The sequence below is a fragment of the Zonotrichia leucophrys genome, chromosome 4, assembly GCF_028769735.1.
Source record: "Zonotrichia leucophrys gambelii isolate GWCS_2022_RI chromosome 4, RI_Zleu_2.0, whole genome shotgun sequence".
Taxonomy (NCBI): Eukaryota; Metazoa; Chordata; class Aves; order Passeriformes; family Passerellidae; genus Zonotrichia; species Zonotrichia leucophrys.
Genome location: NC_088173.1, coordinates 41,347,564 through 41,488,467, shown reverse-complemented (window position 1 = coordinate 41,488,467; position 140,904 = coordinate 41,347,564). Strand labels below are relative to the sequence as shown.

General features: G+C 44.7%; 6 protein-coding genes, 1 long non-coding RNA gene and 1 pseudogene across 13 annotated transcripts; 2 read left to right on the top strand and 6 right to left on the bottom strand.

Annotated features, from left to right (window-relative positions):
* Positions 1–32,492: 32,492 nt before the first annotated feature.
* On the top strand, positions 32,493–37,083 carry SPP1 (secreted phosphoprotein 1). The gene is made up of 7 exons (XM_064712346.1): positions 32,493–32,666; positions 33,904–33,967; positions 34,067–34,117; positions 35,010–35,114; positions 35,266–35,310; positions 35,575–35,832; positions 36,287–37,083. The coding sequence occupies exons 2-7, from the start codon at positions 33,917–33,919 to the stop codon at positions 36,812–36,814; spliced, it is 1,038 nt and encodes a 345-aa protein (XP_064568416.1). The 5' UTR covers positions 32,493–32,666; positions 33,904–33,916; the 3' UTR covers positions 36,815–37,083.
* Positions 37,084–37,359: 276 nt separating this feature from the next.
* PKD2 (polycystin 2, transient receptor potential cation channel) lies at positions 37,360–67,780 on the top strand. 5 transcript variants are annotated; one of them, XM_064711290.1, is made up of 16 exons: positions 37,360–37,830; positions 42,873–42,986; positions 45,516–45,649; positions 46,004–46,254; positions 46,518–46,742; positions 47,666–47,894; positions 49,361–49,531; positions 49,933–50,114; positions 51,065–51,185; positions 53,026–53,124; positions 53,445–53,566; positions 54,244–54,361; positions 54,629–54,792; positions 55,589–55,736; positions 56,490–56,756; positions 67,760–67,780. In XM_064711290.1, the coding sequence occupies exons 1-15, from the start codon at positions 37,437–37,439 to the stop codon at positions 56,721–56,723; spliced, it is 2,706 nt and encodes a 901-aa protein (XP_064567360.1). In that variant the 5' UTR covers positions 37,360–37,436; the 3' UTR covers positions 56,724–56,756; positions 67,760–67,780. The 5 variants fall into 5 exon arrangements, with proteins under 5 accessions (XP_064567360.1, XP_064567359.1, XP_064567358.1 ...); XM_064711289.1 differs by lacking the exon at positions 67,760–67,780 and adding an exon at positions 56,871–59,182; XM_064711288.1 differs by lacking the exon at positions 67,760–67,780 and having other exon boundaries at positions 56,490–59,182.
* On the bottom strand, positions 66,266–85,030 carry ABCG2 (ATP binding cassette subfamily G member 2 (JR blood group)). Of its 2 annotated transcripts, none has more exons than XM_064711293.1 (16): positions 84,797–85,030; positions 78,912–79,124; positions 77,537–77,596; positions 76,937–77,051; positions 76,046–76,198; positions 75,454–75,611; positions 74,928–75,079; positions 74,359–74,463; positions 73,115–73,365; positions 71,391–71,473; positions 70,460–70,549; positions 69,728–69,852; positions 68,657–68,811; positions 67,854–67,943; positions 67,054–67,151; positions 66,266–66,575 (listed from the first exon to the last, which is right to left on the bottom strand). In XM_064711293.1, the coding sequence occupies exons 2-16, from the start codon at positions 79,115–79,117 to the stop codon at positions 66,425–66,427; spliced, it is 1,992 nt and encodes a 663-aa protein (XP_064567363.1). In that variant the 5' UTR covers positions 79,118–79,124; positions 84,797–85,030; the 3' UTR covers positions 66,266–66,424. The 2 variants fall into 2 exon arrangements, with proteins under 2 accessions (XP_064567363.1, XP_064567364.1); XM_064711294.1 differs by having other exon boundaries at positions 73,115–73,362.
* A 4,406-nt stretch (positions 85,031–89,436) lies between these two features.
* LOC135447442 (uncharacterized) lies at positions 89,437–90,972 on the bottom strand. The gene is made up of 3 exons (XR_010440123.1): positions 90,722–90,972; positions 89,897–90,006; positions 89,437–89,817 (listed from the first exon to the last, which is right to left on the bottom strand). It is a non-coding gene; the product is annotated as an uncharacterized LOC135447442 (long non-coding RNA).
* A 4,366-nt stretch (positions 90,973–95,338) lies between these two features.
* LOC135447410 (placenta-specific gene 8 protein-like) lies at positions 95,339–96,232 on the bottom strand (annotated as a pseudogene).
* Positions 96,233–99,567: 3,335 nt separating this feature from the next.
* On the bottom strand, positions 99,568–102,824 carry LOC135447409 (placenta-specific gene 8 protein-like). Of its 2 annotated transcripts, XM_064712345.1 has the most exons (5): positions 102,688–102,824; positions 100,980–101,108; positions 100,707–100,831; positions 99,996–100,099; positions 99,568–99,729 (listed from the first exon to the last, which is right to left on the bottom strand). In XM_064712345.1, coding segments are annotated over exons 2-5 (345 nt in total). In that variant the 5' UTR covers positions 101,095–101,108; positions 102,688–102,824; the 3' UTR covers positions 99,568–99,728. The 2 variants fall into 2 exon arrangements, with proteins under 2 accessions (XP_064568415.1, XP_064568414.1); XM_064712344.1 differs by lacking the exon at positions 99,568–99,729 and having other exon boundaries at positions 99,992–100,099.
* A 7,980-nt stretch (positions 102,825–110,804) lies between these two features.
* Positions 110,805–121,623, bottom strand: COQ2 (coenzyme Q2, polyprenyltransferase). Its single transcript, XM_064711285.1, has 7 exons — positions 121,380–121,623; positions 121,131–121,297; positions 118,231–118,352; positions 117,915–118,000; positions 114,427–114,560; positions 113,781–113,969; positions 110,805–111,349 (listed from the first exon to the last, which is right to left on the bottom strand). Exons 1-7 carry the CDS (start codon positions 121,603–121,605, stop codon positions 111,236–111,238), a joined length of 1,038 nt encoding a protein of 345 aa, XP_064567355.1. The 5' UTR covers positions 121,606–121,623; the 3' UTR covers positions 110,805–111,235.
* A 2,947-nt stretch (positions 121,624–124,570) lies between these two features.
* Positions 124,571–137,487, bottom strand: HPSE (heparanase). Its single transcript, XM_064711268.1, has 12 exons — positions 137,002–137,487; positions 135,353–135,498; positions 134,224–134,349; positions 133,320–133,493; positions 132,696–132,867; positions 132,135–132,182; positions 130,668–130,761; positions 129,907–130,013; positions 129,282–129,396; positions 127,537–127,655; positions 127,257–127,403; positions 124,571–126,528 (listed from the first exon to the last, which is right to left on the bottom strand). Exons 1-12 carry the CDS (start codon positions 137,346–137,348, stop codon positions 126,369–126,371), a joined length of 1,755 nt encoding a protein of 584 aa, XP_064567338.1. The 5' UTR covers positions 137,349–137,487; the 3' UTR covers positions 124,571–126,368.
* Between the last annotated feature and the right edge of the window lie 3,417 nt (positions 137,488–140,904).

Genomic DNA, 140,904 nt, shown 5'->3' with positions numbered 1-140,904 from the left:
ACAAACACAAACCAAGGCCTTTTTCCTTGGCAAAAAATCTCACCCGCCCCGCTTCTGGATGGCAGATTGCAGGAGCGACTTGGTTCTATCAAACCTGTCCGTCTCGTCACTCGTGCCATCTTGGGTCTGGGAACTATCCTGCATATGAAGGATTTTCAGGAGCCAGCCGGCCACTCCCAGCCACAGGCCCCGAAACACAAACCACGGCCCTTTTCCCTGGCAAACAAATCTTACATACTCCGCTTCTGGATGGCAGATTGCAGGAGCCTCTTGGTACTATCAAACCAGCTTGACTTGGCACTGGTGCCACCTTGGGCCTGGGAACTATCCTGTTTATTGAGGATTTTCAGGAGCCAGATGGCCACTAGCAGCCACAAGCCTTGAAACAGAAACCACGGCCCTTTTTCCTGGTAAAAAAAAAATTAAACTTCCCTCTTCTGAATGGCAGTTTGCGGGAGACCCTTGGTACTATCAAAGCAGCCGGAATGGCACTGGTGTCGCCCAGGGTCTGGGAACTATCCTGCGTAATGTGGATTTTCAGGCTCCAGGCATCCACTACCAGCACAGGTGAACAAACACAAACCACGGACCTTTTCCTTGGAAAAAAAAACTCAGCTGCCCCGCTTCTAGATGGCAGATTGCAGGAGTCACTTGGTACTATCAAACCAGCCCGACTCGCCACTGGTGCCACCTTGGGTCTGAGAACTATCCTGCGTATCGCGGATTTTCAGGAACCAGCTGGCCACTCGCAGCCTCAGGACCACAAACACAAACCACGGCCCATTTCTCTGGCAAAAAAAATTCACCTGCCCCGCTTCTGGATGGCAGATTGCAGGAGCCACTTGGTACTATCAAACCAGCCCGACACGGCACTGGTGCCACCTTCGGTGTGGTGACTCTCCTTCAAGTCATGGATTTTCAGAAGCCAGCCTGCCACTCCCAGCCACAGGCCCACAAACACATCCCACACTGTTTTCCCTGGCAAAAAAAACTCACCTGAGACAGAGTAAGGATCCATCCTGAACTAGGTGAAGTGTCTGGGAGAGGTGAAGGGTCTGTGGAGCTAAAGCTGAAGGAGAGGCCGCGTTCCAGAGACAGCAAGGAGACAGAGAAAGAAAAACAGAAAAACCACGAGGTCAATCTGGCCCCGACCTAGGAATTCCTCCGATAAAGAAGAATTAGTGCTAAGTGTCATGCAAGATGAATATGTATGAACTTATTGTGAAACTGTATGCATATGCATTTGGAAGGGGGATAAAAGGAGGTCTGAAATCTTCAGGGGTACACATGCCCTTTTGGGGAGTCTTGCGTCCAGCGCGCGTCGTAATAAAGCATACTGGGCTTTACAACTTTTACAAGTTGTGAGGTTTCTTCTTTTCTCCGCAAAACATTTTGGCGAGCCAAGGCAGGAGTTCTCTGTCCCCGTGGGGGCAGGGGGGATACATGGACCTCCATGGCGCGCCCCAGGATTTTTTCCTGGTGGGGCTCCGCTTGTCTCAACTTGCCACCTGCGAGGACAGACAACGACCCGCTGGCCTGCGGAGGAGAACACGGTATGTACTATGGGGCCCCAGGGGGGACGAAGGAGAGAAAGGGAGTAAATCACCCAGAGACGTCTGGGTTCATGGCTTCAGCTGATAGAGCAGCTGTATTAGAGATGGGATTCAGCTGATAGAGCAGCTGTATTAGAGACGGGGTTTATCGTTCTGATAGAGCAGACCACTAGCGGCTTTGGGGGTAAGCCGGGTGAACCCATGTATGTGTGTATTGGGGATTCATAGTTCTGATAGAGCAGAACTGGTGAGCCCATGTGTGTTTTGTTCGTGTGTGTGATGTCCGGACACTGTCTTGCTGTATGGTTAATGTGTGTGGCCAGTGCACTGTGTTTGTGGTCGTGCAGGTGATATGTGTATGGTGTATAAAAGAGAGTAAATCTACAGTGCCCTACAGTGCGGGGGGGGGGGGGGGGGGGGGTCAGTACTCCCCGTGTTTGAAGCAGCCGAGTGAGGCCAGAGGCGCCGGCTGCAGCAGGCTGCGGGGGCAGGGAGAGAAGTGCCCTGCAGAGAAGCGAGTGGAGGAATGTCAATGATGGTATTTATCGTGTTTGAATGTAGTGATTTGTGTAGATTTGGTACGTTTTAACCGTGAGTATGAGCTCAGAGAGTTCCTTTGCCTTGGATGTTTCGACTTGATCTCTAGACTGTGTGCTGTTATTTTGATTGTGTCCAGGAAAAGTTGATTTGAGTAAATGCCGAATTATGGTGTGCTGTGTTGTGTTGAGAAAAGTGAGCACTTTGAGAAATAAGCCCTTTCCCGGTGATTTTGTGTGGTGATTTTCTTCCGCTGCATTGTGGTAATTAGATTCTCAGATTGTATAGTGGTGTTTGTGGAGATTTTAAGATTTTGTTGCAACAAGAGTAGCATTTTACATAGGAGAACTATAGTACGGTGATTTATGTTTAACTTCGATAAAGTGAGTTAAAGGAATTCCAAGAATTCTCCCCCTCATAGTAATTCAAGCCTTGGCTCTAGTGAATTTGAGATAAAGGGGAGGGGGGGAGAGTGCGTGTGTCTGTGGGCATATCAGAGTTTCGGCTGTGACTAGCACAGCCTTTTTGCAAAGCAGCAAAACAAGTGTAAGTAGACACAGTGCTTAATTAGATTGTGCAAGAAGAGAACTAGAAAAGACTGATATTTTGTAAAACAGAGTTTATATAGAAGAGGTGAATGAGATGAATTAGTTAATGAGACTTATGAGATTTATGAGACTTCAGTTGGTACTGCAGTAAGTCTTTACTGGAAACAATCTGCTGTAGGGATTTAAAGTTCTCTGTAACAAACAGAATAGCCTGCCTTTGTGAGCAATTGCGGGGAGCCTTTGGTACATCAAGAGGCTAGCAGGCTGTGTGAGGTGACAGTGGCTGCGCCCTGGGCACAGGGACAGCTCTGGCTGCCCTGTCTCCCCAGGGAACACGGGAATGGCCTGTGGGCAAAAGCTGGATGTGCAGGTATTATTGCAGTGCGGTGTTTATGAGAAACACTGGTATTGCTGTTTTGCTGTTCCAATAAGTGTCAGGGTACACGCCCCGAGTGTAAATTAAAGGTTTCTGGTCAAGCGGATTCAGAACCTAAGGTCTTAGAGCTTGTGTGTGGGAATCACATACCTGCCACCTGGAGCTGTGTGTATAGGAGGAAAACTGAGAAACTACTGTGAAGGTCTGTAAAAAGGTTCAAATGGAAGCGAGATAGGGCAAGGAGAAATAAATAATGAGAACTGACCAGAGCAAACAGGTTCCTAAATTAGCCCCTTTTGAGAGGGGCTCGCTGGGAGGAGGTTGCCAGTAAGAGCAGCTCAGAAAATAAAAAGATTTATAGTGCTTCATTGCTGTTAGTACTGTTTTATAATAAGAAGATAAATGGGATAGTTTTTGTATGCTGCAATGTCTTTTGTTTTAAGAAATCACCCAGAATGACAAAGAGACTGTGAGATCAGACCGCTCTCTGGTCTTGGCCCTTGAAAAGGAAAACAAGGCAAAGAGAAAGCAAATCAAACATGTTGTTCAGCATGCAGCATAAGATAGCAACGTATGAAATCAGGCAAGGATTATCACGCTGAAATGCAAAGCAATCACAGTTCGCAAAATGAGTACATATGATTTGTTAAAGGCTTCCTCCCAAAGTAAGGGAGGAGGGGTAAAGGTGACCTTCCCAAAAGGGAAGAATTTTGTCGGCACAAGGGTCATATGTTCAGTTTTAAATAAAGCTTTAGTACCTGTGGAGAATGTTTATGTTGTAGTGTGGGGAATGAACAACTGGCCAGTCTGAGAAGGCATACTTTTGCAAACCTTTAAGGTAACATGTGTACTATGTGTACCTAAAAGCTTTTGTACAATTCGCTCAATTTGCTAAACATTCTCAAATGAGAAAGGTTACTCTGGAGGCAAATAATATTAAGATGTTAGGCTTAATAGTAACAGACACTGAAATTAAGAAAGACATTAGTAGACATTTCAAGGGTATGGGCCTCTGCTGCACCAGGGAGAGTGAAAGATGCTCCCCCATGGGATGCTCCCCCATCAAGCTTAATGAAAGAACACAACCAGTGAGAACTAAGTAGTACCCTCAAAAGGAAGGTAAGGAAGGAATCAGTCCAATAACTGATAGTACTGGATTAAGGGCTGTCAATAAGATAACACAGAATTTGTACCCTGTGGTAGCAAATCCATAGACCTTACTAACCTTGTTTAACACCTGAGCTAACCTAGTTCACTGTTTTAGGCCTAAGAGATGCCTTCTTTTGCCTCCCTATCCACGAAGCCAGCCAGAACATTTTTGCATTCAAACACAAGCTCACATAGTCCATGTGCCTGGAGGCTTCAAAATTCTCCACCCCAAGTGGAGAACAGCTTGCAAAGACCCAGAGTCCCAGGAAGCTCCACAAGAGGAAAGGAGGCTGTTGCAGTACATAGATGATCTTCTAGTAGCCACTCAGACGAGGGAAGCGAGAGAAGCCTGGACGGTAAGCCTTTTGAATTTCCTAGGACTCCAAGGACGCAGAGTCTCAAAGAAAAAGGCACAGGTAGTGAAACAGAAGGTAATCTCCAGACCCCTATATGCTCTTATTGCCAATGGGAACTGAGATCTCCAGTGGACAAGAGACACCACACGGGCCTTTCGCCAGCTAGAGAGTCCCCTCATGTCGGCTCCAGCTTTGAAACTTCCAGATGTAAGTAAAGCATTCTTTCTATTTTTCCATGCAAGGAATTGCTCTGGGAATATTGGCTCAAGACTTGGGTCCATACCGGAGGGCAGTTGCTTACCTCTCTAAGCAACTAGATGCAACAGCCAAAGGATGGCCAGGTTGCCTCAGAGCTGTAGCAGCAGTTGTGCTGAACATTCAAGAGGCACACAAGTTTACCTTGGGACAAAAATGACTGTGCTAGTGTCCCACACAGTGTCTGCAGTACTGGAAGTAAAGGGTGGCCACTGGCTTTTCACCAGAGAGGCTTCTGAAATACCAGGCCATCATGGTAGAGCAAGATGATGGAGAGATAGTGGTGACTAATATTGTCAACCCAGCTTCTTTTCTCAGTGGAATCAAGGAGAAGCAGTACACCATGATTGCCTAGAGACCACTGAAGCTACCTACTCCAGCCTAGAGTGTCCAGATCTAAAGGACACTCCTCCGGACGATGCAGAGACCTGGTTCACTGACAAGAAAGCAACATTGCAAAGTTCACAGTGACTACCTGCAGAGAGGTAATAGAGTCTGGACCCTTACCAACAGGTACCTCTGCACAGGATGCTGAGATAAATGCATGGACCCATGCCTTAGAAACAGCAAAAGGCATTCAGAGTTGTGCATGCACATGGAGCCATCTGGAAGGAGAGGGGACTGCAGACCTCACAGGGAAAGAAGAGACAATCCAGCTGCTGGAAGCAGTTCGGCTACCTGAAAAAGCATATTAAGGCACACCAGAGAGTGAGCTTAAAATTGGAGGAAAGAAATGAGCTGGCGGATGGAGAAGCAAAGAAAGCAGCAAAGGGTGAGGTACAGATTTTCCTCGAAGGTAAGCCATAATACAATAATACTAATCAAAAGAGACGTACAGCTGTAAGGGGTGAGCTACCATTGAAAGAGAGCTGATAATCCCTTCCCATTTTCGTGGTTACTAGTGAAGGAAGGGCACTAGAAAACACACTAGGGCCTAATTACTTAAAGCCTTTTATAGAGTGTGGCTCCTTTCTCAAAATGACCAAGGCTGCGAGTGATACAGAGTGCACTGGAATGAAGTGTTGACTTTGAAGTAGTAATTCCCACAGGCTTTCTAGAACACACATCTGATTGAAAGGACTGTTGTATCATTGTCAGGAATCTATATGCCACTATCACTCAGGTGAGCTGATAATGTGATCCTTGCCTCCAGACTAACCTCAAAATACCCCCGGGCCAAAACTTGGTCAGACTGGGAGAGGCCATGGGCCTGTACAGCAGTGGCAAATCAACTTTTCAGAACTCCCAAGGAAAGGGGGGTATCAGTATTTACTGGTATTAATAGATACATTTTCAGGGTGGCCAGAAACATTCCCCACCAGAACTGTCAAAACTCAAGAGGTGACCAGATCATTTTTACAAGAGATAATACCACGCTTCAGAGTTCCAGCCACAATATCCTCAGATAAAGAATCACCTTTCATTTCCAAAATAGTGCAACAGATTAGTAGCCATCTGGGCATAGATTAAGAACTTCACACCCCATACCGCCCCAATCAAGCGGCCAGGGGGAGAGAATGAATCATTTGATTAAGCAGCAAATCATAAGACTGGGGCAAGAAGCTCTTCCACTAGCACTATTGCAAATTCAAACTAAACCTTTTGAACTAAAGGAATGCTGAATCCTTTTGGAATGCCTTATAGAAGACCATAGAATACAAGGGGAATGTCCAGAATGTCCACTTACATGGTGGCATTAAGCAAACAGCTCAGAGTAATTGAGAAACTTGTGGCTGGAACTCGGAGCAGGGAGTTGGATAGCCTGGGGTTGATGTATATGTTAAGTCTCTTACAGAGAAGACTTCGGAACCACAGTGGGAGAGACCACTGCAAGTACCTCTCACCACCTTCACTGCAATCAAAATCAAGGAGCAGAATGCTGGATCCATCACTCTTGGGTGAAGAAGGCCCAGAAGCCCCTTCAGGAGTGACACCAGGAGACAATGAACTGAGACTAAAACTTATTCGGGCAAAATGAGTATATTGCGGTCGGGAGTAGCTCATACTTTAGTGTACAGAATTGATTTGTATGGAATTATAACTGAAGTTTTAGAACTAGAGAGTACCTCTACCCAAAGCAATGCTGAATGGCCTTGGTCCCTGGCATTTAATCAGTATACTTGATCCATAGGAAAACCTTCTGAGATAAAGAAGGTTTATATTAAACATATCTACTGTAGTAATCCACGAGAATCAAGTATGTGAGGAGTAAGAATAGCAAGAACAGGAGCTGTAAACACTTCAAGGAATCTGAAGAGAAGAAATCAAAGTAAAGTGCTTAGTCATCAATAGGATGGCTTATGAGAGACCAGATGTAATTAGTGTCTGAACCTCCCCCGGTGTATATGAACACCAGGAAGTCTGTGATAACCTAAGTGAATCAGACTGTTGGTGTAATTTCACCCTGATACAGCCTGTAGAAGCAGAAACCTGATCCCAGTTTCTTCTGAGGCACTGCAATGAATTTAGGCTCTTCTCTCAAGATTTCCCCTCCATTATCTTCTGCCCTGAACACAGTCCACAGCTTGATCTTAGCTAAGGGCAAGGTGGGTGAGGTATTGTAGACCAGGAGAGACATTCCTGCTTGCCACACATCTGAGAAATCAGGTGCTTTGGAGGGAGAGAGAGAGGTTAGATTCCCTGAAGTCTCTACATTTCAGAACAAACATCTGTCTCAAGTATGACCTAAACCTCTGTCAGATACACTTGTGAAGTGTGTCTGAATTTGTAGTATGAGCCCAGCACATCCCTCTGGCTGGGAGGGATGATCATGGACAGAAAGCAGTTCCTGTTCCCCATAACAAACATCTAACTGGCATATTAGGGACAAGATTAGGAGTTTTAAATGGAATTGATTCAGAAATACTGATGAATAAACTGGCTGCTGCAGCAGGTAGCCTAACAAAATTGAAGCAGCCTTTATAGTAATCTCTACTGGCATTAGGAACTAGTCAGTGACAGATTTCAAAAGTACTGCCAAAGTAAAGAAGTATGAACAGGCCGGGGACCAAGACCACAAATTGATAGTAGAAACACTTAGTATAGTTCAAGATAATGTGTCTTTAGCTTTCAGTTGTATACAAGCACAGTTATGGATACAAGCAACAGCAGCTCTGATCATACAGGAAAGGGGTGAAGGTAATTTTCCAGCTGAAATTCAGAAAATTGAATGGGATAATGCAATTGATTTTGAAAGGAAGTTTTAATCCTGGTGGACTATGGTGAATTTCACCTATGATCCTATTTCTAATGTGGCCACTGCCTTTGTGCTTACCATATGTAATGCCACTGTTCATGTTATCCATCCCATCATTGCCCTAAGATTAAACCATGAAGAAACAACACTCTATCCTTCAGAACATAGAGTGTGGGCACGAAAAGATGAATGAAAAGTGGCAGATAGTAAACTTAGAATCCTGCATTACTAGAGAACAAATGGGATTCACTTGTGAAAGCAATACTGCTAATGCCCAGGATGTGTTTGGACACTGAACAGAGTATTTGTCACTTTGAAATTCATCCAGTCACTGACCAGAAAACTGTGCTCGTATATACTGGAAAAGGGTGTATGTTTGAGAACTGCTTATGCTGCTGTACAAATTGATAGCAATGATGTTATTCTGTCTAGTAGAAACCATTCTGATCTCTGTATTTGTAGTTGTAATTTTGTTAAGATTATTGGGTGTGATTTTTCGTATTTGGTACCAGTAACATCCCACCAGCTGATTACAGCCAATTACACAATGTATCACAGACTACCACCTACCACTATCGGGGCGAACCTTACATTGGTAAAACAATTAATTAAGCACCAAGACCTATTAGAAGTCTTGAAAGAAATCCGAGAAAGTGGAAAGAAAACCTTAATTACTGTCCAACATGATACAAAGGAAATAACCAGAGTTCTACAAAGAATAAAATACGGATAATCACTGGTGAGATGTGATCTTTCGGTGATCACCAACTGCAAATGGAATCTTTGATTAGTTGTGCCACCCTATTCTAGTTTTACTAATATTAGTTGGGATAAGCTTAGGATTATCTATTACATTATTAATTTGGAACTGGAGAATACTACAACGAATGGCTGTACTAACCTCTTTATCAAACGTACATAGTGAAGCATTAAAAGACACTTATTGTCGTGGAAATTTTCCTTAAGTAAAAGAATTTAATTATTTCCTAGGAAAGGGGGGAATGAGACAGAGTAAGGATCCATCCTGAACTAGGTGAAGTGTCTGGGACTGGTGAAGGGTCTGTGGAGCTAAAGCTGAAGGAGAGGCCGCGTTCCAGAGACAGCAAGGAGACAGAGAAAGAAAAACAGAAAAACCACGAGGTCAATCTGCCCCCGACCTAGGAATTCCTCCGATAAAGAAGAATTAGTGCTAAGTGTCATGCAAGATGAATATGTATGAACTTATTGTGAAACTGTATGCATATGCATTTGGAAGGGGGATAAAAGGAGGTCTGAAATCTTCAGGGGTACGCATGCCCTTTTGGGGAGTCTTGCGTCCGGGGCGCGTCGTAATAAAGCATACTGGGCTTTACAACTTTTACAAGTTGTGAGGTTTCTTCTTTTCTCCGCAAAACACACCGGCCCTGCTTCTGGATGGCAGATTGCAGGAGCCACTTGGTACTATCAAACCAGCCCGACTAATCACTCGTGCCATCTTGGGTCTGAGAACTATCCTGCGTATCGTGGATTTTCAGGAGCCAGCCGGCCACTCCCAGCCACAAGCTCACAAACACAAACCACGGCCCGTTGCCCTGGATACAAAACTCACCCGCCCCGCTTCTGGATGGCAGATTGCCGGAGCCACTTGGTACTATCAGACCCGAAAATCTTGGCCCTGGTGCCACCTTGGGTCTGTGAACTATCCTGTGTATCGTGGATTTTAAGGAGCCAGCCTGCCACTCCCAGACACAGGACCAAAACACTACCCAGGGCCCTTTTTCCTGGCAAACAAAACACACCCGCTCCGCTTCTGGATGGCAGATTGCAGGAGCCACTTGGTACTATCAAACCAGCCCGACTAGGCACAGGTGCCACCTTGGGTCTGGGAACTACCTTCGTATCGTGGATTTTCAGGAGCCAGCCAGCCACTCCCAGCCACAAGTCCACAAACAAAATCCACGACCCGTTTCCCTGGATACAAAACTCAACCTCCCCGCTTCTGGATGGCAGATTGCAAGAGCTACTTGGTACGATCAAACCAGCCTGACAAGGCACGGGTGCCACCTTGGGTCTGTGAACTATCCTGCGTATCGTGGATTTTCAGGAGCCAGCTGGCCACTCCTAGCCAAAGGCCCACAAACTCAAACCACAGTCCTTTTCCCTGGCAAACAAAACTCACCTGCTCCGCTTCTGGATGGCAGATTGCAGGAGCCACTAGGAACTATCAAACCAGCCAGAATGGCAATGGTGCCCCCTTGGGCCTGGGAACTATCCTGCGTATCGTGGATTTTCAGGAGCCACCCAACCACTACCAGCACAGGTGCACAAACACAAACCACGGCCCTTTTCCTTGGCAAAAAACCTCACGGGCCCCGCTTCTGGATGGCAGATTGCAGGAGCCACTTGGTACTATCAAACCTACCTGTCTCGTCACTCGTGCCATCTTGGGTCTGGGAACTATCCTGCGTATGATGGATTTCAGGAGCCAGCAAGCCACTCCCAGCCACAGGCCCCCAAACACAAACCACGGCCCTTTTCCTGGGTAAACAAATCTTACATACTCCGCTTCTGGATGGCAGATTGCAGGCGCCACTTGGTACTATCAAACCAGCCCGACTTGGCACTGGTGCCACCTTGGGTCTGAGAACTATCCTGCGTATCGTGGATTTTCAGGAGCCAGCCGGCCACGCCCAGCCATAAGCTCACAAACACAAACCACGACCCGTTTCCCTGGATACAAAACTCACCTGGCCCACTTCTGGATGGCAGATTGCAGGAGCCACTTCGTACTATCAAGCCAGCCAGAATGGCAATGGTGCTCCCTTGGGTCTGGGAACTATCCTGCGTATCGTGGATTTTCAGGAGCCTCACAACCACTACCAGCACAGGTGCACAAACACAAACCACGGCCCTTTTCCTTGGCAAAAAACACTCACCTGCCCCGCTTCTGCATGGCAGATTGCAGGAGCCACTTGGTACTATCAAACCAGCTCGACTTGGCACTGTTGCCACCTTGGACCTGCGAACTATCCTGTGTATTGCAGATTTTCAGCAGCCAGACGGACAATCCCAGCCACAGGCCCTCAAACAGACACCACAGCCCTTTTCCCTGGCAAAAAAATTTTACCTCCTCCGCTTCTGGATGGCAGATTGCAGGAGTCACTTGGTACTATCACACCCAACAATCTTGGCCCTGGTGCCACCTTGGGTCTGGGAACTATACTGCGTATCGTGGATTTTCAGAAGCCAGCCGGCCACTCCCAGCCTCAGGAGCAGAAACACAAATAACGGCCCATTTCCCTGGCAAGCAAAACTCACCTGCCCCGCTTCTGGATGGCAGATTGCAGGTGCCACTTGATACTATCAAACCAGCCCTACTTGGCACTGGTACCACCTTGGGTCTGCGGACTGTCGTGCATGTCATGGATGTTCAGGAGCCAGCCGGCCACTCCCAGCCACAGGCCCCCAAACACAAACCACGGCCCTTTTCCATGGCAAAAATGACTAAACTTCGACACATCTGGATGGCAGATTGCAGGAGCCACTTGCCTCTATCAAACCAGCGTGAATGGTACTGGTGCCACCTTGGGCCTGGGAACTATCCTGCGTATGGTGGATTTTCAGGAGCCAGCCCGCCACTCCCAGCCACAAGCCCACAAACAAAAACCACGACCCGTTTCCCTGGATACAAAACTCACCCGCTCCGCTTCTGGATGGCAGATTTGCAGGCGCCACTTGGTACTATCAAACCGGCCTGACTTGGTACTGGTGCCACCTTTGCTCTGAGAACTGTCCTGCGTATGGTGGATTTTCAGGAGCCAGCCGGCCGCTGCCAGCCTCAGGACCAGAAACACAAATCACAGCCCATTTCCCTGGCAAGGAAAACTCACCTGTCCAGCTTCTGGAAGGCAGATTGCAGGTGCCACATGATACTATCAAACCAGCGTGAATGGCAATGGGGCCATATTGGGCCTGGGAACTATCCTGCGTATCGTGGATTTTCAGGAGCCAGCCAACCACTACCAGCACAGGTGCACAAACACAAACCACGGCCCTTTTCCTTGGCAAAAAAACCTCACCTGCCCCGCTTCTGGATGTCAGATTGCAGGAGCGACTTGGTTCTATCAAACCTGTCCGTCTCGTCACTCATGCCATCTTGGGTCTGGGAACTATCCTGCGTATGATGGATTTTCTGGATCCAGCCGGCCACTCCCAGCCACAGGCCCCCAAACACAAACCACGGCCCTTTTCCCTGGCAAACAAAACTCACCTGCCCCGCTTCTGGATGGCAGATTGCCGGAGCCACTTGGTACTATCAAACTAGCCCGACTTGGCACGGGTGCCACCTTGGGCCTGGGAACTATCCTGCGTATCGTGGATTTTCAGGGTCCAGCCGGCCACTAACAGGCACAGGCCCTCAAACAAAAACCACGGTCCTTTTCCCTGGTAAAAAAAAACTAAACTTCCCCGCTTCTGGATGGCAGATTGCAGGAGACCCTTGGTACTATCAAACCAGCTCGACTTGGCGCAGGTGCCACCTTGGGCCTGGGAACTATCCTGTGTATTGCGGATTTTCAGGAGCCAGATGGCCAATCCCAGCCACAGGCCCTCAAAAAGAAATCATGGCTCTTTTCCTTGTCAAACAAATCTTACCTACTCCGCTTCCGGATGGCAGATTGCAGGAGCCACTTGGTACTATCACACCCGACAATCTTGGCCCTGGTGCCACGAAGGGTCTGAGAACTATCCTGCGTATCGTGGATTTTCAGGAGCCAGCCGGCCACGCCCAGCCATAAGCTCACAAACACAAACCACGACCCGTTTCCCTGGATACAAAACTCACCTGGCCCACTTCTGGATGGCAGATTGCAGGAGCCACTTGGTACTATCAAGCCAGCCAGAATGGCAATGGTGCCCCCTTGGGTCTGGGAACTATCCTGCGTATCGTGGATTTTCAGGAGCCTCACAACCACTACCAGCACAGGTGCACAAACACAAACCACGGCCCTTTTCCTTGGCAAAAAACACTCACCTGCCCCGCTTCTGCATGGCAGATTGCAGGTGCCACTTGGTACTATCAAACCAGCTCGACTTGGCACTGGTGCCACCTTGGACCTGCGAACTATCCTGTGTATTGCAGATTTTCAGCAGCCAGACGGACAATCCCAGCCACAGGCCCTCAAACAGAAACCACAGCCCTTTTCCCTGGCAAAAAAATTTTACCTCCTCCGCTTCTGGATGGCACATTGCAGGAGTCACTTGGTACTATCACACCCAACAATCTTGGCCCTGGTGCCACCTTGGGTCTGGGAACTATACTGCGTATCGTGGATTTTCAGGAGCCAGCCGGCCACTCCCAGCCTCAGGAGCAGAAACAGAAATAACGGCCCATTTCCCTGGCAAGCAAAACTCACCTGCCCCGCTTCTGGATGGCAGATTGCAGGTGCCACTTGATACTATCAAACCAGCCCTACTTGGCACTGGTACCACCTTGGGTCTGCGGACTGTCGTGCATGTCATGGATGTTCAGGAGCCAGCCGGCCACTCCCAGCCACAGGCCCCCAAACACAAACCACGGCCCTTTTCCATGGCAAAAATGACTAAACTTCGACACATCTGGATGGCAGATTGCAGGAGCCACTTGCCTCTATCAAACCAGCGTGAATGGTACTGGTGCCACCTTGGGCCTGGGAACTATCCTGCGTATGGTGGATTTTCAGGAGCCAGCCCGCCACTCCCAGCCACAAGCCCACAAACAAAAACCACGACCCGTTTCCCTGGATACAAAACTCACCCGCTCCGCTTCTGGATGGCAGATTGCAGGCGCCACTTGGTACTATCAAACCGGCCTGACTTGGTACTGGTGCCACCTTTGCTCTGAGAACTGTCCTGCGTATGGTGGATTTTCAGGAGCCAGCCGGCCGCTGCCAGCCTCAGGACCAGAAACACAAATCACAGCCCATTTCCCTGGCAAGGAAAACTCACCTGTCCAGCTTCTGGAAGGCAGATTGCAGGTGCCACATGATACTATCAAACCAGCGTGAATGGCAATGGTGCCATATTGGGCCTGGGAACTATCCTGCGTATCGTGGATTTTCAGGAGCCAGCCAACCACTACCAGCACAGGTGCACAAACACAAACCACGGCCCTTTTCCTTGGCAAAAAAACCTCACCTGCCCCGCTTCTGGATGTCAGATTGCAGGAGCGACTTGGTTCTATCAAACCTGTCCGTCTCGTCACTCATGCCATCTTGGGTCTGGGAACTATCCTGCGTATGATGGATTTTCTGGATCCAGCCGGCCACTCCCAGCCACAGGCCCCCAAACACAAACCACGGCCCTTTTCCCTGGCAAACAAAACTCACCTGCCCCGCTTCTGGATGGCAGATTGCCGGAGCCACTTGGTACTATCAAACTAGCCCGACTTGGCACGGGTGCCACCTTGGGCCTGGGAACTATCCTGCGTATCGTGGATTTTCAGGGTCCAGCCGGCCACTAACAGGCACAGGCCCTCAAACAAAAACCACGGTCCTTTTCCCTGGTAAAAAAAAACTAAACTTCCCCGCTTCTGGATGGCAGATTGCAGGAGACCCTTGGTACTATCAAACCAGCTCGACTTGGCGCAGGTGCCACCTTGGGCCTGGGAACTATCCTGTGTATTGCGGATTTTCAGGAGCCAGATGGCCAATCCCAGCCACAGGCCCTCAAACAGAAATCATGGCTCTTTTCCTTGTCAAACAAATCTTACCTACTCCGCTTCCGGATGGCAGATTGCAGGAGCCACTTGGTACTATCACACCCGACAATCTTGGCCCTGGTGCCACGAAGGGTCTGGGATCTATCCTGCGTATCGTGGATTTTCAGGAGCCAGCCGGGCACTCCCAGCCAAAGGCTCACAAACAAAAACCACGGCCCTTTTCCTTGGCAAAAAAAAACGCACCTGTCCCGCTTCTGGATGGCAGATTGCAGGAGCTTCTTCATACTATCAAACCAGCCCGACTTGGCACAGGTGCCACCTTGGGCCTGGGAACTATCCTGCGTATTGTGGATTTTCAGGAGCCAGCCGGCTGCTTCCAGCCTCAGGACCAGAAACACAAATCACGGCCCATTTCCCTGGCAAGCAAAACTCACCTGCCCCGCTTCTGGATGGCAGATTGCAGGTGCCACTTGATACTATCAAACCAGCCCTACTTGGCACTGGTGCCACATTGGGTCTGGGAACGATCCTGCGTCTCGTAGATTTTCAGGAGCCAGCCGGCCACTCCCTGCACAAGCTCGCAAGCAGAAACCACGACCCGTTTCCCGGGATACAAAAATGACCTGGCCCACTTCTGGATGGCAGATTGCTGGAGCCACTTGGTGCTATCAAACCAGCCCGACTTGGCACTGGTGCCACCTTTGGCCTGGGAACTATGCTGCGTATTGTGCATTTTCAGGAGCCAGCCGGCCACTCCCAGCCACAGGCCCACCAACAAAAACCACGGCCCTTTTCCCTGGCAAAAAAACTCACCTGCCCTGCTTCTGGATGGCAGATTGCAAGAGCCACTTGGTACTATCAAACCAGCCCGACTCGGCACTGGTGCCACCTTGGGTCTAGGTACTATCTTGCGTGTCCTGGATTTTCAGGAGCCAGCTCGCCACGATACGCAGGATGGTTCCCAGACTCAAGGTACCGAAGGCTGTGTGGGCCTGTGAGGTTAGGGACACTTGTGGCCATGCTTTTTCCCTCTGGTTAAGCTCGGCCTCTGACAGAGCATCTCAGCCTTATGGAGTGGATTGCACTTTATTATTTTGATTTCTCTCACCCTTTTCCAGTCCAATTTCCTCAGTTTCCTGTGCCCCAACCCTCCTCCCTCCCAGCCTTCTGGTTTTTCTGCCCTATTGGCATTTTCCCCTAACGCTTTTTTCCCACTGCTGCTTCTCCAGCTTTGCCTTTTCCATTATGCATTTCCACCTGGTGTTTCATTTTCTCCTGCTCAGCTCTCTGTCAGTGTTCGCCTTCTCTGTTCCAGCCTGAGTAAACTGGTGCTAGCTCCTTGCTCTGACTTTCCAAAATTCTCAGCCAAATGAGGTCGAGGGACCCCTTAATGAAATTCCTTGGATATCAGTTTTGTGCAATAGTCTGCTACTCATTTTATCTGGTTCTTTTATGCTCCCAAGCTTAATTTTATGCTTTTTGAAATGGGCCAGAATAGAAGGGAAAGGGAGATGCTGTAGGGAAGGCTGTGGGGGAACATCAAGAGACCCAGTGCTGCCATGGCTTGGCATACCTGGGAGTCTCATTTGCTGCCTGGAAAATTTTTGCCCTTATTCCTGTTTATCATTCATTAGCATCTGAATAATGATTATTAATGCAAAGTAATGGTTCTTGCTGTGCAATAATCCCCTTTAACAAAGTAAATAACTGCTATACTGGTGATGAGAAAGTTGAAGACCGATGGGTTACTTCATACAGATTCTGACTCCACTTGGCAGGGGGAGGTCCATGCTGCAGGAGGAGCATGGACCCTTCAGGATGAGTTTATATGGTTTAATTATTTGATTAAAAAAAAAAAGTCAAGATAAAAAAAATGAATGCATAAAATGGAATTTAAATATTAGTTCCTAGTAAATGGTAAAATAATTCATATGTCCACCAACCATTACATTATCTGTTGTCTAGAGGTAGGCAGCATGCCTTTCATGAATGGGGTCAAAGTGCATCAGTGCCAAGTTTGCCACGACCTTAGGCACCCTTCAGGATGAGTTTCCCTTGGAAAAAATCCCTGGGTTTTGCAAACAGTTCCTGTACCCAAAGGTTCTGGAGGTAAATCACTAACAGGCAGGGAGAGATGTTCTGATTTCCCAAAACTTGAGGTGAGTCACAATCAGATGATGGTGATTTTGTCATCTCATTTGGACCCACTGTCTGCTGTGGCCTCCCAGCTCTCATGGGTCACTGGAAAAAGTCTCTGACACATGCCTGGGGGAAGATGGGATTTTCTGTGGAAGAAGTGGGGAACAATTGCTGCTCTCAGCAGTTCCCAGCAGTGAGTAAATGCTCCTGGAAATGAATGCATGTCAGGAAACTCTGCCTTTTTCTAACCTCCCTGTGTGCCTTCTCTCTTAGTCACCAGCTGGGGCAGTTGGGGGTACTTAAGAGTGTTTAAGGTGAGATGCTGTGATACACAAGGTCTAACATGTTTTTGCCCTCTCCCATCAGAGGAGGATGTCTCACTCCCTGCTTCCACCCTGCACAACCTCCCTGTAAGCCCTGTATGCTTTCCTTTGCCTCCGTGTGGTCCTGCCTGCCCTAACCAGTGTGTCCCACTAAAGGGGCTTTATGGAGGTGTGCTTGAGGAAGGCAAGGAAGTTTGGGCTTCCTGTTTGCAGAGCCAGGAGTAGGTTTTTAACAGGAATTATGTTATACCTTTGCTATTACTTACTTAGTGCTGCCTGGCTCTGGGCCACTTAGAAAGCCAGATCCCAGAAAAGAATAAAGCATTGCTATGATCTCCGGAAAAACTGATCTGTGTCCTTTCTCCATGCAGCTCAAACACTGCCCAGGCCTGGGTTTTCAGAGCTAGAGAAACCTCTCCCAAGTTGGGAGGTGGAGGTGTTTGTTGAGGTGTGGACTTGTGTTTCTCCACACAGGCACAAGGAAACTGCAGGACATCGGTGTCATCCGGAAGAGTTTTGTGGTAGGGAGAAAATTTAACTTTCTGCATTGGCTGTGGCGTCTGCTTCTGAAGGGAAAATCAAAGGCTGATGCCCCAGGGACTGAGGTCTGTGGCCAGGCACTATCCTGGATCATGCTGTCTGGGCAGGCTGCTCTGGCACACCTGACAGGAAGGGAAGGTGCTAGTAGTGGGTTTGGCATAGCAAGCTCTGCACTACACTTAATCCTTGGAAGTCCTGCTTGTTTAAAGTCATGAATAGTCTGATAGTTCATGGCTAACTAGAAAATGAGATTTAGTTAACAAGGTATGCCTTAGGACACCAGTGAGATTAAATCACTTGACTTTTAATGACAGCAATAAAACCCTTTGGCCCCATGGTACAAAAGCCTCAGTAGCAGCTGGTGTCAGCCTTGGTTTCTCTCCATGGTTTCAAGGACCATGCTGTCAGGGACAAACTGACCAATACACAGCTTCATGTCAGAGCCTTGTCCAGGGCACTGTAGAGGGGAAAGGAAGGGAACCCCTTCCTAGGGCTGCTGGGCTCAGGAGGCAGAGCTGTGCAGGGCTTTGGCATGGACTTGCTGTATCAGACTGTTTTCAAAACTGCTATTCTGCTTCTCAGGATTTGCAGAAGAATTCCAATAGCCATGAGGACCACAGAAAGGTTTTTAAGGGCTCAGAGATATAAGAAATATAAGAGCACAGGTCAAAAGCTAACATTTTCAAGAGCAGATAAAGCCCTAAGGCTGTAAACAGCTCAGTGTGGGACAGCTGAGTATGCACAGGTGATAGTCTAGAACTAGTGTGAACATCTACTGTGATGTGCTCTTTGTATTTGGCTTATTTTCTTTCTCTTTAATCCTCCACTTCCACTAAGCAATCCCTTGGTGTGACTTGTATCAGAAGGGCAATGGTGATGTTGTTTCTTACTCATTCTGCACTTAGGATTTGTATTTGCAGAGCCTGCTGTGAGGGCCACTGATGTGTCAGCATGGCAGGCACAAAGTGGGGGGTTTGTCAAGGTATGTGGCATGGCTTGCTCTGTTTGCCTCCCTTTCTTGCAGAAACCATATAGGAATTAGTTTCCAGTATAGTTTCTAGCAAAATGCTGATATAATTCAATTCAGTTCATTTAAAAGCTTTACTGATAGCTACTTGTGTTCTTCTGACACTGTTGGATATTCCATATTTGTGTGCCTGAGAAATACTTTTACTTGGGGTTGTTCTGTCTTGCAATGGAAAGCTGCCACTAAAGGTCCCCAGAAAGGCAAAGCTTGAACTGGAGAGATGTTATCTAGTGACTGGTGTAAGTTTCACCCCCTCTTTTTTACAAGCAGAGCTCTGCTCAGGCTGGACCCTGCTCTCATTTCAGTGAGCAACACCAAGCTCAGTCCCTTGCTGCAGGGACTGGCACACCTTGCTGATGTGACAGGCAGAACATGATTCAGAAATCATTAGTTTGGCACTGGAATGCTGCTGGAAAATTCCAGTTTAAAAGTTTTACATGGTAACGAAACAAAGCAGTCTGTCACACCTCTCAAGTTGCTCAGAATTCATGTGCATTTCCTTGTATTTGAAACAAGAGGAGGAAATTTGGACCTCAGCTCCTTCTGAGAGGCTGGTTCTCCAAAGCCTGCAGGTGTTTGGTCTGAGACATGGGCATCTGCAAGAAGTTACAAGCCAACAGAGCCTGTGGATGGGGGTGCATGAGGCAGAGCCATTGCACACAATGCACAGAATGCTTTGCTCAAACCACCTCCCCTCAGTGATTGGCCTGACAAATTCTCTGTGTCTTTTCCTGCTTGCTTTTCCTTAAGAAGTCTTTCAGTACCCCATGACAGGCTATGAGGAGAACTTTGTATGGCTGTGAGCCTGTGGCAGTCCCAGTGACCACTGTCAGTATCAGATGGATGCTAAATCCAAGCTGTGCCGGGCACCCTCACCCTCCTTTGCAACTGCTTGCCTGCATTATCCACTTGCCCAGACAAAGACCACTCAGGCCACCAAGGTCCTGGGTTTTCACAGATGAATCCTCTCACAGGTTTCACAGACAGAGCCTGAAGAATAATTGGGTTCTAAAAGCTTGCTGGAAGGGTCAGAAGTCTGGAAAATCCTTGCTGAGCTGTAGCTGTGAATGTTATGTTCATTATGTTCTCTGTATGTGACAGAGCAAGTCATCAGACTGAATAGGCCAAATATTGTGAAACACTGGCGACAGTTTTTGGATTCCTGGTTTTTAGCAGGAATTTGATTCAAGAAAATTTTCAGGATTTGTGAAGTGGCCTTTGTGCAATCACCCGGGAATCAAAATATCCTTCCAACTCCCCTTCTGAACACATCTTCCCAGCAGGATGAGTGCACCTTCTGGTAGATAACCAGCTATCTTCTGATATCTAGAAAATTAATTTTAAAAGTGTATGCTGTGTGTATATACCACTTGTGCTTAGTCATGTGTGCTCCAAAAGCCTTCAAACTCGGAATCACAGAATGGTTTAGGTGGAAAGGGACCTTAAAGACCATCTTGTTCCAACCCCCTGCCAGGGGCAGGGACACATTTCACTAGACCAGGTTGCTCAGAGCCTCATGCAGCCTGGTCTTGTACCAGGATTCCAAAGTTTCTCTGTTCAACCTGCTCTAGTGTCTCATTACCTTTACTGTAGACAATTTTTAACTAATATCTAATCTAAACCTGCCCTCTGACAGTTTAAAGCCACTTCCCTTTTGTTCTTTTTGTCTCTAGTAAAATGTCTTTCTCCAGCTCTCCTGCAGCCCCCTTTAGATACTGGGAGGTGCTATAAGGTTTCTCTGGAGTTGAGTCTTCTCCATCCTAAACAACCCCATCTCTCTCAGCCTGTCTTCACAGGAGAGGTGCTCCAGTGCTCTGATCATCTTTGTGACCTCCTCTGGACCCCCTCCAAAAACTCCATGTCCATCTCATGTTGGGGATCCCAGGGCTGGATGGAACACTCCAGGTGGGGTCTCAGCAGAGTGAAGTGGAGGGGCAGAATCCCCTTTCCTGACCAGGCCACACTGCTTTGGATGCAGACTTTGCACTTGGCCTTGTAGAGCTTCGTAAGATTCCACATTTCAATTCTGTCCAGGTCCCTTTGAATGGCATCCCTTCCCTCCAGTGTGCCTATTGCACCACACAGCTTTGTGGTGTCATCGACCTTGCTGACTCCGTACTCAATCCTATTGTCCATGTGTGCCACAAAAGTGTTTAACAATGCCTGTACAAACTGATCCCTCGAGGGACACCACTCATCCCTGGTATCCAGGTGGACAATGAGCTGTTGATTGTAACTTTGCATGCTGCCATCCAGTCACTTCTTTATCCACTGAGTGATCTAGCCATCAAAACCACACCTCTCCAGTTTAGAAACAAGGACGTTGTGCAGGACAGTGTCAAATGCTTTGAACAAGTCCAGATAGATGATTTCAGTCACTCTTCCTTTATCCATCAACACTGTAATCCTGTTGTGGAACGCCACCAAATATGTCAGGCATGATTTGCCCTTAGTGAAGCCACATTTGCTGTCACTAATCACTTTTCTTGTTTTCCATGTTCTTTAGCACAGTTTCCAGGAGGACGTGCTCCAGGATCTTTCCAGGCACCGAGGGGGGACTGACTGGTCTGAAGTTCCTCAGGGTGCAAATTTGATGCCTGTTTTTCCCAGTGATTTATTCAGCCAGGCCACTTGCGCTGCAGTGTCTTGTCTTATGGATGGAGGACACTTGTATATTCCTGCAGTGAATAAAGAAGATAAGAGAGAAAGCAGCTGATGTTTTTTTAAGGTAAACTGGCTCAAAAATGATTTATAGTAATGACTGTAGAGTCCACATCCAAACAAATTCAGTACACAAATTCCTACTTCTACTAGTGAGGGTTTGTGCTGATGGAATGTAATTTCTCACTTATGTTTAATGATTGACCTGGTGTGGAGAGCAGGGGAAAGTAAACCATTTGTTATTTCAGTCCCCTGTTTCCGTCTTGGATTAAATGTTTTGCATGTGGGGACAGGTTGCAGGGAATTGCCCATCTGGATAAAGTGACCTCCAGGCAGGAGGTGACTCACCACTGCTTCCCTAGGCTGCAGCCATTCAGTCCCACTGTGCCACACTCCACTGCTCTCAACAGCTCTTGGGGCTCAGCTGTGTACAAGTTTAAGTGCTTTGCCACCTGAAGAGCAAGTGCAAACACACAGTGAAATGTGAAGATGATCCCACGTTTGGTCAGTTTCTTAGGAAATGCTTTTTCAGAGGAAAGTCTGGCTCGTTTCTTTGACTTTGAAAGGATATTCCACACCCTTGTTTGAGTTATGTGTGAGAAAGTATATAGAATCATAGAATAGTTTGAGTTGGAAGGCTCCTTGAAGGTCATCTAATTTCAATCCTCCTGCCATGTGCAGGGACACATTCCCCTAGACCAGGTTGCTCAGAGCCCCCTTCAACCTGGCCTTAAACACTTGCAGGAATGGGGCTCCCATATGCCGGTGCCTCACCACCCTTACCATAAAGAATTTCTTCCTAACAGGCAATTTAAATCTGCCCTCTGTCAGTTTAAAGCCATTCCCCCTTGCCCTATACCCTCGTAGAGTTAGTCTCCAGATTTCTTGTAGGCTCCCCTCAGGTACTGAGAGGCAGCAGGTTTGTCAGAACTGAGGCATTTTTATGTAAGTTTTAACACGACTTGAAATCAGACCAGGGTTTGCCATGTCACACAGGATCACAAAGCATGTGCATATTCTGGCATATTTTCAGCCTTCAGAAAACTGCATTTATAGACTGGGGGAAGCAAGTTTCTTTGCGTGAGCTGACCATCATTATAGGTTATGGCAGCCCTTCCCAGACCACTGGCTTAAACAGGAAAGGAAAGAGACATCTGCCCCGTCTTCTGTTTGACAAACTGAACTAGTCACAGTATTTTGCTGCACAAAACCATCACCCAAAATAACCTCATTCTTGTGTGTCAGTCTATATTTGTAATTATACTTTGCAACAGGAAGAAAACCATGTTAATTACATTTCGCAGAAGAAACACTCCTCTTGTGCTTTCCTAGAGCGCCTGCAGGGAGATTACTATGTCGAACTAAAAACCCAAACAAATAAACCAAGAGCTGTTTTCATTGGAGAGCCCAATTTCCACCTTGCTGTTTATTAGAGTAGGGCCTGTGCCATCAACAAGATTTTCTGGAGAGTAAGAGCAGGAAAACCTGCACAAGAATTGCTCCTGCTGGGCACAGGCCCTGCATGAAGACAAGGTGCTCTTAGGAAGTCGAGAAAAGCTTTTGCAGAAGAAAAAATAATGAAAGTACATTGTATTGCATTAAGAAAGATATGGAGAAATTTTGTAATTTCTAAATGTTTTTAATACGTGTGCTTCCAATTCATTTTGCATCAGTGGTTCAGGTAATTTGACATCTTGCTGTTTTTCAGAGTTGATCACTGGGAGAAGAAATATTATTTCCAAAAAGCCAGGAGATCTCAGGAGGTGTGCATGCAGCCTAAGGGAGCTGGGGAAGCTTGTGCTTCCCTAGAAGTCCCAGATAGGTTTGCCATACAGTGAAACAGACTTCTTGGGCAGTAAAATCTGAAACTGGAGCAAGGTGAGAAGCCAGTGCTCTGGGGAGGCTTCCCCAGCTATGAGCATAAGGATGCTGGCAAAACCTCACCAGCCTTGCCATCAGGCTTATCTCTGTTAAAATCAGAATACAACTTGTGAATATGAGGGGATGGAATAGAACTGATAATTGTGAACCAATCTGCTGTGTTTATATCTGTGTTTATATGTGGCTGAATTGTGTAAATGGCCTGATTAATCTAATCTCTTCTCTGGCCACAAAAACAAGGGGAAATCTGGAGGCCTGTGCATAGTTTAATTCTTGGAGTTACAGCCGGGTGGTATAGTTGCTGCTCATCAACATGACTGTATGGAGAGTAGCTTTAACAACAGAACAACTCCAGTGCAGGAGGAATAACTACATTTGGGCAAATGCAAGCTGATAAGCTCAAGTAGTATGTGAAGTTTGTCCTTCAGTCTGATGTGTGCAGGGGGCTCAGAGTAAAAGATGGCCTGTTTAAGCTTTTGAAATCCACACAGTCTCATCCTCTGGTTTGTGTCATCTGTACACTGTAATAATTGACTTTTCTAGTCTGTCTGTATTACCAGTTCAGGCCTGGGAGAGTTGTTGGCTTTCCAGGAAAGATCTCCTGGTACTGACCTGGACACCTGGACAGCTTGCAGCTGTTTGAATATGGAACAAGGGAGACCATAGGCTTGCCCATGCCCCCTTTAATTGCTAAGCAGGGAAGGAGCAGACAGGCTAATTTGTCAATAGGCCTTATCTTTGTGCAAGGGCAGCAGCTCTGCTGTCTAAGGGTTCAATCTGCAGCATCTGTGAAGCCCATGTAATTAAAAGAGCCTCTCTCCTTCTCTGCCTCCACTGTATAGTCTGTGTATGTGCAAACAGAGCTGCTCTTCACTGGAGTCTATGGAGAAGACTTCCTGCTGGCGAAAGAGATTTAAAACCTACAGCCAATGAATGCAATTACTTCGCTGGGTTTATTTTTTGTTTGTTTTCTATTTTGCCTCTGTATTTTTCCTTGATATCCATGGTGATAAAGAAGAGAAATCAATGTGTTAAGAGAAATGCTAGTACAACTGGAGTTCAGAGTGAGCTTTTAGTATCTTTTAGGCATCTATGCCTCATCTCATCTGTTAACAGTAGCCAGCCAGGAGATGATAAACAAAATGAGCAAATTATATTTACTTTTATCAAGATTTAGAGTGGCCTGGCTTTTAAAACAGTATATTTAATAGTCTACTCAGTAACAGGACCTGATAACTATTTGATCTCTAACAGAAAACTTGTGCGCATACAGCAGCTTTGCAAGACGAGAACCATACTTAATGTTATTTTTGCTGAAAATTATCAAAGTCACATACTATAACATCAGTGTGGGAACGGCAGGTATGGTAGACATGAAGATGAATGAAAGGCTACTTTAAAAAAATCTTGCTGTGGTAGTTTGCATTTCTAATTATTTAGATGCTACTGGTTTTTACTTATTATTGGAAAATCTACATTATTCCTACCATCTTAAGACCCCAAACAAGACACTGAGGGTGCCTTGTAACTTGCCTGTGAAGCAGCAGTGTTACACCCCATCAATGACACAGCTGGCACTGTCCAAAAGAGAGTCAGGGATAATATTCCCTCGACAATCCATCTTCTATTGCTCTTGCTCTGAGACTTGGTCCTGCCTTTCCTCTTGTAAAAATCTATGTCCAGTGGGACTGTCACACTGCTCTCTCTCTCAGGAGAGCAGCTACCTAAAAGATAGGTAAGATGAATGAATCTGCTGACCTGAAAGACTGGAAGGTATATCTACAAATTCCAGTAGGTATTGGGGGGGTATATATACAAATTCAGTGTCTCAGCCTGGCTTCTTTGCCTGGAGGAGAGGAAAAGAGACCTCCATGACCATGAACATTTGTTGAAATTATGCCTTCCTCTTCCTGTCTTTACTTAAGCCTGAATCAGAAGACTAGGAATAATCTCACTGGGAGTTTCTGTGATGCAGCACTCCTTTGCTGTTGACTTTTCAGTGGCCAGGTTTAGGGAGCCTGGATAATGTAGCTGTGTAATATGCCCTTGCCTGCACTTTTAGGGTAAAGCAGAGGTAGGATGTGTCAGGGGTGTGGCAAACTCCTGTGGGATGTGGTGCCAATGAAGGTACAGAGTTCCTATAGTCCCTTCCTTCAGGAGCTGGGTGCATAAAAAATGCTTTTCAGCTCTGCAGAGGGCACAGAGTTATCTGGTGACAACCTGCACCCTGAGATCTGTGTTCTCCAGCCTGGCACAGCCCATGTGTCACTGCCCTGTTGTTGCCCTGCTGTCTGAGCTGAGACCAACTCAGTTGCAGCCAGCAGTTGAGCTTTCTCCTTTTGCCTAATCAATTGCTGAGATGAGATCTAGTCTGTGTTTCAACAGCAGTTATTTTGGGTGCAGTAAATCAAGTTTCTCCATACAGAATGGATGTTCCTTCCCAAAATTGCCTGTCATCCACTGTGTTCACATTTTCCATGGGTGAGGAGAAGTCATTTGACTTCTTTGTGACAAACAAGACTCAGTGAAGAAAATAGCAGTGTTATTTATTGACTGGTAATGTTCTTCCTAATGCAAAGACCTCTGATGCTGCATATCCTCTTGAAAAGTAATTTGCCCTGTCAGCTGCCCCTTCTTATTGTTTGATTCAGATCCTGCTGCTTAACTCAGTTTCTTAGGCTTCTCTTTCCTCTAGTTAATGTATAGCTGCAGTTTGCATCCTGCTTTGCCTCCATATGCCAACCACAGTTTGCCATTTATTCTGCCAAATTTATAGCTACACACTCAACCAACAATCTGTCTAGGTAGCCAGTATGAATTATGTGCAAAATGTTATTTCTAAATCTGGATGTGATTATCTCTCAACTGTGTACTTCCAAAATAGCAGCTCCCTTCCAAAGAGAGCTGGTAAGCAAGGAGGGAGAGCAGGGATTTGCCAAATGTATTTGTGCTTCTGTGCTTAATGAGAAGAAATCTTTTTCCCCAGACATTTGTATCTGAACTATTCAGTCTCAGACACTTGTATCTGAACTATTCAGTCTATCAATTTATCCTATTTTCTTGAAAAATTACATGTTTAAGAAAACATCCCCTTTGATTTGCTGATGGTAATATCTGTCAGGTATGAGTTATTACTTCAAATTTCATTAAAAACCCTTTCAAGTTTAAAACATGCAGTATGCTTAACATGAGGAGAAATTGCTGGGTCTGAGGGATTTCTCTATTGGCACTTTTATTGCTTGCTGTACAAGAGGTGGCGGCCCCACCAATACCTGTTCAAAGAGGTGCACTGACATGCAGGACATGTTCTGGCTTTCCAAGCCAGAGCCAAAGTGATTCCTTGCTGCAGTGGAGAGGATAGCTCCTGCAGAGCTCCTGCCTGCATAGGCTTTGTGGGGAAATAGCCTTATCACCTCCAGGCTGAGCAGGCTGTGGGGAATGTCTCCATGATTCAGTCGAGACAGGAGAGGCCTTGACCTCGGCCTGCTGATTTTTGGTTCCCCCACAAAAACAAATCAGCTTCTTGGCCAAACAACTTCCTCCCTCCCTAAGCCCAGTCCCCAACTCTTTAATTTCCCTTCACCAGGCCCACAGATGGGTTTTTCCTCCCACTCCACCACAGGGCCCGCACAGCCTGGGGCGCAGTGCCTGGGACATGTTTGCTTTCACACTGACTCAGCTCTGCCCCCGGCCCACCCCAGACCACAGTGGCCCTGGGCTGAGAGTTAAGAAAACTGCTCACAGCAGAAGCTGAAGCCGTGTGAAATCTGACAGGTTTCTGATATGTAGCCAAGTCTGTACCTGAGGTCAGGTTTGTTGACAGGGTCACAACATGCAAGCAGCACATGCTCCAGACCTTCTGCAGAAAAGATGCCTTGTGTACAGATAACCACAGATATGCAGGGTGGAATCCTGGGTTGTGCAACACCCGGCACCTCTCCAAATTATCTGTTTTGCACTGGCCTCTTCCAGGAGCCACTCAGAAAGTGTGTCTTGCCAAAGGTTGGGCTCTGGGTTTGGTAGCAAGCTTTTTTGGACTCAGCTCCTTGTGCTGTGATCCTTGTGTGGCTGGGTATGGAAACATGACATGAGCTCAACACGGTAAATGTGGAATGCAAAATCAAGGCTGCTGTGTGATAAGGATTCCCGGGATGCAGTCAGGACTCTGTCACGCTCATCTCAGTAATGCACAGAGCAGCACATGGAAGGGTTGGCCCATCATCTCCCTGTCTACCTCTTCTCTGTCCAGCTGTGCTGTGATCCACTCTGTTTCTTGCAGCAAAGGGTTCTCTCTGTTTTGCCAGCAGAGCTTCATGGAGATACAGCTGGAGGGGTGCAGTGTGCAGAATCTTTCCTGCTGTGACCTGCCAAAACTGCCAGCACTGGGGAGAACAGGCATCTTGTGACTTTCCAGGTTTCACAATGCAGAGTGAGAGGATGCTGTTCTTTCCATATCCATTCTGCATATTCAGATTTTTCCATTAGGGTCCTTTCTCAGTAGGAGGAGAAAATTTTGCAGTAGGATCAGAAACAGGGAACTGAGCAAGGCGGAGAGAGGGAAATAACTTGTCACAAAGTTTTTCCAATACTTGTCTGAGAAGCAATCTTCTGTAAAGCTGTTTCCTACTTTCCAATTCCTCTCAGCACTCAAACTGTGAGCCCTGAGCTGGCAATCTGATGGTTGCTGTTTTATCAGCTTATATGGGATTTAAGCACATACACCTCACCTCACAGGCTTTCCTTCATCCTGAAGCATTATCTCTGCAGCAGTGTTCAGACTTCAGACTGAGCTCAGCTCCTTCTCATCCTGAGATGAGAAGGTCTCATCCTCCTGTTCTCAAAAAATTTCTTTTTGAGGGTTACATACATTAAGAAATGGTACAGTTATGAAAACATGGTGTACACATAAATTCTTTCACTGGTCATTCTTGATTCAATAAGTGCTTCAGACTATTATTGTGTTTGTTATTTTCCAGTTGAAACAAATGCATTTCTTCTCCTGTCAATTCAGAGCTGAAGCACAGCCACAAACCCAGCACTGAAAAGCTGGTGTTTAGCTCTTCACACTGGTAACTCTGATGACCTGAAAATAACAAAATGTTTCTGTGCTGGTTTAATTTTTGCTGCTACATGGACTTGAGTATTAAAATACATGAATTTCAATGGGGAAAAAAAAATCTGGATTTTTTTCTAATTGGCTATAAAAGTCAAGGGAGGGGACATCGGTGGGTCTCCATTTTAGCAAGTTCCAGACAGCTGGACTGTATTTATGCTGTTTCAGGAGCATCCACTTGCCTCTCTGAAAGGTGGGATCTGACTGAGGTTGACTAAACTCCAGATTTGTGAGATTCAGCTGCATGGCAGTTTCCCAAATATTAATTTTTTTCTTCACCTTCCAAAGCTGTTCCTAAAAAGCCATTTGAAAATGGGAATAGATAGTGACTAGTCCCAGAAGCCTGAGACAAATGAGTGGGCTCTCTTTGAGTAGAGGAAGATAAGGAAAGACCAAAAAACTGCAATCTGTCAGATACTGGCACTTTCCAGTATGCTGTCAGCCTACTGTGGGGTTGTTTCCCAGAACGTCTGTCCCAGTTTATCACCTACTCTATCTCTAGGTCGGTGTTGTGCCTAGTTCTGCAACTCCTCAAGGCACTGGTAGGGCTGACTCTGGGAAAGTGACTTTAATTGCTCCAAGTGGTACAAAGGAAGAGATATACAGCTGTGCTGCAAAGCATTTGTTATCAGGGTGCCCTGCTCACACATGTAAGGAGAAAATCTCCGTTGTAATTTCTTTATCAAACAGATCTGACACCCCTATCTCTACTGTGTACCAAATATTCTCCTGGGCCCAGACACAAACACTGTGGTGGTCTATGTAGTCTATTTAAGAGGCAGAAGCCTTTAAGTCTACCCACTTCTGTAGGTAAGCTTTTCCTCACTATTGAAGGTTTAATTAAGAAAATGTAATGGCTTTGGGAGGTATATTGGTTAATACACTGAGTTTCCAAAGAGCATTTTATGGTAGTAATATTGCTTTTCATCTGTCTTTCAGAGAAACCTATCTTTACTAAGTCTGCCTTTCTTGGAGATATTCTAATTGCAAAAGAGTATTTGACAGCATTCTTAATGCTACCAAAGAAAATAGCCTCTCTCTTCCAGCCTTAGTCTTTGCCATCTAGTCTTTGTTCATGTTCACCTCCAGACTTGTTTTTTGATGAACAAAATTCAACAAAAGCCAACTGTCTTGAAAGGTGACTGACCACTACAGGTCACTGCAGGGAGGCTGGGATTTCCCAAGCCAGCCAGAGGTATTGCTGGGCATCACGCTGATGTCCTAGTTCAGGATCTTAGGTAGGTGTTGGAGGTTGCACAGGGAGGCACAGATACAGCTTCTTGACAGCACAAAATGACAGCCTAACCACATGTTACCAATATAGCCCAGGATGGAAGGAATTGTGGTCAAAAGCTTTGTTCAACAGGACAGACAAGTAGAAAATGTCACCTACATGCAACAAATCACAGCCAGAGTCATGTCCTGCACCGACCCTGACAGATCTTGAAAGCCAGAATCATATTCCCTCCCACCTTGTACAAATTCAAGCAAGCTGCTTCTGCTGTTCTCTCCAGAGCTATGGATTTTAATATGGGAAGTGAAAATGGTGAAAGCTCCCTGCTTTCACCAAAAGAAGCACAAATCCTACCAAGGCAAAGGATTTCTCAGCTAGATGATTTACAGGAGGAATAACCACATAATGATAGGCACGAGACAAGTGCTAAATTTGCTATAGCTCTGTACAGGCTAATCTTGCATGAAATGAAGACATTTAGTAATAGCCATGGGTTCTCATCCTGCTTCTGGATTACTGCAAAACATCCCTGCTGCTCCTTAGCTCTTACAAAATCTACCGTATAGTGGATTGTATAGTATGTTTGGCAACATACTCAAAAACACTGTCATCTCCCAGCACACTGGAAATACCAGTTATTTGCCAGAACCAGCTCCCTGGGGTCACACAGAGACTCTGCTGGGAGACAAGGGTTCCACTTCTTGCAAAACATTTGCCTTGAGGTGCCACAGTAATAATTGACCTGTACAAGAATGTCTGTAACAAACTGCAGGAAGGCTCTGTTTCTAATGGCTCCATCAGCACAACTGGTAACTGCTGCTGAACTTGGTGAAACAGGTTGTTTACATAATATGGATTTTCCTGATGGTCTGATAGACAGTAATATGCCGTTATGCAGATTGCAAGTGTTGGTTTTGGCCAGACAGCAGCTCTAGAGGATCTTTGAACATAATGTTGTTTTTCGGTTCTGTGTCTCTTGATGAAAGGCTTGTAGGGAAAGTGGGTTTTTCAGGCTTAAAATTTAATTCAGGGTGTGGACAGGAGGACAGTACACAGCACTCCCAGTCCCACATGCAGTGGTGTGAGCCACTGGCTTCACTCTGTCTCCATTTTTGCTCTGTCAAGACCAAAATAGTTTTTTGCTGATGGTCAGGACTGGTGTTTGGGACAAAATGTACTTGGCCACCTAAGGGCCTGGCTTGGGGTTCCCTGGAGTCAACAGCAGTGGCCTTTTGAGGCCCTTAGCAACTAAGTATTGGCTACCACCTGATGCCCAAGTCAACATTTCCAAAGAGCACCCACTTCCAGCTGGAGTCCTGTATCTGCATTCAAGGCCTTCAGCAAACTAGTTTTCAGCAGCACTGAGCTGCAGATATAATGGGAGATGGTAGATCTATCTAAATCTGCATAAGATCTTGATGCTGAAATCCTAGTTGCTGAAGGCTTTTTTGGTTGAAAAGTCTTTCCTGAGTTATGTTATGACAATGGTCATATAGCTTCAAAAAGAAAAGCTAGGATGGTCCTCACTCAGGTGGATCCTTACAGTCAGAACAACTAATGATATGCTATTACAATGTTTTTATCCAGTTCTCCCACTGGGATATTAGAACACTCTCTTAAGTACACTAAGTTGAACTTCTAGCTGTTGCTGATCTCAACTCAAAAATATAATCAGCTAGGTCTGTGTGATGGTGTAATTGGGAGGTGCTGAGCCAAGCATGGGTATGCTGCTCCTGATATCTTTAAGCATGCCCCAGCAGTGCCAGTAAGCACAGGATAGCTGGTAACAGGAGCTGCTACAAACAGGTCTTTCTTGTCTGCTTGGCTAAAGATACAGCAAACATCAGTGGGGAGTCACAAATGAGGAGCAAGATAACCACCTTGAAACAGTTACAAATATTCTGCCTTCTAAGAGGGCTGTTTGGAATGTTCTTCTGTGTTTGAATGACTCCTCATTGTTCTTTTAGAGAAACACCACACGGAAGAGGGTCTGAGAGTCCCCCAGCACATCCCAGCTGATGCAGAATCAGTCCAAAGTTAGGGACATCCAAGGGAGGCCACGATAGATTTGTCACCCATCAGCAGGGCTGACGCACTGCTCCAGAGCAGGCATGGAATTTCATCCCATGATGTCCTTTGCTTCCCAATGCCAATCATGGTACTCCTCATGCTGGAGCTATATCTGCGCTTTCTCTTCTACTTCTTTTTATTTTTTTAATTGAAAAATATCTGGTAACTGGTCCCTGAAGAGGGTTCTGAAATGGATCTGGTGCATGAGACAGCTGTAGCAGATGACTTGACCAAACCACCTAAGAAAGGAGCCAGAAGGAATACAAATGAACAGAAAAGGAGTAAGAATTCCTCATAATTCCTAATAAGGATGCACCAATCTTCTTTAATAAGAGCTCTTGTACATCTTTACAAACAAGTTGCTGGATGCAGAATGCCTACTGAGACAACTAGTACTACTAATTTTAATTTTTTTTTTAATCCAGGTAGACCAAAAAATGCAAAAGGCCATATTCTGCAACATCTTTGCAATTCCTGTAGCACCATGCAGGCCCTGGAGAGAAAGTCTACAATTCTGTGGAAACATTAACACATCTTTGGTGAATTTTATGTTCAGATTTATTTCTTCCAGCACACATTAGATATTCCTACCCCCTACAGAACAGGGTACAAAAGATTTCTGGAAAGCTGGGCTTTTTACAGAAGTAAACCAGGCATGCCCTGAAGCCCTCCTACGCGATACCAAAAAAACACTGTGCATTCAACAGACCTGCTGGTTAATGATCTCGCTCATAAGTAATGTTTCAACCTTAGAATGGTTTTTGTTTGCTTCAAAAGCCACAAAGCCAAACAGGAAGTGTAGGAGAACGTGGGCAGGACGGTGGCCACGAGCCTCATGACCTCATCTTTTTCCACCACACGGAGATTGGTGGCTGTGCTTGGGACAGAGTTTAAATTCCCAGAGCTCAGAGATGTCAGGCAGCAGGGGACGAGGGGAGAAAGCCAGAGCTGCTGGAAGCCAACTGTCTGGAGCTGCTGCTGGGATCACTCAGAGTGCTCTTGTTGTGGCTGACTCCTTCAGCACCAAAAAAGGTAACTTTTTTTTCTTTTTTACCTGACATGTCCCCGTCCATCTGCAGCTTTAGCCTAGGAAGCACCGAGCAGATCTTTGAAAACTGCTTCACTGGGAAGGGATGTTTGATATTTCTCTGTAGAAAAAGGGGTGCTTTTATAGGACCAAGGTTGTTTAGAAATGCCAGGTATTGCACATCATCACAATTTTAAATTTGTGCACTGATAGATGTTGGGAGAAGGTTACTGAAAACCCTGCCACTGAATCATGCACCAGAACCTCAGAGCTGGTGTTTGAACACAGAAACCTTTCTGCCTCATTTAATCACTGCCTGCCAGTGTCCTGTTTCTCCTGGCAGGCTCATGGTTTGTGCTGCACAATCCTGAGTTGATGGGACAGTGAATGGGATACACTTCTCTGTGAAACTTGAAATTGCAATACCTCTAACAGAGTGTCCTGTCTCAGGGCCAGCCTTTACTAATGCATTTAAATGTCCCAAGCAGCTTTCTTTTCTGCTGTGATTTAACAAAATTTTGAATGACTCTTGTTCATCAGTAAATTGGTTTAAATTCTCAGCGATTTTCCTTATTCTGGGAACTGGTCAGTAAGCACTGAAGTTTACTGTAGCTCTCCTAATTTCAGCAGGAATCAGTTATTTATTACACTGCTATGGAAGCAGCTATTTCACCTAATCTCTTGTTTGGAAACACAGGTTATTTTGTTCTAACTTCTGGATGGGGAAATTGAGATCTATAAATAAAAGCAGTTTATGTTCATGTAAACTGACTTTACTCAGCAACTCAAGTTAATAGCCCTACAAACTAGTTTCAAAATAGCTGACAAGACAATACAAATTGTTTGCCTTAACCTGCCTCTTTTTCAAAACAATTGTGTTTAATGAATGAAGATAAATCAAAGCTGGTATTTGTAACAGTTTTTCACAGTTTTTCCTTTGCCTGTGCAAGTCAGTAGACAGCAGGGGTCAGTTCACCTTTTCAGTGTGATTTTTCTCACCACTGCTCAGCTCTTTCTAGCATTCAGTTTCAAAATTCTTGTAGCTTTTTTATTTGCTAAATCATTACAAGGTGGGTGGGAGGTGGTGACAGAGGACAGAAGAATTAAAATTAGCATGGGCAAGTTGAATCCATAGCAGGGACCTGGTCTTGGCATAGTGAAGTATACAAAGATAAAGGAAAAGCCTATAGTGTTTTTGTGGCATTGTACTTTATTGACTTACTGTTCCAAAATATTTTCTAGGTAAAATATCACAATGAAGGTAGTTCTGTGTTTATGCCTTATCAGCATCACAGCTGCATGGCCAGTGAGTAAATCACAATCACTATCACCAGTACTTGCATTATTTCCTTTGCACATCAACGGGAAGCCCTGATCAATGTTTTTTCTCTTTTCTCCCTTCAAGGTGATTCAATCCAAGCAGCATGCCATTTCTTCCAGCTCCAAAGAAAAATATGTAAGCTCATTTTGTCTTTCTGTTAATTTTCTTTGATAAGTACTTTTTGATTTTGTTTCTTTGTTTGTTTTCCTCCAAAACACATTTTCTGGTACTTGTTCTGTGATTGTAGATACTTGCAGAACATGTCCTTACCTGGCTGTTATGAGCTAGTTTTAAAGCAGAGAGACACTAATGTCCACAGACCTTTTCCTGTGTCATGCGTCTTGGTTGTGGACTTTCATTAGTTCTATCTCCAGACCAGCACTGGAAATATTTTTTCTTAATGAAAAATGTGTTAGCTGTTAATTAAAAAGAGAAAGGGACTGCAGTATGGCAAAATTGCTATAACCCATATTCGTTAGTGTGGATCGGATGTCAATATTTGGTGTTGGAGGAGCACCTTAATCCAATTTATTTTTTTGAGTGATGTAAGTGAACTGCATTTAGTCTTGTTATATAGCTCTTTAATTCGTTCCCCATTGCTAGTTGTTTCCCTTGTAAAATCAATTCTTGGCTCTGAGAATCAACTACTGCATTTAGTTTAGAGTCTTCATGAAGTGGGAGATAAATGACCCTCCAGAAAGGGCTTAAGAATTAGAAGAAGCAATGATTGTTAGATATAACTCCAAATTCTACTCAATAAAAACAAGCTGGAGAAACTGATCTGAATTTGCCCAGGCTCTGCCAGTGAGAGAGGCACATCTCTCTATCTTATCTATCTATCAATGCTAATCTGGGATGATGACTTGCTCTGAGTCCTCTTCCTACTGCAATGAACAGCTGAGGACATATCCCATACAGAAAGACTAGGTACTGCAGATGCCACATCTGCCTGAAAGAACAGGCTGGGATGCAGCAGTTTTCCCTGCTCCTTAGAGGATTAACCCCTCCTTTTTATTTTCTCTTTAAGGACTCCAGGGGCCATCACTTGCATAAGTATCACAATGACTATGTGAATTCTCAGTCTCAGGAGAGTCAGCAGCACCCACAGAGTGACCTGGCATCATCTCAGCAGGTACAGACACCTAACTGGAAGAGAAAGCAGAGCATCTTTCCATGCCAATATTTGCAAGTTATGATTAAGTGCTTAAAGAATAGTCAACATGCTGATCAGCTCTACTGTATGTGCCTTTGTGTACTAACATTGAGCTTTGTGTGGCTTTCAGACCCTTTACTCTTCAGAAGAAAGTGTGGATGTCCCAGAACAACTGGTAAGTGTTTTGAAGGACAGCATGTCTGTTGAGTGCTGTAGGGCAGCCGGTGTGGAGCAGCTCTCATTTTCCTCACTCAGGTGTGGTTCTTGCAGTAACACCTCCCAAAATAAAACAAAGCTCCAGGCAGAGGGAGGTGAACTCAGTGCAGTGCTTGCACATATCTCCTCAACAGTGCCTGTGCCCTGGGCCAATAGGACAGGTACCAGTCTGCCCTTCTCACATCCATGTTCATTTGCCTGATGTGTAATAAATGTTTTCCAGCCCTTTCCTGATGTGTCAAGCAAGAGCTATGAAGACGTGGATGATGATGATGATGACGATGACAATGATTCCAATGACACAGATGAATCTGAAGAGGTTGTCACGATTTTTCCCACGGACATTCCAGTAACTGAACCATTCCCCACTTTCCCTTTCACCCGAGGAGACAATGCTGGCAGAGGTGACAGTGTGGCCTACAGGATGAGGGCAAAAGCTGCACTGTTGAAGTCCATCAAACTCCGCAAAGCTACCAAAAAGGTGAATAGCACTGACCAGGGGTGCCCATGTTCTTGGAAATGGGGAATGAACTTGAAAATGGGCATTTCATAGGGGTTGGTTTTGAAAACTGATATGGGGAAAGTAGGCATAAGTGAAGGAATGCATTTCCTTTCTCTGGATACCACAGATCAGGGGTCTTGATGACTGCTAATGCACTGGGGCAGGAGTGCAGCTTGCTGATGCAAGCTGTGCCAAACTGCAGTTTGCACTGTCATGATTTACTTGCACACATGAAATCTGAGGCCAGGAGCAAATGAGAGTTTCTCATGTGAAAGGTTCATGTAACTCCATAAAACACCAGAGTAGCTCCAGGCAGAGGTTCATTATGCAGGCTTTGAGCATCCCTGCAGTCCAAGCAGCCTGCATTAGTGCAGTAATAAATGAAACAGTTCCTCAGGAGTGACAATGGCTCTTATTCTGCACTCTAACACAGCTCATCTATGATGCGACTGAGGAAGATGAGAGCGACATGGATGCAGAGAGTCAGCACTCTGTCTCCCGGGAGGATCCTGCTTCCCGCAGGTCCCTGAGGAAGCACGCCAGCAGCGTGGTGTGGTCTGACCGGAGCCACGGGCGGGACAGCAGCGAGCAGGACAGCCACCCACATGACCGGAGCTTGGAAAACGACAGCAGGCCTAAATCTGGCAGCCACGAGGCAGAAGGGGACAGTAGCAAGTCTGGTATGAGAGGGGACAGCCTCTCGAGTGTGGAAAGCAGGGAGAGCCACCTGAGTGTGGAAAGCAGGGAGAGAGGGGACAGCCACCCGAGTGTGGAAAGCAGGGAGAGCCACCCGAGTGTGGAAAGCAGGGAGAGAAGGGACAGCCACTCGAGTGTGGAAAGCAGAGAGAGAGGGAACCGCGTGTTAGCCGAGCTCTCTGACCATATCAGCATCCAAAAGCTGGAAAGTGCCGAGGATTCTCAAGATCGTCACAGCATCGAAAGTAACGAAGTCACCCTTTAAAAGGAGATGATAAAAATAATATTTCCCTTCTTTTCCAATCTCTACCTAAGGGGAGCAGGGAGTAGCTTCATTTCGGGGCACTGTTTGTTATTGTAGTTCGCGTGGGGGCTTTTGGGGTTCGGGGCAGTCCGTGGCCCCTGGGGCTGTGCCGGCGGAGGCGGTGGGACACGGCGGGCGAGCGTCGCCCCTCGGGCCCGCTGCTCTCTGCGCTGCCGAGCGGTGTTTTGCTGTAAATGGAATTAAATAAAACCTCAAAACTCTGTACTTGCATTACTGTTCACTGGGGCTTGGACCGAGCCGGGGGAGCTTTAATACTTCTTCTTAAAATGATGTGAAATGGCTGTTCCTCACAAATTTAACCAGCACAACCTCTCCGCGAGGCCTCCTCGTACTTTCGCCGAGGATGAGCGGGACTGCAAACACCCAGAGCCGGCCCTGCCCCGTTACCGCACGGGCGCTCCAGGGCTGCCCTGGAGAGCGGAGGGAGGCGTGGGAGGAGGAGAAGGACGGCGGGGAGGAGGTCCCGGCCGCCGCTCCCGCCGCCAGCCAGGGGGACTACATCTCCCTCCGCACCGCGGGCTTTTCGCCAGAGGGCGGGGAAGGGGCGGCAGTGGCGGGGCCCATGGCGGGCGGCGGCGGCTGCCGGCGCGGCCGGGAGCAGCTGGAGCTGGAGCGGCTGGGGCAGGCGGCGCGGACCGGCTCCTGCCCGCCATCGCCGCCGCTCTCCGTCTGCTCGCGGCAGGCCTGGAGTCGGGACAACCCAGGCTTCGAGCCTGAAGAGGACGCGGCGGCGGCGGCGGCGGGGCCGGTGCTGGAGATGGACGTGGAGTGGGGCAGCGGAGCCGCGTCGTCGCTGGGCAGCGGCACCGGGGGCCCGGCGGGCGGCGGGCGGCGGGCGCGGCGGGGCCCCGCGGGGCGCGGCGGGGCTGAGGGGCCGGGCCGCCTCTCGGGGCCGCCCGACGGAGCCGCGCTCCGCAGGGCGGCCTGGGCCAAGCGCCTGGCGCGGAGACTGCGAGGTGAGAGCGCCCCGGGCCGCAGCCCGCACCCTGACCCGGCTCCTCAGGCGCGGGTGCCGCTTCCTGTAGAGTTGTTTGTAGTCTTTCCTCTGTAGTTGCCTGCAGTGCTCCTTTTCCTCTGCTCGTGTCCTTTTCCATCCTGTGCCTCTATGTCCCCATCTCTTCGTGCGCATCTGTCTTCTGATCCCCGTCCCGGTTATGGCCCCAGCACACGCAGATGCACCCACATCTCGCTCCTTCCTTTCCCCACCTCTCTGCCTCCCAGGTCTTACTCCTGACTGCTTTCCGTGTACGACACTCCTGCACAGGGGAAGGTTAGGTTGGACATTAGGATGAATTTCTTCACAGAAAAGGTGGCACTGGAATGGACTTCCCAGGGAGGTGGTGGAGTCATAGTCTCTGGAGACATTTAAGGAAAGACTAGACGTGGTACACGATGCCATGGTCAAATTGTCATGGTGATGTTGGGTCATAGGTTGGACGTGATGATCTCCAGAGGTCTTTTCCAACCTTGGCTTTCTGCCTCACCACCAGGTCTTTGGAAGGTTGGGGCAGAAAGCTTGTGCTTCACTTTCAGCAAAACCCCATTCTATAGAAGTGGTTAGGATGGGGTGGGATACTTACAGTGGGCTGCTGGGAGGGTATTTGAATCACTTTTCTTTTTCTGCAGTATTGTGCAGTGCCTTGGTGCTGCCCTTTACAGTCAAGTGCTGTCTGCTGCCACGCAAGTGGTGACCAGGGACAGAGTTGGAAGCAAAACTGAGCGCATATCATGTGAACATTTGAGGTGTCGTTAAAAGCTTACTGCAGTAACTTCCTGCTGATCTGGCCTTGTACAGGGTTGATTTGACAGCAGCAGAGAGAATGCTGGATGAGGAGTCCTTTGGATTTAAGGTTGTGAGAACACATTGAAAATCTTCCTTTCTTTTCAGAGAAGCTTAAAATGTCAGCTTCAAAGTACAAGGATTTTAAACAGAGCATCGGTGTCGGGTAAATCTTTATAGTTATAAAGCTGCAGAAAAAGTAAACCATATTTAGAAAATAAAGATTCTTCTTCTGAAATGTGGATTTTCTGAAGATAGGAGATAGTGCTGCTGTTACTGGCTGCCATGGCATCAGTGGAACTATGAAAACAAGCCTGACTTTAAGGAAGGATTTGTGCCTTCTCTGATTTTCATGGGCATCCAAAGATTATTTGCTGTAATGATTTCTCTAGCTTTGGCTGTATTGCACCGAAAGAAATCCCTCTTGAACATTGCAATATCTTAGTGGTATGCAAGTCAGACTTGCAGAGATTATGGAAGAGAGCATGTTTTCTTTTTAGCAGGTTTTATTGGGACCATGTTCAATGACCCAAGTCACTTCATAGCAAGAAACCAGAATAACCAGGAAGAACTACCAGTAATAATTGTGTTGGGCATGAATTGGCACTGTGCTGTTTGGAGTCTCCAGTAGAGTGTTTGTTTTAGTCCATTGCTGAGATGTGTAATTTCCTAGGAAAAGAGCTGCTTCACATGGAGAAAGTTAAGTCCTTTTATAAAAAGTTTTACAAAGTTTTTATACTTCAGATGCTCCCTTCATTTTAGTTGTTGCCAAGAAGGAGCCTCCTGTGCATGTTTTCAACTGTGGTGAAAAACAGCAATGTTTGTACATGAGGTGAATGTGAGTCACCTGGTGGTGACCTGGCACGTATTGCTCCTGTTCCATCTCTGTTGTGATTTGTGCAGTAGTACTGAAAACAGTTTCTGATGATTCCTGACCTCCTTCTGTAGGCAAGTGTAGCTAAAGTTACTGTAGTCGACAGATCCTTTTCTGGCTCTTGGATGAGAATGTTGCCATAAATTCCTGGGCACAGTAAGTGTCTGGGTGAGCCTTCAGTGCTGTGGAGGTGCTGCAGGGTGCTGTACGTCTGTGGAATAGGTAGCACCTTATCTGAAGGATGTGATCCCTGTGCTGCACAGTTTAAAGGGGCTGATTGCAAGCCTGACATTATTATTGGGCACTTGAAGGATGACTGTGGGTTTACTATGGGAAAGAATACTCCATGGTTCTTTAGATATTCAATGGATGTCCATGAGTATCTTTGAAGACTGGAAATGGTGCTTTCAGTTTTATTTCAAGGACTACAGGAAAGTTGGCATAGATTTATTTAACAGAATTGCATCTCACTAGACAGAATTCAACCAGAGGGAACAATCCTTTGGATATCACAAGTGATAGAGTCACCATGGCAAAAAAGATGCCACTTAGTATTGAAGGATGTTCAATGACAGATTGCACTTTACTTGCCATGAGTTATGAAAGAAAAAGGCAGAGAGGATTTAAAGTATTGGGATTTTGGTGATTGCTGTAACAGGAGTTGCTAAGTGAATAGAACTGACTATCAGTAGTTGAGGTTCTTCTTTATGTGGATTCTGTTCAGATTCTAACATGAATGTTTGTGAAGTGCCTTTAGTTCCTCTAGTTTTACAGCTCTCTTCAGCAAATATCCCAGATGCTGAGACAAGAGGGACTGATTATTCTACTCTCTTAAGGAGGAAGTTGCCAGAAGTTTTGATGGGTAAAAACAAGGTGTATTTCCAGAGCCAGCCTGGAAAGGTAATCCTGCCTTGTAGAGCTGTACTTGGTCACCCAGTGCTGCCATGTCCTCATGTCTGTCATCACTGATGTGTGTTGGGCATTTCTTGAAAGGGTTTCTTAGTTATTGCTATATAAAGGTGCAAAATACCCGTCCCAGTCACTCATTAATTGATACTTTCATGAAGACCGCTACATACAGAAAGAGTATGAGCAACTGCTAGTTGCAGATTTATTTGATAAAAATACACAGCTTATGTCAAAAAGTTGATGAATAGCAAATGTATATAGGAAAACAAAACAGGTTTGTTGTTTGCAGCAGATGTCAAATCCAGCAGTGCTTACCTCTACTATGTTTGATGCATCTCAATCAATATTGTAAAAAGAGAAAAAGGGGAATAATATTTATATTGCCAAAATGTTACCGCGAATGAAAGCTCCAAGCTAGCTCATTTAACACAAAAATCATTGTGTGATCCCTGGTGCTGTTTAGTTGGATTTTTTCTTTGCTGTAACTTTCTGTTCTTTGCTGACTTGATTCCTAATAGCAGTCTAATATGACAGAGTTTGAGTTTGGAAACTTTCTGCTTCTGCTCACCACATATCTTATTGGTGAGTAATTGCTGACAGCCGGGACTTGGCTTTCTCACCAGCTTAGCTCACTGCCTTTTCCAGCCTTTTCTTCCTCTCTTCCATAACGTCTTCCTGCCTTTATTATGAAGGTTGCTAGTGCAACGTAGTGCTGTGCTAGAGGCTGAATTTATTGAGTTATTATTATTAGTAATGTGGTGGTTTGACCAGGAAGAAGTGGGAATTCTGGGAGGCTGTGGTCAAACCAATGGATGCTCAGAGTTTGATATTGGCACCTTGGCACTCAGTAAATGTTCTTGGATTTCTGTTTTTGTCTTCAAGAATGACCTAATGGGGAGGATTTGGCATTCGTGTAGTAAAGTTGCAGTCTTTATCTGCACATTTTCAAACTTGGCCCTAAAGAACAGCTTTGGAAAAGCTCTCCTGTTTGGGGGCTGACACTAGGGAAGGCCGTAAGTTACCAATTAAACCATGTGAAGAGAGATTAATGCTTAAACTGTTAGTGCTTGCTGTGCCCATGCAAGAGAGGTTTCCAGGTTTATGTCACAACTTAAAAATGTGGTAGCTGAAAGAAACATCTAAGAAGAAACATCTAAGACATTTTTTTTCTCATTTATGCAGTTAGTGGTAAGAGCTTCCTTATTCCCATCTCTGTTAGCAAACAAAGGTCTGCAGCTGGCAGCTTAGCCCATTGTCTTAGCCTTACAGCAGTGCTTGCAGATTGACTGAACTTCATTGTCAGGTTTATAATGCATTTTGGCTATCCCTTGTTACTGTTCCATTTCAAATTGCTGTGGTATGTTTGATGGACCCAGGATTTTCCTAGGGAGTTTGAGGTTAGTACATTTCCATCTACTATGAATGTAAAGGATGTTTTGAAAGGTTAGCTGTTTAAAACACCTGAAAAGGATGGAAGTTTACTGCAGTTCTGTAGGAGTGAATTTTTAGTTTTAAATGCTTTTTCACTGATCAGAAACTGAGGTCAAATTGCCTTGCTTTAGGTTTAAATGAGGAGAAGCTCCATGAAGGGAGCAGTCTGAGCAACAGCAGCTGTTCCCAGCTTTTTTTCTATTCTGTACTAGGCATAGGAAATAAGGATGGTGATTGCTAACTGCATTTTATTTTGAGGTGGTTGTTCCTTTTAAAAGACTCTATTTAAAAGATCCTTTTGCTTTTTTGTTACCCACTTGGAAGAGATTACCAGAGTTCAATAGCTTCTTTCTCTGTCTTTTTGGGAATGTCAAGCATTATATGGAATGAGGACCAGGCAGGGAGTTCAGCTGTGATAACTGATAACTCTTTGTTGTGCAGGGAAAGAAACCATGCAGAAATGCTCACCAACATCCCTGCTGTGTCTCTTGCCTATCTGAGAGAGGAAGATTATCATACGGTGTTTTAAAAATAAATTTGACTCAAGTATCCTCCTTTCATGTAGAAAATTAAGACTGCTTCTGAAGGCTCAATAATGAATGTGCATTTTTATTCATTGAACAATGATTTGCATGTTTAAAAGATAACATACCAAAGCACTGCATTTCCATTTCTTGAAGGATGGCTGTCTGTGCATGTCTCTGTATGCTTGTATCTGTTTTTATACCATGTGGTTCTAAGCAACAGTATTTCTGCAAATCTTCCACAGATTCTGCTAGAGTTCTGCTGAACTGTTCCTAAATTTTATGGTATCTCATTGATAGTTGATACTGCCTCAGGCCCCATTCTCTCTGCAAACAAAGCTCCTCTTTCTTAAACTTAAAATCCATAGAAGAACTTGCAGCAATGACAAAGGTTAAGCTTTCAACACCACTTACTATGTCACTTGTGTATCTGTACCAGACATCTGTGCCCATCATTATATATGTCTTTTTCCTTTTAAGGTCTGTGGGGGACAAGACTCATGGAAGAGAGCAACACCAGCAGAGAGCAGTACTTGAAAAGTATTTTACGGGAGCTGATCACATACATGGTTTTCCTCGTGGTCCTGTGTGTCTGTAAGTACTATCCAGCACCAGTGCATCAGTTCTGTACTACCTGCTTGTTGTCATTCCAGAAAGGAGGTTGTTTGATGTGGGAGAATTAATAGACAGGTAGGCAAATACTTGGAATCAAATATTTCTCTTTTTTCTGCACATGGGCTGTTGCTTGAGACTGAAAATAGTACAACTTTCTGCATCTTAACAAGCTTAGAATCTTCAGGCAGGATGATAGTAGACTTATTCTTTGTTTTTAGACAGCATTTTTTTATTGTAGTACCACATTGCAGTGTAATACTTCTGCTACACTTTTTGCAATGACCGAGAAGAAACGGTAAATGAAGAGGAGGAGTTAGCCATCCAGGACAAATAACTGAATCACCACATTTGAAGTTCATCAGCAAGGTTATATGCAGATCACAGCTGGAGGCTTCTGTGGTTTGTGCCATTTGTTGTATGTTGATGTATATGAAGTATCATAACACTAAAGAGCACAGAACACAATAGCATTAAATTTGCAATGCAAGAAAGAACTTCTTGTGGAGTTACAAAATATCTGCTTTATTTGTTTGCTAGAGAGAAAACCAACAAAATGTGCACATTAAGTTGGTGTGTCTTTAGAAAGCCAGTATGTTTCAAGTCTCCACTTTTTAGTGTGAACAGTTCTGCCCTAAATGGCTGAAATGCTGGTGGTGACTCTTGAGTTGCCATTTATGATCAGTTTTAATACAACAAGGTGATGTTTTAAATTTTTGTGAGAGGAGTCTCAGAGTGGAAAAGCAAAGGCAAAACTGCACTGATAGACTGTCTCTGAGAGCAAGTCTGCTCTGCTTGAACATAACAGAATTACTAAAAGCCCCAATTTTATACTATTGACACAACTGTTTTGATGTTCTACTGCAGGCATGTTTATATATTAAATATCATGTTTTTTTTCCTTCCTGACTAATTTAATAGTGCTTAGAGCAGGTTTATGAAGAAAGCAGTTGTAGCACTGTAGCACCAGGAGAAGTGTTGCAGTGAGGGGTCTGCTTTAAAGTGAAATTTGTTTCAGCAGAAGAAGTTTGGCTCTTAACAGGCTGTTAACTGTTTGTTTTGCTACAGAAAAAGATTTTTGCGAACAGAGTAAAGGAAAAATGTAGTGTGTTAAATATCTGGAGATATTGCTAACTTATTAGTATGTTTTAAGTATCCTTTGTATTTTACATATAAGCAATAACTGGAGGTGAGTCTGGTCTGTGTCTTGCATGCCCTAGGAGAGTGCTTCCCAGTGCAGGCTAAATGCTGTGAGCATTTCTTGTTCTCTTGTTGTTTGGAGAGTAATGTTTAGAGAGAATCCAGGTATGGCACAGTCACGTGATATATTCCATCCATGTGCACAGCAGAACTCTGTTAAAAATAGTTTTTGCTCTCTGGTTATTAAGGGAAAAAAAAAGTTATAAATTTTAAACAACTATCAAAACTGACAGTGATGTTCAGTGTAGGCCTAATCTTTCAGATTCCTCTGAGTTTTAGCCACAGAGTGGTTCAAGTATTTACAGGTGGTAACAGTACCTGTCAGCAATGGAGAGACAGGAGCATCTGAGCTTGGATCAGAAGCCAATTTTATTGAGAATACAAGGCATTTATATATGGTTTTACTGGTATGGCACTTCATTAAGGTTCTGTTTTTGGTAACAATTTCCCATTGGTTGCACATTCTTCATGATATTACATTACCTGGTAACATTGTCTTATCACAAAAGTTTCACAACATATCTCTTGCTCACTTCTTGCCCAGGGAGAATTTATCTGTGTTTGTCTCTCCCAAGCTTTCTGCTTGATCAGGCCTAGGATATCAGGCTCCTTTATCAGTTCCATTGTACTCTGTTGTATTCCCCATAAATACCCATGCCAAAGACTATTTCCTCAACCCATCTTAGTTTTGTACATAATTCCATATTTTTGCTCTGTGGCCGTCGGTCATACCTTTGGCCCTGTGTGAGGAAAAGGACTAATACAGTCATTTATTTTCTGTGGGGAGTGTCTCTTAAAGGCACTGTACATCTGTACCGGACATTCATTGCTTAATCCATGTCATTCCCAGTGCCCTGCAGTATCCTGGTTGACTGTCAGTATCTGCTCAAGCAGAGCATAGTTGTCCTGAGGTCTTTGTGCCATCTGTGCCAGTTCTCCATGCATGCCTTGGGTAGCACAAACCACCTAAAAAGGCCCTGCCAGCCTCCCTTCAGGCTGCTGAATTGTGCCTTCTTTTCCTTGAGGTTTACTTTGGTAGAAGCATTAATAATAGAATGAGATATGGAAAGGAGAAGAGAGTATTACAAATTGATTGATCAGTCTACCTTCACTGCTTTTTGTATTTTAATCACAGTTGACAGATAAATGCAACTTGGTGTGGATTTTGTTTTGGAGCTTAATAGTTCCACTACATAATCTGTACAAATTCAACCTGATGCATTCGAAACGAATAAAGGCTTTTGCTGGTTTTTTTTTTTTCCCTCTTTCTTTCATTCCTTTATCTCTCACTCCTTACCAAACCTTCTGCAGTGACTTATGGGACAGTGAGTTCCAGTATGTACTATTATACAAGGGTTATGTCACAGCTCTTCCTGGAAACACCTGTGTCAAAAACGGAGAAAACTGATTTCAAAACTTTGTCCACAATGGATGACTTCTGGAAGGTAATCTAAACCCAAGTTTTTATATCTCTGTTGCTGTGGTTCACTGGTACTGTCATGAACCTTAAATTTTACCTTTAGAATCTTATTTCCTAACGTGGTCAGACTTGTGCATGAAAATCTATGTGCACAATGTCAAAGCTAGGGAACAAAGTAGGCCTTTAATACGTGAAAATTTAGAGCCCAAATAATGTTGGTGGGGCAGGGTAGGGCCTGTGGGATGTCTGTGGAGGGCAAGTAATAGTAAAGTCTTATGTCAGAGAAATTATTAACTGCAATTCTAACACTTCTGTGGAATGAAGAGCTACAAAAACAGTGCTGGCAGCATGCAAACTGAAGTTCTGTCATCCTCCCCAGTTCACAGAAGGCCCTTTGCTGGATGGTCTTTACTGGGAAATGTGGTACAACAACAAAACCATGGCAGAAAACAAAAGCTTTATTTATTATGAGAACCTGCTCCTAGGAGTGCCTCGCATTCGGCAGCTGAAAGTCAGAAATGGTTCTTGCTCCATACCTGAAGATTTAAAGGAGGAAATCAAAGACTGCTATGATGTCTATTCTGTAGCTAATGAAGATACTGCTCCTTTTGGGCTCCGGAATGGAACTGCGTACGTAGCATTCCTGTAGATACATACTCATTTTTTATATACTTGTCACCCATTTTTCTATCTTAATTTTACAGTGTTAGTCAAAGGAACTTTGTAACTTCTTTCTCAGAGGTTACATCAAAACTTTGTAGCAAGGACCCTCTGAATTAAAGTATATTTAGTAGCTAATGCATGTTTTTTGGTCAGGTTTTGTTGGTGTCTGTTTTATTAATTGTAAGTTGAAAGTGGAAAGACCAATGTGCTCTCTTTCACTTGTGAACTAGCTGGACATACACCAATGAGAAGGATTTGAATGGCAGCAGCCACTGGGGCTTGATTGCCACATACAGCGGGGCTGGTTATTACCAAGACCTCTCGAGGACCAGAGAAGTGACAGCTCTGCAGATTGCAAGCCTGAAGGAGAACCTGTGGCTGGACAGAGGAACTAGAGCAGCCTTCATTGATTTCTCTGTGTACAATGCCAACATCAACCTGTTCTGCGTGATCAGGTATGAACAGAACCACGACAGTGTTCATTGCACGGTGTGGGTTGTAGACCTGGGGTTTTCTTGTGATGGCTTTGTTTTGGGGACATAGGTGTATCAGTGATATTTTTGCCTGATGTCCGGGAGAAATGACGAGGACTCCTCCTTGGATATCAGAAGACTAATTAATTAATTTATTATACTATATTATTCTATATTATTTTACACTATATTACATCTAAACTGAATCTGCATAGGCACCCAACTGCACAGAATCTTGTGACTGTCTGCTGACTGACAGCCTGCACATGTGCTTGGCCCTGATAGGCCAAGGAAACAAAACACCATCACTTTGGGTAAATAATCTCCATATTGCATTCTGCTTTGGCACAACACAGGAGCAGCGAATGAGATAAGAATTGTTTTGATAATTCTTTTCTCTGCTTCTCTCACTGCTTCTCTCAGGTTCAGAGAACGTGAATCCCACATAGGTGAGTGTATGTTTTGTGTAAAAGAGATAGACAGCTGAAGTGCCATACCTCCCTGTCAAAGAAGTGAGACTCCTCATGGAGTCTGTCCCGGCTTTCCTGATGCCACAATGCCTTGGGTGCAGTTTGCAGGAGACCTTTCTAGAGAGTTGGCATATTCAAGTAAATACATGGGTGTAGAGCATCAGCCTTTGGTTTAGACAGAATGAAGCAGGCAGAGGTGAAAACAAATCTTTCAGTCTCTGTTTCCTCACCGTTCCTGAAAGGCTTTGAGTTTTAGTCAAAAGTGAGCGTGGTCACGTTTACAACTTTTGTTGGTGTGAAAAATTGGAATCATGTGTGGGTTTGTTTCTATTATTTAGATAATCATACAAATAAACCCATATGTCTTTTAGTAGTGCTTTTCATCAGTTCTTGTTAAATCAAATTCTTTTTTTCTTTGCCTTTTTTTAAATGCAGGTTGCTAATAGAGTTTCCAGCCACTGGAGGCCTGGTTACATCTTGGCACTTTCAGCCTGTGAAGCTGATTCATTACATCTCCACTTTTGATTTTTTCCTGGCAGCCTGTGAAATGTCCTTCTGTCTTTTTGTTCTGTATTATATGGTGGAAGAGGTCTTAGAAATTCGCATTCATGGATTGCGCTACTTCAGAAGTGTTTGGAATTGCCTTGATATCCTTATCATTGTGGTGAGTAATCTTTGTAATCAGGCTAAAATTGCTTTCTAGAGTGCACTTTGTGGGAGACATGAATTACTCAGTGTTCCTGTTGTGGTTTTAAAGTACAGGACCATCATTAGAAGGGATACTTCCAGACTATTAGGCTATCCAGTCTGAATATGACAATTTTAGTCTGTGTTTCACAAAGTTGGTTGTTCTGTCTTCAGTGCTTTCAGCCTGGTGCAAAGTTAGAGTATTTGTCCACCATGCATTTTCAGTTTTTGTTTATACAGACTTTTACTGAAGGTGACAAACTTGCCATCCCTTCTACATATCTGGTACAGACTATTGCACTGGCTTTCAAATAAGAAAATCATCTGCTTTAAAGAAGTGATTTACATTTCAAGGAATAGGACTTGGATTTGAATATGTTTGCAAAGAACCACAAGGAGATTTATCTTGGTATTAAATACTCACCAGCTAATACCAAGTTTGCAGAAGTGCCTCAGAATTGTAGAGTGCTAGCAGCTGTCTGGGTTAAGTGGACAGTGTTGCACTTTAGTAATCTTAGTGTGCTAGAAAATATGAGCTTTGGATATAAAGCTGCATAATGTAATTCTCTCTGGACTCAGATCAAGCTGTGCTTACCAAAAGTATACAAAGCCAGAAATGCTGAAACAGTTCCAGTCCCATACTTGTTTTGTATCTTCAGGCTTGGATTAATCAAAGGCTTCAAGTCTTGAAGCCAGTATTTGTAATCCAGGGGAATATTACTTGCATCACAGTCCTTTGTAAATGAATGGCTGCTTAGGAGGATGTTTACATGAACTGTGTGCTGTTTTTTACACTTAAAGGTTGGGCAGGGAAAAAATGCTTTGCTGTTACAGTCAGTGAAGAGTATTCTACTGTGAGTGTAAAATTCAGATCACACAAGAGGTCAGAATTCTATGTTTATGCGTTGCCTGAGGGGCATTGTTTAAATGTAGGATTATGTACTTACGACTCTCTATATGTGGTGAAGTGTTCACTTACAGTAATGAACAGAACATTTGCAGAAGTGAAAGCAAGAAACCTCTGTGGTAAAACTGCAGCTTCTCTGCTGTTGCTTGTTCTGGGCAATACTGCTCAGTCTGTGCTCTGGAGAAACTGTAGTACCTTTTTGGCTACTGTTGTCTTTCTGTTCTGTGTTCTTTTTCACCTTTGTCTGTTTGAATTGTCATATTCTCTTCCTTACATTTTCTTCTCTGCGACAACATCACTTCTGTAATCCTGCTAGCTGCTACTGTTATCTTGTTGTTCACAAACAGTGGCAAGGAAATGACTTTTAAATCTTCTTACTCCCAGACTATTTGTCTGTAGTCCAGGACTATGATGGTTTTATTCTGAAATGCATGAAGTTCCACATATCTTAATTTTATCTGACATAGATGTCTCAAACAAGTTGTTTTAAAGCCCTAATTACTTTTTGTTAATTTGTGTGTTTCTTTTGTCCTCAGCTGTCTGTGGTAGCTATAGGAATTAACATCTATAGGACATCAGCGGTTGATATGCTCCTGAAGAAGCTGCTGGAAGATCAGAACTCATTCCCCAATTTCGAACCCTTAGCATATTGGCAAATGCAGTTTAACAACATTGCTGCAGTCACTGTGTTTTTTGTCTGGATTAAGGTAATTCAGGACACACATCTTTATTCTACTGTTAGAATGTAAGCAGTATTCTGAGTTTCATGAGACACATTATTTGAGGTTTACTCGTGTTTCTCTCAAAGTCAATCATGTGAGAAAGTCAGAGCAGTGATAACTTGCAGACGAAAAGCTAAGTTGTAATTTGCCACAGGTGTAGTCAGCTCTTGTTTAGGTCTAGAAAAAGTAGTCAGTCCTTGTGTTTTGTCAGCAGCCATGTTAAGAAATGTTTTTATTATTCCTCAATTGATAAGTCAGTAATTCTTACTGCTTTGTCTCTAGCCATGTTCAAGACATCTCATGTAAAAGAGTGAAGAGCAATTGTGTTAAGAAATTGTCTTCCTTCTCTTTTCAGCTTTTTTCTTTGTTTTTTTTTCTTTTAACAGCTTTTCAAATTTGTTAACTTCAACAGAACGATGAGTCAGTTATCCACCACAATGTCTCGCTGTGTCAAGGATGTAATTGGCTTTGCCATTATGTTTTTTATTATTTTCTTAGCATATGCTCAGTTGGCCTATCTTGTCTTTGGCACTCAAATTGATGACTTCAGCACTTTCCAAGATTGCATGTAAGTTAAGGTATAAAAAATGGAAAGAAGATTTTGGTTGGTGAATCAGTTACTTTATCAGAGGCAAATCCTGTGATATCCATCTCAGCAGATAAGCTGCAGGCACACTGCTGTTGATATAACCTGGTAGCAAACACGTTTTTATTACATTTTAATCTCTGTATTATTGCTGTCAGAGCAGTAAGCTAAAAATGGCAGGGCTGGGTTGATGTGATACAATTTTTACAGGGGTTGGTTACATTCCTAGACAAAGCAATGACTCCATGTTCAGTGGTTAAATGCTTATTGAAATACTGGATGCATAATAAGGTTGTGTTCCTGATAGTGTTCATAGTTGCTTGACTCAGAGTCCATCTTAGACAGCCACAAAATTTATAAGTATCTGGAATGCAGGAGAGAGAGAGAGGACTTAATATAAGATTGCTGATCAATTTTTCCTTGATCAATTTGGTGCAACACAACCTGATTGTAACTGAGGAAATTAGTAGGTTGTTCAGTCACTGATTTCCCTTGCTCCCTTACACTGGGACAGTGTTGCAAGGAGTTTCTTGCAGAGAAGGGAAGGGACTGGAAATGTGCTGATGGTGCCATAAATTGCCAAGCTTCTTCCAGCTTAGAGGGAGAGGGTTGGGGTTGTATGTGTGTGAGGAAGATGGGACTGGGTCTAAGAGCTTCACAGTAGTAATTGTTAGTTTGTTCTGCTTCCTGTTGTGACCAAAAAGGAGAAATAAGCCCCATGGCTTTGTTCTGTGTGTGCACCTGACTGTGAGTTGGGTTATGCCTATCAGATGTGCTTGATGAATTGTTTTTGCAGACCCTGATAAAGTGTTACAAGAGTGCAGATCTCTCTGCAGCCTATCAGTCCCACTGCTAGAATAAAATAGTTTGAGAATCCTCACACAGCTCCAGTATTATTTTCTCCAACTCCTGGATGTGTTTTGTTTTTTAAGATTTACTCAATTCCGCATCATTTTGGGAGACTTCAACTTCACAGAGGTTGAAGAAGCTAATCGAATTTTGGGACCTGTTTATTTCACTACATTTGTGTTCTTTATGTTCTTCATTCTTTTGGTATGTACACTTTGTTTATATGGGGTGTGTCAGTGGCTGCTTTTGCATCACTTGTCCTTTGATTCCTCCTGCTACTTTTGGGGCTTTTTCTGATAATGATGAGTGTATGGCCCATGAAGGGGCCTGACTGCTACATGCTGGTCACTACACTCTTTCCTCACTATACTCTTTAACACTGTTTTTCCTCATTTAAAATTGATTTGCATAGTATATTTTTTGTCATTCTCATGTAGTGATCCACATTTTAAATTTATTGTTATTATTAATTTTATTTCTAAAATCTGAATAGTGCCTGGTTGTCAGACACAGCAAGGCTGTCTCTTTTGGTGAAAAGTAGCTGTACTGTTCCATGCAGTCTCTTGATTCATAAATTGCTCTAATGTGTGGCTGGCTGGGTTTACAACAGCTTTGTTCCTGCATGCCACACACAGCTTTGCCTGCTGCAAGAGCATGGTTCTTCAGCAGTCCTGTATCATCATAATTTTTAGTGTTATTTAGTGACCCTCAAACTTAGTGCAGCTTTTTGTTACTGTTTGAGATGAGGAGGAATGGCATTCAGATTTAATTTGTGGGAAAATACTTCATCTTGGATGAAGTTCACTGGTAAGGATGCAGATAATTTTAAATCTTTGTGAGGAATTTAAGTGTTTGGTGAGATGGACCAGGATTCAATGGGAAAATAACAAATGTGTCACTATGTGCCAAAAGTTCACATAAAGCAAGTTTCCTATTTGCTTTGTAGCACCTAAAGTGTTCCAGAGGAACAGTCTAGTGTCCAGCAAGGAAAAGAAATCTCTTTTTTCCAAGGGGCAACAGAAAAGCACTGAAAGGTGAAGTCAGAGCAGGTTATCCAAAATACTCACTATAATTTGTGGTGTTTTTAATATCATTTTGTCTGAATGAAATGTTGTTGCAAGTCCCTTCAGACCAGTCTGAGACCTAGAAATTCAGTTAGGGAAGATGGGCAGAAAGCACCAACTCTTAAAGCTGTACAAAATAGCAGCAGAAAATAGCACAACAGTGAATTGTCAAGTTACTTCTTACTTCTCTGGTGTTGGGCATGAATGCATAAAGATACAGCACTGAAAAATTGTCCCAAAGCATGTTTTTTAAGTGCATGAGGAAACAGAGGATAACATTGCCTTTCTACATTGAGCATGCCAGTAAATTGAGTAACTCTTCTTGAATATGCAATTTGTAATTCAGTCATGTTTACTCCATGTCTAGCAGGAGCCCTTCAGCAATGACAGCATGGTTTAATTAAGTTACATGCTTGGCACAGAGTTATTGAGACCAATATGTTCTCCTTTCTCTGTACCAGAAAGAGCTCTTTCCAGAGCCGGTGCCATATATGCCAAGTGCCTGATTTTAAGCTTTTTGATTTTATCTTTAGTTTGAAAAGCAAGCAGAGCTGTAAATAGATAAGAGCCTTTGTTTTGTGCTGATTATAACACGATGAGTAGTTAACAGTAAACTTGATTCCTCAGGCATTTTTGTTGCCAGCCCTTTTGCCTGGATTAATTCACAGCTGTTTCCTATGTAAGCTTTGCTTTGCAGGGTTTACTGCCACTGCTGTGTGTAGCTGTGAACTGTCTCTGGAAAGGAATTCTCCAGTTATGTTAGTAACCAATGATGTTGATTAAAATTTGTTATACTGCAGCGTATCATATTTCAATATAAAGCTCTGGTTGTTAGTTTCATTTTAAACAGATCACCATTTTCTTCTGGCCTTTTGAAACAAAATCCATGTTAAGGTCTGCACAGCAAGGTCATAGGAGTAGTAGGGCTCAGTCTTGTTGAAATTTGAAATTTCAACGTTTTTGTTTTCTCTTATGAACAGAACATGTTTTTGGCCATTATCAATGATACCTACTCTGAAGTCAAATCAGATATGGCACAGCAGAAGGCAGAAATGGAATTGTCTGATCTTATCAGGAAGGTAAATGTAGTGTTTTGTTTGACATCTTATTCGTCACATCTGAACTTATTTCATAAAATACTATATAAACTGTACAAAGTAAAGCTGGCAGCAGCTAGTGAGAGTACACATCTCAGTTAAAATAAATTAATCTGAGCTGAGTGTAAATTAAATGAGTGAAAACTTCCCATCACAATGTATTTCAGTCATCTGAGACTTCGTCTTGAATGATCACACTGAACACACTGAATGAGATTATACAGTAGCTGATTTCTGTAATCAATATACTTATTAGGAATCTCGTTTCATGAAAAACAGCAGAATTTTACTTTCTCTTTTAGGGCTACAATAAAGCCATGATCAAACTTAAATTGAAGAAAACTACTGTTGATGACATTTCAGAAAGTCTGAGACAAGGTGGAGGAAAACTCAATTTTGATGAACTCCGGCAGGATCTCAAAGGGTAAGGGAATTGTTACTTCTTATCTTCAATAGTATATCCAGGGACTTGTGATGTTAACTTTTTGATGTGATTTTCCTCTAGCAGAAGCACACTAATGTGGATAAAGACACACATCAAAGTGTTTTTCTCTGCATTATGGCTGGTGTTGGCATCACATACCAGAGAAAGGTTTTTGGGGCTCTGGGGTCCAACCTCCTTGAATTTCTGTGTTTTGGGGATAAAAACACAGAAATCTCTGAGGAAGAGATTTCTCCTCAGAAATCTCAGAAATGACAGAAACATTACCATTTCCTCAGAAACATTACCATTTCTCCTCAGAAATGACAGAAACATTACCATTTCCTCAGAGACCTTTGAGAAAATGGTAATGTTTCTGTCAGACTGCTGCAGGAGTTTGTGGACAGTTGGGAGTCCAAGGCAAGGGTACAAATCAAGGAGATATAGAAGGGAGTTGTGAAGTGAAGGAGAAATGTTCGATGTCGGGAAGATTGATGCTTTAACTAATGAAGGATAAGGACTGAGGGGTTTTTATCAGTGTTGTGAATCTATAGGCAACACTGGAATGTCTTTGTCTTGAGGATGAAAGTCTATTTGAAGTGAAATGTTTTCTAATATACAGAGTTCTTTCAGCATCTGAAAAATGGAAAGTGAAGGAACTGCTTTTACTGCCTTTTCAGGAAGGGGCACACGGATGCAGAGATTGAAGCAATATTTACCAAATATGATCAGGATGGGGACCAGGAATTGACAGAGCATGAACATCAGCAGATGAGAGATGACCTGGAGAAAGAGAGGGTGAGTTGAGCATTAGGAGTGGGATGCTGCCAGCATTGTCTGCCAGTCTGCTCCCCGTGCTGGTTTCCTGCCTCAGAAAAATCCTCTTGTCTCCCTTCACTTTTGCTGTCATTCCTGGCTGGCTGAGCAGAGCTGTAAAAAAGCACACGGGAACTGATAGAGGACAGGAGCTCTTTGGCCTTGACACCACCATCCCCCATATACAGGTGAAGGGTTTTGACATCTTCTCTCTCTCTCTTTCTCTCTCTGGCTTGTGTTTTCACAAAGGAGGATCTGGACCTGGATAGGAGCTCTCTACCACGTCCTCTGAGCAGCCGCAGCTTCCCCCGGAGCTTGGATGACTCTGAGGAGGATGAGGATGAAGACAGTGGACACAGCTCCAGGAGGAGGGGCAGCAGCTCCAGTGGGGTTTCCTATGAAGAGTTCCAAGTGTAAGTCAATCCTTCTGAGGGGGACAAATCTGCATGTTGGGTTTTGGTTTGTTTGTTTGGTTTTTTTTATTGTGGGTTTTGTTCTTTGGGTTATATAGTATTCTCTCCTTGATATTAATCAAATTATTTATGAAAGCAAGTGTTAGGATTTTGTTGTGCATAAGTCACTCCTTTTAGTAGCTTTCAAATAATATCTGAACTGGAAGGGCCTTAGAGAGCCTCATGGGAGTTGGTTAGAATATAGAAAATCAGAATAAACAAAAAAAAAAAACAGCAACAAAACCCCTGTCCTTAAAACCTTGTCACTGAAAAATCAGAGAAAAGGGTCATGTTGCAATAATGCCAGAAAATACTTCTGTGGTTTTTTCAATAGTAAACGCTTGAGTTTATTTAAAGTTCAGTGAGAGCTTTAATGGTTGTTTCTAATAAGATTTAAGTTACTCATGAGTGTGTATTTTGTCCGAAGTGATAGATCTCCATATTAATTAATTACAGCAACACCGGCTAAATAAAGAATTATATAACTGGAATCAACAAATTTCCATGATGATGCCCTAAGAGCAGTGAAAGCAGAGTGCAAGATGTACTTTTTTCCCCCATGTGCTTTGCCTCTGTTTTACTTTCTTCCTCTGGTATACCTTATCCCTCCTGGATGGTAGGTTTGTGGGAAGTCAGAGGCTTGGATAACACTGATGTCTCATCCTTGTCTGCCCTGGTGTTGACATGCTATGACATGCTGGAACAGTGCTGTCTGGGCGGTGTCCGAGTCACTGAAGCTCCCACTTGTTGCCCCCAGGCTCATGAGGCGGGTGGATCGCATGGAGCATTCCATTGGCAGTATCGTCTCCAAGATCGATGCTGTTATCGTGAAGCTGGAAGCCATGGAGAGGGCCAAGCTGAAAAGAAGAGATGTGTTGGGAAGGCTGTTAGATGGAGTGACAGAGGTAAGAAACTCACTCTCTGTGATCTGGTCACAACCTGAATGTCTTCCTTTCTGTTGGCAGTTCCTCCTACTGCCTGGCTTGGCAGGATTGAAGGAGTGGTTGTAAAGAGGAGTGGTTGCTTTGGCAGTAGGTGACTGATTTCAGTTAGGTGTTAGGAAAACATGAAATTTAAAACATGAAATTTTGGGAACATGATTCAAGATTCTGATATGACAACATGTTTTACAGCAGCCCTGTGTCACCATTTAAACCTGTGATCTGGACAGCAGTAGTTGCTGAAGCAGCTCCTCCAATCCTTGGTGTCTGTTGGGATTAATACAATATTTTTTGTGGAGTAGTATGTTAGAGTCTATGGGATCCAGTGCAGTCTGCTCTTATTCTCCTTTGTTGCTTCTGGGACTGTGTGTGGCAGGTGGGGGAGGTCACTTCTGTCACGAGAGTGACCTGACTTCTGCTGCTTCCCCTTTCACTCTCTTTTTCCTTGAGGGCCCTTTGGAAATGGCCAGTGGGAGAAATGTGTTATTTTTGTAGATGCTAAAATCTGTCAGGTGGAATACAAGTTGTGCTTTCCTAGGTGGCAAACTGGGCATTTAATTTCATCCCTGGAAATAAAACAGTTTGCTGTGAGAGCTGTATCCCCATTAGCCTATGGAAGTACTCATGTGGTATAAGAATTTCTTGTGGTTGTATAGGGTTTTGCCTAGATTCAGTTTGGAAGCTGCACTTCCAGCTCATGTCCTTTAATGTGTTTAGGATGAGAGACTGGGCCGGAGCAGTGAAATCCACAGGGAGCAGATGGAGCAGCTGGTGCGAGAGGAGCTGGAGCGCTGGGAGTCGGACGACATGGGCTCTCAAATGAGCCACCGGCTGGGAACGCCGCTGGGACCGAGCGGCCAGCCGCGCTCCCGGAGCTCGCGGCCATCCTCCTCCCAGTCAGATGGCGTTGATGTAGGAGCAGGAAATGGGGGCAGCAACATCTATGTGTAGCTTCAGCTTTGTAGGAGATCCCACATGTTTCAGGTCAGTATTCAGTCAGCGAATTCCCCAGCACGAGGGGACCGTTCTGATCAGACCCCTGAGGACGTCTTTCACTGGTGGGTAAAAGTAAATATTCACTCCATAAATCATTTTCAGGCCTGCATAAGCCATGTGTAATGCCAGCAGTGAGAGTGTCACCCTTGGAAACAAAAATGCTGGAAACTGAATGGATAGCAAGTGGGAAAACATCTACCAGGACAGAAATCTGATTCCATAAAAATATTATTGGGAACATTTGCATGAGAGCAGCAAGCTTCAGACAAAATAATGTGCAGTGGCTGACATACTGAGAGGCTATTAATTTTCTGCTTCCTCTTGGAAAGTAAAATTTTTAAAGGCTTTCAAAAGCAAATTTTAAAATAATATGCCATCAGTTTTTCTTATTCATTATAACAACTGACAGATAAACCAGCACTTTTTTAAATATAGGAGTTTCTACTTGTCTTTCTGAGTTATTCTTGGTATACTTAGTATTTTACTTAATTTAAAATATTTTTCGTGTTTTGAGAGGTACATTTCTTTAAGCAGAAGAAAGTGCACTTAGTTTGTACAATTGTAAATTACATCATTCTCTGGTAGAAACTGAATGCATTACAAGTAGCATTTAGCAAGAAGTACTCTTCACACCCAACTAAAATAATAATCTTCAGCTAAGTTGCAAAGTGCCCATTTTTTAATGCTATCTTTTAATGTGTTTCTGGGATAAACATTCCAGAGGTTCTTAGATAACTACAGCTACTTTGCAGAAAATACATTATTTAAAAGCACACAAAATTGAAAACCACTGAGTTTTCCTTGGGTGTGACAGGGAAAGAGGCAGAGAAGTTTCTGACAGGTGTGAAAATCTGATCTTGTGCCATGTGAAGTTCTAATCACATCTCAACGATGTGGTCTGTATTTACATTTAACTAAACTGCTTGTGAAGTGGTTAGCTACATTTCTACATAGACTTTTCTGCCGAGGTGCAACACAGGATTCCTTTGGGAAGGTGTTTGTATTACAATCACTGATTTTTAGTATTTTTAGTATTCCCTCTGCTTTGTGTCATAGAAGCTTTATTTTTGAAAGGACATGCAATGTTGCAATTCTGTTGGTTTCCTGTAGAGACCACTGAGGCAGCGTCTGCAGTTTTGCCTAGGAATGTGTCTCCAAGTGTGGAATGCTGGTTTAGGAGGAAGGCTGTCAGTGGTGCTTTTTTCCTGAAGATGGCAGTACTCTGGTGTTTAAAGACTGAGAGCTGGTGAAAAAGATAATGGGAAGCCACATAATCAACCACATCTTAGCTATTAGTAGCATATGCAGAGGAGAAAAGGCCAGTTTAACAAAGTGTAAGTGACATGTGTTATGTTGGTGCCTTCTGTTTCAACAAGCAGTTAGTGTCTCTTCATTCTTGTGGGAGTGCTGCCCAGGCAAAGCTTCTATGTTCCATACCTTCTTGCAATGGCATTGCCTGGATGTGTGGAATGCCTTTCCTCTAACCAGGGAACTTGCTAAAACTAAACAGAATTCACACCTTTCCATTTTTGATTTTATGACAAACCATATGCACAGAAATCTAATTAATGTTAGCTGGAGGAAGACTAAATTCAGTACTGGAATTTCTTAGCAGCTGTGTCTTGGGAACAGAATTATGTAGGAGAGCAGGTTGTGGTTCTTGTGTGGGTTATTTGGTCCTGTATTGGGAAGAAATTCATACCCTTTCACAAGAGTCCTCATGAACCTGCAAAAACAGTGCACAGCACAGTGGGGGTAGGCCATTTGTGAATGGTGAGGGCATTCAGATTAAGCTCTCACTTGCCTTGATTGAAGGGTTTTACACCTCAGAAACCTTTCTGAGGGAAGCTTTTCAGTGTTGAACTGCATTTTTGACTGTAAACAGACCAAAGAGAAACACCAGCTGTCCTCATGGCCATCAGGTGTGCAAGGAAAATAGAAAATACTATACCAAAGCAATTTAAATATACAGAGCCTTGTCTTTATATGCATATCCAAAATATGTGTTTCAAAATGTAAATTCAGTCACTCAGTTCACCTTTCATTTGTACTATATGTTTATTATGAAAATGTTTGCATTAATAGCTGTATTTGTTGGGGTATATTTCTGCAACATGTCGTTACTTGATAACAAACTTCATCTTGAAGTGCAATAAGTTTCCATGGGGTACCCATGTGTGTGGACAGTGGGCCTTGCAGTAAGTGCATTGCCACTTGATCAATGTTACAAACATTTTATTGATGCATTTTTCAGTTTTAGATTATAATATCTTTGTCACTTACTACAAAGGTACAGTTATGCATAGTAATGTACAGTGTTTGGTCTTATTTGGAAGCTGTTAATTATGCAAGTCTTCTACAATGATCAAGAATGAGCACTTTATTTCCTAATAAACACTTTATATAACCTACAAAGCAAATACTGAGCCTACACCTGGTTTGTTTATAATGGAACATGAAGAATCCTGCATTTTATTTGTGTTTCTTTTAGCTCATATCTTATTCTCAGATTACCTAATAAAGGGAGCAGAGGGAGTAAATGAACACAGTGGACTGGGCTGATCCTACTGATTCATTGCCCAAGCAGTCCTTTTTTAACACTTTATTTCAGATCTGTGTTTCTGCAAATGCGCAGGTCTGCTTTCTACTACTTCAGCTAGCAGCTCCCACTGCTAGTAACTGTCTCTTCATTAATTGCTGGGTAATTTAAGTATTTTTTTTCTCTATTCCCCCTTCCCCCCGCCTTCTTTCAGGAGAGAATACTATAGCATCTGGAGGGTTTGAATAGAGCTTGAAAAACCCAGGCTGTCATGTAAAACCCATGGTTCTCTCTGGACAGCTGTATTAATGAAACTGTATTAATGAAAATGGAATTATTAATGCAAATACATCTCAATCTTTAATGAAATACATACATACTGAATTTATTAAGTATACTAAGCCTTTAATAAGTGCACTATAAAAGTCACAGTGTGTGGGGAGTGGGAACTTTACTGATTTATCTATTTATTTATTTGATATTGTGTGTATGCTGTAATATTGCTGATTTTGGAAGATTTCTTCAGGAAGTGCAGTTTGAGGTGCTTATTCAGAGTAAGAGCTTTTTGGAGTAATTCTTCCATGTCCACGGGCATTACTTGGATGTCTTGTATAGTCCAAGATTCTTCTCCAGTAAATCCAAACAAGAAGAAAAATTTGGTCAAAAAACTGAGGAAAAGGGGACCTGTATGATTAAAAGTCTGCAAAAAATTGTCACTTGTATAACAAGGACTTCCAGGTTTTAAGCACTGATCATGCAAAATAGGTGCAGAAAGGTGGAGTGGCAGCTTAATGGTTCAGGTGACAGACTGGCATTCAAAGAGTTGTGTTTTATTTGTGTCTCCTCACACTGATGCCTTAGCACACATTCAGCTGCTTCTAGCTTGGATGAAAGGGCTGCTACAAACATGCTGCCTAATCACCAGTAATGCTAAAACACTGGATTTTCCTTGGATTGGAGATTCTGGCAGCTCTTCTGCTTTGTTTCTACTCCAAGGAATAGTCGGGGAGACTAAAACTGCATCCCAGGATGCAAGGAGCAGCAAACTTGTGCCTTCTGTAACAGGCCTGAATTTGGACAAAATGTGAGAGCAGATCCTACAGCCAGATGTTCAGGTGTTTTGGAGCAGGCCTAGCAGCAGTGGGGTACTAGGAAGGGAGCAAGAAGGGTTTTGAGATGTGGGGAGTGTACTGGGTTTGTGTGGTTTTCAAAAAGCCATTAGTAGTCAATGCAGTAAGATTGCCAAAGGATCATGACAGCTTGTATCAGCCACAGTTTTGTTGGTGACATGTTGACAAAAGTTCAGACCAGTAATTTTATTCATTTGCAAAGTCATGGAAAGAGTTAAAGATTAGCAGAGACTCACAGGGGACAAAGTGCTCATTAAGGAATTACTCATGAAAAACAAATCAACAATATTCATCTCTTTCAGAGTTAGAATTTGTTTTAACTCCTGGTCAGGTTTTAAGTCTTCTAGTTTTGAAAAAAATAATTTCCAGTGAGAAAAGTTAGGCTTTGTTTTCTGGGAAGTCACAGTAGATGTGTTTTCAAAAAAAAAAACCTAACACTGTCAAAAATGCCTGTGTGTGCTGCTCAGGCTGCTGCTTTTCACTGCTGCATGGAGAGTGGTGTGATGTAGACTCCAAGAAACACTCAAAGGAAAAGAATGCTCCTTTCAGGCTAAACCTGAAATTACCAATTCATTTCAAGGTCTGAGGTAACCACACTTCTGTACTGCTACTAGCTTTTCCTGGAGCTGAGGTGGATGCTGTCAGCCTGAGTTCCCCAGCTCCTCAGTTTCAGATGTCTGTGTGCAGAAGATGCAGCCACGAGAAACCTTGTGCTGCAGGAAGGCAGAGCTGGCAAGCACTGGAAAGAAATTTCCATCTCTCTCAGTGTTCCTATGATGCCACAGCTGTGTAATAGAGGCCAGCTGTGTTTCCTGGCTCAGTTATTTGAAACAGGTTTGACAAGGGCTTTAACTGTCTTAACTGATTGTAATTTCATGTCCAGCAAGAAGAGGAGAGAGATGTCAATTGGGAGAGGAAAAGCATTTACGTTCGAGATACTTCTCCCTTTTTTTATGGCACAGGAAGATGAAAATAAGATCTATCTGACAGGAGAACTAATTTTTTTTTTTTAAAAAAAGGGAAATATTTAGGCTGAAAGAAGTTGTTCATATCTGTAAGATCCATAATCACAGATTATTTAGCAAATAAAAGTGTGTCACATGGAGGATCCAGGGGAGCAACTCCAGGAGCCTTGGTTGGCATTGCTGCTATTTGCATTACCAGATTATATACTCTCTCCTCCTGCTATATAGCTTTTGTATAAAAAAACACAGCTGAACACAAAGTGAACACTTGCACTTCCCTGAATATTCAAGAGACAGCAAGTTGATGTTTATAAAAATGGCATTTACCAGTTAATATGAGAAAGCTGTTCATCTTTTTTTAAATTTTCTAAATTATGATGTTTTCTTTTAGAAGATCATTTGTATGAAGTGTGCGGAAAACCTGGCACTGTAGCATGGAATACTGAAAATTTTTATCCAGGAAATAAAAGTTTGAATACTTGTAGTGTATATCAGCATCCCAGAGAAAATTTGCAAACTGAAGTAACTACAAATCCATAACACGGAATCATTCTGATGTTGCTATCCTAGTTGTTTTCTTTCTTCCCTTTCAGTGGATATATTCATTATCATTATTGTTTGACAGCTTCTAGTGTCCACCTGACATAAATTCTTTCTGTACTTTATGGTGTTTTTTTCCAATTCTTGCTCTGTACTGGAAAAACACAGAACTGCAAACCTTTTTATTGATTTATTCTCTGTTTTAGTGGAGTGCTAACCTACAAGTGCATTTCTCAATGCCTCTAGAAAACCCAAATGAAACAAATGTTTTTCCTCACAGGTTGTTAGTATGCAGCCTAAAAGGCTCTTATTTTATCCACCAGCATAGAAGTCAAGAAAGATGATGACATTTTATTTATGCAGCCCAAAGCATCCAGACTGTGGTAGTGGCTTCATCAGTAAAACATGTGGGCCCATGGTGAGAACGAGAGGGTCAGCAAGCACTCAGACACTTGTTAATTAAATCTTTGCTTTTGAACAAATGCAATTTACAAACCCTTGGTACACTGTGAAAAATAAGTACCAATCCCCTAGTCAGTGTCATGGGCCTTTTACATGTGTCATTTGAAAAGTCAGCAGCCTCTGTCATTCAGTTGTCCAAGTATGTGTATTTTCCATGCTGTCTAGCCTTCTGCCTCCTCATCAAAAGCCATTCATACTGCTCTGCCACCAAGCTTACTAACCTGCTTCAAAATTCACTGAAACAATTCTTTATTCCAGAAGAATTGTTCCAACAATTGTAATTATTGATAATTAAATATTTTTAGCACAAATAAGAAGCTAAAAGGGTAGAATTGAATACCAGTGATTTCAGTTTTGCCAGTGCCCTTCTGCATATTAAAAGCTCTCAATTAATACGGATTTACTCCTTAGGCTGCTCTTAGCATTAAGTTGCAGTTTACTTTTTTCTTCTTCTTAATAAATAAATATAGAGCTCTGAATTATGGCATTCCAAACCTGTGTAAGTTTTAAATATTCTTCCTGGGACATGACCACTTCAACTGGGTGATATATTAGCTGTATCTAGCCCGTTTGCTATCTATTCTTGGCTTAATGAACATGCACTACAAGGAAAAAGCAATTACTTCCAGTTACTGGCACAGAAAATATCAAAACCTTAGTTTCTGTACTGAAAGCAAATAAAATTTAAAAGTGGTATCTTTTAAGATTATTATCATAAAGTTTCATTTAAACTAATTGAAATAAATTAGTTTAATATCTCTTTAGAAAGTATCAACCCTCAGCTTGTGATTTATTTTAATTGAAGTTGTTCAGACAGAGGATGTAAAGAAAAATCTTCAACTAGATTGAGTACTCTAATACCTAAATAAAAGTAAGTCTTATGTAGTTTCCAGGAGTACAGATTATATCACTTGCTGTCAAAGTGTACTCAAACTAAAGAGGAATTTTTATACATGAAAACACATTTTCAGTTGAGTTAGTGATATAATCAGAATCATTAAGTTCTGTACATCACAGTTTTTAAATGCTAAATGCAAATAACAAAAAAGTCTCAGGAAAACAATGGTATCAGGCAGTTCTGTCACTTTTAAGCCTGAGCAATGCAAGAGTCTTAACACCCTAAACTACTTAATCCTGTTACCTTCTCTTGCTAAGATCCTGCCGAAAGGAGCAAATGTCAGGGATAATTCAGCTCCCAAGCCAGTCGCAGAGGAAAGCAGGGATCATTTCAAGACCAATTTGGAGCAGATTAATGAAAAAAAGGCTTAATGAGGCATGGACCCCTCAAAGAATGCTGGACAAATCCACCCCCGATGAGGGTGGGGAGATAAGAAAGATTGTGAGAAACGAGTCAGGACCATTAACCTTGGGCTATGAAGGAGGTTCTTGAGAGTCTAATTCTTGTCACAAGGTCAAGCTTTTACAAAGCAATTAAGGATCCCCATAATATCAACCTACAGGCACACACACACATACTCAAAGCCTTCTGACCTCGGGGACTCTGGACTCATTTCTGTTCTCTTGATTGTCTCTCCCCCTCTGCTTGCACTGCTTGCAAAATACACCTTCGAGTAATGGTAGGAATGATGTGTCTCCTGCCTTGTGCAAGAAGTTGTAGTTGTAGTTGTACTAATCTGTAATTGTACTTGTGCTGATCTGCCCTAAACTAAAGGGGACAACCAGATATATCATAGAATAATAGAATTTTGGGATTAGAAGAGACTTTAAAGATTGCCTATTGCCACCTCCCTGCCATGGGCAGGGGCACCTTTCACTAGAACATGTCATGTGCTGTGCTGTACAAAAAGGGAAAAATAAAACTTTAATTTAAAGCCTATAGTGTGACAGAGAAGTCTGACGTTACTACTACTGTAATTTCTGCCCATGCAACTGAGGTATAGAATTTTACAAGTTTACAGAATAAAGTATTGGAAAGTACCGGAAGAAACATTTCTTTTATGTAAATACATTCTTAGAGATGACCAGCTGCTGAAATAATTGTAGAAAGCAAGAAAAGTATAGGAGTTTTGTGGTAAATATTATCTGTGCAATAAGGTATCAAAGCCTGTTCAAAATGTGAGTAATTCAACTTAGTTTGATTATTTTCTTTCTCAGAAGCCACTGCTATATACAGAAATAATTTTCTTCTATGACAGGAACACAATCTGTGTGATCATGCTTATAACTTGTTGAAATTACAAGGACCAGCTGCAATTCAATCAGCTGTAGATTTCTACATATTAAAATCTGGGATGATTTTCTTTTTTCCAAAAGCAAAAATTCCACTTTCATTTCTTTGTAGTACCAGGACCTGGAACTCCAGTACAGGAGTTCCTGTAATTTTTTTTTTAATAACAACATAACTCTTATCTCCTCACTGCTTCCTTTGGCTTAAAAAGGGCTAAGCTAAAGGTACAGAACACATTCTACCAATTTTTGAAGCTTTTATTTTCCGCAGCAGCATGACATCTTACCAACAAAGCAATACAATAATTAGTGAATCCTAATGTCATATGTATGGAGATCAAATTTACAACATATGTAAGCTGCCCATTCTGGAGGAGTGGTGTAACTGAAGGCAGAGAGGCCTTGAGAGCATGGAGGATCTGGAGGGGAAGCATGTGAGGAGTAGCTAAGGTCATTTGGTCTGTTCAGCCTGGAAAAGAAGAGACTGAGGGGAGGCCCCAACTCAGTCCACAACATCCACAGCATGAGAGGAAGAGGAGGGGCAGGCCGCGATCTCTTCTCTGGGGAGACAATGACAGAACCCAGAGGGAATGGCCCGAAGCTGCGTCACGGAAGTTTTAGACTGAATATCAGGAAAAGGTTCTTCACCCACAGGGTGTTTGGGCACTGGAACAGGCGCCCCAGGGAAGTGGTCACGGCACCAAGCCCAACAGAGTCCAAGAAGTGTTTGGACAGTGCTCTCAGGCACAGGGTGTGACTCTTGGGGATGTCCTGTGCAGGACCAGGAGTTGGACTCACTGATCCTTGTGGTCCCCTCCCATTCGGGGTATTCCATGTTTCTAAATCTCTTAAAGAAATAAGGTCCTGTAAGATTTTTTTGTGGCCTATACAAGCTGGGGCAAACACTACAGGAGCAACAAGATGAACAGTAACAACCCAAGAAAGAGCTGTAAAGTTGTCTTCTGTGCATCATTATGCATTTAGTATGCATAACTCTGCAGATAAAAAAGAGATGAGCTAGCATTGCTGCACGTGGCCAGGGAAAAGCTGGCCTGCCAGGAAGTGATTGCTCCAATCTATGGACTTTTACAAAGGTGCTGCCATCCTGTTTAGTCATGCTCTTGAAATTGGTCCCCATAAAAATTACTAAGAACTGCTCTTGATAGCAGCACTAATGAGACAGTGAAGATGACTTGCAGTTTTGCAGAGGACATACAAATTTCAGGAAAGGATCATGGGAACTGGCCCTGTAAGAACAGCACCTTTATTTAAAAACACAGTGCTTCTACCGCTTGACTGAGGCAAGAAAGGCTTGATGGCATCAATAAGTACATTCTAGAGCAGTAATGATTCCCAAATAGAAAAAGGCACTGGGATTAAAGGAATTTTGTCCCTGTCTCACATATCCTGTGACCACATAAGCAGCTGAGATTGTGTTGGTGTCCTGAGAAGCATCATTTTAGACTTAATTTCTTCCTGGTGAAGGTAGGTGCTAATTAAAGTATGGAACTATTTATTTCAGGTTAAGCCACTAAATATTAAATATAGTGTTTGACAAGACCATAGCTAGAACATGCAGAAAGACTGATTCAGTCTCTTGAAGAAATGAACAGCTGTACACTTTTCCTTTGTGGCACAGAGGAGTGAGCCATGCTAGACATTTTGACAGAGTAAATTAACAGCAAGTATTTAATACACAAGGATGGCATTCATGTTGTTGACTTGGGTAATAATAAAAGTACAAAGAAATGTCTCCTTAAAAATAATCAAGTCAGTTGCACAATCCATTCAGCAAACTGCTGAACAGTGGGAATTGCGCCTTTCCCTCTGGTTTTAAGAGAACTTCTTCATGAAGTGCAGTTTGAGGTAGGCGATGGTGAGGAAGATGAGTGTCATGCAGGCCAGAGCCAGGTGGTTCTGCCACAGCCCCCAGGTGCTCATATCGATGCCTTGACTCTCCAGATACTCCTCTCCAGTACATGGCCTGCAGATAAATGCACACACATTGATAAGCTTAGTCCCTTGATAACCCACTCAGCATGATCTAGGAAGATCTGTAGAAATTGTAATGTGGTTGCAATGGGCAAGCACCAGCTACGTGTCAGTGGTTAATTTTCCATCGTAAATTCGCTTTTCTTGTAGCTCCAGTTTCACATAGGAAGCTGAAATGGATTTTGTGAGGGTGTACAATTGTGTGTGTGTGCATAGCTCTCACTAAATACAGTTTGAAGAAAGGTAAGAAGCATAATATGAGGTATTTCTAGTGTCATAAATACTAAATATGCCAACAAGCAGAATGTTCCATGCAGTGGAATGCAAAAATCCAATCAAAGGTTCCTTTTCCATGAAAAAGCTGACAGATTCTCTGATCATCAGTGAGTATCTCTGATACTCACACTGATGTTCTAGGACTTCTAAGGCTGCTGATGGTGGGATTCATTTCAGTGTACCACAATACTTACATGCGGCCTGTCTCTCGATAGCTACCGCCACTGTTTAACACTGTGCTGTTACTGCTGCCACAGAAGTTCAGACCAGGCAATTCATTGATCTGTAAAGCCTTTTAAAATAAAAGAAACAATGACAACAGAAATTAGTAGGTAAAGAAGTGATACATTAACAAGATGAGAAATAATGCAATTAGAGTCATCCTAAAAATGTGCTGGTATCACTATTATATTGGCCAAATCCTCATTTTTTAGCAAAGTAGCAGAGTTTTTTTTTCTTTTAAGAGAGGGATGTATATAGCCTGTACACACCTAGTAAAGCATGCACCACAACAGGCTTTACCACTTCTCCCAGGCCAGGCTATTTCTGCACAGGCACAGTAAAGCCCAAATTTCTCTGCAAAACATCACTCTGACTTAAAGTTTTGCAAATTAGGAGAAAAGCTTTAGCAAGTTTTTGTTTGATTGATGGAAAAGACAAATAGGAGATTTTTACTTCTTTGGGTGGGGATGACATTGTTCTTTACTTTGAAACATTTCTGCTAGCTGAAGTCCAGTGAATGTAGTAGTTGTGTCTCTCATATGAGGTATTTCCAAACTACTGAAATGAGCTCTTCTCAACAGCAATTGGTGCTAGTTGATGAGAAGCCCTTCTTGTTTCAAGACACTGCACAATACTCCAAGTTTGTTGTACCTAATTAGCTTTCCTTTTCCTTGTTAGGCCACCAAGAGTGAAGATTTCATTGCCACGATTCAAGACATTCCTTTCTAGCAAACCATTTCCAGGTTTGTACGCAGGAAATCAGAGCACTTACTGTCATTCCATAGCGAGGGATGCTAAAGTATTTGAGCCAAGAGAGCCAGGCCATGACGCTTGTGAGATTGACCAGCAACCCAGAGAAAATCTAGAGGCAGTGTTTACCCAAAAAAAGCCGTAACAAAAAGAAAAAAAAACAGATTACAAATTACATGCTTTTATCATGGGTCCTTCTCTAGCTCTTCCCACATGCTTCCTGTCTAGGGGTCCCACATAGGTTCACGTGAACTCTCTGCTGCTCCTCAGTGTGGAACTGCTCTGGGTTTTGCCTGTGTGCCCTGAGTCTGAGGCAATGTGGATTTTGGCTGTAGGTTCAGCTCTGCCTCATCATAAGTGCCAATCTCCTGACTGTGGCTGTGTGTTGCCCAGTTTAACATGCCCAAGGTGGGGCCTGCAGCTGGGGAGGACAGCTGGGCTAGTGGTCTCAGAAAACAGGGGCTGCACGTCATGCTCTCAGCCAGACACATTTGCCTTTCACAAAGTTAAGGGAGAGAGGATGAAATGTCTAAGGGGCTTTCCTACTTTCCAGGCAGTTTTCTGTCTGCTAGAGCCCAGAGAAGAAGTCAGAGGAACCGCTCTCCTCCTCATAACCAGCCCTCCAGCCCCTAACTTCTTGTTTTTCCAAAGGACAAATATTCCACCCCACAGCATCAGGATACTCAAACCAGAACAAATCAGGATATGTTAACCCCAACAGACTTTTTGCAGAATTCAGCTGAACTCCATGCTAGTAGGATTTCTGGATTTCAGCATTTCTGGGATTTCATAATCCAGACCAGAGAACTGAAAAGTGCTACTCACAATCATAAAAACAAATGCAACAGTCGAGAGTAGGTTTGCTATAGTGACCACGCTCTGTCCTGCTGCAATGGCAAGTGCCATGGAAGTGGCTGTGTAGGACACCATCATAAGAGTGAACATCATTATGAAGAAGGCTTCTGCTGTTGGTTTCAAACCTTGAAGATCAGAACAAGAAGGGCTTCAGAATGATCCTGCTGAAAGCTCTGCCATAACCTGAACACTATCGTGATTTTCCTAGTGTGTCCTGCTTTCAAATTACATCTTGTCTGCCAGCACAGGCTGTGTCACTGTGACCCAAGACTGCTGTGGTGCCTGTGACAGCCCTTATCTGTCTATCTTGACAGTGGAAGAAGATAGGATGAATAAGTAGTATGCCCAAAACTGCAGTAACACTGAAGGTAGTAGAATGTGTGGAAGTACTGTACTTCACACATCCATCGTGGCTGCAAGTTGTCCATCAAAGGAGAAACTTCCAGTGCACTTCCATGAGAGGCAGCTGTACATTATTTCACTAGTTTCCAGCAGAGAGCTCTCCCAAAAAACCTAGCAGCTTTGAGGCGGTTATGGATTCAGTAGCAAGGTCTGTTTCTCTCCAGTTTTACAGTTTGAGATCCTCTTGCCGATGTGGCCTTGTTTCCTATTCCATAGGGTAAAAACTCAGACCAAAGCCAACAAATTGGTATTAATTCACACAGTATTAAGATCTTAAAATAAAACCTTTTCTTTTAGATATTCTTGCAAGGATCAGAAAAGTATCTTGTAAGAGTCATCAGAAGCCAAGAAGGCCATAGATGAAAAGGAATAAATCAAAACCATGTTGTAAACGTTATGGCTTCCTTCTAAGGACAGTGAAGATGAGACATGTCACAGATTCTCTGATGAATGTTTTAATCTTTGTGTCTTTTCTGTAGAAAACAACATGGTGTGCTAACAGTAAGCTCAGTAGCCAATGCCACGCCAGTGTAGGGATTTAGCTCATATAAACATCTGTGTATGCATACACATCTGTAAGATGCACATGCCATGATTTATTGGGGGGGTTGGAGTGAGACTGTAGAAGACCATACTTGCCTAGCATGAAGTAAACTATGCAGGTGAAGATGATGCTGGGCATGGTCCTTATGGGTATTAAATCAGCCATTAGCTTTGCTATGAAGTATGCAGATGTTCTGTAGTACCCACTGATATATTCATGCCTGGAACACAGAGATAGGTACAGCGCACTACAAATTTAACCATTAAAAACCAGTTTGATTTTCACCCCTTGACAAATGTATTCTAGCTCAAACTAGAAGAAAATCTTTTATACTTGGGCTATAATGTAGCTGTCCAGTTAAGCCTATACAGTATAGAATTGGTGACATTTTCATATGCAAGTGAACATGGGTATTTGTGCACATAATTTTTAGTAAATTTATGTCTCATGTCTTCGAGACAGAGTGTAAAGTTTGAATAATTTTCATATTTTATACAGCATAGCTTTAAAGAATCCAGTTAGATGACATTTATTGCCCTCACTAGCAAGTCACGCATTATTAATCAATGCCAACATTGAGTATTCAAGGGGTTTTTACCAACTGTGTCAATAATATTACACTCTGAGCCAGTTGTAATCATAGGTACCTTTTGAGGGGTTTGCAGACAACTCACTGATAGACTAAGAGAGTATATTTGCAATGAGCACTATCATTAGAATAATTGGAAAATTCTGCACTAACTGTACTTAAATGACATTTACAGCATGTCAGAAAAACTCATAGTCTAACAGCAGAGTCTGGTATCTTTTTTGTATGTTTTACTTACATAAATATCTTCTTTTCTACAACAAAGAGTTCAAGAGCTGAGACACTGCTGAAACACTGGTTGGTGGTCAGAAAGAACATTGCACCCACTCTGCAAAATAGCAAAACAGTGAGCTGTTATTTAACATGGGATGTAAATGTAGTGTTTCCACAACAGAGTACATAAATCCACTTGCAGTTCATGAAGTTTAGTAATGTTTGACCTTCCATCCCAAAATCCATGGAAAACTCTTGGCTATGAGTCTGAATCTGTAATAAGCCTGACATAGATGTGGTACAGTCATTATTTGTTTTTGGCATGCAATGATAGCACATTCTCTGATGCAGCCAAAATATAGAAAACCAACTGAGGTTTCTTTTGAGGGGCTGTGGTTTGGTTTTTCCTTGATGTAATTTCCTTCACATTCTCAGATGGTGAAGCATTTGTCTGCTGCAAACAGAGAAGAACCAAATAACGAGTGTGAGAAGTACTTTTAACCTTTTCCACAAAAATTTAAGGCACTTCCTACTCAATTTAAAACTGGGTTGTTTTTAAACAAATGCTATGAAGTCTTATGGGATTAAGAACCCAGAGGTTTCATAGTGGCAAACTCATGTGTCAGGTCAGGCCAGGTCATACAGCTGTCAAAATTATACATAGAGCAGCATAATTTGAAAATCTCTTACTGCTGGTAAATTCAAGTGTGTGAGTAGAAACAGTTGCAAGGTTACAACTTTAGCTACCTAGGTTTATGTATCCACAAGTCTGTATATTTTAACACCCTCAGTTCTGCAGGGACCTTGCTAAAGGAACAAAATCACATCCTCACTTCCAATTCACACAGGCTTGGCCTTACTGATGTGAAGGGAAGCATTTGCTTTCAAGAGGTATTAAGCTCCTTTGAAGGGAGCTTTATCAAATTTTCAAACATCCATTGCCTAGACTGACTGACCTGTTCTGTAGTCCAGCAGAGTTCTCCTCAAGCCCAAAGAAGATGGCACCTACAACCAGTCCCAGAAGAGCTGTAATACCAAGCTAAATGGGAAAAGGAGAAAAGAGGAGGGGAAGTATCATTCTCATTGCTTCAAAGGTTTTCCTGAGTGCCAGGATGAGGATGACAGTTTATTCTCATGCTCCACAGTGTGTGGTTACTGGGCTCTATCATACATCTTACCCATGGGATTGTTTGTAATGAGATGCTACAACAGGGCTACAGATATGCCGATATTTGCAGTCTGTAACTATTTAAATAGCAGAGATAACAGGACTTACTTAAAAGACTGAAGTGGTTGCATCACAGTTTTTAAATGCTAAGTGCAAATGACAAAAAAAATCTCAGGAAAACGATGGTATCAGGCAGTTCTGTCACTTTTAAGCCTGAGCAATGCAAGAGTCTTAACACCATAAAGTATTTGATCCTTGGTACCTTCTCTTGCTAAGATCCTGCCGAAAGGAGCAAATGTCAGGGATAATTCAGCTCCCAAGCCAGTCGCAGAGGAAAGCAGGGATCATTTCAAGACCAATTTGGAGCAGATTAATGAAAAAAAGGCTTAATGAGGCATGGACCCCTCAGAGAATGCTGGACAAATCCACCCCTGATAAGGGTGGGGAGATAAGAAAGATTGTGAGAAACAAGTCAGGATCATTAACCTTGGGCTATGAAGGAGGTTCTTGAGAGTCTAATTCTTGTCACAAGGTCAAGCTTTTACAAAGCAATTGAGGATCCCCATAATATCAACCTACAGGCACACACACACACACTCAAAGCCATCTGACGTCAGGGACTCTGGACTTGTTTTACCTCCACACCAGCCCTCATTACAAAATTCCCTCATTATATAAAACATGATGAAGTTAATTTATACCCCTGGCTACTGGCCCCTCCTGAATTGCTGAGAATTGCAGTGGGAGTTTTTGTGGTGCTGTGGCTGCAGAGTTTGGCCCATGAATTAGGGGATTCCTGAGGATTAGTCACTCTGCAGACAACAGCTGGACTTCATTTTGAAATCAATGTGCAACTCTGAAGGAGTCAACATTTTTGGTTCCGATCCTTCAGAAAAAGCAGCACTGACAGAGCCAGTGATTATCTTTCATGGTGGGTGCTGAACCCCATTGTGGACTTAATGACACCTTGTCCAGAAGACATCATCACCAATGTGAACAGTCAAATAACCAAACAGCACACACATTACAAGGTTGCAAAAAAATTTTTGCACTTGAGCCAACTGCCAGCACTTAGTTTTGTGCTGAAGTTTAGTGAAGTACACAAATACAGTCTGTTAACTTTTCCGGGCGGGGGAGAGGATTTGAGGCCAAACCCCACAGTGCCAAGCCTGGGCAATTAGAGTCAAATCTGAAGAATGCTCTCGAGCAAACGTGTGAAACTTCTTGGGACATAATGTGCTCCTGGCTGGGAGCAGCAGAATACCCTGCTGGGACAGGTCTTACCTCCCAAAGCCTTTCAGTAGTCCAAAATTAATTACTGAACAGTCCCACATTTGGGAGCATTCAGAACACCTTTTATCCCCAGACTCCTAGACCTTGAGCACTCTTCCTTCAGATGCTTACTGCAGTCAAGATATCAAGAGGCAAAACCATCCCCGTGACTTATCTAATACTCCAGGAGCCAAATAAATTCAACGTATATCACAAAACCATAGATACAAATAGCCTTACCTGAGCTATGGAAGCCTGAGGGTTTCCTATCAGGTTTTTAAATGTGCGCCTGGACACCCATTTCAGCTGGTGGAGGAAGGAATTGGCATATGTGATTTGCCGGAAAAGTGGTTTGGTTTTCTTTTTGTTTCCTGAAGAAATGCTCTCTAAATGTGCTTTTGTTTCTCGGTAGTAGGCAGAGTTGGAGTATTTTTCTGCTAATTGCTCCGCCAAGGTCTTATCATATTCAGAGCATTCTTCAGTTCTCTCTGCTGGAAAGATTAAAAAACCAGAAGAATTAAGATGTACACATAGTTCCAGTGATTCACTGCACTCAGTCCCATAGGACAGTTCAAAAGAGTTGGTATAAATAAGATAAAAAAATCTGTGTTTGCCTGTGCAACCTGTCCCACAAGCAGCAGCAGCCTCTCAGCTCTCTGGCAAGGCAAACCCTTGTCTGCCCATGGAGTTGCAACATGGCTTTTAATCAAAAAGTGATTTTACATCCCCTTTGTCCCCAGAGGCTTCTGTAAGTGATCTGTTTCACAGATAAAGACATAATCCTGGACTTTCCAGACTTTTAGATCCAGGTAATCCTGCATGTATCCACTTTGGTCATATATAAATTTCAGCTGGACCTCCTTTTTTTCTTAACTGTGGTATAGTGTGAACTTTTGCAATGACAGATGTAATGTGTCATATCTGCCAGCTGTAATATTTGCTAGACCCTGATCAGAGCACTTTTGTAAAATGGTGGCTGCTCCTTTGGTAAAGGTATAGTGAAAATGTGCTTGAGCACTCAGCATATTCATTACTTCATTTGCCTTTTCACTCCTGTGAAAAGAGAGTAAGTTATTACTGAGTGGCAGCAGAGAAGTATAAGAAAGCATGCTCCAAAAATTAGGTGAGAGCTGATTCATTAGTTTGGGGATAATTTCTGCCTTAGCACAACTGCAGAGAAACATCAGATGAGCAGTGGTACCCTATGTCTACCTCTTCCCACCCTGCTCAGAGGAAGGAAAACAGTAATTTCCTAACAGAAAAGTTGTTACATTAGGTAAAATAGTCAAGTCATAACTGCATCAAATTACGTCCTTAACAGGAACAATTATCCTGGTTTATCATCTCCGCTTCTGCAGGATTTCAGCTGGTTTGCCTTGAAGATGAAAGAAGTTATTTCTGTGTGCTGAGAGTTACCAAAACAGTTTTTTAATCCCCATTCCCACACATGTGAGGATAACTTGACTCAGCTATGGGTTTCATACCTGTGTTACTGTCATCAGCCTTGCTCATTGCCACAGCGGTGGAGTCTCCATTGATGACGTCCAGGAAAAAATCGGCAGGGTTGTTGTAGGGCTCGCACTGGTAGCCTGTGGTGACATTGACACTGTGGTGACACTGACACTGTGGTGACAGCGTTTTGAGCCCTACGTGGGTTTGTGTGACTGGCCAAGGACCATGCTTGTCTGTCAAGAGCACAGCCACACGTCCTGCCATGGAGCAGCCTGCCCCAAAGCATGGCAGCCTTTGGGAAGTCCACACTTTCTAGAGGGATGAGCAGCACTGCCAAGCAGCACCATCAGCAAAAGCAAGGTGACAGCTAGCCCCGTGCTCTTCCCAGCCCTAGCCCAGGCTTCCTCTAATTAAGATGTACCAGGAAGAGCTCACCCAAATGCACATGTGGGCCAAGAGGAGAAACACCCAGAGAAGTGCTCAGCCTGTTAAAATAGTGGACCTTCTTGGACACACCGTGTCCAATTCTGGCACAGAGCTATGGGCATTGCGCTCAAGCTGGTGCAAACCAAAGGATGGCCCTGCTGGAAGTAGTGCTCACCAATGGACTGAAAGTACTCGATGGCGTGCTGGGCTGGCCCATGGTACAGCACTCTCCCTGCAGCCAGCAGTGTCAAGCTGTCAAACAGTCGGAATATGGAGTACCGAGGCTGGTGGATGGAGAAGATGATTGTCCTTCCTTGTTTTGACATCCTGAATGTGAAGAATGACAGAGATGTCAGCTTTGCAAGTTGATTCAGTGTTTAGAAAAGAGCGTTTGAAAGTTCAGTTAAGTCTTGATGAAGTCTGATTAACTTGGTATGCCAGAGAAGGAAGAAGAAAGAAAAAAAAAGAAAAAATATATTTAGGTCGTATTTACAGTGTCTGTATGAGAAAAGAATTCTCACTTTGGAGAGAGAGAATTCGTTCAGTTTTTTTCCTACTCTGTTCACATCCTTGGCTCACTGGTAAATAATTACATGTCTGAATTCCCTGTTTGCTCATTTGAACTGTAATTCAAGTCAAATACAACTGAAGTCTAGCAGAGCGGAGTGCTGAGAACAGGAAGCTGTTTCTAAGGCCACCACCTTTTCAGCAGCAGTAGGACAGCATTAGCAGTGCTGGAATCAAGTCCCGTGGTTGGCTCATCCAAGAACAAGATGGCAGGATCCGTGATGAGCTCCATCCCAATATTGGTCCTTTTTCGCTCTCCTCCAGACACCCCACGAGTGAACTGGGTACCAACCTAATAAAAAAACCAAGAAACTTGTCTTGTTTGGCCCAAGGAGAAATCCTTCAACAAACAGTATTGTACCCACATGGCAGTCTCTGGGGAGAGTTGTGAGAAATTCTGGCTCTACACTCAGAAGCAGATGTAAATGTTATCTTACACACAGCCTTGTTCTTAATGTTAGCATTACTTGAGGTCTTGTCTTTTTCTCCAACCACTAACTTTCCCTTTCACCTTTGCCTTTGCCTTCTTTTTACCTGCAATGTAGTACCATATGGCAGCATCAGCACAGTCTGTACAAGTCTCCATACAGAAATGTCACTAATTATTTAATTGCTGAAACATCCTGTTGAAATTGACTTTTTTTCTTTTAAATCTGCCATGATGACTCATTTGGTTAATTAATAAACCACTTACTACATTTGAAGTAACATGTTTACAGGCCTTACCTTGGAATCTGCAACGTTGCTCAAACCCAGTTCCTTGATGATCTGATTCACTCGTTCATTTTTCTCCTGTTCCTTTACTGACTTTGGCAAGCGGAGTGCCGCTGAGAACTTCAGATTTTCTCTTACAGTCAGGGTTCCCATGACCACATCATCCTTCATTTAAAAAATAGGGGTAGATACTTGGTGGTTGCTCAGCAGTTTCTATTTATTCCTCTGAGAACTGTATCTACCTATGTTTTATGCTGTCCCTGCATGCAGAGGGACAGTAGCAGCAGCCAGAACATGCAGTAAGGTGCATCTTCAATGCCCGTGTCATGGAAGACTTTGTATTTCATGCACGTAATTATATTTGCCTTAATTCATAAAGCAACGCCACATAGGAAACAGTGTCCATCATGCATGATATAAAAATATATAAACAGACAAGCATTGAAAACAGTCCCTTATGTATTCTTACCTTATTCAGTGTTTTGGAGGTGTTGAGGGAGAGACTCAGGGGCTGAAGGGACTTAGGGAGCAGCTACAGCTCAGGTCATTCCCACAGTGTGTGTGCCCGTGTAGCCTCAGCCCACCGCAGGTGAGAAGAGGGAGAAAAGAGGGAAGGTAAAGAGAGGTTGGGTCCATGTGGGTTAGGGTGGTGGTGTTCAGCATCCAAACTTGTTTGGTCAAAGGAGGATGGAGGGGAGGTTTTAAGATATCATTTGCCTGTCTCTTGCAAAGGGAATCTGCCAGTTGTGGGAAGTTGAGATTTACATGTGGTTTGAGAGACCACCTTTCTGTAACATGTTGACATAATTTTAAGGAGTTTTCATTGATTCTTGGATGAAGGCAAGGTATTTGCAACAAAGCAGCAACTTCTTACAATGGAATCCACAGATAAAAGTTACTTACCTGTACTACATAGCCAGAGGTACATTTAAAGTTGGCGGGCTGAGGAGCTCCATTGATCAAAATGTCACCAGAGAGTCCATGGGGATCCTTCCTTGCAGCCAAAATGTCCAGTAGCCTAAAGGAAAAGTTGGTTACTTTGTCAGATGAATGTACAGGAGGCAAAGCTCTCTGAACTTCAAACCCAACTCATGGAAAGAACAGCTACATAAAAGCAGATCAAATTAAATTTCTGCAATCTAGAAAACCCCCAGCAACTTTCAAGGACTGAGTTTCTTTTGTCCTGGTTTCCTAAGGAAATGAGATCCATGCAGGTCCATGTCCATTTTTTCAATAATTTGAGTTTATCCTCAAGCTGGTTACACATTAGCAGAATGGTGAATAAGGAGTGAGTATCAGTAAACTGTGGACTAAAGCTGAATTTCACCTTTCTCATATAATCTGTCCTTTGGAATTCAAGTATTTCTCAGAAAACAGTGAGACTTATACAGCCCTAAATAAAAACTCAATCTTTCTCTGAAAGAGAAGGCCACTACTGCTAAATGTGTACAATTTCACTTTCTCCTTGGTGCAATTTCTGTGGAGGGTGAAGGGATCACTTACGAAGATTTACCACTGCCAGTGGGTCCCAAAATTGCATTCAATCCCGGTTTCATGATGCCACTGTAAGAAAAAATGGATAAGTTTTACCTAATAGTTAGGGTGAGGTTATTTCTTTGTCTTTTTCAACTGGTAGACCAGTGTAATTTATCCGTACAACTACTTTCTGCATGCCATTAATTTTGGAATTAATGAAGCTGCCTAATCACAAGCAATATTTAAGATCAGACTTCACCTTAACTTTTTATTCTTAATTCAAGAAAAACTAATAATCATATAATAAGACAGAACAGAAACATGACTAAAATGTAGCAAAATCTGTACATGTATTTTTACCACATGGGTCTCTACAAGAGAAGCACACACTTGCTTTAACCATACTCAGTTCTAAAGGTATTATTCTCTCAACAGAGAGAATAATAGTCCCTGTAGTCAGAATAAACTAGGGATTTGTCTGTGCTTAAAATGTAGTAGATAGTTTTTCTTTATCTGACATTAAAGCCCCATGAAACTCAAAAGCCAGATGGCAAATGTCACAAATGACCCATGTTAGTCAACTGAGGTACCACAACATATGGCTTTTGAGGAAAGCAATAAAGCCTTTAAGAGCTCATGTTTTGTGGAAATTCCCTGGGCAAAGAGTAGGATAGAGCTACAAAAAAGGGTAAGTATTTATGATAGAAACTGGAGTTAGGGAGCTGAAAGTCATGGGTGACTTGGAATGGCATATTGTATGCCAATGCCTTGCACTGAGTTTAACTACTGAGCTGTGAATGGGCAAGTTTATTCACTGATTATTGAACAAAGACCATAGTGACAGACTGCTTTACTGCAGTAGCGCTCACTGCTGGGGAAAAAAAGGCAAAACAACTCAAAAAAAAAAAAAAAAAAGCCAAAACTCCAGAAACCTTTACATTACTTCAAAGTTAACCTAACCCTCACTAATATTATTAATGTGTTAAATGTTTTAAGTTTAACCCCCCAAAAAATTAACTTTTCCCAAGGCCACCTAAGGGAAGGACAAACCACTAAGGACAGGCTGCTGGTATCTCAGTTAAACACCCTGGCACAGTGGGAGGATTGCCAGGCAGTGGAGAGCAAGCAGAGCTGGCTGGTGTGCCCAGTGCTGTAGGAGCCAGGAGGACTGTATGCCCAGGGCCAAAGGAAGTCTGCTCTCTGATGTACAAGCTCAGCCCAGGGAGTGAGCACCTGGGCTTTAGCACAGCTGACAGCAAACACAAAGCAACCACACATATAAATAATTTTTCTAAACCTTGGTCTGCATGTTGTGCTGTATGGCTCAGTGACATGAGTGAAGTCAACTCTCCAGACATAAATAAAACTTACAGGTACTCTAATGGGATGTTTAAATACGTACTTGACATCTTTCAAAACTTGTTTTTTGGTGGTTTTTCGGAAACACGGGAACCCAGTCTTTGTCTTCACATGGTAGCAGATGTTGTGGAAGGTAAGCACACTTCCTGCCTTGCCAGCCAAATCTGGCAAGGGCTGTGTTTTACTGGGAATGCCATTTGTACTGGATTCTGACATCTGAATACACAGGTGTGGCTGGTCTTCTGCCATCTTTCCTCTGGCCATGAAACACAAGAAAGAGAAGATTTGATTCAGTATGAAGAAGAAAGGTGTGTGTGTTTTGGGCTCAGTGTTTGGCATGGGGCCCATGTGGGGCTGCAAGAGGCCCATCTAGAAGTATCTCTTTTGGATAGGAAGGTTTAGTCCGGTGGGCTCAGACCTGGAGATGACACAAAGCTGATGAGGGTCTGTCAGAGGTAGGGAGATACGAGAGTTTCCCTCCACCCTGATGGTCTGCAGGGTGGACTGACCTTGGGAGACCACAGCTGCCCACCCAGCTTCCCTCTGAGGTGAATATCTGCTCTGGCACCTAGACTTCCTTCTCTAGGGTCTGTTTCTCCCTCATTTTCTCACTCATCTCTCACAGTTGCTGAACAACATCTTTTGCCCTTTCTTACATGTTTCCAGAGAAGCTTTATCACCATCCCTCATGCCCTCAGCAGCTGGAAGTGGCTGTGTCTGCCCCAGTACCACCCCAGAATCCTTTCCCACAGAATCCTCCCCCTCCAACTACCCCTCAGCAGCAGCACCTGGCCACAGGTAGCAACTGTTCTATTAATCTAAATTATTTTGTGAAGGATATAGCAACATGGAAACTGACACTGCTGCCAAGTAATTCTCTCCCTTGGGTTTGCTTTCCATGTGAGAAGGTAGTTGTGGAATAATTAAAGTTATCTCACCTCTCTCATTGGCCAGGCTTCTGCCTGTGAGCCATCCACTTGCACAGTGGAGCATCCCTGGCTGTCCCTGTGCACACAGACCTTTGTCCCCTTTGCTCCTCCTTAAGGGTCATCTTGGGGAGAGGAAGAGTCTGGCCTCTCTGTATAACATATTGACTCATCAGAGTCTAGTTACTTTAAATATCACTATGGGAAAAGTTAACAATGCAATAGTTCCTGGGAATCAAGAGGGAGGGTGATCAGCGGGGAGCTCTGGGGTGACCAGTCCTCTACCTCAGCATAGTTACACTGCTTACAGCAAGAAAGGAGGCAAATTATGACACAATTTCAGACATGCTGAATGAATTTGAGAGCTGTCAGTAAAAAGAGCACAGGGGAAAAAAAAAAAGCCATTTAATCTAACAGGCTCATATGGTCATATAAAAGCCCAAATGCAAGCCCTTATCTTGTCAGTTTGCTCAGGGTGCTTGACACACAGCTGAGCTCTCCTTGGTGGCTATCAGCACAGTGAAACCTCTGGAAGCTCAACATTCAGCAACCGGCCTATCTCCACATTGAGGCTGGTTCATCTGTCTCCCAGTGGTACTATCTCAAATTTAGCCCAAGACTGCCTCTTCTGAAAAGCTGCAGTCTTCTGTGCTGACAAAAATATAAGGTCATAATGCTTTAGTAGCCAGTAATCTTGGCCCAGTGCAAAGAAACCCTGTTTGAAATATAATTACAATGGATCTAGCTTTAATTTTAGCTAAAATGCATTTTGAATAAGTTGAACATCAATCAAATGTGCAACATTTAAAATATAGAAGCCTTTCACTGAAAAACTGCATACACTCTCACTGGTACCAGAGAAGATTTACCTGCCTGGAGGAGGACAGGTAATTTTATATGGCTATTTTTCCTGCAGTTTCTAAGTTAATCTGTCTGGACATCAATCACTGCCTTTTGAAAGGATGTTTTGGTAAATTAGAAATGTGCATTCAGACCTGCAGAGGGAACTTGTCACTTAAAGTCTCCCCAAATGCTGAGCAGATATTTGCTGAACTAGGTGCCAAAAACACAACCACAGGGACAACACCACATGTAGGCATTGGAAAATCCCTTGAGCTGTTGGACAGCCAAGCAGCACAGAGTGCAGAAGTCAGGAGACAGTGTGACTATGACTTGGATATATCATTACATATATAAAGTATTTGGATTAGTATTTTGCTTGATCCCATTTTTTGCTCACCTTAATATTTCAGTATTACAGATGCAACATTATGACCAAATGAGAAAAAAAATGAGGTACAGTTTGACCTCAGACATAATCAACAGAAGGGTTACATTTTTCTTTGTTTAGTTTGATTTTGTTGGTGTTTGGTCTTTTTTCCCAAAGACCAGCATAAAAACCTAGCTCAGCACTTGCACTGAAATTTCTGAAATGCTCTTCAGGAATCAAACAATTTTTTTAGCAATTGAAGAAATTAATTTTTCCAGATTGAACTAGACAGGTAGACAATAAGCAGAGAATCAGAAACTGTTTTCTCAAGTGAAGGATCATGCTGCTTTTACAGTGTTGTTCCTAAGAACAGACAGTCTGTTGTAGTCAAATTTAGTCCATCAATCAAGATAGGATGAGATTGTACACTTCCTTGCAAAAATGTGTGTAGAAACTATATAATTAAATCAGGTATGGGAAGAATTACATATACCTATAGCAAACAGTCTCTAAATGGCTATTTAATACAGCTGTCAGCAGGAAACTTCCAGTTCAGGAAGGCTTGATAACTCAAATTTCCAGAGAAAAACAACATTCTTTGCTATTGTCCCTTGGGAAAACATTAACTACAGGGAGCTGTGAGCAGAGGTTGGATTCAGGTCTCACTGGATCTCAGGTTTAGGTTGTCACTGCCCTTCCTGGCTGCAGGGTGCTTGTGCCACTCACAGGGACAGGGTGGGGTGCAGCAGGTAGAACACCTGGTACATGGATTTACCTGTGTTCTGCTCCTCCCTTCAGGACAAAAAAGTGTATTGTTGGGGACATGCCATTTATCAAAGTAAAAAACTCCATCTATTTCAAATGCTACATTAATACTGAAAATAGCATTTCACACTTTCAGAGCTACTAAAGTTTATTGCAGAAAACAAAAAGCAGAATGCTCATTCACTTAGAGCTGGTGTGGTTATTTCTGCTGTATAAAATCTGTGTTGCCTGCTCTCTTCTGAAAGGGACATCACCACCGCAAGATCTCCACCACAGCAGCTCCTTGATCTCGCAGGATGACAGGGCTCAGGACATTCTTCTTCCCTCTGTGTCACAGACATCTTTTCATTAAAATCCTTTTGTTAGGATTTTTCCTGCTGAAGCTGAGAAGTTTCAGCAACAAAGTGTAAACAATGGTTATCTGCTGCTGTGGAATACAACAGGTGGATCTGTGATTGGTCTCCCGTAGATGTTTGGATTTACTGACCACTCACAGCAGAGCTGCTCTCCCTCTCTGCTGGGACACAGATCTTTGTTATTCATTCTTTTCTATTCTTAGCTTAGCTAGCTTCTGAGAACCTTTCCTTCTATTTCTTTTTAGTATAGTTACAATGTATTATATATATCATAAAATAATAAATCAAGCCTTCTGAACATGAGGTCAACATTCTCGCCTCTCTTCACCTCAAGACCCCTGTGACTGCTGTCACACCTCTGGTGGGAAGGGCCTTCTGGAAGTCTCAAACTCCTGCTTGTCCCTCAGAGCAGGTCTGGCATCAGCACGAGACTGGGTCAGCTGTGGCTCTACCTGGGGAATCCGTGGAAGCCTCTGGGAGCGGCCATTTGGATCTCAGCTAACAGTGTGCTCAGAGAAGATGAAGTGCAAACAGCAGAAAATAGGCACTCTTGCTAAAATCAGGCATTGGATTTGCTTTGCTTTTTTGGATGCCTCTTTTTTGCTGCGGTGTAAAAAGTTGCAAATCGGTATGGTATTTCACAAAACAGCCTTCCCATTTCTGATCTAGCAATAAACTTCACCAGAGGAACAGAGGGTCCTGCTCCTTCACAGCTAATGTAATTGTCAGCTGTTTGCAACCACGCCTCAGAAACTGAATCTTTAAAATATTGCAGATTCTATAAGTTAAAAAATAATTATTTAAATTTAATCTGGCATACAGCCATGAAACATTTTAAGTCAGAACACTTACAGGACAAAGAAACAACCAATATGAATGTTAATCAAATCAATTTCTATGCAAATTTTAAATTAAGTTTCTCAGATTTCATTGCCATTGGCTTACAAATATTTACTTTAGATCAGATATGAGCAAGAGATGCTATAACAACATATACTTCCTGCTGTATTCAGAAGTATTTGTTAATCTCAATAAAGTGTTACATATTCTCATAGTATCAGCTGTGAGTATAGTACACTTTGCATCAGCAGAATTAAAAAGTTATAAACTCTCTGGAAATTTTGCAAATTTTGTTTTGCCAAATAGTTTTGAAATATTTCTATTGCCACTGATTTCAGCATAATTTCAGCTCAGGTCAAATAGAAAATAATTTTCTTCAGAGATGTAGTCTCAAAAAATTTTGCCAGGACACAAATTACTGGACCTAGAGATTTAACCTTTGATTAGTGGCAAAATGAAACTACTTTCTTTAAAACAACCAGGAAACCTCTTTGCCCACTGTTTCAATACAGGTAAAATTAATGTCTCAGTACCGTCATTTTCCTGAGTATTCTTCTGAGACTTGTAAAGTACAAAGTTTCATTTTTTCCTACACACACAAAAGGGAACTAAACAAAACCATCAAACAACAACAAAATGTGCTACAAAGTTAAGTTGATTCAAACATGATTGACTCCACAGCAAAGTAGAGTCTTTCAAACAATTTCAGTAAATGTACTTGTGTCCTTCAAGATACATTGCCTATATAAAAAACTAAGGAACATTTATTCCTATCAGTATTCCTGCAAAGCTTTTGGCACCAGGGGGATTTGCAGTTCAAATAGAAAAAAAAAAAAAAACACAATAAAGAACATACTATTAGAGGGGTAGTAAAATTATTAATAGCAAAAATTCAGACATGCGTTTTTAAAAATCCAGGTACATACTCAATAGATTTTATCTTTATAGAGAATAAGTATTGAAGTTACTTAAGGAGAAAGAGTTTTAGAGACAGAAGTGGCGTTCAGCATAATTTTCTAAAGGAAGATGCTCTAAACCCTTTTAAAAAACAGTCTTTTTCTTTTTTCTGGATACTTGAACATGCCAGAGAAACCGCAGTTAAGTGTGCTATTATTTCTCTTATTTTTAGTGGTTACAAAGTTAAGTCTTGTAGCCTGCAAGCTGAATCAGTACTGTATGTGCATTTTGGACTTTTGAGATATATATATATATAAATTCAGAGAAGCTGTAACCTTTCAATATATATAAATTCACAGAACCCTTTCTTCCCTCCTTCTTTAGCCATTTCCAGGGATGTGACTGACCAGAGAATGGCTGTGGGGATGCAAAGGGAACAGGACCACACATTCCTCTTTCTCAGAAACATGTGCAGGAAATTAAAACCGTTTGAGTAAATGAGGATAATGCGATTGAGGCAATCTGTAAATTAATTGCCAGCCTATTTACCGCGGATTTGTAATCTACCTTCAACGAAAAGAGCACAAATGTTAACGAGCATGAGGGAGCACTGAGAATGGCAGCTCCAGCAAAATTGTCTCATTTTTCACTTTTTTACTGGTTTTAATTTCTGCCTTGAAGCTTCCACACCCCCACCTTTCATAAAGCATGTTTTCATTGATTTTTTGCCTTCCCAGTAAAATCCCTTGAAAAGCCGGGAGAAGGCAGGTGAGCGTTTTGCTGAGGTTTCCTTGGGTGCTGGAGAAGAACAGCTACTGAATATTATCCTACAGCAATGGCAGTGCAAGCAATTCATGGACGAGGGAACAAGCCACTACATGGAGCTAAACCTGCCTGAGTAAAAGGGCTGAGCTGCTGCACCTGTTCCACTCACCAGCAGCAGGTCCGGGTCGGCGCCGCGGGGCTGCTGAGGAGGCGGCAGAGGCGCTGCGAGGAATGCAGGATCCGGGGAAGGGAGGAGCGAGGCACAGCTCCGAGGCACAGCTCCGAGGCGCAGCTCCGCGGCGCGGCTCCGCGGCACAGCTCCTCCGAGGAACAGCTCCGAGGCTCACTCAGCTCGCAGGGCTGGGCAGTGCCACATCTCACATCTGCTGCAGGACGGGCCGGCAGCTGGGTACCCTGTGCTCCATCACCCCGCGAGTCTCCACCCTCTCCCTTTGTAGGGAGGGCAGGGCCGGGGCGCGCCCCGCTTCCACCTTTTCTCCTTTCAGCTGCCACTCGGCAGCTGCCACAACCCACCCGTGCCCACAGCCGGGACACTGTCAGGGAAGGAGAGCATCCCCACCGGCCCAAGGCTTGCAGCCAAGAACAGGGCTGGCAAAGCCGGCAGGGTGGGATGAATCCCAGCACGGCATGTCAGACAACGCTCAGCTGGCTGTGATATCTTCTTGCCCAGTATCCTGGAGACAGATACATTTTCCTTCAGTTCCAAATACCTGCAAAAATGCAAAGGCTTTTCTGAGCCCATACAGGACAGTATGTGGGTATGACATTGATGCTGTGTAAAGAACCAAAGGTAAGACAGCCCTTGCTATACAAAGCAAGAGCACTGGTCCCCAGCCGAGGTTACTGGGCAGCATCAGCCACAGATTTCCAGAAGCTGTGCTAACTTGGAGCAGGATCACTGACAAGTATACCTCTTCTCCCACATGCTCCCTGATGCAGTTTTGCTTTCCAGGACAGATGTAGCTTCCAGTAACCCCAAAGATGATTTTGGACAAACTCTGGGGGATACTGAAGGAGCTCCTTCAGTTCTGTTGGCACTATAGCATATGAGGGCTCTGCCAGACCTTTGACAAATGCATGACCCCATGGAGTCACAATCTTTCTCCTTGGGAGATGACACAGAAGAGTACATGTTATGGATGGTTTCCATTTAAAATAATGATTTTTTAAAATAATCTCTTTTTCCTAGCAAGACTCATCACTAATTATTAAATATCAAGGGTGCCCATAAGAGCTCTCCTGGACAAAACACCACAGGGCAAGATCTTTTTATGTAGCTGTAACCTAGGATGGGTAAGTATATAATTGTTCATGAACCATGCTTCTGAGACTTTGGTCTTTCTTTTATCAATGACTTTATAATAATTAACTCTCTACTGTATTTATATAAGACTTAGAAGCATGCCACCAGCTAGTGAAAACATTGCATGGTCCCCGTGGCATTTGAGAAGGTGCACATGTCTCCAAGGAGGTGCAGAAATACTGCTATCTATCTTGTTCAGGGAGAGTGTGTCTGCAGCCTGGGCTGGAAACCTCAGCAGACAATTTGTATTATCAGATCTGGCCTTTCCCCAGGCAGCTTGGATGCAGGACTCAAAGGTATAAGTTGCTACACTGGGATGAGCTGTTGACTCCCTAGAAAGCCCTGCAGAGAGACCCTGACAAGTTGAAGGACTGGGAAATCACCAACCACATGAACTTTAAAGACAAGTGCTGTATTTTGCTATTGTTGGGACAGGGCAACCCTGGATGTATGGACAGGCTGGGGAATGAGAGGCTGGAGAGCAGCCCTGTGCAAAGGGCCCTGGGGGTGCTGGTCCATGGAAAGTTGAATGTGAGTCAGCAGTGCCCTGGCAGCCAGGAGGGCCAACCCTGTCCTGGGGGGCATCAGGCACAGCATGGCCAGCTGGGCAAGGGAGGGGATTGTCCTGCTCTGCTCTGCACTGGGGTGGCCTCACCTTGAGTGCTGGGGGCAGTTTGGGGTGCCAATATATAAGAAAGTATGAACTATAGAGAGCATCCAAAGGGGGGCAACAAAGATGGTGAAGGGCTTTGAGGACCAGCCATACCAGGAGTGGCTGAGGGTCACTTGGTCTGTTCGGCCCGGAGAAGAGGAAGCTGAGGAGAGACCCCATTGCAGTTACAGCTTCGTTGTGAGAGGAAGAGGAGGGGCAGACACTGACCTCTTCTCTGTGGTGACAATGACAGAAGCCCGGGGAATGGCCTGAAGTTGTGTCAGGAGAGGTTTAGGCTGGATATTAGAAAAAAGTTTCTTTGCCCAGAGGGTGGTTGAGCGCTGGAAAGGCTCCCCAGGGAAGTGGTCACAGCTCCAAGCCTGACAGGGTTCAAGATTTTGGGCAATACCCTTAGGTACATGGTGTGGTTCTTGTGACTGTCCTATGATGGGCCAAGAGTTGGACTTTATGATCCTTCTTGGGTCCCCTCCAACTCAGGATATTCTTCCATGAGCTAGGAAAAACCAGAGCACTTGCACAGGATGCAGAGAAGGCCACTGTTGCTCTCAGGATGACTGGTGCTCCAGCTTAAACCAACCAACCAACCAACACAACAAAAAAAGGAGATGAAAAACTGTGGTTATTTTGTTTGCACAGGTATTTGCTCGACTTCTAAGAGCCAATATGACTTGGTTTCTTTTTTTAATTGTGGGCACAGGTATCCTTGAGATTGTTTCTGAATGTGTCAATTCACAGTTGTTCCTGTCTTCAGGAGTGGAGCAGACTCCAGAGAAGGAAAGCCCCAACTGATGCATGCATTAGAGTCTGAGACATCGAGTGAAAGGAGTTCTGCCTTTCTGCAGTTTCAGCAGCTGGCCAGGAGCAATTTAACTTCACAGGGAAGTTTTTTCTCTTAGACACATGTATAGGACACATGTATAGACAGTCTGAAGGGACTGTGTTATCAGCTCTGGTAGCTGCTAGGATTTTTAGTGGTCCTGTATAAAGATAGCACAGAGCCATTCACATTCAAATAAGCAATAAAAGAAATGCGTTGTAGGAACGTGATTCCTCAGAGATAAGATTACATATTTCATTAGGGAGAGACAGAGCCTCATCAGCTTTGGCGCCTCATCGGCTTTGCTGCTGCGGGGCTCCCACAGGGATCAAGGTTCACATATTGCTGCAGGGCTTGAAACCTGTGCCCTCAGGAGTGCAAAACTCAGTAATTAATCCTACCCTAATAAATTTTTTTCTATCTTACTGTTTCCAAGGTCATGCCTGCCCCACGTGCTTATTTGTCAGACAATGCACAAAAAGTTATCATAAATTTTCCCTCATCTATCTTTGGGCAAACCTGTGGTATATCACAGGATTACTTAAGGTTAGCAACTGATTCAATACAGAGTTCAACCTTTCACACTTCTGTTTTGTGCTTGGCCACGTGTGAGGCACATCCATAATGTGCGTGAGAGGTTTAGTTAGTCCACAACACATAAACCCTGAGATGTTAAACACAACGTAAGTGAAGTATCACCTTATCAGACAGTCCCTCCAAGCAGCTTGCATGTTCTGTTTAAATATTAAATCTGGCTGAAGGTCACCACCAGCTGTCCATTAACCAAAATAAAAGGGTAAATCTGCACAGCAGCAACACCAGCCAAGGTGTGTCTTGAGCTGTGCCCCTTCTTTGTTTGGAATGAATAGAGCTTTCACCTCAACACTGCAAGGCAATGTTTAAAAACATCATAAAATTTTATTACAAGGAGAAGAAAACACACCTTGTATGAGTAATTGCTATTGAAAGATTAAAGGTGACAAACCTCAAGGAATGGATGTAGACATTGAGTCAAATGTTGATCAACATGATGCTTACCAGGAATTCTCCTGAGCTGCAGATCAGGCTGGCATGATACTGTGCCGTATTTCCAGCTTGGTGTCAAACCTCTCAGGTGTCACCCTGTTCTTCTAAGTTCTTCTAAGCCTTCTGATGTTTACATTTTTGTAATGAAATTTCTCATGCACATTTCATGTAAATAATGATTGCTTTGCATTCCTTTCTGGAGGAGGAGAAATTTGATAAACTCTTGGTTTGACCAGTGTAGCTGGAGAAGTGGCAACTACATCCTCCAATCCATGGTCACTTTTAAAAATCTGTAAATATTACAGTCAAAAATAAACTATGCTTTTTTGCCTTAGATGTTTCATGCATGTCTTATGCAGGTTGTTTAGCATTCCCATAACAATGTCTTAAACTGTGCCCCAGAAAAGTACCAGTTAAATCACAGTGATGTTAACATCACATATTTCACTTGAGTGGGAGATTTCCTAGCAGGTTCCCTGTTGCTCAGAGTGTGCTGCATTTCACTGATGTGTTCACACCTCCTGAATTTAGGCTTAGAGCTATAATCCTTCACAACCTTGCTTTGTCTTACAGGTGTTTTGACTCTACCTTGCTTTGCAGGCCAAAACCTGGCTTAATTGAGAATTAACACATCTGGGAGATATCTAAGACCTCTGTTTCCTCTCAGTGAACACAACAGTCTCTTAAGCTGCTAACACCAGATTCTTCTAGCATGTTTCCATGTCTGCAGTCATGTTTTCCTCCCCAGCTCTCTGATTTCTTTGAGACAGCAAGTCCCAGGGAGGGAGTTAAAGCACCCCAATGTCAAGCACTGCACCCTCTGTGAAATGTCCTGAACAAAGGGCAAGGACAACTTTATAGATACCCTCAGAGTTTTTACACCCATTCATGGCTGTTCTAATACGTAGCAGTGGCTGAGATTTTTTTTTCTCACTGCTAAATTGTTGTGATCTTTGGCTGGAAAAGAAATGCTTTGTCATGGTGAAATTGCCTGTGGACAAACAGCAGCAGCAGAGGGCAGTGCTGAAGAACTGTCCCTCCTTCATGTGCTAACTGTGGAGCAGAGAAACAAGAGGAACTCTCAGCATCCTTCTTCCCTGGTGCCCTCTGGTGACTGACACTGCTCTCCCAGCTCACGCTGCGCGGGATCCTGAAACACAAACCTGCTTTGGGGACAGGCCTTGGGGAAGAAAAGAAATAGTATCGATTTGGTCCATTAGTAACAGTGTCGGATGTGAAACTTGGTGGTCTGGTTTATTTCCCTGTAGTTCATGCAGGCAGCACCACCACTGCTCTGCACCAATAATGAAGGAACAGCAAAAGATCTTCTTGGAAACATAGAGAACCACCCTGGAAATGTAGGAAGGCTGTATCAGGAGAGGCTTGCATTAGCTGTGCTTTTACCACCATCCACTACATCAATACTCACACTGCATTAGCCTTGAAGAGAGGAGAGTATCTGATCTGATGCTCAGGGTCATACCCCACTACATCATCTCGTGTCCCTGTGGGATCAGTGCAGAGCTGGGGATGTTTAGCCTGGAAAAAAAGGAGGCTCAGGAGAGACCTTATTGCTCTCTACAACTACCTGGAAGGAGTTTGTAGAGAGATGGGGATCAATCTCTTCTCCCAGGTAAACCAGTGACAGGATGAAAGGAAACTAAAGGAAATGTCCTCGAGTTGTGCCAGGGGAGCTTTAGATTGGATATTAGGAGAAATATCTTCATGGAAAGAATGGTCAGGCATTGGAACAAGCTGCCCAAGTGGTGGAATGACCAGCCCTGGAAGTGTTAAAAAAATATGTAGATGTGGCACTTGGGACTGTGGTTTAGTGGTGAACATGCAGTGTTAGGTTGATAGCAGGACTCAGACTTGGAGGCCTTTCCAACCTTATCAGTGTGCTTTGTGAGACAGCCTGTCTCCCACTTCTGGGAGCCCTTCAGACTCTTTGCAAACATCCCCCAACTTAATTTCTGCCTCTGGAAGCAGTGGGAGAACCTCTCCTGTGGTGTGTGCTGCAGCCAAAATAGCTCAGGGTTTCAAATAACCCAAGGTGGAACACCCGTTGCCTGTAATTAGCATACCACATCCAGGATCTGGAATGAGTTAAAACTCAAGAGAAAGCCAGGCGTCCCTAACACCTGGGGAGAAGCTCTGCTGGCAAGAGCATCTTGTGCCTCAACAGCAGAGCAGCCAGAACTGTGATCTGGAGCTGGAGGATGCAGGAGTTGAAATCACTTAGAGCATCAAATACCTTGAGCTTTAAGCAGCTGGAGCATTTATCAGTCAGAGCTGTGAGAAACAGGAGCATCCCTAGACACATCAGCTGGGGTGTCTATCAACTGGAGCCAGGCTGTTTGTCACCCAGGTGCCACATGGGCTGTCCTCTGCAAGGAGCTCTATGTTATCTTATATATCAACAGTTCTAGTATCATTATAGTGCAAGCATTCCATATCACCAGAGTTTCATAACCCCTTGATGTTTCTCACAGGTAGCTCCTCTAAGCACTGACTGTTCCTGGTCCTTGCAGCAGCTATCTGACTCCAGATCCCACCAATCCACTCTTTTATAACACTGTTCTTATTGGCTACAGGTGTGGCCTCTTAACATCAGGCCTGCTCCCGATCTTTAGTAATTGGTTCAGCTGCAACTCATTGGGGAAAAAGATTATATTCCATACCACCTTCATTTACCCACCCTGTATCCCCCTACAGCTCTACCCAGCAAGGAGCCTGGCCCCTTCTCTTGCAGATTAAATACAAGTCACACACTCCTCACAGGTGAAGAGTCCCTGTCAGTCCCATTCCTGGCAGCAGAAGTGAGATGAGGGTGAGCCAGGCTCCTCTGGGCAGCCCGGCTCCGAGGGGCCACAGGCTGTGGTTGCAGGTGAGGGGGCAGCAAAAGGCAGTGGAGTCCCCTCCGTAGCTAAAAAAAGAGAGACACCAGTCAGTCAGAGCTCCTGGTGGCACACCCCAGAGACCCTCAGGAGATGCCTGTCCCCCTCCCTATCCAGAACAGTCACATCCCTCCCAGAAGGGCACTCCAGGAAGGGCATTTGCACAAACCCCTCAGTGAAGCAGGGCGCACTTTGCCCTGACTGTGTGCACAGGAGCTGTACCCACAAACACTGGGCTGTCCCCAGCACTACACAGAGCTCCTGGCAATGGGGTGCAGCTGAACCAGACCCCAACAACTCTTGGTTCACCTTTCCTGAGCTCCCTTCCAAGATCCCAAGGCCCCCAAACATTAGGCACAAACCTCCTAGGACGGGCTTTGGTCTGGGGGGCTGTGACAGATCCCCACATGGTGTTGACCCCCCTCTGGCATTGTTTGCCCCCCACCCATACTCATACAGTGCCAAGAAAGGCATCAGGAACAGAACCAACCCAGCCAGCCCTCAGAGGGGATCTCAAGTGCTTATTCATCACCCACAATGAGGTTTTCCTGGTTATGCTGGGCTTCTCCCACCCTAGCCAGCTGTGAGAGACCCCCTTGACAGCACGACTGGGTGTGGGGCTGTTTGGCCATCACTGTGGGCACTCACCAGGCATTGCCTGCAGCTCCTGAGCCCCTTGACACTCCTTGGATGAGGTAGGCACTTTTGGCTCTCCCCCAGGCCTGGGGCTGGCTGCTCCTGGCTCCTTGCTGCATTTCCACAGCACGGCCTGGGCAAACAAAGCCCCATGAGAACACAAGGGAAAAGCTGTGTCAAGAAGGACCTGTCTTAGCACCAGCAAGGAAAACGATCATCATGAGCATCCCGGTGTGAAAAACGCCAATCTCTTGTTTTCAAAATTTTAAAAGTTTAACAGTAATAAAATGGTTATAAAAATAGTAATACAATTAGAGTAATAATAATGTGGAGAATTTGAATTAGGACAACATGAGACAACAAATACAAAGAGTTACGGACATCTGGGTACCTTTTTCTGGGCACGAAAAAGGACACCACTGAACAAAGGATTAACCCTTAAAAGCAACAGCCTGTTGCATATTCATACACCCTCATACAAGATGCATAAATTCCATTCCAATACGGGATTCTGTGTGGTCATCATCACCTTCTTCCTTCTAATCGTAACAGCGCCTTCCAGGCAGGAAGAAGTTTGTTTCTTCTGATAAGAGGACAATAAATTCTTCTTCTCTGAAAGATTTAAGTGTTCTGTGGCTGCTATCTCACTGCAAGTCCTTTCTTTAAAAAAAGTACCCTACATAGCATCGTTTCTATTTTAACAATTTTTGTAACCTAAAACTATATTTCACACACTACTTAAGAGAATTAATACAGCATTACTTTGTAACACAACACATATAATATTGAATTTAATATTTGCGAAAAGCCAATCATAGAATACATGCATTTTTCGCACCGGTCTCGCGGGAGGCATCACAAGAAAACCACAACCATCCTGGCCCCAGCAGGCTGGCAGCAGCCTGAAGGGAGGTGGGAAAGCACAATGCAGGACTCCTCGAGCAGGAAAGGAAGGTTCAGCGTTACTGACAGAAGCGCCTCAGGACCCGGAAAACATCCCTATTTCGGACATAAGCAGCCGCGGGGCGCGGGGACTGCTGCCCCTCCAGGGCTGACTCCGGTCGGGAATTGCTGCCACGGAGGTGCCTCCCCTGGGGGTGCGGTGGGCAGGTCCATGTCCCTCGATATCCCTGGGCCATGGTGCCATCCCAATGGCGCTCAGCCCGAGAGTCCCGGTGCTCCTGGGGCGGGACAGATGAGGCAGCGCGGAGTTCTGGCACAGCCCGCAGGGATCTCACGGGAGAAGCGGGATCCCCGAGGAAAAACCGAGCTTGCTGCGCCTCCTTGTGTGCACCACGAGGGTGGAACACCGGCAGCAAGCGGGACAGCCAGGGACCGCCCGCTCCGGGATCGGGATGGGGTTCGGGATCGGGATGCGGGCAGGTGCAGCTTCGGGCTTTAGGACTCCATGATGCGGAGCACCTGCGACAAGAGGCTTTTCCTTCCTGCCCGCTGCTGGCAGCAGTTCGGCGAGGGTCGTGCTGGTGGCACCCTAAATAATGAATACAGGTGAGTGATCTTAAGTACATACTCGCTTTAGTAGTGGTGATTTGCAGTTACTTCTAATAAAGAAATTCACAGAAACAAAACCTCTGCGTCCTCGCGTCTGCTCAGCAGCCTGCTGGCTGCTTCTGGATCCTGGTGGAGGACATGGGAACTGTGAAAGTTCATGGCTTTGGCCCTGGTCCCGATGGACCAACCTCTGCATGCACTGGAGGAGAAAGAGACCCAGGGAGGAGACTCCATAATCAAGGATGCGCGTAGAAGGATGCCAAGCAGGAATGACTGTCAGGGAAGCCCAAAACAGCCAACACTGTGGGAGGAGAGATGGGGACAGGGAGCATTTGTCAGTCAGGGAGCCCCGTTCTGGGGACACACTGGAAAGAGGGGAGCTCAGCACTCCTGGCTGTGTGGCTTAGAAGTCCTGGATCTTGGGTGCTCTCAGCACTCTCGTGGGCTCCTGCAGTAGCAGCAGGGCCGTCACTGAACCGGCCCCCTCAAACCAGGCAGTTGCATGTGCTGTGCACTGGGGCTCAGAGCCGGCCCTCAGCCCTGCTCCATTGGCTGGCAGGGTGCACAGGGATTTGGGACCAGGAGGGAGCAGAGGCGGCCCAGCACTCCTGTGACATCAGTTCCCACAGCAGGCACACTGCCAGCTCCCGGCTCCGGCTGGCACCACAGCGCAGCCGCCTACCCCTGCTCCTCTGTGCACGTTTACGCGTGCGAGCACACAAGGACACGGCGCCAGCAGCGGCACAGCCTCGCCCCTTCGCACCCGCGGCAAATGCAGCGGGAGCTGTGACGGTGAGAAGAGGCCAGTGGAAAAGGTATTTTTGAATAAATTCCCGTCCTGTCCTGCAGGTGCCAGCACAGAAGCACAGATTTGACAGAGCCTCCGGGCCCCCTGCAGCCGTCTCTGGGCAAAGCCCCTCCTTTCTCTGTTCAAACCAATAAACTTTAAACCAATCTGAGCCAGAACAACCCCAGTCCCAGACTTACCTCTTCCCTGTTTGTCACCATGGTAGGCAATGGATAAACCTTGGCACCCCCAAGCCCCAGCTCTTCCACCCAACACCCACGAGCTGCAGGGGTCTGACCCGCAGAGAAGACATTCCCGTGGGATGGTCTCTTCACAATGTTTGTGTGGAGAAAGCAGAGTGACTGGGAATCCCACAGTACCTACCACCAGCACTCCCCACTTGTGTCTTGGTGCTGGGGATGGTCCAGGCATCCATAGGGATGGGTCCAGTGCTCTGGGGCCTCTCTGAGCAGAGGGCAATGTTGTCACCAGCTCTGCACATTGGTGGTGTCCGCAGAGAAATTGTTCCCATAGGAGATTTGGCTTTTGTTTTATCTTCTCCTCACTGAAGTTTGTGGTCTGGCCTCATTCCACTATGGGTGGGCAAGAGAAAGCCTCATTTATCTGACAACCTCATCATGCCTCTGGCCACACAGCCTAGAAAAGTACAGCACCAATTGTGATGCTGCAGAAAGACATAGGGACATAAATAACAGAGCACAGGCAGAAAGACAGGCAGTGCTTTTATTGCTGGCTTTACCAAGAGAAAAGGGGATCGAGCACAGTGAAGGCAAACTCCTCATGGTGCACATCCCAACATCCAGGGCAGCAGCAGCTCCTGCCTGCAGCGATTCTACAGGGTGCATTGAAGACAGCAGCATCTGCAATGGGATAGGAGAGCAGGATCACCCTTTACTCAGCCATTACTGCTCTGGCACTGCAGCAAACCTGTGTCTGGAGTCAGGTGCCAGAGGAAAGGGAGACCCCAGGAAGGCACTGGTGCTGTGCAGCAGTGACAGAGCAGTGCCAGCACCCCCAGTTACCAGAATATGCCCGTTGTCTTCCTGTGGTTGCTGTCTCTCTTCAACTGGCAGAGCGCACACGGGGTGCAGCACCAGATGGAGCAAAAGTCTCGCAGGATGGAGCCCTGTGGAGCAAGGGACAGTGCATGGAAAACCCCTTCCCACACCAAGCGTTAAACCTTTCAGCCTTCCTATTTTACATTGTCAGCACCCCATGGGACCTCACCTGGGCCCTGCAGCATCCTGCTGCTCATATCCAGCAAGAACTGGGATGAAGCAGCATGTGCTGGGATTACATCCAGCTCACAGTGCTGAGGCAGATATGTCCCTGACTCCTGGCCAGCTGGGATGCTCATGCAACTCCTGGCCTCAGCCCTTCCCCTTGGGCACCCCTTTCTCCTTCCTTGAGCCTCCAGCTCAGCACCCATCCAGTGGCTGTTGTTGCTGTGGGGACAGGCCCCCGAGCTGGGCACTCACTGGGATGTTGTATCTGGTGCAATACAGGGTCCTCATGGCCACAGTAGAGCCACACAGGCAGCACTCGCCCATGTCCCCAACCACCTGGCAGTTCAGGCAGAAAAAGCAGAACATCTAACAGAGACCTGTGGGACAGTGAGATGTGGACTTTGCCGACGGGTGCAAATACAGAAGGGGCAAAGCCAGCTGAGAGCTGCGGCTCCTGATATCAGGCAAGAGCTGCTCTGCCTGCAGGACCCATGGGAGTGGGGTTTGTGGCAGGGGTAATGCTGCAGGAGGAGTAGGAAACACATCACAAGCAGCAGCAGGGATGAGGGCTCCGTATGTACTCACATACACTGCAATCGGAGCAGCAGCCCTGTTTGCCACTCCCCAACAGGCTGTTGGGCAGCTGAGAACTGGGGTTGGACTGTAATCAGAGTTTGAGAGGCCATTGCCAGCACGGGCTCAGGTCCCTCCAGGCAGTTTGTGGTCTGGAAAGAAAAGCCATCAGAAGAAGATGCTGCAGGTGTTTCCGAAGTGGGTGTCTTGCTCAGGCTGCTGCATTCAGAGAGCTCCTTGCGGAGTCCCCACTGCCAGGGTAATGCTCCTCTCACCACAAAGAGGGGGGCACAGCTCTGCCAGAAGCTGCCACTACCCTCTGAAGGAAAGCCCGCTCTAAAATCAGCCTTCCACCAAAGGCAGCAGCACATCATCCTATGCAAGTAAAACGTCTGTAAAACAAAGGTCCCTCTGCTTCAGAACTGCAGTGCTTCAACACCTCAAACTAGTCTTTTCATCTCCAGGTCATCTTTCATTGCTGTCTGCGTAAAATCACATAAAAATATCTGTGTAAAATTGTCTGCATTTTGGGCAGGTTCTGGGGGCTTTGTTTTGTTCTGTTTATGATCACAGTCTCCCAAAGTTACTACTGCTCAGTTCTAGTCTCCCCAGGCTCTCAGGAGCCCTGCCACCAGTTCCTATCCCTCCTCCACTGAACTGTCTGTGCCAACAGGTGATCCTCCTCTTTGTCGGTCTTGTGGGGTTACCGTGGCCTTCCTCAGCAACAGGCTGCATTCTCGGAGAGCAGGAAACTTCCTGCTCCACAGTACCATCCCCAAAATCACTTGACCAAAGTAACAACTCCACCTGCACCTCCATCAGTGGCCCCTTCCCTCCCTGCCACCCCTGCAAGGCGCAGGACCAGCTTCTGCCACTCTCAGTTTTGGTTTTGGAGCTTTAATTAAAACAAACAAAAAAAATTTTGAGGATTCTCCCACAGTACTCCCATGCAGACACATTCCTTGCCCTTTGTCCAAGCTCAGCACCACTTTGTTAAGACTCTAAGAGGATTGTTTTCACACCAGAATTGCTCAGTTACAGTAAGTTAAGTATTAAATGACACAAGAAATGGGGCGGAACAATTACTATGCCCAGAACTCAGACTGTGCCATTGAGCTCATTACCTAAATCAGAGTGGCACCGGCTGTGGCACTGCATTTGCACTGACTAATGGCAACAGGTGGCAAAGGGTTGCTGGCTCTGCTGGAAGCTCTTGTGACTCCTGAGCAAAACAGACACATCCCAGCTGTCAGAAACAGCCTGTTGCTGTAGGATGAGCCCTTGTTCCTGGCAGTCCCAGGAAGAGGAAAAGGGTTGCTGAATTATGGTGTAAGAGGGAAGAAAGCTGGTAAAAATTTTCACATGGTTTGCTCCTGAGTTGTTGCAGCTTTCTGCAGGCAGTGGAAGCATGGCTAGGCTGTCCCTACCTGAGACACCTGTGAGTGCAGCAGGGGACACTGCATCCATCGTCCCTCTCTGGTCACCTCCTGGCCCTGCCTTGGCCAGCTGTCCCTGTTTGTTCATCTGTGAGACCTCAGGTGATTCCCATCCCCGCTGCAGCCAATGTAACACCTCCCAGCAGCCCCTTCAGGAAGCCTTGCACACAATGATTTAAGAGGAACCAGGAGGGGCAGGGGAGGAGACAGACCCTGGACAGGCTGTGCAGGGGTGAGCCCACCATGCGGCTGGGATGTTCAGCAGCAGGCAGGACCACAGGGACCACAGGGAGAATTGTGCACAGGAGCAGCAGCAGCAGCAGCAGCAAGAGAAATTTTAGGGACAGGATTCCTCCAGTCAGGCTTCTCCTTCCCCTCCCCAGGTATGAGCACACCACATCCCTGCACAGGTGGTGGCTGCAGTGCAGAGCAGGCAGCACCAAGGAGAAGCCTCTGCCACACACTCAGCTACTGAGAGGTGGGCCAGGTCCAGCACAAAAAAATGTATCGCAATTTCACAATTCACGCCACCATGGCATCACCAGCCATGCTGGAATGACTGATGGGGGCAAAAGCATCCTGAGGTGCATGCAGCTTCATTTCACCAACAGCCAAGGTCATAAAGCTGTATCTATAGGCACTGTATGTGCACAAATACAGTGCACTATATGAGCAACACAGTGCAAAAACTGCTGTCGTCCACCTCTGCTCCCCACAGGTGTCAAGATGCCATCAGCAGCACCCACCACACTGTAGTTAACCCTGAAGCAGCTTTCCAGGTAGAAAACCTCACCTTTGCTTCCACCCTTTCCCCTTGCCCAGCATCACCACTTCAGCCACAAGCAGTTTCTGTACCAGCCCAAAGCAAAGCCATGCCACACGTACTTTCCAAGCTGTCCTTGTCCCAGCAGAGACGTGTCCTTTTCCTGGTTCTCATGCTTTATATGCACTCTGGCAAGTGACCCCTGCTCCCTCTGACTAACAGAGCGAATGGTAGCTTAGGTGCAGCTCTGCACAATGGCAGCTTCCCTGCTGCATTCCTGCTGCCAGCCCTCACCTCTCCCCACCCAGTCGTTCTCCAGGCCCTGAGCCCTGGTGGGAGAAGTTTTCCAAGAAGGGCAGTTTGTTCCCAGGCTCCTGTGCTGCTCTAAGCCTGTTGGAGGGGGAGCTCCATTCCTTTGACAAACCCGAGCATCTGCAAGAACTGTCTGTATCTGCACTGGCTGACACAGGGGTGGCCTTTCTCAGGCTAAAAATGCATTTTTCTGCATTGCCAGAGATCATCCGTCTGAGTCATCTGGGTTTAAGCAGTTGGGAGTGCCATCACACACATCCACCCCCCCAGCATGGACAGTGCCACTACTTGCCCTTAAAAAGTTTTGTGGTAAAGGGGAAGGTAGAGTGGGGACAAAAAAAAATGATATTCTCCTTAAAGAATGAAGCTGGGAGATATCTGCAGGGATCAAAAGTCCTTTAGCATTTCTCTTGACATTGATGGAGAGAGGGTGGATGCAACCTCCACCTTCAGGGTGGGAATGCAGGGCTCACAGCCCAGTGCAGACAGATGGGCAGTGTAATGCCATGCAGGAAGATAGCACTATTTGTACCTAGAGAGGACACAGATAACCCACAACCCAGACAGGTTTTTTATTGCACGTGTGGAGGAATTCATGCTCAGGGTCCATATCTCTTCAACATCAAGGTGAGCTGGTGCCAGGTACCCCATGTCTTTCTATTCAGAAAGTGTCATTCACCAACAGCAGAGGTCACTTGGCTGCAGGAAAACCCAACTCTGCCCTGCAGCAGTAGTCATTTTCCCAAATTTTGAAACTTGGATGAGCAACACTGACTCCTTCAATGTATTAAATATCCTTTCTAACAGCTGATCCAATAACAAAATACTAGTGAAAAATCTCTGCAGCAGGCACAGGGAAATCTCAGCTACACCAAGGGCTGCTGAGATGGATGGAGCAGGAGAAGGATTGGTGCTCTCAGGTGGTGCAAGAGTGACATACACAGAGGTAGGAAGACAAACTCAAAACTTTATTTCTGCAGTTAAGTAGGGAAAATCAAATGCAGTCAAGGCAAGCTCCACATGGTGCATTTCCCAACAGTCAGAGCAGTGGTGACTCCTGCTTGCAGCAGCTCCAAGGATGCAGCGAGGATGGCAGCCTCTGCAACAGGATGGGAGAGGAGTGTCAGGACTGAGATGTGCCTCACCACACTCTGTGTATCACCCAGTCCTCCTCCCTCCACCCCGCACAAGGTCCCCAGTGACATTTTTCTTCAGGACGTGTCACTCTGGCTAACTGTCCATGGCCATTTCCCCACTGCAGCAAACTCGGTCTGGTGTCAAGGTGTTGGCAGGAGAAGCTCTGGGAAGCCCCCTGGCTGCGAGTGACAGCAGCTTTATGGACGAGCACCACCATCCCTGGCTTACCAGAATATGCCAAGCTCCCTCCTGCGGTTGATGTCTCTCTTCATTTGGCAAACAGAGCAAACAGTGCACCACAGGGTGACACAGTAGTCAGAGCAAATGGACCCCTGTTAGGGAGAAACAGGTTAGGGACAGAGGCTTTCCAGAGACCATGTTCCAGCCAAGAAAATGTTAATCGCATTCCAGGTCAAGTACTCTATTCTTCTCAGCAGGCTGCATCCTGAGTAGAAAACACTGAAGCCTTGGGCTGGCAAACCCCAGGAACCACGGAAAGGAAGGAAGGAGCCCTTTGTGCAGGCTGCAGATAACTGCTTATCTTTTGACTTCTGACTTTCAGACTGGGAAGAAAAACGTTCACAAGAACAGACAATGTGGGCAAAGTGAACTTGGGTCCCTATGGTTTGCCCTTGGGATGGCAGCAACAACCTCCCTCGCAGGAAGAAACACTCTCACATAGGCACTGTCCACCTTTCTCCCAGACCTGATCATGGATCTTTATCCGTGTAACCAGCTTCACCTATTCTTTATTCAGCCCACAGTTATCTCAATCTAAGCTCAAAGACGAAGCAGCAGCTGAGATGGATACGAATGGGAAAAGAAGGGGGAGTGGCAATCCCTGCTGTCCTGAGTCCCTCCCTCAAGCGCAGAGAGAGAGGCCTTGGGGCACCCTGTCCTTCAGGCCCGCAGTGGGTGAGGGGCAGGCTCAGCACTGACCGGGATGTTGTATCTGGTGCGGTACAGGGTCCTCATGGCCACGCTGGTCCCACACAGGCAGCACTCGTTCATGTCCCCAGCCACCTGGCATGCCAGGCAGGGGAAGCAGAACATCCCGCAGCAGCCTGGCAGGGGAAGAAACACAGCCCTGGCTGAGGCTCTGCCTACCGGCCTGGAGCCGCCGGAGCAGCTGGGAGAGCCAGGCTGCCGGGCTGCGCTGTGGCACCCCCACAGAGGCAGCAGGGGCAAGGAAAGCGTGCCCAGGCCACTCACAGACGCCACAGTCGGAGCAGCAGTCCATCAGGCCTGTCTGCCACGTGCACCTCGAGACAGAGGACATGGCCGCGCCAAATTGGGGCTGGATCGTCACTACGGTTGGGGCAGCCATTCCCAGGCCCTCTTCTGAAAGAGACAGGAAACAGGAGAGTCAGTGAAAAAACCGTGCTTGGTCTGAACCTACAACCAAGCTGGTGGCTACCACCCTTCCGCAGGCCGCCTCCTGCCCAACTCCCTAGCTGCCACTGGAGGGGATAGAGCATAACCATATCTTGCCTGCATTTCTATCTGTTCAAGGTTTTTGCATTATCTGCCATTTTATCCAGCCTTCAAAATAGCATCTCTGATGTTCCCCACTCCACTCCATAAAGGCTTTACTAGTGCTTAGACATGACTCATTCCCCTCATGCTGAACTGGGCAGTGAACCCAAGCTAAAGGGAGTGACTTGGGCATTCCAGTTGTTGGATTTGGTGTATTTTACACGGCATGGGCACAGGGTATGTGGGAAGCAGCTGTGGGCTCACTTCCTCATAACAAAGCCAGGCTACACGCAAGAGAGCAGTATAGAAAACTCGTATCTCCAGTTTCCTGATGTATGGAGCCACAAAGAGAGAAAATCAATGCCCAAAGTTTGAAACATTCTCCTTGCCTTTATATGGTTAAGAAAGCAAGTAAACCTTGAAAATCAGTAAACCTCAGGTCGAAAATAATAATAATGATGATGATTATAATGATAATAGTAAGAATAGAAACAAGAGCAATTTCTTTCTGCTTCTAATTCCCAAGCCAAGTAAAAAAGCACAAAGCTTTTCTAGGTAACAAGTCTAAGAAAGTTTGGGCTTGGGTGGGGTTCTCTGAGATAAGATAGACTGCCTGCTCACATTTGTTGTGACTTCTTTTCTGTAAATTGGGTGGATTTATTTTATGTCTTAGAAACAGCAGTTTGACAAAGGCAGACCCACCCTACTGGGTGGTCAGCCTCTTCCTCCTCCTCATCCTATTGCTTCTGATCTCAGAAGCCAGAATAGAAACTGAAATGAAGGAGTGATGCTGGGGGAGCACTTTCTTTCTCCATAAGCACTTTCTTTCTCAAGAAATCCCACTCATGGCTTCAGCTGGTAGCACCAGCCTGCAAGCCCTGCAGGAGTGCAGCTGGGGGTAGTATCAGGTGTGTGCCCAGAGGGAAGCGCAACACCTCTGCCAACCCACAGCTTCCCTCTGCCTGGAACAGCAGTGCCACCACACAAGTATTATTCACCTATTTTCTCCTCTCCTAGCTGCAAACAATAATGAAGAGTTTGAAGCATAGCTGCTCTTGCCACCAACAGCACAACCCCTTGAAGGGACAAGCAAGCACACGGAGAGAGCAGGTATCACAACCCATCAATATCCAAACTTCTGGCAGGGCATCTCAGTTTAAACAGAGAGTACTGAGTACCAGTCAGATTCATTTAACACATTTGTACAATTGTGTTAGCATCAGAAAGCAGTAAGCAAAGGTAAACTCTCCATAATCCAGCTTTTGCGCACAGCTTTTTAAATCATATCCCCCCCCCCCCCCCCCTGGTAGGATTTTCCATATAGTTTGATTTATATTTTGTGCTAAGCAGGAAAAAAGAAAAAAAAACCCCTACTTTGACACTATTACCCCACTCTTCCCAGGCTAACAAGTTAGTAATATTTCCATGCTTTTAGAGAACTAACCTGGTGAGCAGCCTTGCCTCCTCTCCCTACACAAAGAGGCTCTGGCAAAGATGAAACTAAACTAACTTTGGCAGCCAGTAGTAAAAAACATACAAGTGGGAGGTAACTTGAAGGGGGAGGTCTGGAGCTGGGCCCTGTCCTTACAACCACAGACTTTACAAATGCAGAACACAGTAATTTATTTTTCCTTTTCCCAAGATTAGTTATTTCTTTTTTTAAGAAAATGTTTGCATGCTTATTGTCTTATTCCCTTAACTTTGCCCACATGATGTTGCTGCTCAGGGAAGAGCAGTTCTGAATAATGTACTTTTATCAGAACAGACATACAGGTTTTCATTTCTTAGAAAACACATCCTACATGGGGAGGCTTTCCATAATAATTAGGCTGATTCCCTAAGTGCTTGTCACAGGCCGTGTAGCCCAGCCACTACAACAAAATTAACTGAGCAATTACCACACACACATAAATTTCACTTCATAAGACACTGATATTACAGTTTCTACACTGACATGCCCCAAATACGTAACCACTCATGTCCCGTGCAAGACAGTTTTGGATGCACTTCCAAATTTTGTGGAGAATCTGTGGCACTAGGACAGCACTTTTTGTTTCCCAGCAGGATGCACACAGCATGCAGAGATCCCAGAGAGGGTCTGGGTGGTGTTTCTCAGGAGCAAGTCAAGCTCAATGCATCCCATGGGAAGTGCTGATGCTGAGATTCCCTTCTCTCTCGTCCTCATGAAAAATGGGGAAAGGAGAAGTTTGGGCTGAACTTCAATATGGCAGCTTTGCCAACAGGCTGGGACTTCGGGTGCTTTATGGGAAGGCTTTTACCAGTAGTGCTGCTGAGAAAACAGAGAGATGTGCCTTGAAATGCTTCCCTTGGCTTCCAGCAGCTCCAAAGTGTCTGTGTCTGTCCCTGCTTTTTACAATGGGGCTGCCTGGCCACTCCCTGGCTGGCTCATACACAGTTGGTGTTCTTTGTGAGAACATTGCAATAGGCTATGAAAACTGAGGTTTGCAAAAAGTTGTGAATCAGCAGATTGTCCCTGGAGGAGGAGATGCCTGACATCCCAGCAGCTGGCTGGATGAGGCTCATGGCCAGAAGTCTGCTGGGGAGGAGGGAAACAGGAAGCTGAAATGCAGTCAGGTTTTCTAGGTGGTAAGAAGGAAAAGCTCCAGAGAGACCTCCGAGCACCTCCCAGTACCTAAAGGGAGCTACAAGAGAGCTGGGGAGGGACTTTTCACAAGGGCATGTAGTGACAGGGCAAGGGGGAATTGCTTTGAACTGGAGGAGGATAGGTTTAGTCTGTATTACAAAGAAATTCTTCATTATTGGGGTGGTGAGGCATTGGAATAGGTTGCCCAGCAAAGCTGTGGATGCCCCATCCCTGGAAGTGTTCAAGGTCAGGTTGGATGGGGCTTTGAGTAACATGCTCTACTGGAAAGCATCCCTGCCCACAGCATAGGGTTTGAAACTAGATGATATTTAAAGTCCCTTCCAAACCAAGCCATTCCATTTTTATTTCTAAGAGGACAACGGAAAAATTCCACTGAAATCAATATTCACCAATTTAACATGTACTACAGTAAATGCAATACTGATGAGGATTCAGGAGCACAAAGGTATTAAGGGGGATTAAAAACATCTCCCTTAATACCTTTTTGCTTTCTCTGCAAAGGACAAAGTATGGATTACACAGTCTACCTCTGTATTTTATGGAGCAGCTACAAGCAGAAACTCATCTATTCCAGTTTGGGCCACTCACACGTAAAAGTTTGTGCTTGTTCTCTGTACCACTTAAAAGAAGTCCAACTTGCAGCTTCAAACATGACCACAAATGAACAAAGCCACTTTCCCCAGCACGCTGCCTTGTACTATTTACACAAACTAAGGTGTCTTCAGTGGTAAGAGGTGTGTTCTTTCACAGAGGATCCATGAATCCCATTGGTGTGCAGGTCAGGGGGGCTGTCTGGCACAGGAGGGTGCCTGGGGGCCTCTCTCCAAAGCTCTGGTCCCACCAGTCCTTTCCGGAGACAGAGCTCTGTTTCAGACATGGAGAAGGTCTTCTGAATCAGAAACTTCACCTTTTTGCTAGATGTCTCCACAGATTCAACGGAAGAACATGTTACCCACAAACCTCGCTCTCTTCCCACAGCTTGAAATGGCTCAGGCAGAAGGGAAGTTCCTACAATGGTAAAAGCTGCAGGAGAATGGAACTGAGAAAGTGCAAGGGGAAGTTTTCACAGCCCTTAGAAATATAGCTGAGGGTCAGTTGCACATCTCACCAACACTGAAGCCATTGCAGTTGGTACAAGCAGGGAGCTGCTCCCATGTCTGCACATCGCTCATCTCTGCCATGCCAGGAACACTGCACGCAGTGGAGAGAGTCTTGGGTGGCTGATCAGAGAGGAAATGATACTATGCCTGGGAGTGTGCAGTGTGTCCGGGCAAGGGGCCTGAACCCCTGTGCCACAGGCACCGAAACATAAAGTCCAGCACAGTGAAGAGCTCCCAGCCAGGGCCAAAGGGTACCACCAGCTTCACAGCCGCTCTTAGTCACAGCTGGTCACACCTAAAAGTGGTTTCAAATCCCTCTACAATTGCATGCTAGCACTAACAATGGTTTGTCACAAGATGTTTCACACATCTTGTGTGAGAAAGACATCACACATCTTGTAGCTGAGCTTCTGCTTCCTGTGGCTTGCTACCTTTTCATGCTTTCAGTGGTGCCACTCTTTCTCTAGGTCACTCAGACTTATGGGATAATATCCTGTGGGAATCAAGTTTTACCTCAGGAGCTCACAAGGTAAAAAACAACTAAAGTAAAATCAACAAGTCAATCCCCTTGTTACAAACGGATCAGTCCAACTTACACATTTTGTAGTCTGCTGCTTCATTAACTGCCTAAATCTCACTGAGTTCACCTGCACGCAAGCAGAACTACCAGAAGGTGCAAGTGCGGATCTCCCTGTACCCATCCCCATCCCCATAGAATGGTGGGAAGCCCGAGAGCACTTCAGCTGCTCTTGGGTCAGCTCCAGAGGCTTTCTGGAGTAAGCTGGCCCATGGCTAATTTCCAGCTTGGACATGTGCTCTTTGCCTTTTCTATGGCAGTTTTATCCCAAGCTGACGGCTTCCTCCAGAGCAATGCAGGGGATGATGGACCTTCCCTTCTGCTGTCCCTTGTGTCTGCCACACGGGGTGTCCTTGCTTTAACACCTGAGCAGGAGTGAAGTGAACAGCCACACAGGATGCATCATAAAGTTAATCCAGCATTAACCAAGGTATTAGCAAAAGGACATCCAACGCACTTTGCAACGGTATTTGGTGGGTGAAAAGTATTTTTTTAATGTATTGATGTTATTTAGCAGAATACATTGTACTGTAGATTAAAAAAGGCCTTTACTACTTAATAATAATAATGTTGTTTCTTAAGACAGATGGGAGAAGGTATTGAGAGATGATGTGCAAGATGGGAAAGCTGTATGGCTGCACACCTTCTGCATGTACATGACTGCAAGTGCCCCTCAAAGGAGAGCTTTGCTTCTCTATGACAGTCTCATGACCCAACATTGCTCACCCTGATGGAAGGGTAGGTTATAACCTCTGATGGGAGCTCCCCAGCAGTTTAACCTCCATTTTTCTGACTTAACATGTCATAAATAAATCAGCACTGAGCAGCTTGAATTCTTGAAGGCAACATTTTGCCTCTTGTTTCCCCTCCTGCCACTGATTTCTCAAGCAAACCCCAAAGACAGCAGATAACACCACTCACTGCCTCTGCACCTGCCGTGTGGGGATGGTTTCCCTATATGCATGTCCCAGGATGTCCCCTGGCAGCACAGCATCTCACAGCTGAGCTGAGACACGGGGAGGACTGAGGGAACACTTCCCTCATCCTACCCAGCACATGAGAAAAAACCCACCAGTAGCTGTCCCCAGGTGCTGCTAGCAGTGGTCCTGATGTGGAGAGCATATTCATCAGAAAAAGCCACAATAAGGGAAGGAACTGTGTAGGTGCCAGAGTACTGCTTGGGGCTGAGCAATCAGAAGTTTATCACTTGTCACCTGGGAAAGGAGGCATGCACTGCACACCACACCTCCAGCCTGCCCTTTATCTAGCCAAGAGCAACCTCAGCCCCACCAGCTCCAAGGACAACTTGTGCATTCATGGCCTTGGCTTTCTGCCCTGGACTTTCCTCCCAAAAAGGAGAGAGGCAGGAAACTCCCACCCCTATCGAGCAAACACAGTCAAAGTGACACTTAAACATGGTCTGCCAAATCCTTCTTTTACTGCCTTGCTGCACCCACTGGGCACTGTCATGCATGCGGAAGTGCAGGGGAAAAAGGGATCATACAAACTGTAAGCAAATAAATTCAAGGTGCCTTGTAGCATATGCTTAAGAGCACAACAATAATGCATCTTATGGTGTACATAAGTCTGTGCTTTCCTCCATTTTCCTCTCAAGTACTTTTATTTCCATTTATACATATTCCGTGAAAAAGTGATTAATAGTATGACAGAATTTGGGGGAAAAAAGCTCTGATGAAGCTGAAAATCTGTTCGACAAATATTTGGCTGTGCTGCAGCATGACAGGCAACAAAAAATGCATACAGGTTTGTTTTTCTACTAAGCAGCCAACTAGTGGTGTGATTTTACAGTGCTGAAGTGAACACTGAACAGCAAACAGTGGTTTCACCAGTGTTGAAGTTTCTCCCCAAAGCAGTCCCCTGGTGTTATGTATGTGCTGCTGCTTGTGAGGTTGAACAGTGATAACCTGAAGACAAAATTATTCCACTTCAACATCAAATCACAGAAAAACATTTATGCTGGAAAATACTTCTAAGATCATTGAGTCCAGCCACTAATGCAGCACTGCCATGTTCACCACCATGTCCCCAAGCCCCACAACCTCACACCTTTTGAACACTTCCAGGGATGGTGATTCCACCACTTGCCTGTTCCCATGTGTGACCACCATTTCAGTGAAGGAATTTATATCCAATCTAAACCTCCCCTGGTGTAACTTGAGGCCGTTTCCTCTCCTCCTGTGACTTTACCTGGGAGATGAGACCAACTCCCACCTGGCCACAAGGTCCTTTCAGGGAGTTGCAGAGAGTGAGATACTTTACATTCACAGCTGAACTCTGTGAACGCTTTGACATCAGAGCAGGAAAAGAATAAGGTCCTGTGGAATGGGCAGACCACCACTTTCCCCCACTACCCTTACAAACTGTTACAGGCTTGGTTCTGTTCTTTATGCAGTTGATGAAACTTATTTTATATTAGGTGTATTTTATTTATTTATTTTATTTTGTATTAGGTGTACTTCCTTGTTACTGTACCTGTCACAGACAAGCTATGCAATTTGGAGCATCTGTGTTTTGCAGGCATAAGAAGTCAGGGGTGGCTTTGGATTTTGTTTTGCATTAGGATGGGAACTTGCACTCCCAAAAATACAGCTGTATTGTTAGAAGCATTGAACTTGGCATGAACACTGTTCTTTTGTTGTTGCTTTTTTCCTGTTTCTTTTAAATGCATTAGGCCTCTTTCTGCTTTATTCAGACAGAATCACTTCTGTACAGCTGCCTGGAAGTGGTATTTTTTTATGTTTTTTTTTTTTTTAAAACATCACCATCCAGGCAAAGAAAAATGCTGTAAAACCGATGAAGTTTTTTACTATTTCTTTTGTAATTCTTGTACTGCATCTAGCACACTGCATTAAAATTTGCTCTGGCCTTTTGCCTCCATCACAAAATGCAGGAAGGCATTGCAGGAAAAGCAAAATCACCTCTTCAGTACACCAGAAGCCTTCAGCTAGTACCTAAAGTTCTCATTATCCATGGCCAGCTAAGATGCACATTTTTTCTTGGCAGCTTTCTTCTGAAGCTCAAACAGAGCCTCTCTCCTGATATTTGCACCATGAAGTGTTTAGAAATTAACTAATGGCCCTCTGCTAACTTTTGCCAAAGTGGAAATAGAAAAGCAGTGCCTTTTTTTTCCAGATCATGTGCCCCGTGGCTGGTGAGATGCCCGACCACTGCCATGGTGCTGCCAGGCTCCCTAGCAGCCAGACCGGCTGGCACAGGCACTGCAGCTGTTCACACAGCACAGCTCCTGCAGCACCTGCTTGGGAATAGAGGGAGGGAAAACCCTGACCCGCCCCACCAACACCATTATATTTACCAAGAAATACTAATAGCAGAACCCAGGCAGAGTTTGCCTTGGCTGACCCTCCTCTGACAAGTCTTCTCCCTGGGAAAGGGGAGTGTGAGAGCTCCCATGTGCCACCGTACAAAACAGGCTTCTAAGGCAAAGATCCAGCCCCACCCTGCAGGTTCCCAATGCCTTGGCAACCTCTCCCTTTATCCTTGCAGGAGATCTTTTACTTCTATAGGGCTAATCCTGGACAAAGAGCTGGTGTTGCTTTGATACACCCTTCTACAAAGTGCAACACACAGGCAACGGCTGATGTTGGTACAGAGCTTTCTGTTTCACTGAGCAGTGTTTCAGTTTGGGACATTTGACCTTTCCATTGCTGGAAAAAAGCATTTGTTATCTCACCATCCTGTGGAGGAATACTTGGGAAAGGACGCGTGGGAGAAAGGCAATGATAGTGGAGAAGAAACTTCCAGAGGATGTTGTTTAGTTCTGCAAAAACACACTAATAAAAGTTGATGCTTAGAGACAGGAGTATTTGAAAACTTTTTAAGAAACTGCATCCAATTACAGCAGACAGCATCTTAGTGAAGATTTGGAATAGAACACCTTGGGAATGAAGGGAGGAGATGTACATATATCTGCCAACAGATCCAAACAGGAAGGTTTTAGCCAGGAAGCAGCTCGGCCTTTATCTCTTTTGCACTTAAAAATTATTAATTTCTGTGCTTTAATCATAAAATGCTCATGCAATTAATGTGCTCGGTAGCTTTTACCTCTTTTGCACTTGAAAAATTATTTATTTCCTTGTGTTAATCAAAAATTTTTCACAAATTTAATATCCTCAGATTACTGCCTGGAACCTAAAGCTTTCTGTTTTTCAGGCAATAAACCTAAAATACAGCTATGTCTTATCTGTGTGAAATGAAATTAAGATGAATTTGGAAAACTCACACAGAAAATATGAAGTGATTCTCAAGTTCCGGACATGAGGACTGTTTTGAAACTTTAATTTACACTGTATTTAGTGACACCTATTTCCTCTTCTCATTTTAAGACTTGTGACAAGCAGTCATGAGACAAAGGACACCAGAAGGTACAAACACATGACAAAATGTGAGCTCTTCCCAATTATGAGCTACTTAAAGATGCTTCAGTATGTTAAAAACAGATTAATAACTTTTGCCACGACCTCACTAAAGTAACACTACTGAAACTGATCCATACTAGTTACAAGACTTTTTAATTACTAGTAAATAGCTAATAAAAGTTCAACTTCAAGTCGGATGCATCAAAATTTTCCCTCTACAAAATGCAGCTATGTCACAAAACTGATCAGAAGCTTATGGTTTTTCATTATTAAACTCTTTTCTTCAACTTAATACTTTCTCCACCCCACAAATACAAACCCTATTTAAGAACAACTTCTGTGCAAGGACCATTTAGTTAGCCTGCACTTGCTATTTTTACTGTTTCTAGGCGTTCCCCTAGAAAGAGGTTTTTCCTGTAAGACTACAAATAAGACCGGTAGGCATAAGTCAAAACAAGCGGAATTCAAATAAACGTCAACAGTTTGCATTGACAGATGAACTTGTAGCCCACAATCAACCACTCCTCACACGCATTTGGCAACAGCTCTGGGCTTCTCTGTTTTTGTTTTCAGTCCTTAGAGTGTGTTCAAATCACTCTTGACAAACAAGCTTAGCTCACTCTGTGCAGGCAACTTTGCAGAAGCCTGTCCTTTTCACATGGAAAGCACCTGCTGCAGCAATCACAGCAAGAGCAGAAATCTTAAATACTTCTCTACTGACTCCTTACTGTGGAACCTCACACATTTAGAGTCCTGACAGTTTCTAGACATCCCAGAAGAAAAACAGTCATTGCAACTCTTCCATGAAGCAAGCTCCAACTCAAAATTACCTTTGTAATAAATCAGACCATCAAACATACACACATTTGTACAGACAAATTTATTTACATCCGGAAATAATTTTGCATTTTTACCTGTGCTGTCACTAAGAGACACCTGTTTCATATAAAATCTTGGGATCACAGTCTCCAGAGCATGACAGAAGTTTGCTGCTACTACACAGGACCAGCAGGGCTTTTTGGAGCTCACTTTTTGGAGCATCTATGCAGATTGAAGTTATTCGCAGATAACCAAAACTTCCACTTTTTTATTATCAAATTATCAAAATTGCATTTCAGAAATAAAATGTTTCCACCAGCTTTTATAAATAAACAATATAAAGCAGCTATATTTATATTACAATTATTTATATATTTTCCTTCTTACAAAATCTACACTTCAGTTAGACTAAAATATCAGTATAGTGATTTCAACTATCTGTTCTCTGAAGGCTCTTCTGCATTTAAGCCTTTTCATTTCCACAGATTTCCAAGCACAATCCCTACGAAGAGCAGAATTCCTACAGTACGATTTGAAGAAAATTTTTTCCAACAGTCTTCGGGCTTGTCTATGTCCAAAGTGTAAATCTGCAAAAGTACAGTATAACATTAAAGGATTATTATTATTCTACAGATTCATAAATATCTTACAGATCACAAAATTATCTGCAGCTTCAAAAAATTATTCTTAAGCTCTAAAGACTATCCTTAACTCCACAAGAAACAGGAATACTCTGCGTTTAATTTTTTTTTTTGCATAACTGGCATCTGTGTTTGACAGATTTTTTTCAACATACAGCAGAAAAGTCAAGGATCTCATAAGAACATAATTCCCAGACCATCTCAATGGAAGCCCAGTTACTGGTGTGTCTGGATTGATACTTAAAAGTGCAAAAATATCTGGGTATGTAAATAAGTTTTGAGATTTTCCTCAGTAGGTTGCCACCTAATTCTTCAATGTAACTTTAAATAAAAATGAATGCACTTTTCCATCTCTGTTGTTCTATGTTTCAGTAGAGATAAGGCACTGGAGAGCCAGCAGTGAGCCAGAGCAAGTGCCAGAGCCTGCCGTGCCACACAGGGCTGGTTTCAGTCCAGTTGCTCTTAGCCAAGTCCATGCAATTCCCTTCCAAACAAGGACCAGGACACCTGCAATAGCAGCCAGAAGGCCTGGCTTACCCACATGGCAGCTGTCTGCTATGAGTCACAAATAAAAGTGGGAAAAAAAAAACCCAACAAAAAAAATTCCCAACTCACAAGGTACAGCAAGAACAAATTTACTGAAAAAATATTCCCAAAATCAAAATTTGGTGCAGAAGTCTTGAGCACAATAACAAGAGGAAATGTTGAGCAAAATGAGTGGAAGGATTAACAGAGAAGGAGCCCCAAAAACCTCAAACTTTGCACTTCAGCCTTTGAAAAAGTTAAAATAGAAAGAAGTACTTGACTGAAAGAAGTGAAACCTTCCCCAGGAGATCTGCTTCATTTGTGGCTGTAGAGAAAACAGGGGTGGGTCCTGGTCAAATAATCAAAAAAAACTCTTCACAAGCTTCTCAAACATGATGTGATCCATGCCCTTAAGAACCTGTCAGCTCCTCAGACACTGGGAACTTGAAACACTGAACTGGCAAATTAAACTAAACAGCAGCTAAGCTATTCTTTCAGAAACACATGGAAAGTAGAAGATGTTATTTTTCTACTGGCACACCTCTTGAGAGGGATACAATTTGATATCATCATGACCAAATTTTTCTGCCTCAGGCAGAAAAAATTCAGTGAATCAAGGAAATCTTGGAAATCCTGATCCTCAAGCACCTTATGCAGCTTTCTAAACTCAGTTAGACACAATCAGAAATCTTGAACAAGAAGATAAGCATAAAAATATTTAAGCAGGACTATACTAAAATAATTCCTCAAAAAGAAGCTACTCTGTGGTATACAGAACAGTTCTGCTCTTTTGACTTTGGCAGTCCACACAATTGTGAATTCCCCATCATTTATACTCATTAGTCTGCATCCCCACTTACAAAGATCCTTAAAAGTGGTTCTCATTTTATGACAAAACAACACCACAAAGGCTCTCTGACAATTCAAACTGTAAATGATCATGCAGAGGACATAGGATTCTTTTCCTCATACATTTCCAAGCACAGTCACTATGAAAACAGTGACTGAGTGCCAGACTACATCACCACAAGGATTCTCTTACCCACTGATATGTTTAATATCCATTACCTGCATGAGCTCCACCCACTAAAATGCAACATTATGATCAATGTGCTTTATAAAAAGTTCCCCATCACCAATCCAAATTTAGCTTCTCAGACTAGTAATGGTTTTACTACTTGCAATACACAATACTCTGCCATTACTTACCTATCAACACCAGCAATTAATTTTTGAATAGACTGACTTGTCACTTACTACAACACTGTATAACACAGTTGTTAGGATTCAGAAATAACAAGATAACAAGATCCTATCTGCATTCCTTTACCGACAAAGCTAATCTCTTTCTTTCTGTTATTCATAAAAATTTCTAAATGAATGCAACTACAAGACTGAATTGGATTGTTCTCTGCTTTAAGAGAACTGTCAATTAACATAAAATTATAACGCTAACATCTGCTATTATGTGTGCCAGACACTGCAAGAACTGAATCAGAACAGTCAACACCACAGTATTTTGCAGCACACTGAGGTGGATCTAGCAGCAGCTGCTGCTGACAGTGAGAAGAAAACCCTTTCCTTGAGATCACAGCTTAACATGTGGCACTTCTCTTGGTTACAAACAAACTGAAACTCAGTGCTCCACTGTTTGTGGTCAGGACTGAAGGTCTCCTCAACCAAAAGGTCTGCAAAAGGTACTTCAGAAGACCAAGCTTATTGTCAGAAGACTTTAGTTCTCTTTACAGGAACTGCTTTTCATGGGTAGCTCATTAACTGATGGGAGTTGAAAAGCCCTCTGACTTCTTAGTAAGAACTTCCTCATGGAAAAAGTATGATAAATCCATCAAACCTGGTGTGCCAGGTGAGCCCCTACGGTGGCCACAGCCGAGTAATACGGGAGGGTTTGGCTGCAATTGACCCCTGTCACACACAAACTCAGGAGCATTGCCAGGCTGAAGCCACTGAGCCACTGCTTTGTGTCCTTCCTGAAATGCAATGCAGTTGACTTCACACCAATCATGATGTCGTCCCTCTTATCCTGGAATGAAAAGATGAATTACCACAAAATCCATAATCCAATGCCATTTCATAAGAAAAATAAAAATGAAGGACTTGCTTAAATCTTCTATGCTTCTTACTAGGAGCCCAATTTAAGGGCAGTTGTAGGTCCTTACACTAAAATTTAAACTAGAAGGCTGGCCTTAGAGCTGTTTAGCAGCCAGGAGTTCATACCAATGTCAAAGATATTTCCACAACACAAAAGCATAAGAGCACAAAGGGTATTGCACTTCCATCTTTCCACCTGACTTGTAAAACCTTGGCAAACAGCAATTAAAATTTTTAAGGGCTGGGACTTCTTTGGGACTGCTTCAGCTCAGCTGCAGGGGAAGAACTGCAAGAGGTTAGTTCTGCTGTTTGACAACAAATTTGTAAACAAAACACACAAACTTGTGTGTTTAAACACTGGTATCCGGAAGGTTTCACTGTCACCCTACCTGATGTGCATAAATGGTGTCGTACACCAGTGTCCACATGACTCCAGCAAAGTACAAGGGCAAACACACAGACCACTCACATGACCCTTTGATGGCAGACCAGCCAAGAAGGGCTCCCCAATTAAATGTAAATCCTAAAAACATTAAGAGAATTTAAAAAAATGGAAGTTACAAGAATGCTAGCAGCAATTAAATACAATTTATCTGAGAGTGTATCATATCAGCAGCCTTTTATATAATACCAACATCTCCATTTTTCTACCACTTATCTTCAGGCAGGTAATAAATATAAATAATTTGGCATTTAATACTCTGGACATGCAAGAAAAATTACATATGCCACACATTTTTCCCTAATTTGAGTTTGACTTCATTAGTGTAGGGAAACATTTGCACAGAACTATTCTAGAATACTCTAACAACAGGTCTGAAGGTAAAATGCTCAGGTGTCAGTGTAACAAAACATGTCAGGATAACTGGCTGCAAAACAGTACACAGCAGCCAACTATGGTACTTCTAGCCTGAAAATGACAATTTTTGGTCAAAATTGAAGCTGAAGACAGCTGGAATGTGAAAGCCAATATACACAGGTTTATTTTAGTAGCTCAACCCAAAAGACAAGCACCATCAGTGTTGCGGTGTGTTGCAATGTCCTGTTTTAAACTTCCGGGTCCCTTCCCATGTGTGCCTATACCTTCTCCCTTCCCCCTCACCCCTTGCTGAGTGTGCCCTGTCAATCAGGCTAACATACCAGCAAGGCGTCGTGTGATTGGTCCCTCAGGCCTGGGGGACATTGGATAGGTGTCCCTAGTCCCTTGAGACCCTGCCCCTTTTACCTGGTTGGTAACTCACCTGTCCCCTCCCCTTTCCCCTGTCCCCAAGCTTATAAGGTTAATGAGACCATGCGGCCGGTATTCTGTTAGCAGCAGTTGCCCCAGTGCAGACATCTCTGTACCCATGGAATAAACATCTGGCAACCCTTCAGCAGAATCCACTCCTATTTTCTCTTCACCATCACCAGAAGCTCTCTCTCCTGAGGTAAACGGAGTCCTGACAAGCCTGGACTTGCGCCTGTGCCCCGCTGCACTCTCCAGCAGCCAAGGTATCTCTGGGGTAAAACACCACAGTGCTGCCTTTGGCCCAGCAGCGAGGGTCAGAACTGGCCCAGGAACAATCTAACTGGTTATATTGGGATCATATTCCAATATATTGGCGTCCCTGGGTGGGCGGAGTGACTCCGCAGCCCGAGAACGGACTCGCAGTACCTCAGAAAAGCTTCTAGCAGCCGTGCGTCCAGCTGAAAGGAGCCTGGCTTCAAGACTCCCAGCTAGAGACTTTGGGAATATTCCCAGAAAAAGTTTCGTGGACTGTTCGGCGCCTCTGGAAAGCCCAGCTTCTGTTTGGTGAGCAGATTTTCCAGAGGAAGAAAAGGGTAGCCTCTCTTGCACCCAGAGAGAGGTCCTTTTCTGGTGGAGACCTGCCTGCCTAGACCCAGCCTACAGCTTCCATTTCACGTGAGTATCTCTGCTTTCGGTAGAGCAGAAGCTCAAAAACAGACTCTGCCGTGAGTTCTGTTCCTTTTTGCCTTTGCATTTTTGGCTGCGCAGCCCCACAGACGGGAATTCATAGCGTTCTAGCTTTAGTTTTCTGCCGCGTGTTTCACTGTCTTTTAGAATTCGCGCCGGAGCGGGATCGCTCTCTGCCCTTCCCCCCCGGCTCAGCAGTGTGCTCGGACACGTGTTAGGAGACTCTCTTTCTTTCTCTGTGCGGGGGAGGGGGGGGGGGCTCTCTTTCCACGTGGCCGGGGGAGGGGGGGGCTCTTGGCTCTCTGCTCCGCGGAGGACTCTCTCTCTTTCTCTGTGCGGGGGAGGGGGGGGGGGGGCTCTCTTTCCACATGGCCGGGGGACCTGCGGGGTCGGGAGTGCTCTTTGCACATGCGGCGCGGCGGGGGGGGACCCGGTTTCGGCTTGCCACGTGGAGTGGCTGCTCTCTCTGCTCCGCGGGGGGGCTGCATTCTACATCGGGAGAGGCTTTGTTTCTGCCTCGGTTCGGGAGGGCGTGCCCTGCTGCTGCTGCCCGGGAATTTTAAAAGCAGTATATACAGCTGCATTGTGAAGCTTTTGTCTGCTCTTTATCGCTTTCTATCTGTGGTTTTTTTTTAGAAATTGGTAGCTGATTTTAGCTTTATTTTTGGTCAGGCGGGATTAAGTACTTTGCTTTTTACATCTAACATGGGTTCCAAACTTAGCATTGTACAAAGGGGAGTGTATTATAATATTGTTAGCATTTTAGTCAATGGTAATGTGAAATTCTCTAAAGGAAAATTGAAACAGTTTATAAGATGGCTTTTTCTGCAGTTCCCAAACATTTCCCCTGAAGAAATCCACAATATTCAATTCTGGGATAAAGTTGGGAATGAATTGATAACCTTAGGACAATCTGGCAAATCACCCTCAGCTAAATTTGTGTTCTGGAGTTTACAAATTCGAACAGCATTGCTCAAACAAAAGGAAATGGAGAAAAAGCCAAATGTAAAGCCATGTACCTCTGCTCTCCCTGTTTCTCCCAGCTCTAAAATCCCTAAACCTCTTTCCCCAAAACCTGGTATTTTAAAGAGAGCACACTCATTGGGAAGTCGGCTCCCAGAGTGTGCAAGAATACCTGAGTCGTCTTGCTCACAAAGCCCTGGCCAGGCTGCGTGGCTTTCCCAACCCCCTGTATCCCCTCCTCTAAAACCCAGAGCACATGTTAGCTTTCCGGAGAGCAGTGATGTCCAAAATGGCCCCCAGTCCCTAGGGGGCCCACAAGATGGTGGATGCCATCTTCCCAAACCTGGTCTTCTTCTTCCCAAAATCCTCTTAAGCATCCCAAAATTCCTGCCCCATCCCCCTCTCCTCCTGTTCCTCCTGACCCCTTCCCCCGTTCCCCCCCCTTTCCTGCAGTACCCTCAGCTCCGCCCCTCTACTCCTTCCAGGGGGCGTCTGCTGACATGATGTCACCAGGTGTCCCCGCCCCTTGACCCCGCCCCCTGTTCCCACGGCATCCCCGCCCCCTGCCAGCCCCTTGACCCCGCCCCTTGTTCCCACGCATCAGTATCTATTCAGGAGTTATTTTAGAAGCTGAAGATTGAAATGCTGTACAGACAAATCTGTATTTAAGAAGGGTTTTGAAATAACTGCAAAACTACAGCTCACTTGCAAATGACAAAATGTTTATTTCCACCCTACTCTTCTACCTCCTATCACTGCATCAAAACAAGGAATTAATTTCTAATAATAAAAAAAATCCAACCCCAAAACCACACATCAATGCCAGGGCCTGTCATAAATTAAGAAGCTTGTGGCACAACAGAGCTTTGTCTGTAAGGTACTTCTATTTTGATATAAAGTTATAAAAAATCAGATTGCTAAAGCTCAAGTACTAACTTGTAAAACACCCCAAAAACTACATCTGAAATTAAAAAAAGAGAAAAAATCTTTCCATCTCACCTAAAACTAGCTGTGGCCAGTATGTTATTCTCTTCATCAGAGGGTAGGTGATCACAAGGAATAAAGAGGATGCTCCCAGAACGATACTGCAAAAGGTACCAAGAGAATTATTGTTTGCCAGGCTAAAGATCCGCAGACGTAGTGCAGCACTGCAGGAGCTGTACATGGTACTGATCTAATTCTTTCCTTTCAATTACAATTCCATGACTAATAACATCCTCCCTCTGACCCCAACACCTTTTCTACTCAAAATCTCAGTGCTTAACTCAGGACCAAGAACCAGACTTTAAAAACCAAAAGATAACTCATACATCACCTGTAGTAATTCAGACACAGAAGCACACACAGTGCCAGGCTGAGCTGTCCCCCAAGAAAAACCAAGGACTGGAAAGTGGAGATATCTCCAGCTGCCAGGGGTCTGCTTGCTGTCCTTGCAACCTAAAAATGGAAATAATATTACCACTAGGTACATCTGTATCTGATGGGCAATTTACAATGTTTTTTTCCTATTTTCTGAAGAGAAATGAAAAGGTCCTAATTCTGTTGTTTGCTTTTGTTTCTCTCTAATGGCATTTTCAGAATCCAGTTCCATTGATGTGGAGTTAATAGCTGCGAAAAGACATTTAATCCCAACTGGGATACAGTGGAATTTAGAAATTCTGTATGGAGCAAGAAATCATACAAACTAAACTGAAGAAAGAAACAAGTGTCAGAAAAAATTTAAAATAAATGAATGGTGAATACTTGCCAAAGATTACCAACACCAAAAGAACACCAAATGACTGAATTTCACCTCAACATGAGCAAGAACTTCTCTACACTGAGGGTGGCAGAGCACTGGAGCAGGCTGCCCAGGGAAATTGTGGAGTGTCCCTCTCTGGAGACATTCCAAACCCCACCTGAACATGTTCCTGTGTCACCTGCTCCAGGTGCCCCTGCCTTGCCAGGCTGGGCTGGATGATCTCCAGAGGTGCCTTTCAACCTAACAATTCCATGAAATTGTGCATTTTGATGAAAATGGTGTCAAGTCTATTCAATGAGGTTCAAAAGCCAACTTTTACAGAATATTCTGTACATAAAAAGTATCTTGTCTATGCTTGAATAATGTGAATTTAAATAAACCCTTTTAGCTTGTTCTCCCCTCTGCCATCAGGCAATGCTAACATCAAGTACTGCTTTTGGAGCAGTAAACATGCACTTAACACAGCTGTGACCAATTCCACTGCACAGTGCAACCAAACATGGGATGCTTCACTTAAAGAAAATATGTCCCAAATAATCAGTAACACAAAATCTAAACCCCAAATCACCATTGTTACAGGGCTTGCAAGGGTTTTTCAGGATGAAGAGGAGACGAGAATGTTGACCTCATGTTCAGAAGGCTTGCTTTATTATTTTATGATATATAATACATTATGACTATACTAAAAGAATAGAGAGAAAGGTTCTCAGAAGCTTGCTATGCTAAGAATAGAAAAGGAAAGAATCAACAAACTTCTGTGTCTAGGCAGAAAGCAAGAACAGCTCTGCCGTGAGTGGTCAGTAAATCTAAACATTCACAGGAGACCAATCACGGATCTACTTGTTGCATTCCACAGCGGCAGATAACCATGGTTTACATTTTGTTGCTGAGGCCACAGCTTCTCAGAAAGAGGAAAAATCCTAAAGAAAAGATTTTTCACAAAAGATCTCTGTGACACACCATCACCTACACCAACCAACTCCTGCTGTTGGCCTGGCCTTTATGGCACCTGTGTTGAAGGAAGCCTTTTAAGGTACCCCAGAAAAAGCTGTGAAAGCTGTGAAGGCAATTTTTAAAACTTTCTATCTGACCACATCACTTAATGCACAAATTAAACCATTATATTGAAATTCGTTTTTACTTATCACATCCCCACATCAAATCTGTTTAGCATATGTAGTTGTTAACACGTTCCAAACCCTAAACCATCCAAAGCTTCCATAAACCCCATTCTGATTCTCTGCCTTCCCAACAGCACAAACACAAGTGCCATACTAAGAACTCCACATACTGGATTGGCTCATTAGTCTGTGTCTTGTAGGGCCAAAACTCAAAACTCCAAAACCACAGGAACAATACAGGAAATAAGAACAGGAGGAGCAAACAGCATCATCAGGATGTTCCCGTCCAAGCTGGAACCTGTGCACGTTTTAGAATCTCACACTGGGCACTGCTTTTTACTTATTTCCCTCTTCTGAACAAATGGGAGATGATAAATGAAAACATACAACATAATAGAAGGAGATTAGCTCAGGGCTGGGCATGATACTCTGAACAGCCAAAATTAACAATACAACAATAAAAGGAAACGCTGGTCCTAAAATTAGGGGGGGGGGGAGTAATTCTTGGATAGATTGTCACTAGCAAGTGTAGCAAAAAAGTGTTACTTGGTTTGTTCTGTGGTGCAAAACAAGGTTGAAAAATAAACTTGTTCAAGTACTGCCTAAAGCAAACAACAGCATGTATTTTATCTTACACAGAGGTGAGTATTCTACAAGACTTAATACAGTCCTAGACAGAGGAAAAAAATACTTTCTACTGGTTTTGGAGGAAATGTAAACAAATTAATTGCATGCACGTCAGACAGAAACATGGAGGAATTCCTGAAGCTGGAGCCTGCACTCATCAAGGAATCACTAGTGATGTTCATGGACGTCAGTGCCTTCAGAACCCTTGGTGCATGGCTGAGAAAAAACAGCATGTGTTAAGTGCAGTTTCTCTCCCTGGAGACATTCAAAATCCATTTGGATGTGTTCCTGTGTAACCTGCTGTAGATGAGCTGGCCTTGGCAAGGGGGTTGAGCTAGATCATCTCCCGAGATCCCTTCTAACCCTAAAAATTCTGTTGATTCTGTGACATGGAGATGAATGAGCGCATGCTCGGTTCTCTGAATCACAGAAGGGCTTGAGTTGGAAGGGGACCTTGAAGATCACCTCATTCCAACCCTCGTGTTGTGGGCATGGACACTTTTTACTAGACCAGGTTACTTGCAGCCCCATCTAACTTGGCCTTGAACACTTTCAGCGATGGGCCACCTAAAACTTCTCCGGGCAACCTACTTCAACGCCTCACCATCCTCAAGAGTGAAGAACTTATTCCTAATATCTAATCTAAACCTACTCTTTCAATCTGAAGCCACGCCCGCTTGTCGTGTCACTGCACACTGTGAGCGGCCTGGCCCCGCGGTTCGCTACCTGTCTGTCATAGTCGCGGTCCCACATGTCATTGATGGTGCAGCCGGCCCCCCTCATGAGCACGGCTCCCACGCCGAACAGCGACAGCATGTGCCAGTCCGGCAGGCAGCCGGGCGCGGCCGCCAGCCCGATGCTCCAGGTGCACGGCAGGTAGAGCAGCCACGTCCCTGCGGGGAGACAAAACCCGCGGGCGGGCTCAGCGGGGAACGGGAGGCCACGGGCGGCCCCGGCCCTCCCCGCCGCGCTCACCGGCGGGCTGGTGCAGCCGCATGAGCCGCAAGTACGGCTGCAGCGGGGCCGGCGCGGCGCGCACCAGCTCAGCCGCCGAGAAGCTGCGCGGCCCCGGGGGCGCGGCGAGGCGGCGGAGCAGCAGCGGTGGGGCGGCGGCGAGGGGCAGGCGGGCGGCGCGGAGCCCGAGCGTTTCCCGGAGCCCGGGAACACCCCGGCACCATCGCGCCAGCAGCGCCGCCGCCATCTTAGCGCCGGACGGAGTCTCGCGGCGCTGCGCATGCGCGGCGACCCCGGGCACCCTGCGCCGGGGCTGAGGCGGGGCGGGGTTGGTGTGTTCTCAGGGGAATCCTCGTCCTCGAAACTTATTGACGTGATCGTTCTTAACATTCGTGTCATCTCCAAGACCTTTCCTCACTGTAGGTAATTAAAAAAGAAAAAAATCAGATTTCCCATGTGGCCTTTGTGTCTCGTCTCCTCGCTCACTCAGTTCTCCCACCATGTGTGTGAGGGACTGAAATGCTGGGGGTTAATGACTCCCACACCCAGCGGCATCCGAAAGCAGCGCAACCTTGGCTGTGGCCAGGTTTGCGCTCCCCGAGCTGGAGGGGAGGAGGAGAGGGCTTGGGATGTGTGTTGGGAAATCTCAGACCAGCACAGGAACAGCCCGGGTGGCCGTGGCAAGCCCACCTTCGCTTAGCAACAGGGCAGGTACCTGGGCATTCCCACCTGAACCGGATTGGTATTAACCCATTGAACTTCATGTTTCAGGGGCTTCCCCCACCCCTGATGGATCAACACTGCGATCATCACACAAGAAAATTCAATGCATCAATTAAGTCTTGTTGCTGGGTCCACAGGTGGTGTTATCTGTACAGAAAAATTCCCAGCACCGGAGGTTTATGTCCAAAAAGGAGACAGAGAAGTCCTCTGACTTTATTCCAAAAAAAAGGGAGACACCATGGGCATTCCTGTAGCATCCCTCAAGTTTTTGGGGGACGTAGCTTTCTTTAACCCTATTTTCCCGGCCGCATGACCCTCTTCCTTTCCCCATTGACTGAGGTACTTGGGAGGTACAGGCTGCCCAAATCACCTAATATGTATCCCCTTCGAATATGCACACCACCCCCTGCCTTTTCTTTGTATCTCTAAGTCCAGGATTTTAATACAGCCTTAGATGAGAAAGTCTCTGTCTGAAATTTATGGTTACTCCCGTTGTTTCTTTCACCTATCAGCATCTAGCTTTACCTACAGGCATACTCACAGTTTGTTTGTAAAGACACATTCTTCTCATTCCCTTCATATCTTCCCACTGTCTGTCTTGTCCTTTCTCTTTCTTTTCCTTACATATTTTCTTAAATTCTATCTTTATATTTTCTATGGTTATATTTCTATAGATAATATCTGAAGCGGCTGTATACCTCCTTTCCGTAGTTCTAAACTAAACCTGCTATATATAAACACTGGTCATTCATGTGTCATTTCACTCTTCTCCACCTCATTAACAAGAACCTCAGTTACCTCACCTTCAGGGTCACAACACCAACTTATGAGTTATTGCACAAACCAGAGAGCAGAGAACCATAAAACCTTTGCTTTTCATGGCATGGTTTCAGTGTCTGTGTCCTCAGATTTGCTGCTAAAAGATTCCTTGGGGAGTTCATTGTCCCTCTAGAGTATAAATTCTTTTGCATTACACACTTCCTTCAGCTTGAATGGCTCACACACTGGTAGAAGACAATGGAAACCATTTTGAACTTTGATTTCCCAAGATGCTGACTAGCAGGAGGAAGTGAAATATGAATGTGATGGAGAAGTGACTTTAATGTTTTGCCAATGTTTTGCCAGTGTTTTATTGTTTTAATGAGCAGTACTCCACAGCTGAAAAACTATTTGCACGGGACCATAAAGGAGAGAACTGCTCAACTCTGGTGAAGAGTAGCTAATAATCTAGGTTCCATATCTTGCTGAGAAAGTCATCATGGGCTTTATTCAGATACAGACAAGTACCTGAGGTGTGATTGAATAGTGAATCCTGGCAATGAATCCCCACAGCCTCTCTGCCTGCCATGTGTGTAGGAACGTGGATGCTCATTGTCACCAGGTGTATGTCCTCTGTAGACATTGCTTTGGTGTTTTTATATGTGTGAAGTGGCAAGGAAACCCTGGACTGTCTGCAGAAAAATTTTAAGGAGCTCGTGGAAGTAGAGCAGTAAACTTTTACAAAGTAAACTTTTACAGTTACTGCTGCTGTATTTACATTCATAATAATGTGGCCTGGGCCTTCACTGAAAGATAACCTAGGGAATAGCTCATTTCAGACTAATAAAGCCCTGCTGTCTTCTTTAGCTGAAATCTGAGTTGATGGTCAAAATGTCCCTGACTCTAAGGTGGTTATCAGTTTCCTTATTTTCACATACACCAAATGATCCCCTGCTCCAAAGTGTGATGCAACTTACTCCACCTTCTAGGAGATTCAATGTAAGTAATCTGACCTCAAGAGTCAAAAGGGCAAAAGTGAATTGGAATGAGTGTGAAATATGATTCTCCCTGCTCTCAAATAAGTGTATTCGATCCCCTGAGGTTTATGACATTCACAGAGGAATAAAAGCCCCAGAGATAAGGGTGGGGCAGGCATTGGTCCTGGGGTGATGTTCATCTCTGTTTCAGACCATACTCTCCTTGGTGTGCTGGGATCCAGCATCTTTCCCATTCCCTGCACTTTTGTCCCTCGTGCTCTGTTTGTGTAGAGCTAACAGTAGCTATTAGCTTGATGTGCAACACTTTGTAAAGAGCGAGGTTTTTGATTTACTGAGCTGTAAATCAAACCTCCCCTCCCCACCCCACCACCAAGAACAGGGCTCAGAGAGGAGCCACGGTTGGCAGCAGCTGTCATTTGCATGTGCAAACATCCCGGGCCCCTCCTGATAGTTCCTGTGTGCCAGTCACCAGCACATGTTTCACATCTGAGTCACATTGGGTGGAGGGCTTCTGAGCTGCTTGGCAAACACAATTGAAACACACCAACCTGTGTAGGACTTCTTTCATTTTTGTGTACTTGGGTATTCTTACTGATAGTAAAAAGAAACACGGGTAGTTATGATCAAAAGAAAAGTAGGGAGTGTCCTGGTATCAACATGTCAAAAAGGAGTCTTAAAAAAAATTAAGATTGCCAAAAGTTGGTATAAATTGCTTTAATGAAAATCTTCAAATACAAAACTCACAAGCATTGGAATAAACAAAATATTTAGAAAAGTCCTAAAAAGAAGCTACCAGGCAAATGATAACTTTGATGTTTTGGTTGGAACTTACATTTTTACAATAATAATAATAATATATTATTAACTTCATGTTGACTGTATGTAAGACTTTCCATCTTACACTCTCTTTCCTTCTGTTATTGAACTTAGACAATGTAAACAAACTCACCCTTCCTTGTTTCTGATCTATGTTATCCTCTGATACATAACCCTTCACAAAATGCATCTGCTCCATGGATGCACACACTCCTTTGACACACTGAACTCAAGTATAACCTTTTCAGTGTGCAGGTTTCCATCACAGCTACGAAAGTACATCAGTTTTGAAAGTCATCTCATTAAAAAAGGTTTCCTGCCCTACATTAAACCCCATGTAACTAGTAGCATCTTTTTAAAGCTTAAAAAGGGAGGTACAGTAGTGTGGGGTAGTTCTTCCCTGCTGTGCTCATAAATATAAGGCATTGAGAGTGGTGTGGGCTACATACCTTCAAGAAAAGTAGATGCAAATAAATATATGCAGAAGGCCCCAGCTACTGTCCTAGGCTTTCTGTTGCCCTAAGGACCAGCAGCCTGTGTGCCACAGGGAACTATTCCTGGCACAGCCAACTGCAACAGGGTGTGCATGGGGAAGGCTCAGCTGGGGAGAAAAGCCACCACCAACACTGATTTCTGTCCAAAATTGCTGTTTTTCCAGTAAGAAGGATGTCAGCCTGACTGGGCACTTCTGTCCCCAGGATGCTCTATAGCAACTCTGGTGGTTGAGGGGTGAGTGGTTTCCTCAGCGTCTCTCCTATCCCATTTCCCCAAGACAAGAGAGACCTGGGTGCATCAGGGAGTGTAAAGCAGAGAGAGCTTGAGAGCTTTACCTGTGCACAGGTTCAGGAAAGTCCTTTCCAGCTCAACTGCCTGCAGAGTGGTGCAGGCTGAAGGGTCATGAGCACTCACTGTGCAGCCTCCTGAGCACAGAGGGTTATTGCCAGGGCCTGCTGGGCTCCTCTCCTTTTCGTGCAGGGAAGAAGTGTGTGATGGCAGAGTTTGACCACCCTACAGGAGCAGCCTGCATTTCCTGCATCAACAACTTGCCTTTGGAAAGCACAGAGCCACAGCTTCATCTTGTGACTGAACAATCCTAGCTTGAGAAAAATGTGTGTTGTCTCCCCAAATCTAATAGAGGAACTGGTTTCTCTGCAAGGCCTTTGCCCCTGCAAGCACCCTGACCTTGGTTTGCTTTGTGTGTCCAGAATTTCCAGCCCAAGACACCCTCAGCAACCACAGCCCTCTCTCAGGCTTCCCCACACAGTGCGAGGTCACAGCTGTACAGCTCAAATAAAAACTCTGCTTATCCTTCCTGAAGGCAAGCTTTTGGAGAAACTGCTTTAGGAGCTGTGCTTGCCAAAAGGAGAGGGAGAGGGGAGGTTGCAGTGCCTGGGTAGGCAGAGCCCCAGGTAGTGTGAGAAGCTCTCTGCGTGGTGTGGAGAAGGGTTCCACGCTCAAGCACAGTGACAGGCTAGATCAAGAGATAAACCAGCACCTGCCTGGTCTTATTCTACCTGGATAATTCTCCTGGAATCTTCCTTGTACCAGTTACCCAGTGGGACCTTAGTCTTCCCCAGCTAACAGCTGTGCTAGTGCTGCAACATTTGCTTCCTTTACCAGAATTAAATCCCGTGGCAGAAATGTGAATTTCTAGGATTAGAATTTCCTACTAGGCAAATGCTTTACATTTATCCTGAGTGTGTGTGTTGACCACTTAAATGCAAGCAATAGCTTTGGCATTTTTGATAACATAAAAGCCGTAGGAGAAGGGTGGAAGGCCAAGCAGTCTGCCAGGACCAAGGGGCTTTTCCACAAGCTCTGGCAGTGTTTCATCATCCAGCATCCGCAGCACGCGGCCGTTCAGCTCAATGGACCTGCAGAGGAACAGAGAGGCTGTTTGGGCAGCTGTGCTCTGTTTGCCATTGAGTACAAGCTGCTCTGGGCCTGAGTGTAAACATTAACTCAGCCCAAAGCCAAACCGAACTTCCCTTGAATGTGTGTGTACACACACACACAGACATCTGCAGCACTCCCACTACAGGGACTCCTTCAGAGTGGTAGCACAAGCACATTTAAAAGTACGTTTCTTTCTCTTCCAGTGAGGTCAACAGCTAGACAGACTTTGAAAAGTACAAATTTAAATTGCTTTTTCTTCTGAAAATATTAATATTCTTTTTCGCCCACAGAGCAGATCTTTTCCCTGTGGATGCATTAACAATGACAACAAAAAGATCCCACCCACATACAAAGTCTGAACACGTTGCTATAAATCAGGAGCTGGCACTTGGGAAAGCAATATAATTGTGCTTGTGCAAAAAAACCCAAACCAAAACAAAACAGGACTTTAGCAGCTGGTCCAGAACACTGACACCTGCTAGGATAAACTTCCAAAGTAACATCAAGTGTCCTTATAACTTAGTAAGCTTTCAGCAGCCTGAGTTTAGGAGACCTGATTTAACAGAAGTCAGATCTTACTGAAACAAATCCAGATGAATGAATGGTAACTTCTTCTTTCCCCTTGCAAATTGAAGAAAGTGAGGTTTTAAAGACCATCTAAGCCTACTCACAGTCTTTCCTCAGGGATGAAGGAATTGCAACTTACCTGGAAAGAATATTCTCTTTGCCATGAGGAAGTAAGAGGTACTGATCCACATGCTTGCTCGATAGGTAATCTGGTAGCTCCAAATGATGGGTGACGTTGTAGAGGTTTAAAGCAAACAGTGTCACATCCCCTTCTCTGTACTTTGGGCTGCAAGGCAAGAGAAGGTGATGGTGGGGATCAGAATGATGTGTGACCTTGCAATGTCCCAAAGGGCATTTTTTGGCCCGGGGGTGGCCATGGGCTCAGTTTCCAGGCTATTTTGCCCTTTCTGGAGGCTTACTTGAGGCTGCTTGTGCAGTGGAGGTAGACACGGAGCTTCGTCTTGTTGGCTCCGGCCAGGCTGACCTGCAGCACCTTGGTACCCACCAGCTTCTTGTAGAGCAGTGAGAGCCAGTAGTCCTGGGAGGCACAAAAACACATGGAAAAAATTGCATACATGCCAGGTGCTCCACACATCTAACCTTAATTTTGAAGCTCATGTCAAGGGGTTTTCCCCATAGCTTTTTGCTTTTTGCTTTACTAAGCTTTTCACATCTACTTAAATTCACACACCATAGCTAAAAGGGAAGCCCTGCCTGTGAGCAGCTGTGTTTAGAAGGTGCCTTAGACACATTTTCCCCTTCATAAGGAACTCTCAGAGCTCTGTCAGGGAGAGATTGTGCTTTCGAAATGCCCTTCTGCAGGGTACAAAGAACCTTGGGACTGAATGCAGGAATGTAAGCTGCCCTTCCTGCAGGAAAGCTTGTACCTAAGGCACAGGTGCAACACCAAGAAGGAACTCCTAAACTTTGACCCCTTTAACATTGTACTTCTGAACAGGTATCAGGATGGATTTCTAAATCTGAGTCACAAATGTATCCTCTGACACTCCAGGATGATGCCTCAGAGCAGGGCAATGCCCAGTGCAGAGTCATTTTTTCCAGGTCTTTCCTGCTTTCAGAGAGCTTCTCCCAGCTCATTTGTTGGTCTTTGAGGTTTTCTTAGGAGGAAAACTATTGTGTTTCTCCTCTGACTCACCAAAAGCCCAGGAAATTACTTTTGCTATCAGCCTTCATTCTGAATCCCTCTGCAAGGAAATGTAGCCTTCTGACACTGATGTGCTTCCTCATTTCTGTGCTAACTACAGCTGGATTTGGATTTCCCTGCCTCTGAAGTATTACTGGCTTGGTTAACATCTGTACTGTCCATAGGTGAGGAAAAGGGCACACAGTTTCAGTCCAAATTAAATCTATTTTAATGAGGGAATGAAAAGCCCAAAGTCACAAGCCTGATGATGCAGCCTCTGGCATAGGAAGCAGCTGAGCAAGTAGGATGGAAAATCCCTGTATGCTGGGTTTTCTTTTAGGCTGGCTCTATGACCACCAGTGAAAATCACAATTTGGAAGCAGAAAAATGAGAGGAAAGTGAAAAAGGAAGATGCTGTCCCTCACCCCAATCTAAGCGCTAGTAGTACAAAGAAATGTGTCACTTCTGCAAGAACAATGTATAGTTCATATAATGAAGTTTCATCACAGCAAAGTATATTTCCTAATAAATAAAACTATACTAAATGTATATTTCAATTTAATTATCCTTCAGCCACAACTGTAGGATGAGTATGCTCATATAACACTTGACTTCACGGTGGCATGGTTTTCACATGGAATATAATAGATTTTAATATGTCTTTTCCCTTCTGTTTATAAACTACAGATCACTCAGCTGAGGAGTAGTCAACCCAAAACAGACCATCCAGAAAAACCTTGTGAGATCCAGGAGCTGCTATGTACAAACCAGAGCATTGTGTCCCACAAATCAGTTTCTGATGTGCTGAAGACTGGCTGCCCCCTGCAGTTGGAGTAAATATCTAGTGTGCATACATATATTTGTAATAATACATTAACCTGTAGTGCAACATGAGATAGCTTAAGGTGCAAGGATACCTGTGGCCATCCAAGCAAAAAAAGGTGTTGTTAAAATAGCTGGCCTGTCCCTCCACACCCAGAGCTGCCTGTGCAGAGGTGCATCCAGGGGCTGTTCACATACCGGCAAAGGCTCAAAGTTGGCGTCCACTAGGTGATAGGTCCCTGCCCCGAAGAAAACCTGTCTCATGACCACATCAATCCCCTGCCTGGCTGAAAGCCCGAGTTTGTCCAACCACCTGCCAAAAAATGAGGCAAATATCATGCAGATGAAAGTGCTGACCTCAGCAGTACTTTGTTGCCCCTCTCAAACCAGATTGGGAAGCAGGAAAACAAAACTTAGTGAGTGATGATGACTTCCTTAAAAGCACACAACTAATTTCAAGTCTTGCATTGGTTGCATGAAAAAATAATTTCAGTCCACCTCTTGAAGTCCAAGTTGGTGGGAACGGTTGCTCCATTCCCCTGTTTGTAGGTGGTGGAAACTAGGAGTGACAGCAGTTTCTCCTGAACTGGCCAAGGGTCTGAAGGCTGAGAGAAATCATCACACAACAAAAGGTTGCCTGTCATTATCAGACTTTGACTTGCTGGCCCACCACACCCTGATAAAAAGTCATCATGTCTTATAGGATGGAAAAAAACTGCTCTCACTCCCCAGGAAGCCTGAGGAAGCCACATTCCTCCTGTGGGGCAGCCCCATTCAGCTGTCAAAATACATAATTTCCCCACATCTGGGACCCAGTACTCACATAAAACCAGCAACATAGGTGTTAGACAATCTGGGAGCTCCTCCTCCATAGGCAGAGCTCGTCTCTCCCAGCCACACCTTCTTGTCCGGCACAGTCTGACCAACAATCTGGCCAGCGTGGCATTAGAAAAGAAGAGAAAGAAACGACAGTTAATTTTTTGGCTACTGAAATGAAAAATATTTTGTGTTTTAGCCAAAGGCTTACTTAGGATGTTTACATTTAAGGGATAATGCTCTGAGATGGGATGGCACAGAAATTTGGATCGAAAGGACTAGAAGTAGATTTACATTCCCCCCTGAAAAAATCCCTAACTTGCTACCCATGTAAAACAGGACAAACATCACTAAAATCCAGGTCCCATAGTTCCTCTTGTGCTGAGTAATGCTATATTCTAAGTTATAATGCTGTCAGGATCTCAGAAAAAAAAAAAAAAAAAAAAAACAAAAAAAACACCCCAGAAACATTGGGGGGATGGGATAACGATAAATTACATCTCTGAGTAATTACTCTATCAATAAATGAGAATGTTGTAGGTGTGTGATGCACGTGGCATCATGTTTGCTGCATAGCAAACTGTTGGAGCTCATTTATTTTTAGTATCATTACTTTTAATTTTATTTTTTTTATATACAATGCCAGCAGAACTCAAGCTTTGAGTATCCCTGTCTATTGCTAGTAAGAAGTAGTGCTTTATTTTGGATTCCGTTAACCCCCTGGAAACTGAACATGGGAATGATTGAACAGGATCTCCTGGACTTCACCTCCAGGACTTCATATATGGCTGTGGCAAAGGAGTCCAACACTTCAGGGCTCAAGAAATCCCCCCTTGTTGCACTCTGTCCATTCACATAGTAACTGAAAATCAGGGAAAAAACATAGACAAAATTAGGGAGTAATACCACCAGTGGTACAAAACACCACTGAAAAAATTCAGTTGATTGGTACATTTATCCACAGCATGATTTTTCTGTCCAGTGCTTTTTAATTTTTTGTTTCCAAATGTGTAGGTCTGTCACTTTTATTTAAGGGACTTAAAGATATGATTACCTCAGTGGAGTCAGGATATCACAGAAATTTCCACCAGCAGAAGTAATAGGTTTGTTTGCATCTATTTATTAAGAACAAGGAAAACATCACCAAGAGCCAGCTTCTGTAAGTCTTCTTCTGTTGAGGAGTCTATGTGATTACTTGCTCAACTCTAATAAGTTATATATTGAAAATATCAGCTCACAGCATATGTCCATCTGCTGGAATATTTTGGCCACTTGGAGGGAGCTGAAATATGGGCATCCCTATGGCATAAATGGTGCCCTCCACCATGAGCAGAAGAGCTTTTAAGTCTTGTTTGTCCAAATAAATTGGAATGGTGGCTTTTGCAGTTCATCCTGCTCTCACTCAGTCTGACCAAAAACAGCTGAAGCCTTCCACCCACAAGAGGAAGCTAAAACCTGATAATCCTAAATGAGTTAACAACAGCCCAGGAAGGGGAAAGGACATGTTTCATGCCTTTCTAGCAGCTGAAAATAGATAATTGCTGTATGTATACATATATATAAAAATGAGTATGTACATCTTTTCTCACTGTTGTCTGACTGCTGCATATCATGTCCTGCTTTTGACTCTGGAAAGAAAACTGCCTTCACATGGAAATGACTTTCAAACATGTGGAGTTCATGGCCCTGAGGCCAGTTTACTCCACTGTTGCCGTGAGCACTTTAAACCTACCAATCAAAGTCCCTGCACAGGAGGAAAGGGCCAGGTGCCAGTGCTGTTTGCACTGTGTGTGGGATCTGAGCCTGAGTTACCCACACAGAGCCTGAAATTACTCCAAGAGCAAACTCAAGGGAGCAGGAGGAGCTGCTGGCAATTCTCCATGGACAGGGGTCAGCCAGACCTACAGGGCTTTTTCTTTATATCAACTAGACATAAATAGAGCAAACAATATTATCATCTTGCGCATGTTACATTCCCCGTGACTAACCCCTACCACTGCTTTTGGGTCTCTGCACCAAGTAGACCCTTTGGAGGCATCAGCATTTCTGTAATATCTCCCTCAATTAATCTCCTTTCTGAACATAGAACTTTGTGGAGAGGCCCCTGAGAAACTGTCAAAAGGGGCATTTCACCCCCCTCTTTTCTGTTGAGACTGATAATTCTGTTCAAATTGACATTTTTTAAAGAAAATGAGGCAGTAATCAGAGTGACAGTGGCATCCAAATGGTACTTACTGGTGCCATGTGACAGAGTCGATCACCTTCCCTCCCGATTTCAGGAAGCTGCAAGCAGAGGGAATGGTGGAGGAAAGGGGATTAGCAGCACCAGTCATTACTCCCACTAGTGCAACACCATGCACAGCCCTCCCCTCTCCCCACAGCTGGCAGTGCTGATGGTGAATGCTGGGGGCCAGGCTTGCCATGGCTTTTAAGCAGGCTTTGGGCAGCCTGACTTCCTTAGCAGGTTGCTGGGAGGATGAATTGACCTTTGTATAACATGTGGGTGTTTTTCAGGATAAAAGCCCTTGTAAGCACAACCCTAGAGGCAGTATACTCAATAGGAAAATGTGTGGACCACTGATGTACTTCCAGCAGCTGAGTTTTACCTGGCTGAGTATTCAGGCCTTGAACTCAAGCATGAAGGTAAGATTATAATTGTCATCTGTCAAGGTGAAAAAAAATTGTTCAACCCTGCCTTAAAGCCTCTTCATGCCTCCTGCATATAGGGGCAGACAAGCCACAATTCTCCACAGCTGCCTCACTCCAGGGAATGCTGCTGGAAGCTCACACTCCTACCTTCTGAGCAGTCTCCGTGTGTGCTTTCGGGGCTGCCCAACGTCAGGGCCGTAGAGCTTGGCATGCTGATAGAGGGCATAGTTATTCAGCAGTTGGCGTAAGTGGATGAAATCTTGCCCCAGCTGGAAGCCATCAATGTGGATGCCAGATTTCTTCCTGAAGCTGTTGGGCTCTGAGGAAGACACATGCCCATCAACACCCCTCTCTATTTCTGGGGCACAAATTAGGGCAGTTCCATCCACATGGGAAGCACCAGTTCCCTAAGGCTTCACCTGATCTGGCATAGTGTGGGTGAGATATTTGAAGGTAAGCATGAAACCAAAAGCTTGGGGGGTACAGCGTGCTGCTCTCCAGGACTCTGTCCCAGCCATAGGTGACATCCTGCACCTTGTGGGGGATTGTTCACCTCATCTCAAAGCCCTGATAGGAGCAGCAAAATCATCTCAATTTGCTCATTCATTTTGCCTTTCTGTAAAATCCCCCTGAAAATTAAGACCTTAATGTCTCTTTATAAAACATCACCTTGCCTTGATGTGCCATCATCCAAAATATCCAAAGTTACTAGCCCACACCCTCTGGTGGTACTTTTCTAGGTGATGGCTGGTCTGGTCAACAAGCACTTACCATTCCCAAGTTCCCAGGAGATGTTGTACCTCTGGGAAGCACAGTAGTCCAGCAGTGCCTGGGCATTTGAGCTGTCCCACTGCAAGCCACCTTTCCGCAGCAAGGCATTGAGTCCAAAGATCAGGTGAAACCCTGAGCAGTTTGCAAAGCTGTAGAGAATATCCAGTGTATTTTCTGCACAGAGGAGAAAGGAGGGGTGTTTATCTTAAGGTAGTTGAGCTGTGGCCAAGTTACAATCTTTACTGCCTGTATTTATTTAGCCTGATGCTGCAGATGTGCCAAACTTTCCCAGCCTGACAGAAGAAGTCAGGCCCCACTACACATCTTGCAAGCTTTGAGAACCTCCCAACTGTCGCAGACATCTTATGTGAAAAATCCTTTCTTGGGATTTTTCTCCCTTCTGAGAAGCTGCAGTTTCAGCAACCAAATGTAAACTGCTGCTGTGGAATGCAACAGGTGGACCCTTGATTGGTCTCGTGTGGATGTTTGGATTTACTGACCACTCACGGCAGAGCTGGCTCTCGCTCTCTCTCTGGGACACAGATCTTTGTTATTCATTCTTTTCTATTCTTAGCTTAGCTAGCCTTCGGAGAACTTTTTCTTCTATTTCTTTTTAGTATAGTTATAATGTAGTATATGTATCATAAAATAATAAATCAAGCCTTCTGATAATGGAATCAACATTCTTGCCTCTCTCTTCACCTCAAAACCCTTATGACCACTGTCACATCCAACCCCTGCAACCGAATGCTATTAAATGTGGGATGCCAAACAGTAGAAAAAGAGTTCTCTGAATATTTTTCAAAGTGGGTGAAATATTTCTTTTTCAGTGGTTTCAGCTCCTAATAGCCTATGGCCCTTTTACTGTGGGGCAGAGAACTGCATCCCCCTGTTTAAGTCTTACTTGTAATGGTGGTGTTTTTGTGCTTTTTCCGGTTCTGTTCGGCAAGAATCAGCTTCTCCTGGCTGGGCCATTGGGCCAGCAGCATCTTCTCAACAGCAGCAAATGCAGGCCTCGAGCCACAAGCCTCTGTAGGACAGGAGCAGGTTGATAGGAATTAACTCCTCACCTCAGCAGCCAGCAAACCCTTGTTCCAGTGGGCTGACAAAGCATGGGCTGCAATGCTTGAGGAGCAGATAAGCCAGCCTGGCATGCAATGGTGTTGCAGAGGCAGGGCAGTGCTTCCTGCACTGGCCATCTCATGCAGGGGAAAGTGCTGACTTCCCCACACGGCTCACTGTCAGGAGCCATAAGGCACATTTCCTTCAAAGCTTTTTTCTTGGCATGCAAACCAGGAACAGGCCATAACCAGAGAAGAAGGCATGAGCCAGAGTCACAGGAAGCGGCTACTTTGCAAAGTGCTATGAGGGAAAAATACCACTTGACTTCAAAACTGAGCATCACTGGCCGTACAGTAATGTAGGATTGCACAATTGTGCTATGTGCCACAGGAATATACAGGATTTTTTTCATTTGAAATACCTCTTGACCCTCTTGCTAAGTTCAAAGAGAAAATACCAAGCTCAAGCAGTTGACAGGGCTTCATCAGGTTTGCATTTGCCCTGTCAAAGCAGGAGGGCAAGGCTGCATCCCCAGCCAAGCTCTCTGGTTTTGGGAGAGAGATTGAACACTCTGTTCTCCTCAGGTTATTTCTTAGGAGAAACAGAACATCCGTTCCTTAATTTTCATAATGAAGCCACAGCTTCTGAGCTGAACTTGACCATCTTCCAGACAGTGAGGGAGCTCCCAAGATTGCTGCAGGGAGCAGAGGGCAGCAAAGGGAGAGTCTCAGGAGATGCCACAGAGGATACAAGTTCCCCTACATCCTTTCTCCATTTCCCACAGCTGGCACAGCTCTTCCCACAAACCATGCTGAAAGTCCACAGATCTCCTCTCCATGGATGCTGGCAAAACTGAGACTGTAGAGGGTCCCCAGTGTTGCTGCTGTGCCCTTGCAGCATCCTCAGCCTGTGTCAAAGACCCTCCAAAACCTAGGATGGTTTCAAGTCTGACAAGTTGATGCCCACTTTACCTTGCTGTGCCTGAAATTCCCAGAGGATTTTTTCTTCTGAGGTTGAATCCTTGTTGGGATCAAAGATAAGAAAGTCTGTCTCAGTGCCACCAAACCTCAGGAAACCTGGGGACAGGGCCGCTGCCAGGGCACGCAGCTTGGAATTGCTGAGGAGGGAATGCCAACAATTAGGAAACCACTATATTTATGCAGACTGTGTAAAGGGTAAACATGGCAAGCACTTTGAGGAACATGCTGCAGTAGGTGACCTGGGGCTACCCAGTAGCCTAAGGGAATTCCTGATGGCTTACTGGGATCTGCATTCCAGCCCTCTGCATTGTACAAAAGGGATACTGATGCCAAGTGAGCCAGGAGAACGTCTAATGGGCAACAAGGGGAGAACATACCTGAGGGAACATCAGCAGGGAGCCAAATCCTGGGGGCAAAGTAAGGCAAAACTTTAAAACAATCTTGGTTTTTTTCATCCTAAACATCCTCCTCCCCTAGAGTTTTTAGTTTTGTTTGTGCAATGCCAACATAAATGTCCTGTGAGAATTTGAGCACAAAACTGACTTTACATCATCAGCCCCAGCTTCCCTCACAGCTGCCAAAGCACTTGCCTTTGTACCCAAGGGTGATTAGGAGTCCCTGCTGGGACAGGTGTTACCTCTATCAAAGCAGGTGTACAACAGAACATCACTGTGACCTGCTCACATCCCATGCTGGATTTGCAGCACCACACATCCCATAGAGGATATGCAGCACCAACAGGCAGCCTTCTCTGGGGGAAGAAGCCACAAGGCTTTGGAGGGCACTGGGCACGTTAGGCACTATCTGCTCCGTGGTGACAAACAGCAGATTAGAGGCCACCAAGTACTTCCTGCTCCTCATGGTGGCAGGCCTGGCCTCAGGCTGAACCCCAGGGTGTGAGGATGGGGCTGGATGTTGGAGACCTGAGCACTTTCCAGTAAAGCTGGTGACACCTTTCTCACCAGCCCAGTGAGGACAAAAACGTGCAAGTAGTGGGAAAGCAGGACTGGAGGATCCACACGTTTTTTGAACATTTACATGGATGGTGATTCCACCATCTGCTTCCCTGCGCAGCCTGTTCCAATGCATGTTTACCCTCTCAGTGAAGAATTTTTTCTTAATATCCAGCCTGAAGCCCCCTGATACAACGGAGGCCGTTTCCTCTATTCCGGTCAGTTGTCAGCTGGAACAGACTGACCCACACCTCAAAGGACCCAGCCTCCTTTCCGGTGCTTGCGGAGGGCGATAAGGACACCCCGAAGCCTCCATTTCTCGAGGGCAAGCAACCGCAATTCCGTCCGTTTCCTTCTCCTTTTTTTTCTGCTGGCAAAGCAGCTCCTCTACCAGGCTTATTCTCGAGCTGAGCTTTCCCTGCATCCCCCCCCATGCCAGCCCCTCCTTCCCCGAGCACCAACGGACCGGCGCGGCTCGCACCTGGGGAAGGCACCGCCTTGTGCCCCGGGAGGACGGGATTAGTGAGCCCGAAGCAGTCGGGATCCAGCAGCCTCGCCCGACCCCATTTCTAGGGGTGAGGCACTCCCCGTCCCCCCGGCTCGCTCCGCAGCGCTTTTGCCGGCACGTCCCGCTCCTCCCCCCGAGGACCCTTTCTCCGTTGCCCAGCTGGGCGAGAGGCGACTCACCTGAGCAAGGCGACATAGCGCGGGTCCCGGGCGAGGCTGGCATCCAGGGTGAGGGAGAGGAAAGCCGGGCTCACCTCCGCTCGGGGGCTGTCCCGGAGCCCCAGCCGCAGCACCGCCGGTCGGTGTCCCTGGGCCAGCGCCGGCGGCAGCAGCAGGAGCGGCAGCAGGAGCGGCAGCAGCGGCGGCAGCAGCATCCCCGCTCCCGGCCCGCCATCCCGACGCCGCCGGCACCACCCCGAGGAGCTCGGAGGGCGGGCCCGGAGCTGCAGCGCTCCGCTCCCCGCCGGGAGGAACCGCGCTGGCGTGAGCAGGACCTTCCTCACCCTCTGGAAGAGCTCCAACAGCATCTTCGAGCCTCAAAGCGGCAGCAAGACGCCCGACAGCCAGTGTTACCCAAACGCCTCAGCCATTGCAAAATGAACCTGTGTTTACAGCCGGCTCCTTTCCTGCTCGCACCTTCGCAGCCTTAGAGCCGCCTCCTCCAGCATCCCGCCCTGCCCGGGCGGCCCTGAGCATTTCCGTGTACAGCCAGCGGTCTGGAAAATGTCACCAGCACTGAACGCTCGCTGCCTCTCCAGGGCTGGGATGTCAGCCTGGAGCCCCTTCTGCGGCCTTCACTGCGGGACACCGACTGCCAGCAGCACAAGCCCTGTCAGGCTGAAACCTGACTGTTGCAACAGTCCATACTGTTGGAACAAGTGTTTGTCCTAATTGCAGAGGTATGAAATTTGGAATTGCTGCTACCAAAAGGTTTCAGGCAGGCTCTGGGTCTGCCCTCTAGGTGCACCCTGCAGAGTCCAGTCCGTACTAGAACTCGTTCTTTGGCAGCAGCTGACCTTGTTAGGGAGGCCTGTCAGGGAAGAGCCAGCTGCAGCCATGGAGCAGGTATGGCTTAGTGGCATGGAATGGCTTGGGTTGTTCCAAACCCTACACCATGGACAGGGATGCCTCCCACTAGACCAGGTTGCTCAAAGCCCCATCCAGCCTGGCCTCGAACACTTCCAGGGTTCCAGGTGCACACAGCTTCTCTGGGCAACTTCTGCCAGTGCATCACCACCCCCACAGTAAAGAATTTCTTTGTAGCATTGAGCCTAAACTGACCCTCCTTCAGCTTAAGGCCATTCCTCTCTCGCCCTAGCATTCCATGCCCTTGTAAAAAGTCCTTCTCCAGCTCTCTTGTCATCCCTTCAGGTACTGGAAACTGCTGGAGCCTTCTCCTCTCCAGGCTGAACAACCCCAGCTCTCTCAGCTTCTCTTCAAAGGAGAGTTGTTCCAGCCCCCTGATCACCTTTGTAACTTCCTAACAGATCCAAATTCTTGTCTGGAGGGCCCAGGGCTGGATGCAGTACCAGAGATGGAGTCTGGAGCAGAGGAGGACAGTCATCTCCCCTGATCAACTGCCCACTCTCCCTCTGATGCAACCCAGAATACAATTTGCTTCCTGGATTACAAGAAGGTTTCTAAGTTTCTATGCACACTACTGACACATTTGCAGAATTTTTACACAACTACATTTAACACCACCATTACATTTTCCACCTGCACCAATTAATCCTGAAGCATCCATATTTCTTAGGAAGTTTGTTTTGAAAATGGCTGCCTGCTGGAACAGGCTGTAAATCTGTTACTTTATTCAGGTGCAGTGCTTCCCATACACACCGAAGTTGGGGCATTAATCTGTGGCTCAAGTGCTTGCTTGCCTGGCCCTTCCTGTTCCTGCTTGCTCTACATTTTTGTACTATTAAGTAACTCTGCTCCGGAACTAGAACTTGACTAAATTAACTCTGCGTTTGATAAACTCATCCACGTCCCTGCCAAAAAGGAAACATCAGTGACACTTCTGTCTCAGTATCTTAGTTGGGGTAATGCTTCCCATTTTGGGAGTGCAGCACCAATTATATTGCTACACCCTAGGAAGGGCCGGGGTGACTATCTGCCAGAGGAATAACTCATCTATCACTGATGAGTGGAGCACCAAACAAAGTGCACCGCCCCATGGGTAAACTAAGGATACAAGAATGTAGTTCAGTGTGTGAAAAAATCATTGCTGCAATTCTAGCTAAGGTTGTTGCCACAGGTGCAGGAGGAAAGGTCAGGAGCTGTCAGGCAAGGTGCAGCCTGTGCACAATTTCTTTCTTTTGGAATTTCCTACTTCTGCCTTTATATCCTTCATGTTCTTCTTTGAGAGGACACATTTTGAGTGACTTGCTACTGTGCAGTGCCCTTCCACAGCAAAGGCACAAGGTGTGTATTTCAAATGGTCAAGGCTATGTTTTGGGATCAGTTGTTGTGTACAGATGTGTGTACGTGAAGTCTGGCAAGTGTTGTGTTTTTAGCAGCCTGCGAAACCTTGTTGCTGGAAAACAATGCATTCCAGCATTAAATGAAAAGTAGCAGCTTTTGCTTGGGCATTTTTGAAATGGTTTTGTACCCATTTTTAAATATTACAGAGTAGGGGAGCTCAGTATAGATATATTTGGACTTATGGAAATCAGGGCAGAATTTGAGCGATGCCCTATGAACTACAAGGGGAGCACTTAAGAACTAGGACTAGGCTTAAGCCCACTTGAGTGTTACTTGAAGCCAGCTCCAAACAAGTGTCCCATCCCTCTTCCTCGTCTCACACAAAACCTATCCCCTGCCTTGTGACATTCAAATACTTTGGTCTTGCAGCTCCTATCAGACAGTTCTGCTTCTCCCAGTAATGCCATTAGATACCCTGTGATGACTAGATTAGAAAGAACTAAAAACCTTCCAGGAATTTCCACTGTCTAACAGCAGCAGCAGCAGCGATGGGCTATTGCTAGCAGGGGCACCTCTGCTGTTCCTGGGCAAGCACCAATAACTGATAGAGTTTTACCTGTATCTATATATATGTCAGTGCTTCACCTTGTGTATATTAAGGGAATTCAGAAGGGAAGAGCTGCCTTTGCAAAAGGCAAACAATTCTTGTGACACAGATGTTTGGGCAGATGAACAGAGCTGACCTGTGTCAGGATGCTGCTCTGTTTCTGTGTAAGAAGCCTCAGGAAGATGAAATTAAGGCTAAGCTGATGCGAAGAAAGCATGGAAACTGCAAAACCAGAGATGCCTATTAGAGTGGTTTTGTGAGCTGTCCTTCCTCCCTGCAGCCAGATCTTGTCCTGACACAGAATGCAGCTCTCAGTACTCCCTGCTGGTTTTATTTCTGAACCCAGATGGTTATGGGAGTCTGAGATGGCACACCCTGTTTGTTCAGAGATGGAAATGACACCTTGGGTCTAGATTTTGGCAGTTTTCTTTGATATGCACACAGAGATTAAATGAAGCTTTAAAAGGAAGGACAAAGTGAGAGCTAGGCAGGACTAACTCATGTGGAAATGGCTTTTCAGAACATAGGAACACAATAGGTCTCATTCACACTATGAAAATTAACAGCTAAACCTTATCCTAAGCCTGACTCTCTTACTAGTCCTTCCAGGGAGACAGTTTTCAGTAAGTTATGTACAGAGGTCCACAGAATCATGACTCAGAGGAAGAAAGGGAATCACACAAACACAAGAACTGGTCTATGTGGGCAAGCTGGAAAGTGGAGTGAATAGAAATAAAGGCTAAGAAATATGCTCTGAGGTTTTAGGTCAGAACATTTCTCTGCACCTGAACAGACTTGCACACACAATAGCTCTCATCCAATTTACTGTGGGTTATGAAGACATTGGCAGGAACATCCAATAGAGCATATTTTTATGACCTACTTAGCTTTGAAGCATCTACCATTATATCACATGGAAATAAGATAAATTCATCAATGTTGCTTCTTTTCATTTAACACAGGCTGTAGGATACAAATATCCCATTGAAGCAAGTGAGAAATATTTGCTTTCCAAAATATCTTGAATCCATCATCAGCATAAGTTTTCCCAT

What these genes read in the sequence shown, in the direction of transcription:
- SPP1 (XM_064712346.1), top strand. Translation starts at nt 33,917, where the DNA reads ATGAAGGTAGTTCTGTGTTTATGCCTTATCAGCATCACAGCTGCATGG. An exon ending in GCATCACAGCTGCATGGCCA is followed by an intron (nt 33,968 to 34,066) that starts GTGAGTAAATCA and finishes TCTCCCTTCAAG; the next exon opens with GTGATTCAATCCAAGCAGCA. An exon ending in TCCGCAAAGCTACCAAAAAG is followed by an intron (nt 35,833 to 36,286) that starts GTGAATAGCACT and finishes ACTCTAACACAG; the next exon opens with CTCATCTATGATGCGACTGA.
- PKD2 (XM_064711290.1), top strand. Translation starts at nt 37,437, where the DNA reads ATGGCGGGCGGCGGCGGCTGCCGGCGCGGCCGGGAGCAGCTGGAGCTG. An exon ending in GGGCTCCGGAATGGAACTGC is followed by an intron (nt 46,255 to 46,517) that starts GTACGTAGCATT and finishes CTTGTGAACTAG; the next exon opens with CTGGACATACACCAATGAGA. An exon ending in CTCCGGCAGGATCTCAAAGG is followed by an intron (nt 53,567 to 54,243) that starts GTAAGGGAATTG and finishes CTGCCTTTTCAG; the next exon opens with GAAGGGGCACACGGATGCAG.
- ABCG2 (XM_064711293.1), bottom strand. Translation starts at nt 79,117, where the DNA reads ATGGCAGAAGACCAGCCACACCTGTGTATTCAGATGTCAGAATCCAGT. An exon ending in TTGCATTTGTTTTTATGATT is followed by an intron (nt 67,944 to 68,656) that starts GTGAGTAGCACT and finishes CACTGCCTCTAG; the next exon opens with ATTTTCTCTGGGTTGCTGGT. An exon ending in TCCCTCGCTATGGAATGACA is followed by an intron (nt 67,152 to 67,853) that starts GTAAGTGCTCTG and finishes TTATTTTAAAAG; the next exon opens with GCTTTACAGATCAATGAATT.
- LOC135447409 (XM_064712344.1), bottom strand. Translation starts at nt 101,094, where the DNA reads ATGGCTGCCCCAACCGTAGTGACGATCCAGCCCCAATTTGGCGCGGCC. An exon ending in CTGCTCCGACTGTGGCGTCT is followed by an intron (nt 100,832 to 100,979) that starts GTGAGTGGCCTG and finishes TTCCCCTGCCAG; the next exon opens with GCTGCTGCGGGATGTTCTGC. An exon ending in GCACCAGATACAACATCCCG is followed by an intron (nt 100,100 to 100,706) that starts GTCAGTGCTGAG and finishes TCTCCCTAACAG; the next exon opens with GGGTCCATTTGCTCTGACTA.
- COQ2 (XM_064711285.1), bottom strand. Translation starts at nt 121,605, where the DNA reads ATGGCGGCGGCGCTGCTGGCGCGATGGTGCCGGGGTGTTCCCGGGCTC. An exon ending in GCGGCTGCACCAGCCCGCCG is followed by an intron (nt 121,298 to 121,379) that starts GTGAGCGCGGCG and finishes GTCTCCCCGCAG; the next exon opens with GGACGTGGCTGCTCTACCTG. An exon ending in CTGGCCACAGCTAGTTTTAG is followed by an intron (nt 114,561 to 117,914) that starts GTGAGATGGAAA and finishes TAATGTTTTTAG; the next exon opens with GATTTACATTTAATTGGGGA.
- HPSE (XM_064711268.1), bottom strand. Translation starts at nt 137,348, where the DNA reads ATGCTGTTGGAGCTCTTCCAGAGGGTGAGGAAGGTCCTGCTCACGCCA. An exon ending in ACCTATGTTGCTGGTTTTAT is followed by an intron (nt 129,397 to 129,906) that starts GTGAGTACTGGG and finishes ATTTTTTGGCAG; the next exon opens with GTGGTTGGACAAACTCGGGC. An exon ending in AAAGAGAATATTCTTTCCAG is followed by an intron (nt 126,529 to 127,256) that starts GTAAGTTGCAAT and finishes GTTCCTCTGCAG; the next exon opens with GTCCATTGAGCTGAACGGCC.